This window comes from Pinus tabuliformis, chromosome 2_1, assembly GCF_031772625.1.
Source record: "Pinus tabuliformis cultivar Carrire ecotype Pingquan chromosome 2_1, CPIR1, whole genome shotgun sequence".
Classification (NCBI taxonomy): domain Eukaryota; kingdom Viridiplantae; phylum Streptophyta; class Pinopsida; order Pinales; family Pinaceae; genus Pinus; species Pinus tabuliformis.
Window position 1 is genome coordinate 7,075,255 of NC_142299.1, and position 144,179 is coordinate 7,219,433.

Below are 144,179 nucleotides of genomic sequence, written 5' to 3' on the forward strand. Positions count from 1 at the left end.
TACAAGCACTTCGATTATTCATTATGTTTTCGCTTTTCTCTATTTACGTGGGCAGCCACTCCATTCCATATAACTTCCGCACTGATTCACGCATACAGCCACTCTGTTTTTTGTATACCCTGAATGTACAGCCGCCCATATCCATAGTCATTTTTCCACCCTGTCTCATATGCATAGTTGTTTTACTTCCCATATCCATAGTCATTTTTGTTCCTGTATACCAGTTGTACCACTACCATTTACACAATTTTCTCCATGCAGACAGTGAAGAAATTTTTTGAAAAATAGCAGAGAAGCTCATGAATAATTGGTCCTGTGCACCAACTGCAGTATTGGGCATTCTCCCTGGTACTTGGCTGCATAAAATCTCTTTTCCAATAACTTAAATCAGAAAACTGATGGTTGGTTGTCTCTTAGTTGTGGAATACAGGCCTATTCTGCAACTAATCAGTTTTTCTGCAGCCATCTCCATGCTTTTGTAGGTTATAGATGTTAAGAGAGGACAAGGACCATATGGGTAGCTTGGAAAACATCAAAGCATGGATCGTATCTTATCCATATGGCCTAGATCAATGAGGAGGACTCCGGTCAAAGGGAAGCCAACTATAAAGAACCTATGGTTGTTCTGCAACTACTTTCACACTTTTGCAGGTTCTAAGTATCAAGAGGAAAAAATGACTACATGGGTAGCTTGGAAAATATCAGGGCATGAATTTGGATTTGGTTCATTGTCTCAAAATGAAGAAACCATCACTGTTTTCAAGATGTGTGTTATCACTAAGTCACCGCATGTCAAGGAGCAAAATAAAATAAAAAAAACAAAACAAAACCAAAGATTCACAAGTAAAAAAAAAAATTGAATCAATGAAATAAGTAGATTATTTGCTCATTTTTCTGAAAGGTATTGATTAATTTTGGACTGATGATGAAAAATGAATGGCTAACTTTTTGTTCAAGATTTTTAGCTACAGAAACTGTGCACATTCCGTAGCTAAAGTTGTTCCGCAGCTAAAGCCATTCCACAGCGAAACATCAATTTTGCAACTGAAAAACCTCACTGTTCAAATCAACCTAACTTTCTCATACGAAATCAGATTTCGATGATTCAAGTGTTGTTGGAAAGATATCGACGAGATCTACACAATGAGAAATCCATCATCAGTGTTTGAAATAGTAAATAATGAAATAAATTGCTAAAAAGATACAACAGTTAACTTGAGGCACTAATTCTGAAGCAGGTATAAATTCTTTTGGTTTTCCTTTGTGAACTTATTTCATTAATACGAATTCTTAGTTTTTTGTGTAAATGTCATAACTAGAGAGATTGATCACCTCTCTCCTTTGATAATCTTGCATTCCATTGCAAAATAAATATTAGTTTTTTTGCAGGTTCCAGGAGGAAGGACAAATGACTACAAGTGAATAGTGTCTCTCTTAAGAGACCAATTTGTTTCATAAGAGGATGATCAGCAACAAAGAAGAAACATGCTAATGCAAAATCAGATCCAAACACTTGCAAAACATTCAGATACTATTGTCTCCATTACATCCATACTTCATAATAAACCATTCACTTCATTTCCCTTCATACTTTCCATTTACATTCACATACACTTTCCATTACTTTTTGTCCACTCATAGCCCACAAATAAAAGCAAGAGGCTCAATTACATGCTTATTGCCCATTGCCATTTCTACTTTCCATTGCCATCTTCCATTTTCATTTCCTTTTCCTATCATTTTCATTTCGCAAATAAGCCCTTCTTCAATGAAAATTATTGAGTCCATAGTCCTTTGAGTCTAAATTACTTGCAAAAACACCTTGAGGCTTGCATACCTTAATGGCAAGTCCTCATGCCGACAAACAATGGGAATACATTAATGTCCTTGTTCATCGGATCTTCTAGGTGACTCGACATCGGAAAATTTATTCGTACCTAGCAAGATGTGTTTGGGCATCTTGACTCTCATTGTCATCAATGGTGAGAGTTCTCGTGTTGACTAGTGGCATCCATTAATAGCCACTAAGTCAACAATTTCCTGATATGTTCGACATCAGAACATCTCTTCACATAATAAGAATTGTGCCAATGAGTTTTGAAGACATGAAGACTGTTATTTTCAGCATTTTTGGAGCAGATATAAAACAAATCAGCATTATTCAACAATAGATTCAGCAAGTTCTAGTAAAAGTAATAAAAATTCATCTTGACTTTTTTATCCATGACTCTTTTTGTCCAGCCACTTGAAGAGGATTATGATTAGAATTTTGTAGCCACCACACATACAACTCATCCATTTCAAAGGGTAAATTAAGGTACGTCATTTTCTAACTTTTGACCATAGAATTCCATAAAAAGCTAGAATGATAATTGTTGGAAAAACATTTCTCTTCCTCATTTCATAAAATTGCCAATACCATCAGTTGGGGGGGGAATACATTCATATTCATATCTTGCCATGTTCATATCATATTTTGAAGCCCACATACTTCCAAAATATATTAACTATTACATTATTATTACGAGCATACAATGTCTTTTCAATAGTGCTTAAAGGATAATTGGATACAAACACAATCATGGTTGTCACACAAGAACTAACCATCATGCAATCCAATAAAGATATACCTTGCAACAATAACCAAAATATCATTATGCAAAGTTCAAAGATCAAAATAGAATGCAACAACAAAATATGGTTGTAACACAAGAACCAACCATGTTGCAATTCAAGTAAAACACTTTGTAGAAGTATGAAGTTATCAAATGATATCATCCAAAGTTAAGCCAAAGCTCAAAGATCAAAAAAATTAATGTAATATATATTGCATGAGGACATGCAATAGTTTAAGTTGGGGGGTATGTTGGGTCTTGAAATTGCCATACATTTCCATTACACTTTCACTATTATGTCCATTATATCACCTCCATTTCACCTTTATTTCACTACCATGTCACTACATTCATCTCACTTTCATTGTCATTGGGTCACATTTATGTTTTTCCAACTTTATTAATGCTTAGCCTTTTTAAGTGAATTTGTGGTAAAAAATTAGAAAATAATGTGCATATGCTTATACCTAACAAGTGGGTTGAAATTGTTGACATGTGTAGGTCAAAAGGAGACTTCTAGAAGACCTTTATGTGGCACCCTAAGACCAAATTCGAATTTGAGTAAAGAGGATTATGGGATCATGAGGATATGTGTCACATTTCCTATTTGTGTTGAAACTCTAAGAAGACATGTGTCTTATCATTTCCTATTTTGATTAGGACTCTAGAGGCATAGGGAGAGATTCATGGACTCTCATTAATGAGATGAATTCTCATCTTTTTGTATAAATAGGAGATCTCTCTCCTTCATTTGGTAGTCTTAGAAAGCTTTTTAGTTTTGGAAATTTTTTGGAAAGCCTTGGAGCTTTTGGAAAGCTTTGGAGAGCTTTGTAAACTTTTGTAATTTTGAAGAATTTGAATAAAGCTTTGATGTTCTCAACATGGAAGGAGATGTGAAGTAGATTTCATAGAACATATTAATATGTAAGGTAAAGTAGATTTTGTTTTGTAGTTTTGCTTTGATTTCACTCAAGTATGTAATTTTATTGTTTTCAAGTTTAGATTTTCCGTTCATGCAAGTTTAATTCATGCAAGTGTGTTCAACTGGTTGATTGTAGATTTATCTAACTGTGTAATCTATGCTTAGCAAAATAGTCCAAGAAAGTATTCTCCAATTGGTGATTCGAGCATTAGAGCACACAGTAGATTAGTTTCCATTTACATGTTTTGTATTTGCTTTCCATTTCAACTTCATTAGAATAGTCACTCATTACATAAATGAATGTTTCCAAAGCCTTTCGTTGATGGTTTATCCTCAAACTAAATGGTGAAATGTTGAGTTCATGAATGATATTTCTTGTTGTTCAATGCCTTTTTCTTCTTAGGTTAGTCACTCATAATATAAACAAATATTTCCAGAGCCTTTCGTTGATGATTAATCCTAAAACTAAATGGCGAAATGTTGTGTTTATGAATGATATTTCTTGTTGTTCATTAGTTTAGAGTTAGATAGCTTAATGCCATTTTCTTATCAATTTAGTAACTCATGATTTAAATAGATATTTCCAAAAGTCCTTTGTTGATGGTTGAACCTAAGACTAAGTGGTGAAATGTTTTACTAATGACTGAGTTTTTCCTTGCATTTTCATGTTTACTTCTTTTAGAATGATGAAGATTTTGTTGCAATTTCATTTTCAGTTTTAGAACAATGAAGTATTGAATCCCTCAGAATGCTATCACAAGGAGGTAGTTCTCCCAAAATTGTGTAGAAAAGTGATAAAACACTTCATTTAGCTGTTATCATTTTTGCTTTCATTTCATAGACATTTTGCCGGCTTAGATTAATCTAACTGTTCAAAGTTTTGATTTGTTTTCTTTTCTCCTTTCTTTAGAAATTAGATTTTAACATTGAAAGTCATTAGATTTAGTTGTCCATTAACATTTAGAGATTTTCATCTATAAGCATAACTTTTATCTCTTAGATTAATTTTCTTAAGCATGAGAAACAAAACCCCCAAAAACAACATAAACTATAAAACAATGAAGTAAGAGAAAGGTTAACTAAGCACATATAGTGCACCAAACTTCATCAGTTTACAATACCTGGTTGATAATTTATGTAGAACAATTTAGGATACTAAATTGACTAGACAATCTGCATGAGCTACAAATCCATGCATCACAGACCGACATGGCATCCACCATCCTTGCCATCGGTACTTCAGAAGCCGCCGGGATGCTGCACGCGAAGGACTGCCGAGTGATAGTGCTTTTGAAGGGAGCACTAACCACAGAGATCGAAGCTAACAGGCCCGTTGTCATCATCCTCAAGGGAGTAGGGCTGAACTTAGCAATGCTTCCTGGCGAGGTGCTCCACCTACTGTAGGATGGAATGATCGCGGAGCTGAGGACTCAATAATGTGTAGATGTCCCTTCATTGAGACTCTGTCATCGCCACCATGAATGATGTAACCGACCCAAACAACCGTATAGTTTAGGTTGTAGAGGAAGCATGCCAAATGGTCACGGAGTTGGCCATTCTTGAGGAATAATCGGTAGAGGTACACGTTTGCAAACTTGCTACGGGGGTGTGTGACACTCACCCAGAGTTGACCAAGGTTCAGCAGGAGCTGAACCTCCAGATTGTAGAGTTGCAGTTGAAGGCCCAGTCTTCAACTCTGCCGGAAGTAAAGGAGCAGCATGGAACGACTATCACAGAGGTGATAGCAGCAGTAGATAGTGCAGTAGTAGACTACACAAGATTGTTTGAACAGTCGTTTGAAGTACTAACCAGTCTACGAGAAGATCCTAATGTACAGAGGCTAGAGACAGAGGTGCGAGAACTGCAGCAGTGTTATGACGAGGTCAAAGGAACAATGTGCATTGTCTCCCTCACACAAAGACTTGAGAAGTTGCAGGAGGCCAAAACACTGAAAGAACAGGTAGATGCAGCTCAGCACAGAGAGGCAGTGTTGAAGGCATGCTTGAAGGCTTGGCTGGACGAGGCCTATTTGGTCATGGCCTCCATTGAAGGCAAGCTTGCTAGTCTGCAGGTGACTCAGTAGAAGCTTTAGGTTGACAGTTCAGGACCAGCGACAAAGCAATTGTTCAAAGAAGTGAAGTAGGCAGCCGCGCAGTGCACTGCTGAGGTGACAGTCATACAGGTCGAGTTGGGAGGTCTTCACACTAAGATCTTCATGCTCATAGAGTGACTTGAGGGTGAGTCACCATGTTTGTGTTGGGGGCCTGTTTGGAATGGGTTCCCCCAAGAGCATTTTTGGGGCTAAAAGCCCATGTTTTGGGACAATTTTGTAATAAAGTTGTAAAGTCTCCACATTTTGTGGTCACGGAGAACGAAGGTGTCAAGAGTCATAAAGAGTTTCCTGCCCTTATTTTGTAAAGTGTCAAGTTGGCTACAAAGATCTACCCATGGTTCACAAATCATGGGATTGTATAAAAAGGAGCTAAGTACATTCTAAGAAGTAAGTTAGCGAAGTAGAGTGGGGATGGTTTCTACAGAGTGATCTAGCTTGGAGAAGTCTAAGTGTTTCCAGGTCTTAGTGTAGGTAGAGGCTCTGCAGCTGAGGGCGCAGAGGCCTAGGGTAGAAGTCTGCAGTTGAGTGCGCAGACCCCTGCAGTTGTGTGCAGGGTGGATAGAGTCTGTTGTAGACTGGATATATCAATAAAGAGAAGTATTCTGCAATTACTTTGTATTTAGTCTTTGTTAATGCATATGATTATATTGCATTACGATATGGGTTTATATTACAATGTTCATCTGATGCGCAAATGTATGTGATTATATCTGTTAATTGAACACAAGTAATAATATTCGTTTACATGACGATAATTGTAATTTATTGGTTGAATAAGTAAAACACTTGAGATAACTTAGGAACCTACACAATACGTCATCATAGGAGCGCGACAGTACCTGAACCACTAGTTAGGGTTGTGCGAAGGTCAATCATACACCTTCATGAAGGAACTAAAGGGAGGGATAGAGGGTAGATTGATAAGCCCTAAGGCTTAGCGACCTGCGTGAAGGCAGGAGTAGGGGGTATAAACCGACATCACAACCATCTCAGGGTGTGGAAGCTGGTTCCAGCATCCCCCCATACTGCTTCGGGTGAGACTTCGGTCTGTGCTCCGTGGGCTGATGCCGAAAGGGCCAATAGTGTAAGGATTTGTTTGGCTGACTAACGTTGAACTTGGACTAGGACCCACAAAGCCAACAGAGTCTGTAATATTTTCTTTGAGGAGTAAGTAGTGGCTCCAACGTCCCGCCCATGGGATTAGTGATGTATGGTGTAACGATGTGTCTTGGAACTTTCACTTAATTTGGAAACCTGCTAATAAGCCAACACGTTTTCACACATGTATTGTAACTATTGTAAGACTAATCTTGAACACATGTGATGCATGTTGCATTAACCTGTGTTTCACACTTGAACTAATTCACTTGTTGTAATACATAATCTATTAATGAAAATGTGTTTTATATGTTGTTAACGTTGTCCTGCCCATGGTGGCTATCCCCTCAGACATCAGACAGACCCTTCACATGAAACTTGCTATAACAACCATTGCACTCGTGCAGACTCATACGCTGAGTGTTGTACGTGTTATATTCCCTTGTGTGTTGTGACTAATGCATCCATGTGGACTACTCCTCTGGAGGATGTGCATGTCCCGTTGTGTTATGTGTTCCTAGTAGATTTGGGGCTTCCTCCTAATCGACTTAGGACTTGTTATCTCAAAATCAGACCCTGGAAGGCTGCTGACCAGGAAGACCTTAAGTAACTATTTCAAACCTACTTTAGGTTGAGGCTTAGCCTCCCCAACCTGAGAGGGCTCTCTCAAAGGATTAATGATTTTTTTATTATGATTAATATGGCTAACTCTTGTGAAACAAAGATAAAAAAAATGAGAGTGGTGGAAACACAATTAGAAAGTATCCATTGGGCTTATGGAGTTAGATATGCTTCAGTATTAACAGTGAGGTTAGCTCTGCATAGAAGTCAAGGCATTCAGAATCCAACATATGTAGAATACACCAAACACATAGAAGGCCAGTACAGTTTACGAATATATGAAGGAAATTAGAGCACTGTTAGTGATTTCTAAGTAATCACATATTCATAACACTGTAAATAATAGGAAAAGACAACACAAGACATTCATCACATTGAATTCTTTATGATTCTTGAGAAGCAAAGCCAGTACTATATTACTAAAAACATAGTCTTTTACATAAAGCCAAATATCAGAGCTTTTTTCAATAAATTTCCAACCCTTGGTGCATTGCTCTCTCCCCTATATATAGAATTATTTACATAGTTGAGATTCCTCCTCCAACCTGAGGGGAACTCGAATTCTGCTTGCTATGACACCTATTCAAACTTTAACTACTTATTGAATGCAACAAACTGCTAACTAGACGTTTTAGAAACCTAAGACAATTAGGAGTCTAACTCCATATCATTCTAGTAATAGCATTAATTACAATCAAATCTCGCTCTCTGACAAGTGGTCTTCTTCAATTTAGCTATCGTGGATGTTTGAAGTTCCTTATTGGTCCTTAATGTCTTATCCCTTTACTACTGCTGAGAAGTAGGAAACTACCCCTGTTTTTCTGCTTTTGGTTTCCTCAAAGATATTCGAAACCAATTAATCATGTTGATCTTGCTTAATTACCCAACAATCTATTGGAGTGCCATGTTCTTCATGTGTTGTAAGCCTTTCCCATATACATGTGTGATGACAAAAGCTTTTCAAAGCTGATTGAAAAGTCATTTACAATACTAGCGGTGATCATTTGTATAGCAAAAAGTTTAAAGTTCTTATAACTTCCTTCCACTTGTTTTGCCCTGGCTAGTTTCTTGCACATTGTAAATGGTCTTTTTCTGAGACTTCCTTTCAAAAATTTCCCCTCGGTCCCTCAAAATTGGTCGACTGAGTTTTAATTACGCAACTACAGCGGTTTCGTAGCGCGCTACAAAAATGTTGTGCATTAGGCAGCATCTTCAGTAGTTTCGTAGTGCGCTACGAAAATGATGTGTATTCACCAAAACATAGTTTCAAGCCAAATTTTGACTGTCTTGGGTTTCTTTGAATTGACATGTCCCTTTCAGCTGCCCTGAAGCTATCCAAAATTGAACATGGTAAATCATCAAAATTTGGAACTTAACCTTACCTGTTGTGAGATTTTCCTTAGCTAAGGAAGTCTTTCCTGTTGGCTTAGCTGCATCTTCAAATCTTCAATTTGCTTTTTCATAACTCTGATCCCAGCTCTCAGTTTCGTGTTAACCCTTCTGATGAATATTGCTTCCTTTATTGCAGGGACTGTCCAAGTATAATATTGTGCATTACAGTCGACCACCTTGAGTATTTGAAATGTCTTTTCTTCCCACAGAGCTTGCATTTTGTCAAAATGAGCTTCCCTGATTGCATCCTTCCTGGAGGCTTTCTTCAATCTAGCAATTTCAAGATTTGCTAACCTCAACTTATTTTTCAATTCTTCAACACTATATTCCTCTTGTGGGATGATTGCCTTTCCTCTATCTTCTTTATGCAGCTATGATGATGTTTGTAATGAAGTCACAGTTCTATCATGAGTTTTTACGTTCTCCTCTGTTTCACCTGCTTCTGGCAGCATCTCCTGTATCTGTTTGAAATTCCTCGTCATGGGTCTTCTTGGCTTAAAGACAAATTGAGAAACCTGATCATCAAACTTGAGCTTTTTCGAGGCTTTGGTTCTTTTAGTCTTGTCTTTACCTAATTCTATCAAATCTGCTTGAACCAGGGGAGATTCTTCAATATCAATGGCTTGCAGTAAGTCATTCAAGTTTCCCTTTGAAACAAGGCTCTCCTCAGTAATCACTGTCTTGCCTTTTTCTTTAGCTATCTGGCTCCTAGTCCTTCTTCTCTGAACTACTTCACCTGTGTATGATTCATGTACACCTTCTTTGATCTGAGTCTTCTCTTTCAGGGACTTCTGGGGTGTGTCTTGGATAACCATTGATCTGGCGGGCTCCTTTACTTGTTTCCTTGCCTTTAATTTTGTAAATCTCTTGGATCTTGTTTCTATACGATGACCAGTTTCTGGTGGAGAATTTTTCGCCGCTTGAGGACTGAGGCCAGCTTCATTTTTGAAGCCAGACATAAACATGAAGGTGGACCAGTCTCTACCTACTCTCTGGAGTTCATGCAGAACAATCAACTTAACCAAGCTGTGGTGAAACAATGAGGTCACACAGGCTTCTTTCCTTAGCTACACCTTGTCACACATTTTGCTTAGGCTACGAAATAAGTAGAAGGGTAAATCAAGAGATATCTTTCCTGTGAAATGTAGCAAAAGCTTGAAATGATATGAATACACCTTATGATATCTTCCCTCGCAGGTAAAGTACCTCTGTATGCAGGTAAGTAGATTGGCATATGAGTCCTTGACATAATTTCTGGGCACAGACATGTTTAAATCTGAGTCAATGAACTCTGGCTTCAGAAATTATTTGCAGGGGATCATATCAAATTTGAAATTTTTAAACCATCTTTCTTGTCCCCTTGGAAGCTCAGAGACTGTGGATATTACCTCTGGTGAGACTTGCAATCCAAGCACCCCAACTATTGAATTCAGCCCTGTGAAATTCAAGGCAAATTCCTTGGTAATTTGCGCATGACCTCCCTAGAGTTTCTTGCAAAAATTCCAACATCCAACTTGCTTGAATGCATGCTCAACTTCTTTGTTCTTTGAGATAATGTCTAAACCTTCAGGTTCACTCCTCAAACACCTACCTGACCTATGCTCTTTTTTTTCTGTAGACCCTTCCATGAGACTTCAGCATAATGAAAACTTGATAGACTGGCACTGTCTCAACCTTTGATCTCTGCCTCGCTCTTAAATACTGCCTCGCTTGACATTCAAGGAATTCAAATTTAACATTTGCTGATTTGTTCTTCGTGCAATGAATACAATCATAATTATGACTGTGAATCCCTGGCTCTTCTTGAAACTTGCAAACCGAGTGTACCAAGGTACCTAACGATTCTAATGATGAAGATAAGCGGTTGGACATGATAGGTGAAGTGTATAAGCTGACAGTGGATGATGCAACCATAACGGAATTTGACAGATATGACAACTAAGAAACATTTGCTATGGATCGCACGAATCTCCGATTTCGTAGCGTAGCCAGTGTAAAATCTGGGTTATGCGCTACGAAATCACCTAAACTGCGTTGCTCTACGAAAACACCTAAAGCATTTCATAACACATAAGAACCTTTACAACAAGCTTGATACAAAGAATCTATGTAAGTTATGGAACCAATGGTGAATGAGAACGGACTATTGACCTTTATTTAACCATCCTACCAAGACTCTTAAGACACTAAGACTTAGATACTAAAGTAAACATGGAAAAAAGACCAAACTTGGACTAATACCTAACCTTCACCAACAAACTGATGTGAGCAATTTGGTAATCGCTTCTTAAGTGATAACAGTGGCTCCACTTGGGATAGTGTGCTCCTGTAGTACACTAAGAACTCGCAGGTCCAGTGCTTTATTAACAAACATAGATTTTCTTGACAAGCATCCCTTTAAAGCTTCTTGGGCCTTCACCTCGGGCTTAAGCCTTCTGTTTCATCTTGTCATTATTTACAACAAAAAGAAAAACTGAAAAAAAATGGTTATATACAATGTTGTGGGAAACTGATAGTATTTCAATCAATGATAATGCTTTAGGAACCTGCCATTAACAGGTCCTCCAGCATATGGTTCTCCATCAATTTCTTGCAAAATGTAAGTGTTGTTTCCATGAAAAGCAGCGATTTGATATGGGCCTTTCCACAAATTTTCAAATTTACCGTGCTTACCTTTCTCTTCGATTCTGGCTTCCCATTTCAGCACTCTGTCATGGATCTGAAAAGTAACTTCCTTGATCTTCTTATCAAATGTTCTCTTGATTCTGTTCTGACTTTGTTGATGACTGTCATACACCTCATTTCTTTTCTCCTATAAGGCTATCAGCTGATTGATTCTTCTTTGTACAGTGTTTGGTTCCTCCTCTAATCCTTGAATTAGCTTCATTACAGGTACTCCAAGTGATGTTGGAAATATGGCTTCAGCACCGTATACTAACTCATATGGCGATGTTCCAATGGATCTCTTTGTACAAATCCTATCAGCCCACAAAGCATACTTCAATTTCAAATGCCAAGCTTTCTTGTTTTCCTGTAGCAGCTTCTTAATGATCCTTACAATGCTTTTGTTTGATGATTCAGCAAGGCCATTTCCTTGCGGATAATAAGCAGTAGAATGCCCAAGAGTAATGTGATATTGGTGACAAAAATTGATCATTTTCTTGGACTTAAAAGCTTGAGCATTGTCAGTTATAATCTTCATTGGGCAACCAAATCTAGATAATATATTATTTTCTAGGAAAGAGATAATCACTGAATCATTTGCTTGCCTTGTTGGAACCGCTTCAATCCATTTGGTAAAGTAATCGGTGGCTGTGAGAATCCAGCGATGCTGACCTGATGAAGGAGGATGAATTTCTCCTATAAAATCTAATCCCCATTGCTGGAAGGGCGCTTCAACATATATAGGAACTAGAGGCAAAGGCACAAGCTTCCTCTTTCCTTCAAATATTTGACATTCATGACATGTAGCTACCTTTTTATAGATGTCTCTGAACATAGTTGGCCAAAAATATCCAGCCCTCAGGACCTTATTTGCAGTAGCTTTCCAATAGTGATGTCCCCCACAATCTCCTTTATGAAATTCATCGATTACTTTATCAGCTTCTTCTTCAAGGAGACAATTTAACAATATCCCTCCTGCATCTTTCCAAAACAAATTTTGGTCATACACAAAATATCTTAAGGATTTCAGCTTGACAAACCGAGCTTTGGACTTTGAAAGATTAGCAGGGGCTTTATTATGTTGTAGAACAAATGCTACGTCCTTGTACCATTCTGAAACCAAGAATTTTTCATTTATTTGGACCAACTCCTCTTCATTTTCAGAAATTTCTGAGATCTCTGTACTCAAATTAATGTCAAGACATTCCAAATTTGACTGTGTCAGCAGCTTGGCTAAGCCTTGACCCTTTACCAATTTGGTGGGTTTGATCTCAATGTCATACTCTAACAATTTTGCTATCCACTTGCCCCTTTTTCCATCTGGATCAGCCTGTGTTAGAATATCCTTTATAACAGCATTTGGAACATAAGCAACAATGTGAGAATGCAAAACATAGATTCTGAAATCCTTTATAGCTTTCACCAAGGCATAAGCTTGCTTCTCTAGGATGTTGTACTTCAGTTCAACATTTGCTAATGTCTTACTAAAGAAAGAAATAGGTTGTTTAGTACCATGATTTCCTTTTTGCAACAAAACTCCAGCAATTGTATCCTTAGAAGCAAATGTAAAAATAAGGAATTCCTTGGTAAAATATGGGCTGATAAGTACTGGTGCTTGTGTGAGTGCCTTCTTGATATCCTCAAAAGATTTCTTTGCTTCAGTTGTCCACTTAAATTCAACTCCCTTCTTCAACATCTTTGTTATATTCTTGACAACTTCAGCAAAGTTAGGAATGAAGCGCCCAACAAAGTTAACTTTTCCAAGAAATGATTGAATCTCTTTCCTACTACTTGGTAGATCTAACTTTTGAATTGCAATGACTCTATTAGGATCAATCCTAATTCCTTCTTTAGAGATGACATGACCAAGAAGTTTGCTTGATGTTAGAGAAAAAATACTTTTAGTGGGATTAAGAGAGATACCAAACCTTCTGCATTTCAGCGAAATTCTTTCAAGGTGTTTCAAATGGTCTTCCTCTCTCTTTGAAAAAATTGTGATATCATCAAGATATACCACCACCAATTTATCCTTTTCTTCAGCAAAAGCAACATCCATTTCTCTTTGGAAAGTAGCCCTTGCATTCATGAGACCAAAATGCATCTTAGCGTACATGAACGTTCCCATGGCATTGTGAAGGCTGTCTTTTCTTGATCATCTAGATGAACAAGAATCTGATTGTACCCTGAGAAACCATCAAGCATAGACATCCTTTGTGAACCAACAATGTTTTGTAGAATTAAATCCATCTTGGGAAGAGGATAATTATCTTTCAATGAAGCTTTATTAAAATTTCTAAAGTCTATACAAATCCTGATCTCTCCATTCTTTTTTCTAACTGGGACCAAATTAGCAAGCCAATTTGAGAATCTGATTGGAACAATAATTTTAGCATCAAAACGTTTTTTCACTTCCTTTTCAATCAATGGCATAAGGAGAGGATTAATTCTTCTTAACTTCTGCTTGAAAGGTTTTTCATTCTCCTTAATAGGAATGGTATGCTGGATAATAGAAGAATCATATTGTTTCAAGTTAGCATAGCTCCATGCGAAAACATCAATGAACCTTTTCATCATCTCAACATATTTAGCCTTCATATCAGCTAAAAGAAACTTTGAAATCTTAACCACCTTAGGTACAACTGAATCCCCTAAATTGCAGCTTTCTACTTGTAGAAATTTTGAATAATTTAACACATATTCAATGGAGATTATCCTGATCATGTACTATTGCGGAAACCATACACAATACATAAGCTCCTCTACGTTGGTCAACAATATAGCAGCATCAATAACAATAAAACATCAAGAGCATTCACACATTAACACAGTATGTATCCCGGGGAAAGCATCTTGCTAAAAACCCCACACTATCCGTATATTAATGATTGAGTCATGTAACATTACACAACATAATACTTCTCACAAGTATCTCCACCTCTGTTACACACAATACAGCTCAGATCTGATCTCCAAATCTCTTCCACTGCTTGCCTGCCTCCACTGCTCAATACCTGCTCAAGAACTGATGAGAATGGCTTACCAAACTCATTTTTCACCTGCAAAATAGTCACTCACTCTTTGTTGGACGTGAGCACAAGCTATAATGTGGGAAAATACGTGAGCAAACTCATTGGCATACTCAATCCCTTTATTGTGCAAGATCTGGTGCACAACTATAGTCACAACTGATAGCAATCTGATTCTCTACCACCTGTCCCTGTTGAACTGAACATGCACTGACATGCAACTGAGTTAACTGATGTATTCATTAGTTGTATTATGAGTTAATAACTTGTGAATTAATTAATAACTAATTCACCCAACTCATCTCTAGTCTATTTGCCAGTTAGACTAAATACAACCAGTTTAACAAAGCTAAACTGAACACAACTCCATCAACTCCACAATCAACTCCACCAAACTCAACTGATTTAGTTCTAACTGAAGTCATGCATGCAACAACTCAACTGACTCATAAGAAAAGCATATTTCCTTCTGACAGCTGCATGTGCCACCTCTGTAGCTCAAACTGAAGTGCTCCAAAAGAATAAGATTAAGTTTATAGTCCAAATATTATTGTGAGATAATAATATTTGACTTTTCTATTTTTGACTTTGATCACTCACACTGTGATCACTCACACTTTCATCAAAAATAGAAGTCCATCTATTTTTTCCAAACTTGATCAATCATCCATAAACAGCAACCTGCAATCCATAGACATGATCCATATGTCTAAAAATAGACATAGTCTAAAAATAGACTTGCGCCAAAAATAGCCTGCGGGCCCACTTAGTGAAGGTGACTCTTTTCACTAAGCTCCATCATCTTGTTGCAATCTCAACACTCCCTCTCGACAAGATATGGATTATTAGCAACCCATATCCTGCCTCGGTGGTACTCGAATTTGCTCCTGGTGAGAGCCTTCGTCAGAATATCAGCATCCTTATCCTCCGTTGGAATGTACGAAAGTAACATGATCCTCCGCTGCACACAATCTCTGATATGATGGTACCTGATGTCAATATGTTTAGATCTATCATGAAATACAGGATTAGCCGAGAGTTTAATGCAACTCTGGTTATCACAGTAAATCACAGTAGGATCCAAATGAGAACCGAACAAACCAACCAGGATCTTCCTCATCCATATAGCCTCGCATGCAGCCAAACTTGCTGCCATATACTCGGCCTCCGCTGAACTGAGTACCACGGATCTCTGTTTCCTATTGTACCAAGAAACTGCTATCGATCCAATACTGAAGACCCCTCCTGATGTGCTCTTTCTGTCTGTTGGGCTCCCTGCCCAATCTACATCCGTGAAGCCACATAGCTTCACCTCATCCTCCTGTTTGTACCACAAACCATATCCCGATGTGCCTCTCAAGTAGCGCAATACATGCTTGCCCGCCTTCCAGAAGAGCTTGGTAGGCTTAACCATAGCTTGTGAAAGCTGGTTAACTGCATATCATATATCAGGTCATGTATTGACCAAATACATCAGCGACCCTACCAACTGTCGATAAACAATGGCATCCACTTCTTCTCCCGAAGTGGCATCCCCCTTCCTCCAACCTCCAGGAAGAGGAGTATCAACAGGCTTGCAGCCATGCATGTTGAACTTCTCCAGTATCTCCCGAGCATACTTGCCCTGAGAAGCAAACAGTCCACCACTGCGCTGCCATATTTCCAATCCCAGGAAATAGTGAAGGAGGCCCAAATCCTTCATCTCAAACTCTGTAGCAAGATCCTTCTTGCATGACAGTATCAACAGCTCATCACCCGTTAGAATCAAATCATCAACATATAGTACAATGATAAGCAACTTACCCTCCACCACAATCTGGTATAGGTTCAGATCCGCCTCGCTCTTGGAGAATCCAAGTCCTGTGAAATAGTTGTCTATCCGTGTGTACCAAGAACGTGGTGCTTGCTTCAACCCATACAGTGCTCTCTTGAGCCTGCACACATGTGACTCACTGTTGAAGACTTCAAAGCCTTCGGGTTGCTCAATGTACACCTCCTCCTCAATGACTCCATTGAGGAACACAGTCTTCACATCCATCTGATGAATGTGCCATCCCATCTGCGCTGAGAGAGCAAGAATCGTCCGTATGGAAGAATACCTTGCGACAGGTGCAAAGGTCTCCTCATAATCGATCCCCTCAATCTGTGAAAAGCCTCGGGCAACAAATCTTGCCTTGTACTTCTCCACACTCTCGTCAACTGCCTGCTTAACTTTGTAGATCCATCTCGAACCCACCAATGATTTCCCTTCCGGTCTAGGAACAATCTCCCATGCACTGTTTCTGACAATAGAATCATACTCTTCCACCATGGCGTCTACCCATGCGGGATCCTCCACAGCTTCCTCGAAAGAGGATGGCTCAGTCACAACACACTTGCTCATAAGAGCCATATATCCAGTGTACCGATCAGGTGATTGTCTCTGCCTGCGTTGGGCTGTAGGTGGTCCTACAACTTTCTCTGCATCTTGAGCCAGTCGCTCAGCTTCTGTCAAGCGCTTTCACCCTCTGATGGTTGGCGCTGCATGAGTGGTCTCTTCCACTCCATGAACCTCGTCCTGTGGCTGATCCACGTCTTGAAGCTCATCCTTAGGAACTAATAGCTCCTCATCTGCATGCAAGTGTAGCTCCCTCTCAAGCGAACACTTCATGGCTTTCTCCTCCTGAAATTTTATATCCCGTACCACAACAGTTTTACCACTGTCTGGCAAATACACACGATAGTTGTGGGGCATATCAGTGTACCCCACAAATATCCCAACCTCTGCGATCGGCTCCAAATTCTTTCTGGCATCCTTCGTCACATGCATGTAAACGTTAGCACCAAAAATCCTCAAATGAGAAAGATCAGGCTTCTTACCAGAATAAGCCTCCTCGGGTGTACTCATGCCAAGTATCCTATGAGGACAACGGTTCTGCACATAAACTGCAGTATTGCATGCTTCCGCCCACAAGTGAAGGGGTAGGCTCTGATCATGCAACATTGCCTGTGCAGCACCCACAATCGTTCTGTTCTTCCACTCAGCTACCCCGTTCTACTGTGGGTTATGGGGGGCTATGAGCTCTCTACGAATCCCTTCTGCCTTGCAGAAATCCTTGAACTCGTCCGAGATGTATTCACCACCATTATCGCTCCTAAGAGCCTTCACCTTCTTCCCCGACTCCTTTTCGACCAGTGCTTTGAATTCACAGAACTTTGAATATGTCTCACTCTTCTTCTGCATAAAGAAGATCCAGCACTTACGAGAGAAATCATCAACAAAAATCACATAATACCTGTGTTTTGCTGTCGAAGCAACTGAGAAAGGTCCACACACGTCTGTGTGAATTCTCTCAAGGATCATCGTGGCACGACTATCCTTCTCGTGAAAGGTGGCTTTCACAAACTTCCCCAAAGTACACCCCTTGCACTGATCTGACTGCGCAAGTGTGCCTTTAGGAAGCCCTGTAGTGATCTGCTGCAGTATCTTCAAGGCTCCATGGTGAAGGTGACCCAATCTCCTGTGCCACAACTCGCCATCATCCCGGCTCACCAATCCTTCTACCTTTCCTTCCATTGCTGCGCATCCATCTACATGCAACTGATAAAGGTTCCTCACTCGAACCCCTATCTTCCGGGTCTCACCAGTTGTCTTGCTGCGCAGGAAGGCCTTTCCCTCGCTGAAAACAACATCATACCCCTTGTCTTCTAACATCGCCACTGAGATGAGATTCTTCTTCAATCCTGGAACATGCATGACTTCCTTCAATACAAAGGGTTTACCAGACTCCCTCTCAAAGGAAATGGTACCAATACCGGTCGCACTGTATCTACCATCATCGCCCATCTCGATGTGCACTCCAAGATCCTTGTCCTCCAGATCAGAGAACAAATCTCTATCTCCCGTCATGTGAAAAGACGCACCACTGTCCAAGAACCACACTGATCCCATCACACTTGAAACCAAGCATGCGATCAATGAAAAATCAAGCTCAAACTGAGAAGCTAAGGCCTCTCCCCCTGCAGATCCAGCAGCTTGCTTGTTCTTCTTCTTCTGCGGACAATTTGTGGCATAGTGTCTGTGCTGGTGACAGTGAAAACACTTCACCTTAGACATATCCTGCTTCTTGCCTTTCGCACCAGACTGAGAAGCTTTCTTGCTCTTCCTTTTCTTTGCTTTGGCAGCCAAAGCAAAATTCTCTTCATCAGATACCTTTGATGAAGATCCATTCTCACCTTTATTGTTTCTGAGTTTATCCTTGAGCGCCAGGTCGCTCTTGCTTTGGAATAACATTTGCAATCCGTTGAAAGACATTTCAACAACACTGCTGCAAATTCGATTTTGACCAGCTCAAACTCAACTGCTTTAGATCTAAAATTCGTGAGAACACAATATTTCTCGTACAGAGATTGACTGTATGGGCATTCACCAGATATCTCACCTTCCAAAGGAAGGAAGAATCCAGAGGCTACCTGGCCCGATTACAGACTCTTCCTGAAGAAATAGAATGTAGACACTTCCTGAATAGTAGATCTGATGATCAACTGCTCTGATACCATGTAGAAATTTTGAATAATTTAACACATATTCAATGGAGATTATCCTGATCATGTACTATTGCGGAAACCATACACAATACATAAGCTCCTCTACGTTGATCAACAATATAGCAGCAACAATAACAATAAAACATCAAGAGCATTCACACATTAACACAGTATGTATCCCGAGGAAAGCATCTCGCTAAAAACCACACACTATCTGTATATTAATGATTGATTCATGTAACATTACACAGAATAATACTTCTCACAAGTATCTCCACCTCTGTTACACACAATACAGCTCAGATCTGATCTCCAAATCTCTTCCACTACTTGCCTGCCTCCACTGCTCAATACCTGCTCAAGAACTGATGAGAATGGCTTACCAAACTCATTTTTCACCTGCAAAATAGTCACTCACTCTTTTTTGGACCTGAGCACAAGCTATAATGTGGGAAAATACGTGAGCAAACTCATTGGCATACTCAATCCCTTTATTGTGCAAGATCTGGTGCACAACTATAGTCACAACTGATAGCAATCTGATTCTCTACCACCTATCCCTGTTGAACTGAACATGCACTAACATGCAACTAAGTTAACTGATGTATTCATTAGTTGTATTATGAGTTAATAACTTGTGAATTAATTAATAACTAATTCACCCAACTCATCTCTAGTCTATTTGCCAGTTAGACTAAATACAACCAGTTTAACAAAGCTAAACTGAACACAACTCCATCAACTCCACAATCAACTCCACCAAACTCAACTGATTGAGTTCTAACTGAAGTCATGCATGCAACAACTCAACTGACTCATAAGAAAAGCGTATTTCCTTCTGACAGCTGCATGTGTCACCTCTGTAGCTCAAACTGAAGTGCTCTAAGAGAATAAGATTAAGTTTATAGTCCAAATATTATTGTGAGATAATAATATTTGACTTTTCTATTTTTGACTTTGATCACTCACACTGTGATCACTCACACTTTCATCAAAAATAGAAGTCCATCTATTTTTTCCCAACTTGATCAATCATCCATAAACAGCAACTTTCAATCCATAGACATGATCCATATGTCTAAAAATAGACTTGCGCCAAAAATAGCCTGCGGGCCCACTTAGTGAAGGCGACTCTTTTCACTAAGCTCCATCATCTTGTTGCAATCTCAACACTACTTCCTCTTCATCAGCTTTTAATTTTGGAGCTTTGAACACATCATTTTGATCAAACAATTTCTCAAGGGGAATGAGACCCTTTGGAATTAAGTTGTTTTTTAACTGTAAGACTTCAGACTTTTCCTTTGATTCCACAAACATATTTTGCTGATCCATTTGAGTGCTCTCAAATTCTTCCTTTAACTCAATGAAATTCTTTACCTGCTGATCATCCTCAAAGACCTGCCAATTAGTGATGTTATCTGGTATAACTGGTCGATGACAAACCTCCACCTCATACTTTTCAGAAGAGTGCATAGGAATAATAAAAAGACTGGTAGAAACAGCAAGAGAGTCTGCAATAGAGTTTTGGTCTCTAGTTTTGATAGTAAAAGAATAAGCCTAAAACTTTTCCAACATATCCAACACTAAGTTTCTATATGCCCTCATCCTTACATCCTTGGTTTGATAAGCACCTTCCACTTGTTTAATTACCAATTCAGAATCTCCACAAACAGCAATGTTTCTAGCCTTCAACTTTAACAAAGCTTCTAAGCCCAAAATCAGAGATTCGTACTCGGCCATATTATTAGTGCAATCAAAATTTAGTTTGTAGGAGAGAAACTTACTTTCATTATTAGGACTTGTGATCCAAATCCCAGCTCCTGCCCCTTCTCTTCCTACTGATCCATCAAAGTATAAAGACCACCAGCCTATTTTCTCTTTCTCATCTTCTTGCTGATTTCCTTGGCCCTGATTTTCTGAAAGCATCTTCTCTGATTCATCTTCAACTGATTCATTGAAAAGGATGGCTGATCCAAGCCCAGTATCAAATGAATAAATGGGAAAGTTTTGAGGTTTGTCTTTACTGCTTACCATATAAGCCATTCTGGTCTCTCGATACAACCTTCTTTGCTCACCAAAAACAGGGATAGTAGCATAGGTAAGGTCCATCTGCATTGTGCCTTTAATTTTTGCTACCCACGATCTCGACAACAGCATCCCGAACTTAGGCGGAATATCAGCTACAACAATGTCCATGACAATTGTCTTCGCTGGAATTTGTGTTAGACCCACAACAACATCTTTAATCAAACCAATGCATTGAACTCTTTTTGAATCAAAGGAAAATAAATCCTTATATGGTCTTGTTACCTGTAATCCCAACCTTTCCATGATTACCTTGGGCATAAGATTATGGGAAGCCCCTGAATCCAACATGGCATTGTGTAAAGTCATATCATGAATGCTAATGCTTATGTAGAAAGGAGGAAACTCTTCATTCTGTTCATCTTCAAGTCTTGGACCCAAGTAAATAATAGGATTATCTTCTTGCACATTTAAGATATCAGCTACTCCTGGTTGTGAATTAAGCATTTCAACAATCTTACTTCTGTATTTGTCTACCTTGAGGATTTCACTAAAGGGGACTGATATTTTGATTTTTGCAATTTCATTCTCCAGGTTAAAAACAGAAATAGTTTTCTCAGTTTCTTTAGTAGGGGATGGAGCTTGAATATCCTTTTTGCCAGGTGGAGAATCATTTTTACCTTCAGCAACCTTTGAGTTGTCTTTCTTGTCTTCAACAGCCTTTGAAGCATCCTTCTTGGGCTGTGCTTTGCTTGCTGTAATGGGCACATTTCTATTCCTGAGATTGTACTGCTTTTGCATCTCAAAGATAGCATGCTGATAGCCTTTCAAATAGTCTGAAGGTTCCTCTCCTTGTTTGGTCATACTGGACTCATCATGTTCTTCCTTAGTCAAGAAAATCCCTGGCACTTCTTCATCAAGACAATGGATGGACTCTTCAGGAATTTCAGGTTCATCTTCTTCATCAACCAAGTTTTGCTGGAAAGGAGGTCTTACTGGAGGATCAGGCTGTTGATTCCTATTTTCTCTTGGCCTTTGCTGATTTTGAGGTCTTCTAAACTGAGGATTTCTGAATTGAGGTTCTTGTTGTGTAGGAGGAGCAGAAGTATTTCCGAGAGCCAACCGATCCATCAGCTTCTCCATGGTCTTCATCATTGAGTCAAACTTATCTTCTGGAGCTGAAGTGGAAGGTTTCTCTTCTTCTTTCAGTTTAGCTTTTTCCATCTTTGATTTTTTGGCAGCAATCATGTTTACTTCCACTTTAATTGCATCATTTTTCATGTCAGCAAGAGTAGCAGAATCCCTTTCTCTGAGTAACAGAGAGAAGTCAGAATCAAATGCTTCGGCGTATCTCAGTTGTGCCAAGGCCCCAGGAGGTTTCAAATGGACTGGGATGGAATTGTATATTTTATTAAACCTCTTGGAGAAGTTTTGAACAGTTTCATCAGGTGCTCTTCTAAGATTGTTGTATTCAGTAAGAGCTTGGACAGGATTAGTTCTGTTTCCCCACTTCCTTAGAAAACTATCTTCAAACTCTGTCCAACTGTGAATGCTTCCAGTTGTAAGAGCTTTAAACCATTTTCTAACTTCTCCAATGAAGGTTTGTGCAAACAATCTTAGTTTCACATCCTCATCATCAACTTCCTCTCTGTCAGCAAAATCATTGAATCTGTCTACATGTTCTTCTGCTGTGATTTCTTCATCCCCACCCCATGTTGGAATTCTAGCAGCATATTTGCTAGGAAGGTCATGTAAAACAGCAGGGAGGGCTAGTGGAGCATATCTAGCAGGTACGGCCATAATTAATGGAGGAACAGTGATGACAGGTACTGAAGGGACAGAGGAACCAGAACTGATATGAGGTGGATTTCCTGGTGTCTGAGAACCACTAGGACTAGCAGAGGCAGAGGATAAGGTGCTGATACGGAAAGGACTATTTGGACTTTGCAAGCCACTGAAAAAGGTACTCCAATTTGGAAGGGGTAAACCAGTTTTAGATTTGAGTAAGACTTCAAAAGGATCAAGTTCTTTGAGTTTATTTAAATCTTCCTCTTCTAACAATAATTCAGAAGTAACAACCTCCCAAAATTCCTCCTTATCTTTTTGTGACACTAAAGACGAAGTATCAATTCCTTTTTTTTGTAAATCTAAAATAATTCCAATGAGTTCTTCTTCGTTTTCAGACCTCAACAACACCTCATGAATCTTATCATCAACAATTTTGTCCTTAGGACTTCTTGAAAATTCAGAGAGTGAATATTTTGAAAAAGATGGAGTACCTGGTGTTTCAGTAAAACTTTGTCTACTCCTTGAAATGGTGTTTGGATTGTCCACAAGAGTAGGTGGATTTGGGTCAGGATTGCTCCGTGTATATCTCCCTCTCGAAGCCACCTTTTAAACTTTTGAAAATGTATGGAGTCACCAAGGTAGATTGCAGCCTCGAAAAGTCTTCTGAGCTCCTGCTACCTTTAGAAGTTCAGTCTCTTGTTTTCGGGAAGGAATAATCTTCAAGATCCCGACAAATGCACCAAAATGTTATCTCAAAATTAGACCCTGGAAGGCTGTTGACCAGGAAGAACTTAAGTAACTATTTCAAACCCACTTTAGGCTGAGGCTTAGCCTCCCCAACCTGAGAGGGTTCTCTCAAAGGATTAATGATTTTTGATTATGATTAAGATGGCTAACTCTTGTGAAAAAAATATAGAAAAATGAGAGTGGTGGAAACACAATTAGAAAGTGTCGATTGGGCTTATGGAGTTAGATATGCTTCAGCATTAATAGTGAGGTTAGCTCTGCATAGAAGTCAAGGCATTCAGAATCCAACATATGTAGAATACACCAAACACATAGAAGGCCAGTACAGTTTACGAATATATGAAGGAAATTAGAGCACTGTTAGTAATTTCTAAGTAATCACATATTCCTAACAATGTAAATAATAGGAAAATACAACACAAGACATTCTTCACATTGAATCTTTATTATTCTTGAGAAGTAAAACCAGTACTGTATTACTAAAAACAGAGTCTTTTACATAAAGCCAAATATCAAAGCCTTTTTCAATAAATTTCCAACCCTTGGTGCATTGCTCTCTCCCCTATATATAGAATTCTTTACATAGTTGAGATTCCTCCTCCAACCTGAGGGGAACTCGAATTCTGCTTGCTATGACACCTATTCAAACTTTAACTCCTTATTGAATGCAACAAACTGCTAACTAGACATTTTAGAAACCTAAGACAATTAGGAGTCTAACTCCATATCATTCTGGTAATAGCATTAATTACAATCAAATCTCGTTCTCTGACAAGTGGTCTCCTTCAATTTTAGCTGTGGTGGATGTTTGAAGTTCCTTATTGGTCCTTAATATCTTATCCCTTTACTGCTGCTGAGAAGTAGGAAACTGCCCCTATTTTTCTGCTTTTAGTTTCCTCAAAGATATTCAGAACCAATTAATCATGTTGATCTTGCTTAATTACCCAACAATCTATTGGAGTGCCACGTTCTTCATGTGTTGTAAGCCTTTCCCATATACATGTGTGATGACAAAAACTTTTCAAAGCTGATTGAAAAGTCATTTACAATACTAGCGGTGATCATTTGTATAGCAAAAATTTTAAAGTTCATATAACTTCCTTCCGCTTGTTTTGCCCTGGCTAGTTTCTTGCACATTGTAAATGGTCTTTTTTTGAGACTTCCTTTCAAAAATTTCCCCTCGGTCCCTCAAAAGTGGTCGACTGAGTTTTAATTACGCAGCTACAGTAGTTTCGCAGCGTGCTACGAAACTGTTGTGCATTAGGCATCATCTTCAGCAGTTTCGTAGCGCGCTACGAAACTGCTGTGTAATCACCAAAACACAGTTTCAAGCCAAAATTTGACTGTCTTGGGTTTCTTTGAATTGACATGTCCCTTTCAGCTGCCCTGAAGCTATCCAAAATTGAACATGGTAAATCATCAAAATTTGGAACTTAACCTTACCTACTGTGAGATTTTCCTTAGCTAAGGAAGTCTTTCCTATTGGCTTAGCTGCATCTTCAGATCTTCAATTTGATATTTCATAACTCTGATCCCAGCTCTCAGTTTCGTGTTAACCTTTATGATGAATATTGCTTCCTTTATTGCAAGGACTGTCCAGGTATAATATTGTGCATTACAGTCGACCACCTCGGGTATTTGAAATGTTTTGTCTTCCCACAGAGCTTGCATTTTGTCAAAATGAGCTTCCCTGATTGCATGCTTCCTAGAGGCTTTCTTCAATCTAGAAATTTCAAGATTTGCTAACCTCAACTTATTTTTCAATTCTTCAACACTATATTCCTCTTGCGGGATGATTGCCTTTCCTCTATCTTCTTTATGCAGTTGTGATGATGTTTGTAATGAAGTCACACGTCTGTCATGAGTTTTTACGTTCTCCATTGTTTCACCTGCTTCTGGTAGCATCTCCTGTATCTGTTTGAAATTCCTCGTCATGGGTCTTCTTGGCTTATAGACAAATTGAGAAACCTGATCATCAAACTTGAGCTTTTTCGAGGCTTTGGTTCTTTTATTCTTGTCTTTACCTAATTCTATCAAATCTGCTTGAACTAGGGGAGATTCTTCAATATCAATGGCTTGCGGTAAGTCATTCAAGTTTACCTTTGAAACAGGGCTCTCCTCAGTAATCACTGTCTTGCCTTTTTATTTAGCTATCTGGCTCCTAGTCCTTCTTCTCTGAACTACTTCACCTGTGTATGATTCATGTACACCTTCTTTGATCTAAGTCTTCTCTTTCAGGGACTGCTGGGGTGTGTCTTGGATAACCATTGATCTGGCGGGCTCCTTTACTTGTTTCCTTGCCTTTAATTTTGTAAATCTCCTGGATCTTGTTTCTATACAATGACCAGTTTCTGGTGGAGAATTTTTCGCCACTTGAGGACTGAGGCTAGCTTCATTTTTGAAGCCGGACATAAACATGAAGGTGGACCAGTCTCTACCTACTCTTTGGAGTTCATGCAGAACAATCAACTTAACCAAGCCATGGTGAAACAATGAGGTCTCACAGGCTTCTTTCTTTAGCTGCACCTTGTCACACATTTTGCTTAGGCTACGAAATAAGTAGAAGGGTAAATCAAGAGATATCTTTCCTGTGAAATGCAGCAGAAGCTTGAAATGATATGAATACACCTTATGATATCTTCCCTCACAGGTAAAGTACCTCTGTATGCAGGTAAGTAGATTGGCATATGAGTCCTTGACATAATTTTTGGGCACAGACTTGTTTAAATCTGAGTCAATGAACTCTAGCTTCAGAAATTCTTTGCAGGGGATCATATCAAATTTGAAATTTTTAAACCATCTTTCTTGTCCCCTTGGAATCTCAGAGACTGTGGATATTACCTCTGGTGAGACTTGCAATTTAAGCACCCCAACTTTTGAATTCAGCCCTGTGAAATTCAAGGCAAATTCCTTGGTGATTTGCACATGACCTCCCTGGAGTTTCTCGCAAAAATTCCAACATCCAACTTGCTTGAATCCATGCTCAACTTCTTTGTTCTTCAAGATAATGTCTAAACCTTCAGGTTCGCTCCTCAAACACCTACCTGACCTGTGCTCCTTTTTTTCTGTAGACCCTTCCATGAGACTTCAGCGTAATGGAAACTTGATAGACTGGCACTGTCTCAACCTTTGATCTCTGCCTCGCTTGATAGTTGCCTCACTTGAATACTGCCTCTCTTGACATTCAGGGAATTCAAATTTAACATTTGCTGATTTATTCTTTGTACAATGAATACAATGATAATTATGACTGTGAATACGTGGCTCTTCTTGAAACTTGCAAACCGAGTGTACCAAGGTACCTAACTATTCTAATGATGAAGATAAGCAATTGGACATGATACATGATAGGTGAAGTGTATAAGCTGACAGTGGATGATGCAACCATAATGGAATTTGACAAATATGACAGCTAAGAAATATTTGCTACGGATTGTACGAATCTTCGATTTCGTAGCGCAGCCAGTGTAAAATCTGGGTTATGCGCTACGAAATCACCTAAACTGCGTTGTGCTACGAAAACACCTAAAGCATTTCATAACACATAAGAACCTTTACAACAAGCTTGATACAGAGAATCTATGTAAGTGATGGGACCAATGGTGAATGAGAACGGACTATTGACCTTTATTTAACCATCCTACCAAGACTCTTAAGACACTAAGACTTAGATACTAAAGTAAACATGAAAAAAAAAAACTGAACTTGGACTAATACCCAACCTTCACCAACAAGCTGATGTGAGCAATTTGGTAATCGCTTCTTAAGTGATAACAGGACTCATTCCAACCCTATCCCTTTTTAGTGAAAGAACCATCGGCACAAGTAACACTTCTATTCACTAGGCACGCAAACCTCAATTCTCGAATACAAAGCAGACCACTCTCCTGTGCGGACAAGCAAGAGTTGAGGCAAATATTTAAGATAATGGCAACCATTCCATCATATCATATGGGAATCCCACACCAAACGATGTGAGGTTTAATAGGGACTTCATACAGGCGTGATCCCCTAAATGTTGGCAGGTCCAGTACTGTCAACAGAATTAAAAACAAATTCTTGTCAATTGTTTGATGTGCATAGGTTCCCTTATGGTGTTTTTGAATCAAAACAGGTAAATTTATGTCAAGTTTTATGTTAGAATCATGAGAAAAATAGCATGAAAGACAAGTGCTAAAAAACAACAAGTAAATCAACAGCAAACCATCAAGAAGAAAACTTAACACAATGATTTTATAAACGAGTTCACCCCTCCTAGGCTACCTCTCCTTGGTCCAACTTCCATGGCTTGGGCCTTTGTATCTGCTCAAAATGGAAAAAAATGTTTTTTACAATGCTCTAGTGCTCCTAAAACCCGCTTCAATGGACTCATAGCATCAAAATAGGCTAGGAACACCTTTTCCTGAGCTCAATTTGGTCGAATTTTGCTCCAGTTATGGTCAAAACAGTTTTCCCCTAGTAAACCTCCTTTAAAAATGGAGGAACTCCAGTTAGTCCCGCTATTTTTGGAGTTAGTGCCGAAATTATTGGACAGCCAAAAGTCCACCAACGTTAATTGCTAATAAATTAACAAAAGTGTAGATTAATTAAGCACTAATCATGCTTAGCGTTAATACTGTGCGGTTCCGAAACCGTTGACTTGGAGGTTTGAGTGGAGGCGGTGTTGGAGAGGTAAATCCCCTCTACGGATAGAGGCGATCCCTACTAGCCCAGCATGGGTCTAGCAACAATCAAACACGCTACTACGCAAGTTCCTAGTTGTACATTAAAGGCGAAATGAGAAGACCAACCTGGAATCCCACGCTATAGTTGAAGTAGAGTTGGTATTCCTGCTCCCTCGCTCCGGCAGGTCACAATCCCAGCAATCCTTGCAAACGGACACCTGCACATGCAAAAGAAGAGACAAATACAAGCATAATATTCACCAAAGCACAACTATATTTCAGTCAGAAAGGAAATAAATCACCATTACCATAATGAACAATGAGATTGGAACTATAATAGCAGTCGTTTATTATTAATCAATAATCAGAGGAAAGATACAACCAAGTTCTGACGCTGCATCCTTCTCGAGAGGGTCTAGCCAGCTGATCTCATAAGCATTCACCCAAGAAGTGGATCTCCCAAATCAAGTAACTCTCTTTCACACAAAGATCTAAGACTTCATAACCTTTCTCTAGCTCTCTAGCAATCCACACTCTAGCACACCATACTATCTACTAGCAGCACACAAAACTATGAATTCCTTAATGTCAAAGTCTATTTCCACAAACTGAGAACTAGCTGCTGATAGTAATGGTGGAGGAATATATAGGAGAAGGAGTCTCCATGGAGGGTGGAAGGATAAGCTCATCTCCAAGAAAGGTGGCCCATAAGACGAACAGACTTGCCATAGAAGGGAGGGCGATACCCACAAGGCCAACAACCAGGTCTGGAGGCATCTGGAAGGTTGGCTGTTGGAACAAATTCGCCCAAACAGGATCAGCGCGGATTATAAGACAACTGGCGCGCTGATGTCGCGCCCCAATGACTAGGGAAGTCACGTCAGCGCGACTCAATACTCAGAAGAGGTGCGCTGGCTCATGAATTTCGACCACCGCGGAAAAGTGATGTGCTTCTGCGCTGGCAGCGTACTGCATACACTATGAGCCGCCAGTCAGCGTGGATATTTGAATAACAGACGCGCTGATGCAGTAAACTTTGGCAAAGTGGTTTTTTTTGACCAATTCAGAGAGCATGAATTTGATTTTATGACACAGTAGGGATACTGACTGGATGATAGTGACATTTTGCTGTGTAACAGATGCCCCCTAAAGCATGAAGCCCGAGAGAGTGGGAGGGGTGAAATGCTTTACAAAACTCCCGAACTGGAACACCACCAGGAAGGACCTGCACATATATACAACTGATAGCATGATTACATGTAGTCTAGGCATGGGCGCAGCCATCCAAAAGACATATAAAGAAAGGTCTGTGGAAAATACTCGGCAATCTTTTCATATTTTACGAGTCAGAAAAGAGCTTAAAGGAGACTCGTCCTAGAGGAACGAGTGGTATAAAGGGTAGCAACTGGTTCCGGCAAAGGTGGAACTGCTCAAAACATGTAATGGTCAAGAGGCTGGCTATCAAAACCACTCATAACTGCGGTCCCTCAGGAAAGGTAAAACAACCAAGTGAAAGCATATGATCGGCCAAAGAGATGGTGGCGATGGAATGAAAACAACCAAGGCTCATCTAGCGGAATTCAGCGGATAAACATGGCAATCACGAGATGTAAATCAGGTATGGGTTCATTTTTACACAAGCTTGAACCATGGAGAACTTTGCTTGGATTCGGTTTCATTTTTACACAAGCTTGAAACGAAAAACTATGCTTGTTATGAGTTCGCATGCCCCCAGCATAATAACGCAAATCGAGGTACATGCCCCCCAAGCTTCATTGCATTCAACACAGTGGATGGAATGAAGGTTCACTCTCGAGATCTAGGAAAGACTCGACTTGTATTTTACGAGATCTTAATCAAAAGACTCGATTTGGAAAGGGAGTTGGTTCATTTTTTAATGAGGTTGACACAGTAAAAGAACTATCCTCATAACCCTTGTTTCATTTTTTAACGAGCTTGACACAAGATCAGGAACTATGCTCCGGACTAAGCCTAGTTTCATTTTTTACGGAGCTTGACACCGGAAAGGAACTATGCTCCAACCAGACCCAATTTCATTTTTTAAGGAGCTTGACATAGGAAAGTGAACTATGCTCCGACCAGACCTAATTTCATTTTTTAGGGAGCTTGACATAGGAAAATGAACTATGCTCCGACCAGACCCAATTTCATTTTTTATGGAGCGTGACATAGGAAAGTGAACTATGCTCTGACCGAACTTCATCATAATGAACAGGAAGTCGGGGCTTCCAAGAGTGGCGCTCCCGGTGGGAGGTCAATATCTCGGAAGTCAGGACCCAATGCCCCCAGGACACTATGCACGACGACGGCATTGTTGGATATAGGCACGGGAGAGGTGGCCACGTAGTTGATCTGGGGTGAGGTAAATCCCCTCTACGGATAGAGGCGATCCCTACTAGCCCAGCATGGGTCTAGCAACAATCAAACACGCTACTACGCAAGTTCCTAGTTGTACATTAAAGGCGAAATGAGAAGACCAACCTGGAATCCCACGCTATAGTTGAAGTAGAGTTGGTATTCCCGCTCCCTCGCTCCGGCAAGTCACAATCCCAGCAATCCTTGCAAACAGACACCTGCACATGCAAAAGAAGAGACAAATACAAGCATAATATTCACCAAAGCACAACTATATTTCAGTCAGAAAGGAAATAAATCACCATTACCATAATGAACAATGAGATTGGAACTATAACAGCAGTCGTTTATTATTAATCAATAATCAGAGGAAAGATACAACCAAGTTCTGACGCTGCATCCTTCTCAAGAGGGTCCAGCCAGCTAATCTCATAAGCATTCACCCAAGAAGTGGATCTCCCAAATCAAGTAACTCTCTTTCACACAAAGCTCTAAGACTTCATAACCTTTCTCTAGCTCTCTAGCAATCCACACTCTAGCACACCATACTATCTACTAGCAGCACACAAAACTATGAATTCCTTAATGTCAAAGTCTATTTCCACAAACTGAGAACTAGCTACTGATAGTAATGGTGGAGGAATATATAGGAGAAGGAGTCTCCATGGAGGGTGGAAGGATAAGCTCATCTCCAAGAAAGGTGGCCCATAAGACGAACAAACTTGCCATAGAAGGGAGGGTGATACCCACAAGGCCAACAACCAGGTCTGGAGGCATCTGGAAGGTTGGCTGTTGGAACAAATTCGCCCAAACAGGACCAGCGCGGATTATAAGACAACTGGCGCGCTGATGTCGCGCCCCAATGACTAGGGAAGTCACGTCAGCGCGACTCAATACTCAGAAGAGGTGCGCTGGCTCATGAATTTCGACCAGCGCGGAAAAGTGATGTGCTTCCACGCTGGCAGCGCACTGCATACACTATGATCTGCCAGTCAGCGCGGATATTTGAATAACAGACGCGCTGATGCAGTAAACTTTGGCAAAGTGGTTTTTTTTTACCAATTCAGAGAGCATGAATTTGATTTTATGACACAGTAGGGATACTGACTGGATGATAGTGACATTTTGTTGTGTAACAGATGCCCCCTAAAGCATGAAGCCCGAGAGAGTGGGAGGGGTGAAATGCTTTACAAAACTCCCGAACTGGAACACCACCAGGAAGGACCTGCACGTATATACAACTGATAGCATGATTACATGTAGTCTAGGCATGGGCGCAGCCATCCAAAAGACATATAAAGAAAGGTCTGTGGTATGGACGCAGCCACCCAGCTGAAGAGACCATGATGATAACAAGGTATGGTCGCAGCCATCCTAAAAGACTCAGGTATGGTCGCAGCCATCCATCAACGAGTCATGTAATATCAATCCACAAAAATCGCAGCCTGGCTCACAAGAGACTAGAACCAGGGTCTTGCGCTCCATCCCAATCCGAACAAAGTACAAGTCCAAGCATGTGAATACATGAGCTGAAGTCGAACATGAATGAACATCGTCTGATTACCAGTCAATGATAAAAACTATTAACAGACGCGAGAGGGGCCACCAATAATGACAATGGTCCTCAAGGTACTATAGGTACAAACCACGGCATGCGAATCAATGAGTTGGCATCGAACACGCGCGGAATCATTCGATCGGAGGCCAATGATGAAAACCAGCCATCAAACATGAAGAACCTGCCATTGAGGCATGCAGGCTCTAAGGCACCTGGAAGGGGTCTCTAAGTCACCATCCTGGATAATGAGCTGAGGTCGACAGGAGGTAACCTTGATCGAAGGTGGGCCATAATGTTTCCCACATCATCGACACGAGACAAAGGAAGATTAGTGTGATGAATCAGAAGTATGTGAGGCATCAGGGATAGATTGTAACTCTGCAGAGGTCAACTTCTCTTGAACATATCGGCGGCACGACAGTGGACTTGGCAGTATTTGACATCAAATGAGTAGAGGTCATGGTGACAAGGCAAACGAGCAGATGAGAGGTCAAATAGGATAACCCAAACCCACGGAGGCCAGTGAAAAACAAGATGAGATGGTCCCACCCAGACACGAAGCAGAGGAGTGCCATGTTCAAGAGCGACATACTGCCGACACGACTATGATTACAGTTCCATTTTCCCCACCATTTCTGGCAGGTACCCCGATTATTTTTGGATGACAAGCTTGACGGGGGTAGCATATGCTTGAAAAGCGTCATTTCGACGGTGTCCGATGTCATTAAGTTTTAACGAGTTTGACAAAGGAAGAACTCGGCGTCTTTTCTTGTTTAGAGAGTCTGAAAAGACAGCAGAAAAGAAAACTCCAGGGGGGTCCTTTTTCGTAAAGTTGTGTCTCTCGGGCCCGAAAAAGTATCAAACAATACCCGAAAGAACCGCCCGACCAAAATGATCGAGGAGTACTTTTCGTAAGTAGTGACTTCGACCCGAAAAAGTAAAAAAAGCGGTCAGAAGCACGTCGTTTTGGAGCCAATAACGAGTTCGAAACGACAAAGACCCGGCAATCTTTTTAGTTTAAACGGTCGAAAAAAGAGCTTTAAAGGCGACTGCCTCTCATTCCTTTTAACGAGTCAAGAGGGAACTCGGCAATCTTTTCATCTTTAAACGGTCGAAAAAGAGCTGAAAGCAGACCTCCATTTTTATTCTCTTTAACGAGTCAAAAAAGGGGAAAATACTCGGCAATCTTTTCATATTTTACGAGTCAGAAAAGAGCTTAAAGGAGACTCGTCCTAGAGGAACGAGTGGTATAAAGGGTAGCAACTGGTTCCGGCAAAGGTGGAACTGCTCAAAACATGTAATGGTCAAGAGGCTGGCTATCAAAACTACTCATAACTGCGGTCCCTCAGGAAAGGTAAAACAACCAAGTGAAAGCATATGATCGGCCAAAGAGATGGTGGCGATGGAATGAAAACAACCAAGGCTCATCTAGCGGAATTCAGCGGATAAACATGGCAATCACGAGATGTAAATCAGGTATGGGTTCATTTTTACACAAGCTTGAACCATGGAGAACTTTGCTTGGATTCGGTTTCATTTTTACACAAGCTTGAAACGAAAAACTATGCTTGTTATGAGTTCGCATGCCCCCAGCATAATAATGCAAATCGAGGTACATGCCCCCCAAGCTTCATTGCATTCAACACAGTGGATGGAATGAAGGTTCACTCTCGAGATCTAGGAAAGACTCGACTTGTATTTTACGAGATCTTAATCAAAAGACTCAATTTGGAAAGGGAGTTGGTTCATTTTTTAATGAGGTTGACACAGTAAAAGAACTATCCTCATAACCCTTGTTTCATTTTTTAACGAGCTTGACACAAGATCAGGAACTATGCTCGGGACTAAGCCTAGTTTCATTTTTTACGGAGCTTGACACCGGAAAGGAACTATGCTCCAACCAGACCCAATTTCATTTTTTAAGGAGTTTGACATAGGAAAGTGAACTATGCTCCGACCAGACCTAATTTCATTTTTTAGGGAGCTTGACATAGGAAAATGAACTATGCTCCGACCAGACCCAATTTCATTTTTTAGGGAGTGTGACATAGGAAAGTGAACTATGCTCCGACCGAACTTCATCATAATGAACAGGAAGTCGGGGCTTCCAAGAGTGGCGCTCCCGGTGGGAGGTCAATATCTCGGAAGTCAGGACCCAATGCCCCCAGGACACTATGCACGACAATGGCATTGCTGGATATAGGCACGGGAGAGGTGGCCACGTAGTTGATCTAGGGTGAGACAGATGCAACTGGTGGATGAAAACCAGGAGGGAAGGACAATTGTGCCGGAGGGGCTTGTGGACGAACGAACGATAATTGATCTATCGTCACTATTCTTCCATCGTGTGGAAAGCAAACCACACGGAAAAGTGAAGAAACAAGGGCTCCCATGGCATACACATAGTCACGCCCAAGGAGAAGACTAAAGTCTAAAGAACCTTGGGTAACCGAGACGTCTATATAGACAGTCTTGCCTCCCAAAGTAATAGGAAACTGTGGAAGGATCCCTAATGGTTGACTCGTTCCTCCGTCAAAAGCGGTGAGATTCGGTGCGACGGGTACAAGCGATGGGGAACCCAAAGCCTGCCAAGTAGTAACGGGCATAAGACTAACCGAGGCGCCTTCATCCAACACAGTGCCAGGCAACGCCATATGGGAGGCATAGGCGGTGACCCAAAAAGGCACATGGGATGGAAGGGGAGGGGTAGTCAAACGACTCCAATCGAAGGAAATGACCGAACTACTTGGGAGGGGAACCGTATGGTTGCCCCCCTGCTCGGAAGGAACCGAATCGCAATTCTCCGGAGAGGTTGGGATGGGAAAACCATCACCAAGCTCAGGAGAATTTGACAAGACAAGAAGAACATGGGAATTTTGCTCTTCTGAAACAGAGTGGTCGACAGGAAATGAACTCGAGTCGACACTCTTTCCGACCAATTGTTGGTCTGGAACAGGCTGGACATAGCCGGGTTCGGGAAGAGGGGCCTGGACAAGAGAAGAATGTGAATCAATCTCACTGTCGGGAGGCGGATGATCTGCAGCTGCAGAGAGACGTTGATATCCAACGGGGAATTGGGGTGAGGGAGCTGGGAGACTTTCCAAGACAACGGAGGCTTTATCCATGAGTGGACAAAGGTGAAGGGGATGATTGCCTTCACAAAGTCTACAGGGGATTCGAATCTTCCCTTTTCCCTTACCGTTCTCAATTGGTGAGATAACATCGCCATGAGCTTCAGCGGACGATGAAGGGCGGGCCGGATCACGGGACCATGCTTCTAAGACCCTGGGAATGCCAGGACAATCGCGAAGAAGATGGTCCTCCTTGCATAATCGACAAGGAAACTTAACCTTCCGCGTGGGAGCGGAAGGGGGCCCAACTTCAGGTGTATTCAAGGAGGGAACAAATGTACTTGTCGCCTCTCCCTTAGGGGACTTCTTCTTCTTGGTCTTCTTCTTCTTCTTCTTAGTCACCTGGTTACTCGAACCGAGGTCTTCACCAGGCGAAGTAGAAGATGAGGACGTAGAAGTAGGCGTCGAAGGGGAGAGGTCCACCTTAGGATCAACATGATGTTGTTCAGGTGGAGGGACTGATGGACTAACAGCCGACACGGCAGGGACCAAAGAGGTCGAAAACAACCAAACGGGCAACCCAACAGTTAACCCTGGAAGGGATAATGTTGCCATATAAGGAGCACCAACATTCCCAAGAGGAGGGAAATGACTAGGATTCCCATCAGGAGGGGAACTTGGGTTGGTGAACCCTGGAAAAGTTTCCATTGAGAAAGAAAATGAAACCTACTCAGGCTATCACACACAAAATCTAACCAGGAAGTGTTATCGTGGCCGAATAAATTTTTAAGACACTGGAATTAAACTTGACCTTTTCATGTTTCAAGAGTCGAGAAAAGGACGAAAAGATGACTCCAGTCTCCTTCGAAGTGACAAGACGCTCACAGGCACCTTTTCGTTTAAGGAGTCCGAAAAGGATCAAAAGTGACTGCTCTGGAGACTCTAGGCAAAGGGTTTACCAAGTAATCCGTAAAACTGCTTATACACCTTAGCAATCATATGAGAGCCAAGGACTTTCTGTACTGCAGTCAATCATCCCGAATGCTGTGTTCGGTGTGTTACGACTCACAAGGCGACAGACTCGGCTTCCTATGGATCAAGAATGATAACCTAGTGGAGTCTCCCCTATATACGCGATGGTACGTGGGAGCACAAGTCCGTGCTAGACCACTATCGAGTCACAAAAGGAGGAATCACCCAACCGTAGTGTGAAACAACAGTGACTAGGTTTAACGACGCCGGAACACGTCTCTAGCCTAGACCTCTAGATATTTGCGTTAAGTTCCAATGCGTTTTTAGATTTATTCAGTTTATTTTATGGTTGATCTTGAATTAAGTTTCGATTTCAGGTCCTACCGTGTGTTCTCTCACAATTACTTAGATGCAAACTACATGCCAAAGAATACCATTTCGTTCGATGAATTCTAGCTATGAGAAGGTAAAGAATTTTCAATCAAACAAAACGAACGCAAGCAATCAAGACAAACTAATGCAGCTAAAGAGCAAGGAAACGAAACTTTTCTTTTGAAAATGCAAATCAATGAAATGTTCTTTTCCTTTTCAATTATCGAAAGCAAAGCTACTAGTTTGATTTTCTTTCAATGGCGCAAAGCATCTAAAATGAATTTTGAGGAACTGGAACACCAAGCAATAAGAATAAAATCACTTAATGAAAGCACACAAAGTTCCCAAAACATCCAAAAGAGATTTCCAAATCAAAAGGAAAAACCAAGTTCCGCACGAGCTATGTGATCTAAGCTCGGGAAAACAAACAGGAATTCAAGCAAGGAGGAAGCAAAACCGCTCGGAAACACAACCAAAAGCACTTCAACAATCATTGAACAAGCGTAAAAAACAAATCTGAAGTTGGTTGGTCAAACAAGAAAACAGGATCCCTACGGAGGGCTTGACACACACACGGCCACTAGATGCCCTAGGGCTAGAGTGCGAAATCAATGGAGAAAAGCAAACACCCGGAGGATGAGAGTTACAACCAGTCAATTAGAGATTCAACACAATCCAGCAATTGTAAAAGTCATGGCCAAAATACAAACCAAGTAGCGAAAGCAAAGAGGAAGGTATTTGCAAAACCGAAAAATGAGCAAAAACGAAACCCTGTGGAACAAGACTTCGCAAACAAGTATCTCAGAGTTCAGATAATGAAAAACAAGTCATAGACCAAGTGGAAAGAAGAGGGGAAAGTCAAAGCAACAGGTTCAGGAGGCAAATTTGGACAAAAATGAATTCTACAGGATCAGCGCGGGTGGCCTTCAGCAACTCGGCGCTGACAAGAGAAGGCCTGTAGCAACTTTGCGACGTCAGCGCGGAAGCACACGAGATAAGTGCGCTGTCTCAAAAACGAGGTCAGCGCGACTGTTTGACGTATAGGCGCGACGACAGGGAAGACAAAGAAGCAGGTAAGCGACGTCAGCGCGTCTGTTTTGAATTAAACCGCGCTGAGGGTAAAAAAACGAGTAGAATCAAAGCAAAAGTTCCCAAACCAGAGGTAAAAACTCTTTAGACAATTAAGGCACTCCCCAGATGGGCCCAGGAAGTTTAAAAGCAGAGAAAACAATCCCCTAATCTTGACAAGAGAGTAACAATCAAACTCAAAAACAAGGATGAACAACAAGAGACATAGACAAGACTCCCCAGCGGAGTCGCCAAATTGTTGGAGAGGTAAATCCCCTCTACGGATAGAAGCGATCCCTACTAGCCCAGCATGGGTCTAGCAACAATCAAACACGCTACTACGCAAGTTCCTAGTTGTACATTAAAGGCGAAATGAGAAGACCAACCTGGAATCCCACGCTATAGTTGAAGTAGAGTTGGTATTCCCGCTCCCTCGCTCCGGCAGGTCACAATCCCAGCAATCCTTGCAAACGGACACCTGCACATGCAAAAGAAGAGACAAATACAAGCATAATATTCACCAAAGCACAACTATATTTCAGTCAGAAAGGAAATAAATCACCATTACCATAATGAACAATGAGATTGGAACTATAATAGCAGTCGTTTATTATTAATCAATAATCAGAGGAAAGATACAACCAAGTTTTGACGCTGCATCCTTCTCGAGAGGGTCCAGCCAGCTGATCTCATAAGCATTCACCCAAGAAGTGGATCTCCCAAATCAAGTAACTCTCTTTCACACAAAGCTCTAAGACTTCATAACCTTTCTCTAGCTCTCTAGCAATCCACACTCTAGCACACCATACTATCTACTAGCAACACACAAAACTATGAATTCCTTAATGTCAAAGTCTATTTCCACAAACTGAGAACTAGCTGCTGATAGTAATGGTGGAGGAATATATAGGAGAAGGAGTCTCCATGGAGGGTGGAAGGATAAGCTCATCTCCAAGAAAGGTGGCCCATAAGACGAACAGACTTGCCATAGAAGGGAGGGCGATACCCACAAGGCCAACAACCAGGTCTGGAGGCATCTGGAAGGTTGGCTGTTGGAACAAATTCGCCCAAACAGGATCAGCGCGGATTATAAGACAACTGGCGCGCTGATGTCGCGCCCCAATGACTAGGGAAGTCACGTCAGTGCGACTCAATACTCAGAAGAGGTGCGCTGGCTCATGAATTTCGACCAGCGCGGAAAGGTGATGTGCTTCCGCGCTGGCAGCGCACTGCATACACTATGAGCCGCCAGTCAGCGCGGATATTTGAATAACAGACGCGCTGATGCAGTAAACTTTGGCAAAGTGGTTTTTTTTTACCAATTCAGAGAGCATGAATTTGATTTTATGACACAGTAGGGATACTGACTGGATGACAGTGACATTTTGCTGTGTAACAGGTGGTCACATGGTGGCATTCCCAATGCGGTTAGTTGCAAACAATTATGGTTTATATAACTCGGTAGTTAGTAGAGTGAATACATGCTGAGTAGTAAATGTTACGGTTTGTTGGCCGTCGTTTCTGGTTACTGTATGCACTGACTGCCAGCATTTTTGTTGGTGTGTTCACATGGGAGGCAATAACCGTCGTAGTTATGGTTAACTGTTGTGGTTTTCGAAGCCAGCGGTTATGTGTGGTGTGGTCACATGTTGTGGTTGGATTTTGCAGTAACCGCCAACGGTTTACCTCAACTCCAAATGTATTCAACAACAAATATATGCAGGATACCTTTGTTGGTTAAGATCCAAAGCATGGGTGCAATGGTATGTCATGGAGTTTGTTCGGAGCAAGTCTCGTCTTTGACCCCCCTGTTACACTAAAATTTGTCACCATGACTATTTGCAGTTAGTATGGCCCCATCAACTGTCATACTATCCTCCTTGGCAAGTCTTATACCTCTGCTCCTCATGTCAAACCCAAGAAAGAGAGAAAGTCCTTAAAAAAATCATTTAACTCTGGTTACGCAGTTTCTCTTACCCTTACCTACGTGTACGCACCTCAAGTTCACAATACCTGCGTACTTGTACGCTCTGTCTGTAAAGGGGTGGGTGCGTACTCCTGTAAAGGTCAAAAGGTGCAAGTTTTACTTCAAAAAAGTTACTTGTGGTCGATTCTAGAGCATTCTAGAAGATGGTTTGACGTGTATTGAGCGCCTCCAGATGGTTCATGCATCCCAAAGAAAGAGGAACTTATCCCATCAAGAGGGGAGCTATCCCATTGAAAGAGGGACTTATCCCATTGATGGTGGACATCATTAACTTCCTCCAAAGCATTATAAATATAGGCATTGGGCTAGAGGGAGGGGAGGTTGAAAGCTGAACATTCCTAAGGGTAGATGCTGCTGAAATTAGGACTCCCTTATAGAGCTTGAGAGGATAGATTCTGTTCCTTTCTTAGCTTCATTTGGAAGTGGGTGAGCTGATCAAAGTAAAGGAGAACTCTTGCTGGACCCTGGGAGGGACCTGCACAACACCAAGGCACTGGTTGTAATGGTTTCTTTTGTTTCCAATTAATACAATTAAGTTCATTTTTCTCAACAAGTTGTTATATATAATTTGTTTCATAAAATCCTTGGTCTTTATGATGAATATGTTTTATTATATGAGTTATTCAGGTGCTATGTAATCGTTTGCTTGTTAGTGAATCCAGGCTTCAGGGAGAAGGAGCTCATCTGGATCGAAGAGGCTTGGCTGCTGCAAACAAGCATTCGACTAAAGGTAAGCCTTAAACACCTGGTTGCTTTTATTTTAATGCATTTTTAGGGAAAGATAGTGCTTGATTGTTTTGTTTGTCACTAGTAAAGCCTTGCTTTCTAGGGAGGTCGGTTTTGTCTGCAAAATTGACTCTTTCCGCATGACAAAATGGTGACTCCACTGGGGAATCCATGGATTCGATTGATTTCTCTTTTGATTGATACTTTGATTTCAGAAACGTTGATTTCTTTCTAGTTTTTGACTGATGATTGTGGGATTGGGTGAATTTAGTTAATTTTGAGTTAGTTTTTATTTTTCATAGTTTTGGGAGAGGTACGCACCCTCTGAGTTAAGCACAGTGCGTACCTGTACGCACTTTTGCTTTGTTCACAGAGCGTGACCGCACCTGTGTAAGCAGTCTGCCTGCGTACCCTGTCAAAATTTTGAGAAATTTTAAATTTTCTTATTTTTATCAGTTTAGAATTTGTTTATAGGTTTTTAGCCACTGCCCAGACCTGCATGTGACTTGTCAGAAACTTCCCTTGGTTAATTTCATTGGCATTCCTACTTTAAGCTTTTATCAATTGGGTGTTTTGAGTCTCTTTTTTGAGAAATTCTTAATTTGATTTCCTTTGGTCATTACTTGGAGGTTTGTCTCAGTCTTCTCACAATTTTGCATCTTTTTGCTTTTGTTTTTGCAAAAAAAATTCCCCTTCATTCGCTGGGGGGGGCTAAATTGTGTATGAGTGTTAATCGCATTTGAGTGTTTTTATTTTTGATCTTTGGAACTCTTGCCCAATTTTTTCGACTTGCACTTGATTGGTTCTTAGATCACATTAGAATCATCTTGTGTTTGAGAATTCTCTTGCATAGATCACATTTGCATAATTAGAATTCTCGTTTTCAGAATATGAATGAAAAATGTGCATAGATTACATTTGCATACTTTTCAAGTGAATTGTGCATAGATTACAATTGCATAGTTTACATTCTGAAAAATCAATTGTAGATTTAGATCAGCTTTCTTTGATTTGAATTTACATATTTTTATTCTTGTTTTAAACATACAAAAATAAAAATAAAAACAGTTTTGGAATTGATTTGCATTAGTTTTTCTTGATGAAATTAGTTCATTAGAGAATTTGTTATATTTTCTCTTAGTGATCAATTTTTTGCATTGCTGGAAGTGAATGGAAACTCTCTCCTTACTTTAGTTAGGATTCATCGAATTGAAAGGATTACATTATCATATTCGATTGCATTCAGTTTTGGGTCGGGTCATAACACCATTGGTTTCATATCCATTTACCCTTTTGAGTAATAACAGCCTAAATAACACAGCGCTTAATTAAAATTCATCTAGTAATTTTTACATTTTTAGGGCTCTTTCCACCAATCTAGCTTAGGCTAGTGTCTTGGAATAGGTTTTAGTTAACACTCCAAGACAGTAAAACAAACAAGTAGTCGATATTGCGGTAGGGAAGAAATCCAATTGTTGCATTTATGCTCTGGGAAAGCTCCTCTTAAAGGAGAAGCACAAGATCGTGTCCGAACTAGTGTGGGAATCAATCCTTCCTCATTGGGAACGACGCCAGATATTCACGTATTAAAAATGGTAAACCTCGGATTAACCATTTTCGAGGAGCCTGGGGTCACTTGTTGGTAAACCTTGGATTATGTCAACGAGCCTTCAAGGGGATTGAGCTTGCTACTCTGCCCTTGCGTGCGTATCGGATCGTAGACTGTTCCCCCAGGTATATTTGTTTCAGTTGGTAACCTTAGTGGCCATATTCTTTAGGATTCTTCCTAAGGTGACAGTGGTGGGAAGATCCCACTGTACCTGGAGCAGACGTCAGCTAGACTCACTTGGATTTTCTGGGGGGTTCTCTTCACTCGAGACGGTTAAGTGGAGGAACTTGTGCCAGTCTATTCATTAAGCAAGTTGCCGGGGTAACTGTTCCAACCGCTATTTCTGTATTGAATTCTGCGACGTTGGATTTCATCACCAACTAGTGTTTTCGGTACGGAAAGTTACTGTTTGTGTGTGGTTTGACTCCTAGATTTGATAGTGCGTGTTAAGTTGTTTGTTTTTACTTTTAGAGACCATAGGTGTGAATTGTGAATTTTAATTGTTAGGTTTGAATTGTGAATTGTGAATTGTTAATTTTAGTTTTAAATTTGTTAATAAAATTCACTGAAGTTGAATATAATGGCAAATGTTCCAGAATTTACCAACCAAGGAACTCCTCTTAACGAGAATCCTAGTACTTTTCCTTACATTGGAAATGTTGGTCCTCCTTATATGGCTACTTTGTCATTACCTGGATTTACAATAGGATTACCGATATGGTTATTTTCAACTTCGTTGGCCCAAAATACTCCAATTGTTCCACCTCAACCGAATGCTTCACCTCAACGGAGTTCACCATCTCAACATCACCAACCTTCTGTTGACCCTTTACCTTCTTCGCCTAATTTTTCTTCCTCCATTTCTTCCTCTTCGCTTGGTGAAAGCCTCGATGCTAGTAACCAGGTGGCTATGAAGAAGAAGAAAGGGAAGAAGAAGAAGAAGAAGAAGAAGCAAGATAAGAAAGAAGTCAACCAACCAACTATGGCTGTAAGTGTTAGTTGTGTTGAAGAAACCTCCAACATGCATCGTAAACCCAAATACCCTTGTAGGCTTTGTAAGGGTGACCACTTCCTTATCAATTGTCCTGATATTCCAAAGGTCTTGGAAGTATGGTCAGAAAAATCTCATCAACTTTCCATTGATCCATCAACCAGTGATAGTCAGGTTCCTGGGAAAAAGGGTAAAGTTAGGTTTCCTTGTAAGTTATGCAAAGGGAGTCATCAAACTCACATTTTCCCTCACATGGATGAAGCCTCAACATTGTTGGAAAACCTTACTGTTCCACAGCAAGAATTTCCAATTGGTTACCGTAAACTTTCTCCCAACCTACCGTCAACTGACGGAGTGATTGATCTAATTTCAAGTACAGTCGATCACACTCTTCCATTGGAGAGTGAAACTCATGTCACTCAGGTTGATGATCCATTAGTTGATCAAGTGGTCGATTCAATTTCACATTCGGTCGAACTTCATACTGCTCCAGTTCTTTTTGTTACATCAGATTCCTCTACGTCGGGGGGCATTTCACCTGTTTCTACAGAACCCCCTCCAAGTACTGAGGTCTTTTCCTTTGATTGGAATAGACTGATAGAACCTCGTCTTCCCTCCTCCATCCCTTTCCAAATCATTGTCAAGGCTGATGGTAGGGACATGCACCGCACACAGGTAGATGAAGGTGCTTCTGTTAGTATTTTATCCTCAACTGCTTGGAAAGCTTTGGGTTCCCCTCAGCTTGCACCTATTACACAGAATCTGAAAGCTTTTAACAGAACCATTAGTGAACCTTTAGGGATCCTTCCTAAGTTTTCTATTACCTTGGAAGGTAAAATTGTCTATATTGATCTTATGGTAGTTCGAGGTCCCTTGGATTTCAATTTACTCCTTGGGCGAGACTATGTTTATGCAATGAAAGCTGTCGTATCGACACTCTTTCGCGTGATGTCTTTCCCTCACAATGGAAATATTGTGACTGTAGACCAGCTTTCGTTCCCTAGTCTTGTTTCAACTACCAATAATATGACAGCCCTAAATGTTCCTAATTCTCAAGTGGTATCTACCCCACCACGGGTTAATTATGTGGCAACTGATCCCATGTTTTCAGTTACTGATGAAAGTGAGCCTCTCACTATTTGCTCATCTTCCTTTGATTTAGATCTGGTAATTTACATGGAAAACTCTATGGGATTACTTGAACACGATGTTCTTATCCCTTTTGAGTGCCTTGACATGTGTTCCTTCCAAAGAACTATTCTTCCTTCTGATGAAGACCTCTTGGAAGCCATGATCAAGGTGTGTCAATTGACATGTATTTCTTCCAGTTGGAAGCCATGATCAGTGAGTCGTGAGGATAGTTTTGTTCCTGTGTCAACCTCGTTAAAAAATGAATCAGGTGCGAGGATAGTTTTTTCCTGTATCAACCTCATTAAAAAATGAAACAGCCTGCCATGAGGACAGTTCTTTTCCTGTGTCAACCTCGTTAAAAAATGAATCAAGGATTTTGGAGCATAGTTCCTTGTCTTGTGTCAAGCTCGTTAAAAAATGAAACAAAGAGTCATGAGCATAGTTCCTTATCTTGTGTCAATCTCATTAAAAAATGAAACAAGGAGTCTTGAGCATAGTTCCTTGTCTTGTGTCAAGCTCATTAAAAAATGAAACAAGGGTAGGTTAAGTAGGTAGATTGTAGAGAGTAGTTATGAGCATAGTTCCTTGTCTTGTGTCAAGCTCGTTAAAAAATGAATCAAGGATTTTAGAGCATAGTTCCTTGTCTTGTGTCAAGCTCGTTAAAAAATGAAACAAGGTTTTTTAGAGTAGAGTTTTTTGTTAGGTAGATTGTAGAGAGTAGTTATGAGCATAGTTCCTTATCTTGTGTCAAGCTCGTTTAAAAAATGAAACAAGGGTTTTGAGGATAGTTCTTTTCCTGTGTCAACCTCACTAAAAAATGAAACAACTCCCATAAGTCTTTCCAAGATCTTGAAAGTAAAGCTTCATTCCATCCACCTCATTGAATGCAATGAAGCTTGGGGGGCATGTACCTCGTTTTGCGTCATTATGCTGGGGGCATGTGAACTTATAACAAGCATAGTTTTTCGTTTCAAGCTTGTGTAAACATGAAACCGGATCTGAGCATAGTTCTTTTCCTGTGTCAAGCTCATTAAAAAATGAAACAAATCCTCCTCTAATTGGGCCGAGAGTTTGACTAGACCTCATAAATGTTAAGTTGTATATTTAGGTTAGTTATTTCAGTTTTTTGCATAATTTTCTTACAGTTTTAGGTCGAGTCTTTCAAATGATCTCGTACATGAACCTTCATTCCATCCAGCTTGTACTTAGTTGAATGAAATGAAGCTGGGGGGCATGCGCTCTAGCAGTTACACTTAGGGGGCATCAAGCACAATTTTCTCTCTGTTTCAAGCTTGTGTAAAAATGAAACTACTCTGAAGCATAGTTTTTCTCTGTTTCAAGATTTTGTAAAAATGAAACCTATCTCGAGTCAATTTCAGTTATTTTCAAGACTCATTAAACTCATGAAAATCCCGAGATTATTTTGTTATCTTTCATTCTCGTAAAACAAATGAAAATGCCGAGTTCTTTCCGTCTTCTCCTGCTCGTAAATTAAATTGAAAGTCAGCCATATGAGTACATTTTTATCATTTTTTCGAACTCATTAAAACTTACGAAAAAATGAAAACCATGAGTACATTTTTATCATTTTTTCGAACTCGTTAAAACTTACGAAAAGTGAAACCTTAGAGTCATCTTTAAGCCCTTTTCTGACTCCTAAAACATGAAAATATTGCCGAGCGTTTCTTTTACACTCGTTAAAATGGAATTAAAAGACGGTCCTCTTATAGCCCTTTTCCGACTGTAAAAACATGAAAAGATTGCCAGATTTTTGTCGTTTCAAATTCGATATTGGAAATAAAACGACGTGTCCTTGATCGCTTTTTAATTTTCAGGTCAAAGACACTAATCATGAAAGTACTCCTTGGTCGTAAAAGATCAAGCGGTTCTCTCAAGTATTATTTTATACTTTTTCGGGCTTGGGAGACACAAACTTACGAAAAATTTCAACCTTGGAGTCTTCTTAAGTTTTTCAGACTCTCTAAAATTGAAAAACGCCGAGTTTCTCCTATACTAGACTTGTTAAAATTTCACAGTAAAGGACCTGTTCAATTACAAACAGGAACGGACCACTCCTTCTTAGGGTTCGAATCTAAACTAAGTTGGACTCATCCGAAGGATGAGCTTATAATCAAGCAAATGTTATCCTCCTCAAGCTTGTAAAAAATAAAGAGGTACTTGCCAGAAATGGTGGGGGAAAAGAGAGAAAAGTGAGCCTATTTGTTATCCTTTGTCTCAGAGAAACCTTATCACCGCTCTTGAACACGACACTTTTCATTCACCTAGGTTGGGAAATCCTTTGCCTCACAGTTGATCAAACCACATTGAAAGTCTTCAGCCAGGTATTAACTTTGGGTCAATTGTCGCCGAGCCATCTGTCGTGTCGTTATGTGTTCAAGAGGTCACTGCAAATAAACCATTCATCTGCAAAATACCAGTCATCCATCTTGACCATCCCTGAGTCAGTCCTTACAGCTACATTTCTTCAACTTGAACTATGATTTCATGTTGTGGGCTTGCCTGCAACGGGTCGCTTTCTATCGACATCAATACATTATCTAGAAAGATGACCTAGAAATCGTCAGTACCTTGAAATCTGCATGCATCAATGGCAGGTTTCTCGCCTTTGACGACAGTTTACATCATTGACTTTCGATCGAAGGATTCCGTGACATGTTCGACATCAACACATTCATTCACATCTCATGGATTGTACTGGGTACTTTGAGAACCATTGACATCACTGGTGGTCTCTCTCACACTTGTTAACAGTTTACATCATTGACTAGTAATCAAGTGGTTTCTACCATGTTCGACATCAACTCATTTATTCACATGGATAGGATCGTACTATTTCGGAAGTAGAAATGAAGACCCTGGATCTGGTTTCTGCCATCCAGGCTGCGAGGAGTTTTGTATTCATTATATAGTAGACTAATTATAAACAGATGGTTGCGTCCATACTGTGTCTACATGAGTCTATGATTATGATGTACTGCGAAATCATTCCTGTATCAGAGCAGTAGTCAGTTCGTTAGTTAAAGTTTTTGATCTGAGTATGGGAATGCCTACCTCAGCGATGATATGATCTCATATATGTATTTTGTGTTGAATATTTGCAGGTTCCGACTGGGCTCTCCACAAGATAATCCTTGAAATGATAAAGTACTTCACCCTTCCTAGATGATATGAAACCCTAATCTACTATAGGCTTCGCACTTTAGGGGGCAATCTGTTACACTAAAATTTGTCACCATGACTATTTGCAGTTAGTATGGCTCCATCAACTGTCATACTATCCTCCTTGGCAAGTCTTATACCTCTACTCCTCATGTCAAACCCCAAGAAAGAGAGAAAGTCCTTAAAAAGTCATTTAACTCTGGTTACGCAGTTTCTCTTACCCTTACCTGCGTGTACGCACCTCAAGTTCACAATACCTGCGTACTTGTACGCTCTGTCTGTAAAGGGGTGGGTGCGTACTCCTGTAAAGGTCAAAAGGCGCAAGTTTTACTTCAAAAAAGTTACTTGTGGTCGATCCTAGAGCATTCTAGAAGATGGTTTGACGTGTATTGAGCGCCTCCAGATGGTTCATGTATCCCAAAGAAAGAGGAACTTATCCCATCAAGAGGGGAGCTATCCCATTGAAAGAGGGACTTATCCCATTGATGGTGGACCTGATTAACTTCCTCCAAAGCATTATAAATACAGGAATTGGGCCAGAGGGAGGGGAGGTTGAAAGCTGAACATTCCTAAGGGTAGATGCTGCTGAAATAAGGACTCCCTTATAGAGCTTGAGAGGATAGATTCCATTCCTTTCTTAGCTTCATTTGGAAGTGGGTGAGCTTATCAAAGTAAAGGAGAACTCTTGCTGGACCCTGGGAGGGACCTGCACAACACCAAGGCATTGGTTGTAATGGTTTCTTTTGTTTCCAATTAATACAATTAAGTTCATTTTTCTCAACAAGTTGTTATATATAATTTGTTTCATAAACTCCTTGGTCTTTATGATGAATATGTTTTATTATATGAGTTATTCAGGTGCTATGTAATCGTTTGCTTGTTAGTGAATGCAGGCTTCAAGGAGAAGGAGCTCATCTGGATAGAAGAGGCTTGGCTGCTGCAAACAAGCGTTGGACTAAAGGTAAGCCTTAAACACCTAGTTGCTTTTATTTTAATGCATATTTAGGGAAAGATAGTGCTTGATTGTTTTGTTTGTCACTAGTAAAGCCTTGCTTTCTAGGGAGGTCAGTTTTTTCCGCAAAATTGACTCTTTCCGCATGACACCCCCAGCCTACCATAAAGTTTTATCACTACCCATAACCGGTCCTTTGGGGAGGGACATGTGGTGGCCTCTGGGCTTACCACTTGTCCCCTCCTCATTGGTCCACTTTCAAACCAATCAAAACTTACCATCACACCAAACCTGACAACCAATACATACTTGACAATTGGCAAACTATGATTGAGTTTTTTACCACCGTTGACTGTGCAGTAATTGTGCATTTTTTTTTTTAATTTCTTTTGTTTGGAAAAGTTGTCAACGACCTATATCTTCCTCATACGAACTTCGTTTTGAATGAAACGAGTTGCGTTGGGATTTTTTCCCTGAGACAGACGTGGTCATTCAGGTTTCGAGAGATTCTGAGAACTTTTATTTTTGAGCTAATTTTTGCCCCAAATCCAGATTTCAATCACTCATTCCCACTGACAAGATTTTGGACCCACAAAATATCGTTATTTTATGAGAGTTGAACATTTTTCTCCTTCCCAAATTCTATCAATTGATTCTACTTGGAAAAATCTCCATGACAACCACTTGGGTTCACTGACATGCCCTGCCTTGCAAATGGCTTGGCACTTCAACCATTGTTCTCCTTTTTCTGCTAATCTAATCCAACACTTGTTGGTTTCTTGCTGATTACCCTATTGTACCAAATCAATCTCTTGGTGCTTGGAAAGTTGACTGATGGCCTTCCCACTGAGAATCAAGTTCCTCCTTTGCAAAACATGCATTCAATGCAAGCTTCTCATTGGAAACCACTTTTCCAAGTTAAGCCCATCTTCATGGTTCCAAATTCCACATCTGGAAGAATGCATTTTCCATCTCTTTCTCTTCTTGGCATCAACACATCAAATGAAATTTTAGCCCACTTTTGCTTCTTGATTCCATCATCCTCTAGTATTAACATTCTGCTCATGTCATGACTTCAGAATGAAGCCTAATCATGATCCTCTTGCTCAAGCATGAACCTTCCAAAATCCTACGACATATTATCAGAAGCAACACACTCATCTTTTTTTTTGAAGTTAATGGTATTTGAAAAACACTCATGCAAGAATATAAATTGATGATTTACAACAAAATTCCACAATCTCATGAAACAATTTGTCACATCTCCCTTTTATCTTTCAAGAAAAAATCAACTCTTCCAAGTCGATATAACATACATGTACAATCAATCGACCACACAAGCTGACACTCATGCATGTGCAAACACAATGAAACTATTAAAAATTCCATTTTTCACCCACACAAACTCTCATGAATGTATAACAATTCTCAACTCTCTCACAAGTATAATAATCCCATGGGTATGTATGAGTAATTAAAGAGATGGAATGACCAAATTTGCTGCAACAAAGTGAGTCAAAATACTCCACTTTCGAATACCCTCCTAGCGTAAACATGCAAGTTCAAGAATGCAATCATGCATGCAAATTTGTATTTGCAAATTTCCATCTTTGCAACATCTAAGTGAGTCAACATAACTCTACTTTTACAACATCTTGCTTCATGAAATATGCAACATACTTTAAGGAGAAAAGAAATGCATCCAGATAACAAGGAAATGCATCAATAAGGAAATGAAAATCTTGTCTTATTTGCATCAATTATCAAAAGGAATGCAAGGCCTTATTTGGTTAAGAAATTGAACCATCTCTTTCCAAACCATTTCATTGGCACTTCTTCCAGTTGTACTTAATCATGTGTATCATCCTGGCCCTCATCAATTATGGAATCATCTTTTCCATTCTTGCCAAAATATCTCTCCACCTTCTTCAAATGTTGTGGATGACTTATTGGATGCAAAGTCCAACACTTGTCTACAAGATGACCCTGCTTATGGCAATGAATGCAAAATAATTGCATCTTCTTTTCAACAAGGTCTGCATTATCCAATGGACCTTTCAATTTCTGTCTCTTTTTTTTTTTAAAGTTTCATGTGTATGGCTATCCTCTTCCAACACCTCAAATTAGTATGTTTATTCGAACCACAAAAGGAACATGTAAATTTTCTCCAAATCTTATGTGAAGATTTACCATGTTTATCATTATCAAAAGAAACTTGATTAAAGGCATATTTATATATTGCATATTTGCCTTTTTCGCCTTCTTGAGGAAGTGAATTTGATGAGGTAATGGCTCTCTTCATAATACCAACAATGATTTCAATGAACTTAGAGATTTCAACAATCGTCTTGTTTTCCATTTCCACTAGTTGCATGCTTATGAGCATCTTCTTGCAAAGTGGGTATACAACTTTTGCATTCCTCATGAACACAAACTTCACAAGCTTGAGGTAATGAACATGTAATGTAAGTCCTACTTGGAACACTTTCATGTGCCTCCTTGAATTTGGAGCATTCTCCATCATGTTGTCCATAACCAAGACCCAAATACATAGGCCTTTCCTCAACAACAATTAGTTCAACTACGACTTGTGCATGTTTGCCTAACCCTATTCCTCTAGTGTGTCTTTCAAAAGCACCAAAACATTCATTTTGAGAGGAAACTGAAGATAAAATTGAGTTGCATACCTCATTTTCATGCACATACTTGGCTAGGGTTTCCTTGGCATCATGGAGTTGAATCTCCATCTCATGCATCTTTTCAAGAAGCTCTTGCTTCTCCTCCTTCATGGCCATCAACTACTCTTGAAGTATAATGTTCTCCTTCCTATCTTCATACATCTCTTGCACCATATCTATCATTATGATAAGCTCTTGCAACATCTCTTCATAAAATAATCTTGCTAAGGAAGGGGGATTAGAAACATCACTTGTTGAAGATGCCATTACACTTGTAATGCATCAAAAAGCTTCACAAATCTGCAACCATTAAAACCTTACTTGCACAAAACTCAAGAAATCAAGCAAATAACCTTTTCTCTAATACGAACTTGATTTGTTGTTGAATGTTAGTTTTTTTGTGCTAATTTCAACTTCATAATTAAAAACAAACGCTTGTCAATTGCTTCATGTGCATAGGTTCCCTTATGGTGTTTGTGAATCAAAACAGGTAAATTTATGTTAAGTTTTATGTTGGAATCATGAGAAAAATAGCATGAAAGACAAGTTCTAAACAATAGAAAGTAAATGTACAACAAACCATCCAGAAGAACACTTAACACAATGTTTTGATAAAGGAGTTCACCACTCTTGGGCTACCTCTCGTTGGTCCATCTTCCATGGCTTGAGGCTCTATATTTTCTCAAAATGGAAAAAAATTATGTTTACAATGCTCTACTGCTCCTAAAAAATGCTTCAATGGACTCAGAGCATCAAAATCATCTAGGAACACCTTTTCCTGAGCTCAATTTGGTCGAATTTTACTCGAGTTATGGTCAAAATAATTTTCCCCTAGTAAACCTCCTCTAAGACTGGAGGAACTCTAGTTAGTCCCGCTATTTTTGGAGTTAGTATCAAAATTATTGGACCACCAAAAGTCTGCCAACCTTAATTTCTGATTAATTAATGGTTAAGTGTGGATTAATTAAGAACTAATCGTGCTTAGCGCTAATACTACATGGTTCTGAAACCATTGACTTGGCAGTTTGAGTGGAGGCAGTCACATGGTGGCATTTCCCAGCATAGTTATTTGAAAAAAATTACGGTTTATATAACCCAACGGTTAGTGGAGTGAACACATGCCGAGCAGTAAATGCTACGGTTTTATTGTCGCTATTTTTGGTTACTGTTTGTGCTAACCACCGTTTTTTGTTACCGTTTGCACTAACCGACAGAGTTTTGTTGGTGTGTTCACATGGGAGGCAATAACCATCATGATTATGGTTAACTACTATGGTTTGCGGAAATTCCCACCTGTAGATCACCTATTAATGCAATATACTAAAGCAAAACACTTGATCTACTTCTACAAACAATTTAGCAGAATCTTAATTGAACATGAGCAACATCAATAAGAACACATATAACTGATAAGAAGGAATCAATCACTCATAACACAGAAGATATAACCCGGGGAAAGCCTCAGCCTAAAACCCCAACTCTGTATTATCATACAAGTGGAAATATAGCCAGTATTACAAAAGGAATCAACTCAAAATCTATCCTGCTCTTTCTATAATACCTCTGTTGCTCATAGACAGTCAAAGGCCTTTCTCTAACCTCTGGTCTACCCTCCAACCCTCCTATTTCTTTGCACAATTTTGATTTGGGTCCAGTGTAGCCACTTGTGTGAATTGGACTCTTCACACACTCACTAACCTCTAATCCAACTACGCAGTCCTGAAGGAGATAAATCCTCATCGTGGATGAGCTTCCTTTATAGGGAAAAATATTCATCCAACTGATAGTACATTGTCCCTTCTCTGATCTCAACTGGGTCTCTGTCTGAACTGACATGCATGAGTTATTCATGAGAGAATCTTCAGTTATCTAAAGTGCAACAGTTATATGCAAGCATGCATTAACTAACTGAACTTACCTAATTTAAACAAACTATTTAAATCAATTATAACTGGACTTGACTCAGTTAACTGAGCCAACTAATTACTACTCAAATTAGAACTCATCCTTATCTCTTTAACTGGTAGATAAATTCCTCAAATAATAGATAAATTGTTGCATGTCCTCACATAGACTTCATGTTTGATTTTTCACAACTAATTAACTCATGGAGAATTAATTTATTTATTTTCAAACAACTGTTAAGTTCAAATTCGAATTTTACTTCACTATTTTAGTTTAGGGACTGACTAAAATAGGAATCCATCCTGAACTGCTACAAATAGCAATGCTATTTTTAGCACTTCCATTTTTCATTCCCTATTGCTCAATCCAGCACTAGTACCCAAACCGTTATTTATATCAGTGCTACTTTTAGCACTTCTATTTTTAGCATTTCTTGTTGCTAATTTCAACACTCCCTCTCAACAAGAAAGGCTTCAACTCAAACCCGATCCTATACCTTTGGAATGTTCTGCAACACTTCTACCAAGTGTGGTTGCTCCAACAACTCTAGAAACAAAATAAAAACTCCCAAATGACCTCTATTGGGCTAGAAACATACTCTGATGCTGAAGCTCTACCTGCTACTGTCAAGTGCTCCCTCTCTAACCTTTGAGCTACTGCAACACTCCATGCATCTTGCACTATTGCACACCCCTCTGTGCCATCCTGCACTAGTACAACACTCCTGTGCCTCTCACATCATTGCAACCTCCTAGCTCTACACAGTCCTAGGACTCCTGCACTGTAGCTCTCTCTGCCGCTCCATCTGCATCTGTCTCTACCCAATCAGTTAGTCCTACTACTCCTCATCGGGGCTCCTGTAGCAAAATCGAATCAAAGAGGTTAGGTACCTCAAGGATCCTACCCCTCCTCCTTGGGACGATCACTCCACATCGCCCCACCTCCTACCTAGAGGTATCGCTGCGTGTGATCCCTCTGCCCACCTGGCTTGAATTTTCCCCCTAGTGAAGGTCTCTGCATGAGTAGATGCCCACTATGTCTCCTCTCGGCTTCCCCAGTTGTGGCTGCTCCACAACTTCCTGAAGTTGCTTCACCAATCATGGCTCCTCCACAATCGTTTGAGACTTCTTGAGAGGTAATGTACTCTCCCTCTCAATCACCAAGTCTCCATCAGTTGCCTTGCTCCTCAAGGCTTTGCATGCATCTTGAACCTTAAGAGCATACAGGTTCTTGACCCGTGAACCGATCTGCTTCACTTGTCTAGTGGTGATGTGTCTAAGGAAAACCTTTCCCTTACTGAAGACCACATCATGGCCTCTGTCTTCCAGAATTTCGATCAACACCAAGTTTCTCTTCAATCTTGGTACATACTTGACATCGATCAAGGTAAGGCGATCTCCATGCTCCCTCTAAAAAATAACCGTGCCTACACCTGAGACACTGTACTTTTCATCATTACCCATCACTATTAGTATCTGGAGATCTTTCTCCTCCAAAGTACTGAACAAACTCTTGTCACCGGTCATGTGGAAAGAAGCTCCATTGTCAAGAAACCAACCACTTCCCACCATGGATGAAACCATGCATGCGAACAGTTTGAAATCCAACTCGAACTATGAGGCCAGTGCCTCACCTTCTGATCCTTCCACGAATCCATTCTTGGATTTCCTCAGTGGATAATTTGCAGAAAAATGGCCCACCTCATGACAATGAAAGCATCGCACTTTCGATTTGTCAAACTTCTTCCCACCATGGGAAGAACTAGATTCAGAATGAGAAACCTTCTCCTTCCCCTTCTTCGCCTTACTAGCTAAAGCACAATTTTCTTCATCCTCCATGGATGAAGAACCATATCTGGTGCTTCTTCTTATCTCCTCCTGCATCAAATCCGACCAAAGTCGTTCCCAATCTAGCAGTTTCTCTCTTCCATTAACCAAGTCCTAGTAGCTATGCCAGCTCTTAGGAAGACCGAGGAGTGAAAAACTCACCATGTCATCATCAGTTGTCGCAATCCCTACACTTCCAACCTCATCCCTGCTTGTGGTGAGCTTGTTCAGATATGTAGAGATCGTGTTGCCCTTTTCACACTTGATCTTCCGAAGCTTGTCTTTCAGTGCCAGCTTCCTCTGATCACTGCTATTCTGATATAGATCTTTCAATGTTTTCCACATTGAAAACGGTGTCTCCTTCCCATGGAGGCTCAAGACAATGTGGTCTCGAACTCCCTCCAGGAGGATTCTCCTTGCTCTAGCCACACATTTCTTCCATTCAACCAACTCAGTAGCACCAGTTGGCTTGAGGACTTCTTGATCAATGAAGTCCTTTAGACCATTATCCTCTAGTACTGCTTCCATGCGGTCCTTCCAGGCAATATAATTTGAACTGCCATCAAGGGCATATTCGAGTCTCAAACCATAGAATGCCATAGGTGACATAGAGATGTGATAAGAACTCGATTTCTATATTCAAGAATCACAAACTTCAACTTCTCCCTTCTTGTATACTATTCTTCCTTGATCACCTGTGCTCTGATACCATGTAGAAATTCCCACCTGTAGATCACTTGGTAATGCAATATACTAAAGCAAAACACTTGATCTACTTCTACAAACAATTTAGCGGAAGCTTAATCGAACATTAGCAACATCAATAAGAACACATATAACTGATAAGAAGGAATCAATCACACATAACACAGAAGATATAACCCAGGGAAAGCCTCAGCCTAAAACCCCAACTCTGTATTATCATACAAGTGGAAATATAACCAGTATTACAAAAATAATCAGCTCAAAAGCTATCCTTCTCTCTCTATAATACCTCTGCTGCTCATAAACAGTCAAAGGCCTCTCTCTAACCTCTGTTCTGCCCTCCAAGCCTCCTATTTCTTTGCGCAATTTTGATTGGGGTCTAGTGCAGTCACTTGTGTGAATTGGCCTCTTCACACACTCACTAACCTCTGATCCAACTACACAGTCCTGAAGGAGATAAATCCTCATCATGGATGAGCTTCCTTTATAGGAAAAATATTCATCCAACTAATAGTACACTATCCCTTCTCTGATCTCAATTGGGTCTCTGTTTGAACTGACATGCATGAGTTATTCATGAGAGAATCTTCAGTTATCTGAAGTGCAGCAGTTATATGCAAGCATGCATTAACTAACTAAACTTACTTAATTTAAACAAACTGTTTAAACCAATTATAACTGGACTTGACTCAGTTAACTAAGCCAACTAATTACTACTCAAATTAGGACTCATCCTTTTCTCTTTAACTGATGGATAAATTCCTCAATTAAAAGATAAAATGTTGCATGTCCTCACATAGACTTCATGTTTGATTTTTCACAGCTAATTAACTCATGGAGAATTAATTGATTTATTTTCAAACAGTTGTTAAGTTCAAATTCGATTTTTACTTCACTATTTTAGTTTAGGCACTAACTACAATAGGAATCCATCCTGAACTGCTAAAAATAGAAATGTTATTTTTAGCACTTCCATTTTTCGTTCCCTATTGCTCAATCCAGCACTAGTACCCAAACCACTATTTATAGTAGTGCTATTTTTAGCACTTCTACTTTTAGAATTCCTTGTTGCTATTTTCAACATACGTGTGGTGTGGTCGCATGTTGTGGTTTGGGTTGGTGGTAACCGCCAACATTTTACCTCAACTCGAAACTTATTCAACAACAAATATATGCAGAGACCTTTGTTGGTTAATATCCAAAGCATGGGTGCAATGGTATGTTGCGAAGTTTGTCCAAAGCAAGTCCCGGGTTCAACCCCCAGGCCTGCCATAAAATTTTATCACTACCCATAACCAGTCCTTTGGGGAGGGACACGTGGTGGCCTCTGGGTTTGCCACTTGTCCCCTCCTCATTGGTCCACTTTCAAACCAATCAAAACTTGCCAACGCACCAAACCTGATAACCAATAAAAACTTGACACTTGGAGAACTATGATTAAGTCGTTAACCTTGCATAGTGACGTGCCACGTCAGTAGTACGGATTGCTGACTGTGCATTTTTTTCAAAAATTTCTTCTGTTTGGCAAAGCGGTTAGCGAGCTCTATCTTCTTCATATGAACTCTGTTTTGAACGAAACAAGTTGTGTTGGGATCGTTTTGTCGAGACGGATGCTTCCGTTCTGGTTTAAAGCGATTCTGAGCACTTTGATTTTTGAGCTAATTTTTGCCCCAAATCTAGATTCTCATCAAGGGCATACACCATCACCAAGGTTGTCGGTGACAATGCCTTCGAGGTCAGCATCCCCTCATTCCTTGATCCATACCTAGAGTTTAATGTAGACCGCCTTCGACCATACTTTCCACCGTTGTTGGACACATCTGATATTGCATAACAAATCACACCAACAGAGCTCAACCCGGACTGCATGGAATAAGACACAACTGATCAGCTCATGGACATGCAGGTAAAGAACACTCACCAACAAAGGATCCAGCTATATCGAGTTGTCAAAGTAGTCCAACTCCTTCACCATGGCAATTGGTTCACTAGGGACTAGGTTCAATAGAAACTTCCTCACTTCATGGAGGCTTTGCACCTAATCGGGACCATTGCTTCCTAAGGGGGGAGGAGTGGTCCAGGTGGATATTGGTGGCAACCCACCTATTCCACCTAGACCTCTAGTCAGTTTCATCTGTTTCCTTGTTTATTTCAGCGTTTACTATTTTTAGTAGTTTTTTGAGATTCGAACTTCCGGTGTAGTTTTGACCCCCTAAATGATGTTTTTTTTCTCTGTAGGTCCATTGCCATAGGCAAGGCCTACGGAAAATCTTGTACTACTCAGAAAGGCCTTGCCAACAAAGTATTGTACGTTCCAAATGAAGATAATATGACCAAGTTACGACCTCAGGAAGTTGGCTGCCTATCTAACCCCAATGTGGCCCATAAACTCTTGGCGATACATCTTCTCGGGTTAGGTTTTTGGTTGTTTAGAGTTTTCTCTTATTATTCAATAATAAATAGGCCTTTGAGCCTCATTGTAACACAGTTCAGAGACATGTAGATGTCACATCTCTTCTCAGAGATAAGCTACCATCGCCCGAGCTAGTTTATTCCCATTATGTTTGTAAGCATAGTTCAATATTTTTCTATTAATGAAATGAAGTGCTATTTTTGTTGCATCTCTGTATTTATGTTTATATTTATAATTTGTTGCGTTTTGGTTTAAGCTCGGATCATACAAACCATGAATATTTACCACCATTTTACCATGGATGCCATTGACTTTTAAATAAGTTTTCTAACAATACCATGAGCCAATATCACATACCCAAAGATCAGAACTCTAGAACTTCTGGAATCCCATGTATTATATTTGTAGAGCTCGACGTTTCGGGTAAATACTTCACCCATCTTCAGAGGCTCGCCTAAAAGGATCAAATCCCTTGATATGCAAACCTCTTTTATAGTAAAAAAAGATTTGATCGCTCTAAATACTTGATAAATCTAGAATTAAGATAAATCTAAACTAATATAAAATATATTTAATTTATATATAATTATTATATTAATTTCCATATGATTGAATTTGTATACTTTAATCTGTATATTTTTATATTAATTTCCAAATTCAGACAAGGCCATCCCTCTTTATTTTAACCCGGATTGTTACACCAAAGGGCCCTACCTAATCCACAAGTAACCTTTCGTCACTCTCTTTTGGGCTCCTTCAATGCTCAAATCTGACTACGAAGTGAATGAAAAAATTACGAAGGCCCCTTTTCCATGGCCATGAATTGGAATAGGCACGATGTTAGGTGGAAAAGACCAAATTTTCAAATGAATTATATTCTTCTACTTGTAAATGTGGGTTATTAAAAAATTATTATAAAGTTGGGTTATTAAATAATTGAAAAATGGTTGAATTGTTTTATATATTTAATTTAAATTTAATTATAAAATTATTCCTATTTTTCTTATAAAATTTCAAATATTTTGAAAAGAGAAGAAAATTTTATTCATGGACATGAATTGGTGTCCGCATGACCAAATTTAAAATTGATCATATCCCTATCTTATTTGATTATTTAATAGTAAATTTGGGTTGTTGAAAGATGAAGAAAGTCCATGGTTGATTTTTTTCAATCCATTAGGCTTTGTTTTAATTACACATTTTTTATTTAGACTTCATTTTATTAAAAAAAAATATTTTTATAACGCATTTTAAGCTATTTATTTTGAAAAAAACAAAAAAAAATAAATCAACGATCTAACTTCACTTTCAAATTTGCGAAATATTTAAAACACACAAATCAAGTATACGAGGGTCCAGAAAGTCAACAATTAATCTTTTAGAGCGCTGAATGACTCAAGTGGATGATGTTCTGGAACCTTTGGATGACCCAAATCTCAAATTAAGATCAACTTCAGGCGGAGAGAGCAAGGCAATCCGATAGTCAGCTACACACATATGCCGAAGCTTCGTTCTTAAAAACAACTCAGCTTATTGATATTTTCTACATTATTTTGTTTTTTAATTAATTTTGGTTAAATATTAGTATGAAATTTTTGGAACCATAATTTAGAGTGCCTCCTCTATTTTATTCTTAGATGCTGAATTTATTTATGCTCATTTTAAACCACTTAAATTCATTATTTTGCTAAAAATTGTTGTTAAAAAATGTTTTCATAATAGTTATCTTGTTGGGTAAATGTTTGATCCCATGTTAGCAATTAGATGGCAGGGTAAATGTTTGATCCCATGTTACCAATTAGATGGTCTATAGTTTTATATGGGAGTTTCCAATTTTCTAAATATTATTGTTGTTTTTTTTATTTTAATAAGGAAAAAAAAATTACTTTTGAAATATATATGAGAGAATTTTATATATTAATTTTATTAGTGTATATTTTACTTAATATAATTATGAAACTACGGTAAACAGTGTCAAATAACATATTGTTAAAAAATATTTATATTTATATTAATTTTACAAATTAATAAAATAATACACTAATAAAGAAATCATAATACACTAACAAAATAATCATATATCAAATTGATAATTTTTTACCTAAAAAAGAAAGAGGTGTAATTTAAAAAATAAAAATGTTAACATGTAATATGAAAATTAAATTATAGTACTATTACAAATTCAGAAGGATAATAATCCAATTCTAACATAATGACATAACTAGCATTTGCACCAAATGTTGCAAAGGAAACGCCGTAAGGCATAAATTCTAGAAGAATCGTGACATATAGAAAATCATTGAATATAAAAATTAGTAAACAAAATGCCATTCAAACAAATATTTACACAATTTGGCCATCAATATCAACCTCTGATAGATTTCATGGGCGATGTGCATGGATCTGCCTCCTATTCTTATACTCATACATCCTCGTAAATAAATGACCAACTTATGAGACTGACCAGAAACCAGAGCTGTTGTGGATGGATTCTCAGACAAAACAATCTCATACCCATCTCCATATGAACTCATTCCTTCTGCCATCATCTGCCAAAACATGGCCCCTCCACCTACTCCTCCCCATTTAGAAGATGCATATACATGTTTATAAACCACATCAAGTAAATTGTCTCTCTCACTCATGTGAAATCATGGGTCTTTGTAAGATTTCCCAAACTCTGCAAACAAAACTGGTTTTTTCAATATCCTGCTTCCATCTTCAAGATGGCTCTTTATCCAACTCTGAAAAAATGAAAGTTGGGTCTCCTCATCTACCCCAACAAGCCTTTAAAAGTTCAAATCACAGTTCAATATATTATTTCAAACTCAAACATTATGACCAAGCAATAAATACGTGTTACTGTAATAATGAATTGCACGCCTATAAGATTACATGAATGAATGTAGCAACTATTGTGACTCAATCAATTTCTGTAAAAACCCAACATCTCAAATATAGATAGAAGTCTAGATAATAGATCTAACTTTGTATGAACCTATCAATCTCAAGCTTTTAATCTCTCATTTACAATATAAACACGGGAAGAATGTTAGGGTCCCACCCTAACCCCCTTATTTATGTAATGGGATCACGTCCTAGTCAAGAGTCAATAAAGCCCATATTAATAATTGTAAGTGGTTAATCCGCAATTAATGACGGAACCACAGTTAGTTGCAAATGGGCCGTAGTATTAGATAGATGGTATTAATAAAACCCACGGTATTGGCCCGTGGTATTGCATGTATGAGTCATATATAAAGGATAGAGACTCCCTGCGAGGAACATCGTGTCTTATTTTTTAGTCGAGATCTGCTCTATTGGAGGTTGCCCCCTCGAAGAGGCAAGTGAACATTACTCTCTGAATAATAAAATCATTGCTATTCTGTGTTCTGGGTATCTTTTCTTCACATATTCTCTATTTGGGTATCATTTTGCAGGTTAAGAGCATAACAAAGAAAAGATAGAGACTTACCATATGAGAGGATAGGAATGAACTGTTGCAAAATAAAGTCCTCTAATTTGGTTATTGGTGATGAAATTTGTATTGATCTCTCTTTTTTATTCTCCATAAAAACCTTCCAAACTAGCCTCAAGAAGATGGTTTCCATCATCCATGTTTCTCATGACACCACACATGGAAGAGATCTAACATTTTCTAAAAAAAAGTCTTCCATACACTACTTGAAGAATTCAAGGAAGGAAGGGTCATCCTATTTTCCACCTATTTTCCTATACGAAAATCCTTTTGCACTTGAAAAAGGAAATTCCCTCAATGAATATTTAATACATTCACCACCAACCCTAAACAACATAGGAGACAATAAATTTTCATGTTATTTGTAGCTAACCTATACTATACTATAAAATTTAAGAGACAAAATTAATCTAATAATGTAGAGATAGGTATGGAAACACCATAATCACTATAATTAACACACACATTCATGGTGGACATTAATCATCTTTATCCTAACAATTGAAGAGAATGCAAAGGGGATTAATAATAATCAAAATACCAAAAGTTAATCAAAATACAAGAAAGAAAAAGTTAATCAAAGTAGAAGAAGAGGTGAGCCGAAAAGGTAGAAGCACATATTGTGTTTATCACTGTGATGGGTTTAAATCTCCAAAAGCATGCTCTACTAAATGAAAAGTGTAATCTATATATATATATATATATATAAACAAGTTTTATTAAATAGTCTCATAATCCTTTCGTTGAAAAAAATAAAAATATGAGAGGATGAAAATAAAAAACACTGCCAGCGGTGTAAGCGACTCTACGGTACTATAGGCCTTGATTTCATTGAGTATTGAGTCATGAATCTTTGGGGTTGAATTCTCCATTTGGAAATCATTCACCCGATTTCCTCATTGCTTAAATCTACATCTCCATGCAAGCAATTTTCCTCGCTGCTTCCTCCACTTGTGGCCTTTTCCACCCGGAAATCGTATTGCTAACGTGTCGTTAGTGTAGTCACTAAGTTGGTTGAATCTGGATTGCCTTTCGTCATGCAATTTGCTTTTTTACTTTGCATTTTGTTTCATAGTTGAAATTGGAATTCTTGGTGACAAGAACGACGGCAACAACAAACCATTTTTGGTATTTTTTGGAAAATAAATAAAATAAAAGGGCATTTGTGGTTTCAAATTTATTGTTTTTTTAAATAGGTGTTAGAGGTTGAGCAATATTAAAAGTTGAAAGTTTTAGGAGTATAAATAAAAAAAAAATAGATAACTTTTTTTAAACATGTGATATATGATTAATGGTTTATAACTACTAGCAATTGTAGCAGATGTTGCAAAGGAAAGACCATAAGACATAAATTGGAGAAGAATCGTGACATAAAAATCCATTATGATGCAGGTGCATACTTTGTCACTAATTCGTCCTATTGGATCTGACGACCTAGATCACTGCATATTTTGGGAGCTCGAGAGGTGATATCAACCTCTTTCCCATTTGCAAACTACTAGACCACTAGATCTGCCTCCCCCTCCCTTCATCAAATAGTTGGCTAATTGATAAAACATAACACTCAAATGTTGAAAATGGAGAAAGCAGCGGGGAAAACTACTTGCATGGAGACATAGATTTAAGCAATGAGGAAATCGGGTGAATGATTTCCAAATGGAGAATTCAACCCCAAAGATTCATGACTCAATACTCGATGAAATCAAGGCCTATAGTACTATAGAGTCACTTTACCGTAGAGTCGATTACACTACTAGCAATGTTTTTTATTTTCATCCTCTCATATTTATTTATTTTTATTTTTTTCAACGAAACGATTATGAGACTATTTAATAAAACTCATTTATATGACTTTTTTACACTTTTCATTAAGTAGAGCATGTTTCTAGAATCCATAAACACAATATGTGCATTCTAACTGAGTTTTTGAGATTAATGGTTTAATTATTATTGTATAACAATTTTAATAGTTTTTAAGACTTTTAGTAAATTGATTGTTATTCAACTATGATACTTTCTTAGTAAATTAAAAAAAAAAAAAAATTTGATATTATGTTGTAAAATAATTTACATATGTAAGACTTAAAATTATCAATCTTGTTCATATGTTATGCTATTAATGTTCATCCCAATTGTTGTTGAAAAGGGATTTCCCATATGACTTTAAAAGGTCATTAAATATAGTTGTAAGCAATATCCCATGTAATTGTGCAACTCTAGTCTAAGAAGAGTTTTGCCAATTTGTGTAGAAAATGGTGGTTATATTGGTTTTATTATCTCATGCATAGTGCTCATAAGAAGTATGACACTTAAGGTAGTAAGAAGTATGGCCTTGATCTTATCCACCTGAGGTATGCTATAGTTCCTTGCTCGCATATTAGCAAGTCCAATGATAAGATCCATGTGATAATTTGTATGATCATCTTGCATTGCAATGAAGCAACAACCAAAATTTTAGACTGAGTTTTCTTCCAATGGATAATGTTGAATTGAAATATTTTATTTAAGGGAGGAGAAGCTATGTAATTAGTAGAGGATAATAGGGATCATTAATGAGGAAAGTTAGAGAATACCTTTTCAAACTTAATAGGATTCATGTGAAAGCCTGAAGGTAGATTTTGAACACCATGTTGCAGTGTGGTGATTAATTTGTCAGTTCATCATTATCATCATCATCATCATCATACAAATTTACTAGAAACAAGTAATACACCCTAATCCAATGTGTACTCCACATTACAATGATCTAATACTTTTAACTTCTGTGAGGATGAAACTACAAGAAAAGGTGCACCATTCTAGTCTTCTCTAAAGTGTTTCCCAAAGCCCCTCCACCTTTCTTCTCATGATCCCAATCATATGTCCCTTCTTACAACCTCCATTTTAAAATCTAATACATATGCCATTCCCATTCCCAATTGGATTTCAAATCCAAATTCAAGTAGATTGGCGCATGTGGTTGATAAAGTGCATATTCCAGTTTTCGAGCCAAAAGAAGGGGTGAAGATTGTCACAAATGAGAAAGCTACATATGTGAACCTTTCTTCTACATTGTATGATGATGATGATGATGAACTGATTGACAAATTAATCACCACACTGCAACATGGTGTTCAAAATCTACCTTCAGGCTTTCACATGAATCCTATTAAGTTTGAAAAGGTATTCTCTAACTTTCCTCATTAATGATCCCTATTACCCTCTACTAATTACATCGGATCTCCTCCCTTAAATAAAATATTTCAGTTCAACATTATCCATTGGAAGAAAACTCAGTCTAAAGTTTTTGTTGTTGCTTCATTGCGATGCAAGATGATCATATAAATTATCACATGGATCTTTGTTAAATTGGCAACTAGGGCAAAACTCCATGTGGGTCAGCTTATTTATGGAAGCTGATATTTTTATTGGATCCCTCTCGTCGAGAGGCGTAGGATTGATCCAAAGATCATCCGATTCTGATAAGTATTTATGGATATATGAATTTATTTTGTTTATGTAATTATTATCAAGCCGACCAGCTCTTATGTAGGCTCTAGAAGCCCAATCGACGTGTCTATTCATCATCCTCGTTGTGGTATAAATAGATGAGGATTTGATATCATTCACACACAACTCTTGAGTGATCTCCTCCTCTCCACGTCTTGGGTTTTGGGAGGAGGAGTGAGACATCAAGAGAAACACAACGCAACATCATAGCATTACGCAAGAATACGCTAGCTCAGCATGAAGCCCTAACCACAAAAGATGCCCTAACTGATCCAACGCAGTCAATTACTTACACTGTACCTGGAAGACCTCATACGTTGTATGGAAGATTGGATATGCTATATGTGAAGACATATAAAACGCAGTCATGGAGACATATAAATCGCAGTCTATACATGGATACGCAGCAAATATATGCACAAAATTACACGCAGTCTTCATGGGTTGTCATATCTATATATATATATATATATATATATATATATATATATATATATATATATATATATATATATATATATACACTGGTAATGAGCCGAAGTGATGAAGTGGTAATATCTACACACTGTTCATGATCTGGACGTAGGCAACGATATAATACGCAGTGATAATACTCTCAGCATCTATACACACATCAACGCAGTTATATAAACGTTGCTCGCATATAGACGCATCAACGTAGTCATGATATGCTGGAGGTATTAATACGCTACTCGTGGATATATATACACACAGGTGGAAATATATAAACTATCATACGTAGATTGGAATACGTTGAAATGGAGATAAGAGGCCGCAGTCACAGAAAGGAGTCGCAGTAAGGTTTGATTGCACCTAGGGTTTTGGTGCAGTCACAACCTTGATGCCAGGAGCAATGAATAACGTCATCGCAGTAAAGAAGAGTCACAGCATACCTATGATCTGAAGGAGGTATCTCACATTATTTTGTGTGAGTATTGGAGCAGATCCGCTCTACAGGATTTATCATATTGCTTAACAGAAATAATAAAGGAATGATGAAGTCTCAACAACATAACAGTGACAAGGGTTACATAATAAAGCAGTAATGAGAATCACTCTCAACAAATATATACAATGATGACAAAGGTATGTTGCAACAGTCCACATAATGATGACTTCAATGAAGAGCTCATTGACATAATGTAATGACTGTCTTAGTGCATCCATGAAAGCATAAAGATCACAGTGAGTGGATCACGTTGATATGAAGCAACAATGAGGATCTCTGTAATGATGGCTTCAATGGTGCTGAAATGAGATGTATCTCAACAACGATGGAAAACAGAATTAGAGATCTAGTATATGGATCTCAATGACATGCAGCGGTGACTTGGAGTACATCATGTTAGATGAGATCATGAAGCTTGATATGGTGCATGGGCAGCATGAAGCATGATGATGCATGGGCAGCATGAAGCATGATGATGGATAAGATCATGGACATGGGCCAGATGATGATAATCGTGATTAGTATAGCATGGTGCAGTGTGCAGTGGTGCAACTATAAGATCAAATGCAGCACGACGATAGGTGGAGTCACCTTGAGAATCAGTTGAAGCAGAATGTCTTCAACTAATATCATCGTTATACGAAATGATCTATGCTAGATCTAGATAAGTCAAAGTGTTGACCTCTGTTGTAAATGTACTATCTCTCTCTCTCTCTCTGCTGAACTTTAAAGAACATAAAAGAAGAATTGATCAAGGGTTTCCCCACACATTGTGGGGTTTGTCCCTGGCTTGTGCCACATCCTGTGTCCTCTTGTCTTGGCTTGTCTTATGCGTTTTATATTTATGTTCTATCTGCAGTTTATCGTAATGCTGATGTGATTGCTAACTGTGAAAATTTAAATAAATTGCTCTAGCATAGAACATACCTAAACTTAACATGGTATCAAAGCTAAGGTGAAGACAATGCCCAAGAAAGAGTGATTGAGCAATCACCGAAGACAGTTGGGACAAGACAGAAGGATCAATGGGTTCCTCATAATTCACCTAGGGTGAAGTCAAAGCAGAGAATGTTATCGTAATGGCGCAGCGGAAGATTATGATGGTCCATCTTAAGAGCACTTCATTGGGAAGTTCGGATCTAAGGGTGGAAGGAAAGGCGGATGCCTTGTTGAAATAAGATCGGCCGTTATGCGAAGGAGTGTTCGAATGGCAGAGACACATCTCTTGATGAAGATAATAATCATTCTTGGGACATCTTCAATGATCAAAAGAATGACTAGTAATGCAGGTCATCAAGGAAATGGTCGACTCTTCTAGGAAAGCAAGGAACCCCAAAATCTCTTTTATGTACCTGATCGAACCTGATGTCCATCTTGGAAATGGGAGTCAAAGGTTACAGGGTGGAACGTATCGATGAAAGGTATGTGTTTGAAAATAGATCTTTTAAAGATGTTTTGAGTTCAGGGTTGTATCAAGTTACAGGAAGTCCACTAGGGACCATGTCCATTGACTCAGCACTGGAGGTCTGTGAGTCAGATGGTGACTAGGATGCCTGAATTCAAAAAGAAGCATGAAGGTACATGTCTGAAATGTACCGAAGGAAAATATTATAAGGGGACCTTTCCCCTCATGCAGCAGGTTCACAGGTTTGGAACAACCCGAGGAGTTTGATGGAAGAAAGCCCTCTATGGCTTGAAGAAAAACACCTTGGGCATAGTATGAGACGATTGAAAGCTGTTTAATGCAGCTGAGATTCACTAGGAGTGAAACCGATCCAAACCATTACTCGAAGGTTGTGGATGATAAACCTCTCATACCGGCACCTATGTTTGACAGGTGCAGACCCTCTCATTTATAGGAGACAGAGGGAGTTGGATTTTGAATGTGAGAAGATAAGCTGCAAGCTTGTGACTGCCTCGAGGATCTTAACTTTCAGAAGTTATATGGTAATGATGTCGGACCAGATTTGGGAAATGCCTTTGAGTTTCATAAACTCATTCACATTGATGTACTTGGAGAACCTCCGTCTGGACATATGGGATGCAGTTAGCATGGTGAGCTCATATTTGAGCCTCACTGGATTGGTGCCAAGAATCTTCTAAGATATCTTCAGGGCACAATCTCTCATGGATTGAGATACACTGGCGGAAATATGAAACCACATGATTATTCGAATGATGAGTGGGCAGGCAGTATGGAGGATCACTAGAGCACTTCCCAGTGTTGTTTCTCTTTGGAATCTGCCTCGATATCCTAGATGAGCAGGAAGCAGAAGTCGGTGACTCTAAGTAGAATACATTGTTGATAGTATGGCCTTCTGTGAGGTAGTCTGGTTGTTGAAGCTCTTCAGTGAGCTGTTTGTACACATGATGAATACCACTGTGATTCTCTGTGACAACCAGACATGGGATTCGATTATTGAGGAATCTTGTATTTGACAATGCTCCAGCAGATAGACATCAAATACTGCCTTATCTGGGATATGGTAAGTCGATGATCAAGGAGGCTCCATCGAATTGAGATGATGTGCAGGACAGAGCCCTGAGAAAAGATCAAATTTGTGATTTTCCCGAACGACTTGGAGTCATCAAGAGACCTTTGAAGAAGGGTCCTGCATGTTGCATACATCGAGCTCTGGGAGCTCTGTGGGGCTTACAGAATCTACTGGAGCAACATACGACCACAGGGTGACTCACCCTCCCCTGGTGGTGCGTACTGGAACAAGATGATTCGCTCTCTTGTGGGACAAAATGATTCACTCTCTTGTGTAGCAGAATGATTAGTTCTCCCGTGAGGCCTGGATTGATGTGTTCTCCATGGCGATTGTAGTAGGATTGATGTGTTCTCCGGCGAGGCCTGGATTGATGTGTTCTCCATGGCGATTGTAGCAGGATTGATGTGTTCTCCTGTGAGGACAGGATTGATTAAGTTCTCCTGTCGAGGCATCCTACCCATGCAGTCTGGGACTCATGGGAAGTACCTCTCATCTGATCAATGAGTAGGGAAATGAAGTTAGGGACCATAGTAGTACCGATGGACGCATTGTTGTATCTACCGTACTCCCTACGCTAGGATGTCCTCCATTGATCTGGGATCAATAATACTGGTCTGGGACCAGTGGTAGGAGTTGTACATACTATGACGCTGACTTCGGGTCGGTTGAGACTGGTCTGGGACCAGTGGTACATACTCCGAGATTGACTTCATGTCAGTGCAGGACTGGTCTGGAACCAGTGAGAGTGGTACATACTATGACGCTGACTTTGGGTCAGTTGAGACTGGTCTGGGACTAGTGGTATGCACTCTGAGTCTGACTTCGGGTCAGTGGAGAATGGTATGAGACATTCTCGATCAATTCTTCTTCTTCATAGTTCAGCAGAGCCAGCAGAGTAGAGCTAGCAGAACCAGCAGCGCTGAGTAGAGCTGAGAAGAGAAGAGCTAGCAGAGCAGAGCTAGAAGAGCCAGCAAAGCTGAGCATAGCAGAGCTGAGCAAAGCAGAGCAGAGCTAGCAGAGCCAACAGAGCAGAGCTAGCAGAGCCAGCAGAGCTGAGCAGAGCTAAGCAAAGCCAGCAGAGCTGAGTAGAGTAGAGCAGAGCCAACAGAGCTGAGCAAAGATGGGCAGAGTAGTGCAGGGCACTGATGGCAGAGATAGTATAGTCGGACATATGGATCAGCAGATGGAGTTCCCCCTAGTTGAGAGGGAGTGTTAAATTGGCAACTAGGGCAAAGCTCCATGTGGGTCGGCTTATTTATGGCAGCTGATATTTTTATTGGATCCCTCTCGTCGAGAGGTGTAGGATTGATCCAAAGATCATCCGATTCTGATAAGTATTTATGGAGGTATGAATTTATTTTGTTTATGTAATTATTATCAAGCTGACCAGCTCTTATGTAGGCTCTAGAAGCCCAACCAACGTGTCTATTCATCATCCTCATTGTGGTCTAAATAGATGAGGATTTGATATCATTCACACACAACTCTTGAGTGATCTCCTCCTCTCCACGTCTTGGGTTTTGGGAGGAGGAATGGGACATCAAGAGAAACACAAGGCAACATCATGGCATTACGCAAGAATACGCTAGCTCAGCATGAAGCCCTAACGCAAAAGATGCCCTAACTGATCCAACGTAGTCAATTACTTACACTGTACCTAGAAGACCTCATACGCTGTATGGAAGATCGGATATGCTATATGTGAAGACATATAAAACGCAGTCATGGAGACATGTCTAACGTTGTACATGGAAACATATAAATCGCAGTCTATACATGGATACGCAGCAAATATATGCACAGAATTACACGCAGTCTTCATGGGTTGTCATAGTTATATATATATATATATATATATATATATATATACGCTGGTAGTGAGCCGAAGTGATGAAGTGGTAATATCTACACATTGTTCATGATCCGGACGCAGGCAATGATATAATACGCAGTGATAATACTCTCAGCATCTATACACACATCAACGTAGTTATATAAACGCTGCCCATATATAGACGCATCAACGTAGTCATGATATGCTGGAGGTATTAATACGCTACTCGTGGATATATATACACACAGGTGGAAATATATAAACTATCATACGCAGATTGGAATATGTTGAAATGGAGATAAGAGGCCGCAGTCACAGAAAGGAGTCGCAGTAAGGTTTGACTGCACCTAGGGTTTCGGTGCAGTCACAACCTCGATGCCAGGAGCAATGAATAACGTCATCGCAGTAAAGAAGAGTCACAACATACCTATGATCTGAAGGAGGTATCTCACATTCTTTCATGTGAGTATTGGAGCAGATCTGCTCTACAGGATTTATCATATTGCTTGACAGAAATAATAAAGGAATGATGAAGTCTCAACAACATAACAGTGACAAGGGTTACATAATAAAGCAGTAATGAGAATCACTCTCAACAAATATATACAGTGATGACAAAGGTATGTTGCAACAGTCCACATCATGATGACTTCAATGAAGAGCTCATTCACATAATGTAATGGCTGTCTTAGTGCATCCATGAAAGCATAAATATCACAGTGAGTGGATCACGTTGATATGAAGCAACAATGAGGATCTCTGCAATGATGGCTTCAATGGTGCTGAAATGAGAAGTATCTCAACAGCGATGGAAAAGAGAATTAGAGATCTGGTATATGGATCTCAGTGACATGCAGCGGTGACTTGGAGTACATCATGTTAGATGAGATCATGAAGCTTGATATGGTGCATGGGCAGCATGAAGCATGACGATGCATGGGCAGCATGAAGCATGATGATGCATGGGCAGCATGAAGCATGATGATGGATAAGATCATGGACATGGGCAGCATGATGATAATCGTGATTAGTATAGCATGGTGCAGTGTGCAGTGGTGCAACTATAAGATCAAATGCAGCTCGACGATAGGTGAAGGAGTCACCTTGAGAATCAGTTGAAGCAGAATGTCTTCAACTGATCTCATCGTTATACGAAATGATCTATGCTAGATCTAGATAAGTCAAAGTGTTGACTTCTGTTGTAAATGTACTATCTCTCTCTCTCTCTCTGCTGAACTTTGAAGAACATAAAAGAAGAATTGATCAAGGGTTTCCCCACACATTGTGGGGTTTTTCCCTGGCTTGTGCCACATCCTGTGTCCTCTTGTCTTGGCTTGTCTTCTGCGTTTTATATTTATGTTCTATCTGCAGTTTATCGTAATGCTGATGTGATTGCTAACTGTGAAAATTTAAATAAATTGCTCTAGCATAGAACATACCTAAACTTAACAATCTTATCATTGGACTTGCTAATATGCGAGTAAGGAACTATATCATACCTCAGGTGGATAAGATCAAGGCCATACTTCTTACTACCTTAAGTGTCATACTTCTTATGAAAATCAATCCTCAAACCTAAATCCTCAAATGAGTTAGTGATTTGAAATTTGATCTTTTTGTAAATAGTAAATTCTGCTAAGATTGTTGCAATGAATGATGGAAATGAAAATTATATAATCATGGAAAGGGAAGGGAAGGGGAAAAGGAAGGGGGTTTAATTACTTACTTTATTATAGCCCAAGAAATCTTTAAATGTTAGACTTTTGTGTGAAACCAAACAATCGACATTAGACTCTAGAAGTTCAATGACTCTATATGGGCCAAGTACTCCCAACTCTAGCATGATTTGTGATGAGCATATTAGTTATTGACTCATGTTTTAAAAATTTACTAAATTAAATGACTCTATATGGGCCAAGTACTCCCAACTCTAGCATGATTTGTGATGAGCATATTAGTTGTTGACTCATGTTTTTGGAGTTAAATAATTTTATAACCTGCCTTTGTTAGTAATAAGTACATGATTTTATAAATATAAACTTCATTAGTGGTGTACACCACACTCAATAGAAATGAGGTCACATTAATGACAAGGGAAATTTTAAGTTAGTGAGAGATTTTTCGGCGAGAATCACATGGAATATCATTTGTCGATGTGTTTCGAACCAACTAGTGTGGTTCATCATCAGGAAATTTTCTTTTTAGTTTTGATCATTAAAGTTGACAGTTTTTTGGATAAATTTTTCTCCAAATAATACAATCTAAAAATATCATTGTAATGTGGAGTACACATTGGATTAGGGTGTATTACTTGTTTCTAGTAAATTCATTACTATAAAATTGATCCAAAACTCAATGAAAAAGATTAATAATGTAGTTTAAAATGTTTAGACTTTCCTTTTTTAGTAAACATATTTTTGGATAAATTTTACCCCAAATAATACAATCTAAAAATATTGGAACGAAAGATTTGAGTTGTTGAATCTCTAAAATGAAGTGTCTAACGAGTTTTTCAAAACTTCCCATTAATTTATGAAATTAAAAATATATTTTAAGTACTAACAAAAATTACTAAAACATAATGATCTCACTAAATTTCAATGAAAAAACTAAAACCTTTAAACACTTTGACTTCTTCAAAATTAAAAGAGAAAAAATTAAAATCATAAAATTATTAATTATATAAATCTCAAAAAATTAAAAACAGTAAAAATAGTAATATAAAACACCATTTAAACTTTTCTTAATTATTATAATGATATTTAATAAATTATTAATTAATATGAAAAGAATTTAAATAAAAACAATTATTAAAATATTTAAAAAATAATTATTATTTTTAAACAATAAATACAAGTGTTGAAGAAATTATTAAAATAATAACATGAATTTATTAAAATTGTAAGGAAAACATTTTTAATTTGTTTTGAAAAATACTATATATTTAATATAAAATATTATATTTAAAATTTCTAATTATTTTCTTTCTAAATTTAACTTAATAACTTATTTTACTTATTTTTTAAACTAATTTATAATCTATTAAAAAAAACTAAATTAACATATTCTAAAACTCCAACCAATTCTAAAACACATAAGCCTTCCAAAATAAATAAACAACTACATTCAATGATATTAACAAAAGCAATTTAATTATAAAAAATGTTCTTAAATAATATAATCAAATCATTGTAATGTAAAGTACACATTGGATTAGGGTGTATTATTTGTTTCTAATAAATTCATTATTATAAAATTCATCCAAAACTCCAAAAATAATAATGAAAAAAATTAATAATATAATTTAAAAGGTTTAAAACAAATTCATAAGGATAATAATCCAATTCTAACATAATTACTTAAAATTGCAATAACATTCGTAATAACGATAAACATAACCATGAGGCTTACCGAACTGCAATTAATTTTTCTTGAAAGGACTGATATTCGGTCAATTCTGAATTCAAATCTAAATTTAAGCCGAAAAATGTGCCAAAAGCCATTATTGAGTTCAAGTTTGCATTATTGTGAAATTTAGAATTCCGCTATTAACGCAGATTTAAGTGTTCTAAGAGTAAACTAATTAATATCATTACACATTATGCACTATCAGCGCACTTAATGTCACAACATTGAAATATGTAAACTATCAGCGCACTTGATGTCACAACATTGAAATATGTAAACTAATTAATGTCACAACATTGAAATATGTATTATCATATTTAAACCCAAGAGAGTGCAAAACACGCGTTACCTGGGTACCAAATCTGTAATGGAAGCATCGGCGTTAGACAAAGGAGCGTGAAATGAAGCAGATGACGCAGAAGAAATGCTGGCAGATTGTGAAACCCCAGAGCCACAACCGGTGGCCTTGCTGTTTTCGGAAACACACGAACTCACAAAAGCAGGGTGGGTGGGATCCGGCAATGTCACAGAATGAGATGAAAGCATCAAAGTGATTAGATACATTGATGGACGAAGTGATGAGTCAGCTTGTGTACATAAGCCAACATGAATGCATCTCAATGCTTCCTCCACGTTGCACGTTACAATTATAGTTGGATCAATCATCTCCACAATATTTCCCCGTTTGTATAATCTCCACGCCTGCAGCAGCAGCATCAAAATGGATAGTCATTATCATATTAATGTAATTTCTCCTTCTAATTAATGTAGAAAGTCTGAAATATTCTCCCAATGCTATAGCATTCATAATAAATTTAACTCATACATAGTGTAGCTTTGTTCATGTGTAAATAAAGTGAGAATAGTATTAGAGTGTCTCACCCATGCTAGAAGCAACTGCATTTCAAGTGACAGATTAAAATTGGTGTTCTTTCTTCCTGTAATAAGTTCCAGGAGAAGAACGCCAAAGCTATAGACATCAGCTTTTACAGATAATTGCCCATGCATAGCATACTCTGGTGCCATATACCCACTGCATATCCAAATTACAATGTCAAAGATTATATGGAAAGCGAAATTTTAGGAATTGGGTGACGATCAAATGCAAGCTATTTGCAAAGAAAACTGTATTCCTGGAAACTGGAAAATTAAAACATAACCAAGAAGGTATTCCCGGATCCTGGAAAATTAAGGCATAACCAAGGTAAATCTGCAAAAGTAAATTTTCACAATGTAAAATTTACAATACTTTCAATCCTCTCTAAGTCGACATCACAGAATTGAAACATATAGTACATCTCCAAATGTGAATAGCTTTTGCCAGTGTAAGGATGATAATTGTTTTGAAATCTTACTAAGTTCCAGCAACTCTTGTGCTGACATGACTCTGATCTTCAGGAAAGAGTCTTGCCAAGCCGAAATCTGCTATCTTAGCATTCAGATTTTCGTCCAACAAAATATTGCTTGCTTTAATATCCCGATGAATAATCCGCAGTTGAGAATCCTCGTGCAAATAGAGAAGCCCACGAGCTACTCCCACTATTATGTTGTAGCGCTTCTGCCAATCAAGCTGGTTGCGTTTGTTTGGATCTGTGTCCGTGGATACAGTACACTGATCAGTTATCATGACAGAATTATATATATCAAAATAAAATGCGAATAACTTATCGAATAGGATTTTATCGAGACTCTTATTTGATAAGTACTCATAAACAAGCAACCGTTCCGACCCTTCTGCGCAACAGCCTAGTAGGTTCACAAGATTCCTATGTTGAATTTTGGCCACAAGTTTAACTTCATTTAGAAATTCTTTCTTTCCTTGCAGAGATTGTAAGGACAGCTTCTTCACAGCTATTTCTTTTCCATTTTCAGTAGTTCCCTAAAAAGATTCAGACAAAAATATATGCATGAAGATATTGTCCGCCGATAATTTAGGATTTTATAAACCAGTAGAATATTTCTTCGTCACTATTACCTTGTATACAGCACCAAATCCACCTTCTCCAAGCTTATTATTCTCATGAAAATTTTCCGTAGCAGCTATCAATGTATCCATGGTAAACACAATTTGCCGATCCTGATCGATTAATGTGTCCTCCTCGACTTGTCCATGACCTAGACAACCAAAATAAACAGCTACATGAGAAAAAAAAAAAAGGGCAAAAATTGAATGCGTCTAACTTGCTCTTGCAATCATTTGGCAGTTTTCCTGAAGAAGATTTTTATGAAAAACCTTGTTCAAAAACTAAACTTTAACAATAGTCTAGCAGAGCAAATAAATTGTAACTGTGATGATCCATCATATCATATTTTGATAGCGATATAAGAGGACGCATTCTATGTTATGCGCATAAGGACTTAGGGGATCCGTCAACTCTCTTAGTGTGCCTCTATATGTAGTAAATCTAAAATACATAAAATCAAAACCCAACCAAATAATTTATACGATACCTTTAGATCTACTTCCAACTGGAGAATTCAATCTACTCCAAGTTGCAAATACGCATACCAATAATAACAGTAGAACCAAGCCGCCAGCAACACCTAAAATTATGGGTAATTTGTTTGAAGACCTGTTGTTATGCGTACTATCACTCGATCGATGGTGTGATCTGATTCGATCCTGTAGCAGGCACCGGATTATTAGCTGGCGCTTCTGCAGGAGGTAGAGACGAAATCGAATTAAAGAATGGATACATTTCATAGCGAACTATGCAGTTTGCCATCAGACCCTGAGCTCCTTGACTTCCAGCGTAATGTTGAAAAATATATCTGATTGTTTGTGACAGACATGTTGTGCAGTTGTCAATAGATATATCTCGGGTGCACTGGACCAAAGCGTAAATCGTTCGAACCAAGGAATCATTAGTCATTCCAGAAGCATATAATTTAGATCCAGATGCTGCTTCAACTGACAACTTATTGAATAGGTTACTAAGAGCCTGATCAAAGGCATCTGGGCTAGGTGACACATTCCCTGGATTCCCAAGATACCATCCATCAGTGGTATCCAATTGTCCCATGAAATTATAGTTCTCATAACGTAAAAAGCAGTAATCAAACCAAATTAAACCTTCCGCTGCATTACCACAACTTTGTCGAAGAGTAGTGTTTGCTTGTTGTGAACAACTGTAGCACTGATCGAGTGTTGTATCTCCCCGACATTGTAGGAGGCCATATATTTGGTTAGGACTTCGGCCATACTCAGAAGTGTTAAACCTTTTCTGGGCCGTGTCTTTAATAAGCGTATGTTGAAAATATAATTTCAACTGTTGAATGGTGCGAGCCGCAGCGAAACCATAAACCACTTTATGAATTTCGGACAGCTGTTGCGGTGAAAGCAGTTTCCGTATAATCGAGCCCAATCCAATTATCCTCAGCCAGGTGGTTCTCTGCAAACGGTTCTTTGTACGTCTGGAGAATCTGACATTTCGGAGCCTAAAGTTCAGCATAAAAATGCCTCCCGAAATCCTCCACCGCCGTTCGATCCGCTTCATCATTCTCCGCCGTTGATTGTTTCAAACCTGCATACGAGCCAACGTTAAATACATTGAGTGGCGTAAAAATTTGTTTGACCACCGTAATAGTATTTATTTCATAGTTATTGTGATAGGTAAATGCCTCCCGAAATCCTCCACCACCGTCTGATCCGCTTCATCGTTCTCCGCCGTTGATTGTTTCAAACCTGCATACGAGCCAACGTTAAATACATTGAGTGGCGTAAAAATTTGTTTGACCGTCGTAATAGTATTTATTTCATAGTTATTGTGATAGGTAATAGGTTGGTGAAAATTTAAATTTTAATGTTTTTTTTTATATCGGAGGTATGGGCGCATATGCATGTTACGTATTTTTTGTATGGCATATGTATACTATGTAAGTTATGTTTTTGAGCGTGCGTTGACCATTGTAATGGAAACATAACAAGTGAAAATGTGCTCTGTGAAACATAGTTTTTTCACTTTGCACATGCGATGAACCGGAAGCTTGTGGCAGCGAAAGAACAAGGAAGCAACAGATAAATTTTTATGTGTTGATTTCCTGTGGTAAGAAAAGATATGAATGCACATCAGTGCCAATAGAGAACACGAAGAGGAAGCATGAAAAATTGTATGGTGTGAGTAAAATTTTTTTGTGAATGTAATTTAAGATTTATTGCACATGTAAAAATTTATTTTACAGTAGTAAATGTAAAAGGGTTTTACAGAAGTAAAAGAAAATGAAAATTTTTCCCAGCAGTGGTAAATATTTTGTTGGATGAATGTTGTTTTTGGTGAATCCCTCTCAATAAAAGAGGATGAATATGTATCAGGCATTATATTTTAATGAATAGAAATCATTTTATGGTGGTGTAATACTCTGTTCTCAAGAATTTTTTTTAAAGCTTCCCTGTGCAAAGGATCCTGTGGAGAGAAGGAAACAGAGCATTGCCTCTGTGTGTTCAGTTTTTATTTGTTTTTGGGACTTTGCTAGAAAAATCCCCAACAGTGGTATCAGAGCAGGCTTAGGCTCTTTGAAGGTGTTTAAGAAGCTGAAGAAATGAGCTCTTTTGTTGCAACAGCTTCTCCAGTAGAATGAAGACTCAGTCAACAAAGGATTCAGGTATTTCACAAATTTTTTTTTGAGTTATTGCTGAAGAAACAGTCAGTTGTTTTAAAATACACAGTCAAGAAATTGAAACATAGTTGAGGATGCAAGGAATGGCTAGCACCAGCACTAGCATGGGTATGTTTAACACCCAGTTCCCACAATTTAATGGGAAGAACTATGACCACTGGTCAATAACCATGAGAGCTTTATTTATCTCTCAAGATTTATGGGAATTAGTTGAATATGGGTTTGAAGAACCAGCAGATGAAGAAGAGTTTAACAACTTAACTCAGGTAGAGAGAGATCTGCTGAAGAGCAATAGGAAGAAGGATGCAAAAGCCATTGTATTGTTGTATCAAGCAGTGGACCAGAGTGTGTTTCCAAGGATAGCAGCAGCTAAGACATCCAACGAAGCATGGCAAACCCTCAAAACAACCTATCAAGGCATGGAGAAAGTGAAGACAGCAAAACTACAGTTGCTGAGGAGAGATTTTGAGAATCTGCGCATGAAGGAGTCGGACAATATTGACTCATTCTTCACACATGTGATTGGTTTGGTCACACAGATGAGGACTTATGGAGAAACCCTTGAAGAAAGGAGGATTGTGGAGAAACTATTGAGGGTCCTACCCTCAAAGTTTGATGTGATTGTCACCACCATAGAAGAGACAAAGGATCTCTCAAACTTTTCAGTTGATGAGCTTCATGCATCACTGATAACACATGAGCAAAGGTTGAGTAGAAATGAAAACTCATCTCTAGAGCAAGCCTTTAAGACCTAGATGTCTTTTGGAAGAGGAAGAGGTCAAGGCAGAGGAAACAAGAGAGGAAGAGGCAGAAGTCAAAACAGAGGTGGAAGGAACAGCCCAGCAAATGCTCAAGGAAGACGCAGCAATCCAAATCAGAACCAAGGCCAAGGCAATAGCCAACAAAGAGGACAACATCATGCTCAAGGACAAAGGTATGAAAAATCCAATGTCCAATGCTATTATTGTAAAAAATATGGGCATTATGCCAGTGAATGTAGGAAGAAGCAACATGATATGAGTAATAGACAAAATGCAAATGTCACTAGAGAAAACATCAGCCAAGACAATGTGTTGTTAGCTTGTAAAATGGCTGAAACAAACAGTGAGGACATATGGTTTTTAGACTCAGGTTGCAGCAACCATATGATAGGAAACATAGCCCTATTTTCTGCCCTAGATAAAAATGCGAAATCAGAAGTCACACTAGGAACTGATAGCAAAATTTCTGTTATGGGAAAAGGAGAGGTAAAAATATTTACAAAGAAAGGTGAGAAGAAAACCATAGCAGATGTCTACTATGTCCCTGGAATGAGATGTAACCTCTTGAGTATTGGACAGCTTGCTCAAAAGGGTTACAATGTTTTCTTTAAAAATGATGTATGCACCATCATGGATATAGCACCCAGCAAACGATACATTGCTGAAGTGAAGATGACAAGGAACAGGATGTTCCCTCTTAGAATAAGGGCAGATTTGAAAAACAAAAGCGAAATTGCAGCAGTCACCCAAGAGATTTTCCAAAGCGTGCCAAAGGATGAAAATTGGTTGTGGCACTTGAGATTTGGACATCTCAATTTTGGAGGTCTAAACTTGTTAAGCAGAAAAGGGATGGTAAGAGGATTACCACTGATAGAGAAACCGGACAGCCTTTGTGAAGGTTGCATATTGGGTAAACAACACAGAGAAAGTTTTCCATCAGGGAAAAGCATAAGGGCAAAGGCACCCTTAGAGATTATCCACTCAGATTTATGTGGACCGATGCAAACTCCATCACTAGCAGGCAGCCAATATTTCCTAACATTCATTGATGACTTCACAAGAAAGACTTGAGCTTATTTCCTTAAAAAAAAAAGTGAAGTGTTTGAAAAATTTAGAAACTTCAAGGCACTTGTGGAAAACCAAAGCGGGCTGCATATAAAAGTTCTGAGAACTAATAGAAGAGGTGAGTATATCTCCAAGGAGTTTCTACGGTTTTGTAGAGAAAATGGAATTCATAAACAGTTTACAACTTGGTACACCCCACAACAAAATGGAGTTGCTGAAAGGAAGAACAAGACCATCATGGATATGGCGAGGAGCATGTTGAAGGCAAAGCATTTGCCAAATGATTATTGTGCTGAAGCTGTAAATTGTGCAGTTTACATTTTGAACAGGTGTCCTACAAAAGCAGTCATGAACAAAGTGCCCGAAGAAGCATGGAGTGGGAGAAAGCAAGGAGTCACCCACATGAGAGTTTTTGGATGTGTGGCTTATGCACACATTCCAGATCAGCTAAGGAAGAAGTTGGACAACAAAGGGGAGAAATGTATCTTCATTGGATACAGTGAGGAATCCAAAGCTTACAGGTTGTATATCCCATCTACCAAGAAGTTTTTTGTCAGTAGAGATGTTCAATTCATTGAGGAGGAAGCTTGGGATGGAAGCATAGAGAAAACAGTGAATGTTAAAAACTATTTGTCTCATGATGAAGATGATGAGGAGGTGGCTGAAATGCATCCCCAAACAGCAACGCCAACACAAGGACAGCAAGGGACACCATTGAGGATAAATGAAAGTGCTTCTCCAAGCACATCACAAGGAGGAAATTCAAGTGCATTTTCAAGCACTTGCACACCAAATGAAAGAGGTAAGAAGTTTAGAAATCTAAGTGACATTTATGATGAAGGAATGAATTCCTTATTTGCCTTGTATTGTCATGTTGATGATCCTATTCATTTCAAAGATGCAATTAAAGATAAGAAATGGATAGAAGCTATGGATGAGGAGATGAATGCCATAGAGAGAAACAAAACATGGGATTTGGTTGAGCTACCAAAAGGTAAAGAGGTCATTGGAGTTAAATGGGTTTACAAGACCAAAAGCAATGCTGAAGGTAAGATAGAAAGGCACAAGGCAAGGCTGGTTGTCAAAGGGTACAAGCAGCAATATGGGAGAGATTATGAGGAGACTTTCGCACCGGTTGCAAGAATGGAAACCGTGAGAGCAGTGTTGTCCATAGCAGCTCAAAACAAGTGGAAAGTTTACCAAATGGACGTGAAGTCAGCATTCCTAAATGGAGTGTTAATGGAAGAGGTTTACATTGAACAACCTCTAGGCTATGAGAAGAAAGGTGAAGAGCACAAAGTGTGCAAATTGAAGAAATCTCTTTATGGGCTGAAGCAAGCACCAAGAGCATGGTACAGCAGGATAGATTCTTATCTATTGGATAATGAATTCGACGAGTGTGAAGGAGAACCCGTCGTCTACATCAAAGAAGAGGATGGTAAAATTTTAATTGTTGCCTTATATGTTGATGATGTTATTTTCACAGGTAATGATGATCAGCTCATTGAGAATTTTAAATCAGTCATGAAAGAGGAATTTGAAATCACTGACATGGGTTTCTTGAGATACTTCTTAGGCACAGAAGTAGATCAAAATGAAAAAGGAATTTTTATCTCACAAGCTAGATATGTAAATCAAGTGTTGGGCAGATTTAACATGCAAGAATGCAAGGCAGCGATCACTCCCACAGTAATGGGATTAAAACTTAGCAGAGAGGAAAACAACAAGGATTTTGATCCTAGTTTGTACAAGAGTATTGTTGGCAGCCTTATGTATTTAACAGCTACTAGGCCTGACATTATGTTTGTTGTTAGTTTAATTTCCAGATTCATGGAGAGGCCAAAGGAAGCACATTGACAGGCAGCAAAAAGAATTCTGAGGTATGTCAAAGGTACCAAAATGTTTAGAATTTTATATACTACTTCAGAATGTTCAAATTTAGTTGGATACACTGATAGTGATTGGGCTGGAAGTGTAGATGATCGGAAAAGCACTTCCGGTTATGTTTTTCATATGGGTTCAGGAGCCATTTCATGGGCTTCCAAGAAGCAGTCCATTGTAGCATTGTCTACAGCAGAGGCTGAATATGTGGCAGCTACAACAGCAACATGTCAAGCAGTTTGGATGAGAAGAATGTTGAGGAGCTTAGGCCAAGAGCAGGCAAAAGCGACAGTGATTTTTTGTGACAATAGCTCAGATATTGCATTGTCAAAGAATTCAGTGTTTCATAAGAGAACGAAACACATTGATACAAGGTTTCACTACATTAGAGAATTGGTGAACAATGGAGAAATTGTCTTAGAACATTGCAGGACTCAAGAACAGGTAGCAGACATTTTGACAAAGCCATTGGATCAGAAAAGCTTTGAATTTTTGAGGAAGTGTCTGGGTATGACTGAATGCCCAGCAGTTGAAATTAAAGGGGAGTGTTGAAAATATAATTTCAACTGTTGAACCGTGGGAGTTAATTCACCAAAACCGCCGCAGCGAAACCATAAACCACTTTATGAATTTCGGACCGCTTTTGCAGTGAAAGCAGTTTCCGTATAATCGAGCCCGATCCAATTATCCTCAGCCACGTGGTCCTCTGTACGTCTGCAGAATCTGACATTTCGGAGCCTAAAGTTCAGCATCAAAATGCCTCCCGAAATCCTCCACCGCCGTCCGATCCGCTTCATTGTTCTCCGCCGTTGATTGTTTTAAACCTGCATACGAACCAATGTTAAATACATTGCGTGGCGTAAAAATTTGTTTGACCGCCGTAATAGTATTTATTTCATAGTTATTGTGATAGGTAATAGGTTGGTGAAAATTTAAATTTTAATGTTTTTTTATATCGGAGGTATGGGTGCACATGCATGTTACGTATTTTTTGTATGGCATATGTATACTATGTAAGTTATGTTTTTGAGCGTGCGTTGACCATTGTAATGGAAATATAACAAGTGAAAACGTGCTCTGTGAAACATAGTTTTTTTACTTTGCACATGTGATGAACCGAAAGCTCGCGGCAGCGAAAGAACAAGGGAGCAGCAGATAAATTTTTATGTGTTGATTTCCTGTGGTAAGAAAAGATATGAATGCACAGCAGTGCCAATAGAGAAAACAAGGAGGAAGCATGAAAAATTGTATGGTGTGAGTAAACTTTTTTTGTGAATGTAATGTAAGATTTACTGCACATGTAAAAATTTATTTTACAGTAGTAAATGTAAAAGGGTTTTACAGCAGTAAAATAAAATGAGAATTTTTCCCAGCAGTGTAAATTCTCAGGAGGAGACAGAGTAAATATTTTGTTGGCTTAATGTTTTTTTTGGTGAATCCCTCTCAGTAAAAGAGGATGAATACGTATCAGGCATTATATTTTAATGAATAGAAATCATTTTATGGTGGTGTAATACTTTGTTCTTAAGAAAAAAAAATTAAAGCTTCCCTGTGCAAAGGATCCTGTGGAGAGAAGGAAACAGAGCATTGCCTCTGTGTGTTCAGCTTTTATTTGTTTTTGGGATTTTACCAGAAAAATCCCCAACAACGTATTCATCACTGTATTCAAATTTTCCTCAAACTTACTGGCTTTTGTATAGTTGACACTGTGGTGGCATGTAGAATAATTTTGTGCCTTGCAAATCTGCGACTGAAGAGTAATGATCATCAAGAGAAATGCCATTCCATAGCATAGCTTAATAGTTTCTCTCACGAGAAGAGTCGACCATGAGACTTTCACATGGAGGATTGTCATGGCCGATGGAGAATGGAAAACCTACAGTGCAAGGATTTTCCAATATCAGTGCCTCTCAAAATTCTAATTTACTCTGCACTGATATCGTACGCTTAATCAGCAGATGCATAGACCATCTTTATAAGTTTCCAATGGATTTAATGTGCTCAGTATGGATACATAGCCTACAGGGACTACCCAGAATCAATGAAATGTCCATGTTAAAAGTAGAATATGAAAATAAATAAATTGACGGAAACTATAACTGTGATGCATCGGCAAATGTTAGAGATTCTACAGTTTCAACAACGATTCTTCATGCGGAATAAACTCAAAGAATCATTGAAACTTAATGCCCAGGGATACGAATTACCTCCAGCCATTGGTGATGTTCTGATGGAGGCCACAGTCCACAAGCTTCTTCTTCAGCACTCCAGCTTCAATCCAAGCAAAAGGAAAAGAACACAAAAATTCTGAAGGCACTTCCAAGCTCTGCTATCTCAGCTAGATGGTGTAAAACTGAAGGGGATTGAGATGCAAGCTTGGGGACCAAACAGATGAATTTATAGCTAAGCTTCCATCAAGCTTCTGATAGCTATGTGTCAGATGTCCCACAGATCAAGGCAGAGAACTCCAGATGGGAGTAATGGACCACTTCAGTAGCTCCTAACAATAAATTTATTAGCTGTAGTTGATTTCCTTAACTTAAGGAAACTACTGCAGTTGGTTTCCATAAGTTAAGGAAAGACTGCAGTTTAAATTCCATAATTTTAGGCAGCAATTTTGCATAAACTAATGGAGCTTAACATTCTCCCACTTGGTCCATACTTCCAAACTTAATGTCTCAACTTAAAAACCATTGATAATCTGTATTAAGTAATAGATACATGAATCATGGCGATAAGTCCTCTAATGACGAGTATTATCTTCCATGTATTACTATGTATTTATTCTTATTATAATTTATGTGGCAACAATTTCTTAATGAATAAACCCTATGTTTATTCTTGGTCCTTCTTAAATGAATTTTCTCAAATCAACTTAAGGTGCACATAAATATGAGAAAAAACATCACAATAATTAAGAATTTCATTAACATTGTCCATACAATGAAAAACTGCATAATGGAACCAAGTCCCATATTCAATACATGATCCTTGAATTTAAACGGTGGCATGCCCTTAGTCAAAGGATCAGTGATCATCAACTCAGTGCTGACGTGCTCAATGACCACTTTCTTTTCTTTAACACGTTCCCTTATAGCTAAATACTTAATGTCGATGTGTTTATTTCGACTCCCACTTTTTTAGCCATAAAACCAGCAGCTGAATTATCACAATATATTCTCAATGGCTTAGAGATAGAATCCATAATTCTAAGCCCAGAAATGAAATTCTTAAGCCATACACCATGTAAAGCAGCCTCAAACAGGATATACATAAGCATGTAGTCTTTGGTCCCTTGAAGGTACCTCATTACTTTCTTTGCAGCTCTCCAGTGGTCTAAACCTGGATCACTCTGACATCGTCCCAACATTCCCAATGGGAGCTACACTTGGTGAACAATCCTTCATCCGAAATCTCTCTAAAATTTTATTGATATAGGTTTCCTGTGACAGACCCAAGATGCCTCGAAATCTGTCTCTATGGATCTTAATGTCAATGACATAAGATGCCTCACCTATATCCTTCATATCAAAACTTTTAGAGAGGAATTGTCTCACCTCATGTAGCAAACCCTTATCATTGGTTGCTAGCAAAAAGGTCATCCACATATAAAACAAGAAAACAAATTTTACTCCCACTAACCTTCAGGTATATACATTGATCCATAATGTTTTCTACAAAACCAAAAGAAGAAATTACATTATGGAATTTCAAATACCATTGGCAGGATGCTTGTTTTAAACCATATAATGACTTCTTGAGCTTGCAAACCAATTGCTCACCATGACTAGAGGGGAATCAATGAAGATGTGTTATTAATGAAGAAGTGTTGTCAATCATTAATGACGAAGTGTTATTAATGAAGAAGTGTTAATAACCATCGTCTTTTAGTGCCAGTGTGAACATGCATTGAATCATATGTGACATTGTTTTGTAAATTAATGCAGTAAAGACCATTAGACAAAATACCATTCCCAACATAATCAGATTTATAGAATAGACTGAAAGATTCTTTTCTGAAAAGTTTTAAGGAATATCCAAAAGGTACAAGCCTTGAAACTGAGATCAAGTTTCTAGAAAAACTTGGAACGTAAAAGGTCTTTTCTAACTCCAAAACAAAGCCACTACTTAAAGTTAAATAACATGTTCTTATAGCTTCCACATGCGAGCCCATCTTGTTTCCTGATAAGATGCTTTGCTCACTTCCTACTGGCTTCCTTAGGTTTTGCAAACCTTTGCAAGGAATTCGAAATGTGAATTGTTGATCCAGAATCAATCCACCATGTGTTAATATTAACATTAACCATATCAGATTCATAACAAACAAACGAGATTACTTCCTCAAGTTCAGGAATGTCAGAACGAATTTCAGAGAAATTTGTAGGTTGTACTACTGCATCAAAATAAAGAATCACATGCTTATGTTAAGGCTTAATAAACTTTCATGTTCTACCAATGTAAAACATGGTAAAAAGAATTGAATCAAATGACATGAAAATTGCCTATGGGCTAAATTTTCAATTCAAACAGATTCAATAAAACTTTATGAACTTTCATGTTTTACCAATGTAAAACATGCTTAAAAGAATTGAATCAAATGACATGAAAATTGCCTGTGGGCTAAATTTTCAATTCAAGCAGATTCAATAAAACTTTATGAACTTTCACGTTTTACCAATGTAAAACATGCTAAAAAGAATTGAATCAAATGACATGAAAATTGCCTGTGGGCTAAATTTTCAATTCAAGCAGATTCAATAAAACTTTATGAACTTTCACGTTTTACCAATGTAAAACATGCTAAAAAGAATTGAATCAAATGACATGAAAATTGCCTGTGGGCTAAATTTTCAATTCAAGCAGATTCAATAAAACTTTATGAACTTTCATGTTTTATCAATGTAAAACATGCTAAAAAGAATTGAATCAAATGACATGAAAATTGCCTGTGGGCTAAATTTTCAATTCAAGCAGATTCAATAAAACTTTATGAACTTTCACGTTTTACCAATGTAAAACATGCTAAAAAGAATTGAATCAAATGACATGAAAATTGCCTGTGGGCTAAATTTTCAATTCAAGCAGATTCAATAAAACTTTATGAACTTTCACGTTTTACCAATGTAAAACATGCTAAAAAGAATTGAATCAAATGACATGAAAATTGCCTGTGGGTTAAATTTTCAATTCAAAAAGATTCAATAAAACTTTATGATAAAACTTATTAATTCATAACTCCTGTGGGTAGGTTATGAAATTTTATCCTAATTAATCACATAAATATAATAAAAATTCCTGTGGGATAAAATTTATTATATTCAGTGTAATTAATTACAATTTAATGTCTAAATAATCTTTATGTGATCTTGCCAATCAATATATAATTTTATTTAATTAAAGATGTTGTGGCTATTCTCTAATTAATTAAAATCATATGGATCACTAGACATTATTTTGTTGCATAAACAAAACTTAACCAGAGAGAAAAATAATGTTTACTGAAAGGAGTAAGTCAAAATGACATTTTAATAAACTCCATAAAACTGTAATAATTCTCCAGCAAAATCAAAAGCAGTCAGCATTACCGAAAATGACTACAAATTGATTGTTCAATTTATAAACTAAACCCGGAGATTGACTGAAGCAGCGTTGATCTACTTTGCACTTGCATAGCAAATGCAGTTCGAAGGCTAGCTGGCTTGACTTCAGGCTCCGTCCTTAAGTTTATAAAACAACAAAAATTGACCAGCAAACAGGCCATTTTGCTCACAAGATAATAAAAATCAAATTTACATTCCTTAGTCTAACTGTCCCATAATTTATTTAAGACTAATTCTGAAATTAATTACAAAAATGGGTTCTAAACAATTTGTAAACAAAACTGCAAATTTGAAATATTCAAAACAAAAGAATAAACCATTTCAGATATTGAAATATTGAAATATTTAAGAATGCATAAACTATTTCCTTTAACATGACTCATATCAAAAGAAATAGACTTCACAAACATTTCATGTTCATACCTGAGACTTTGTGGAGAGCCTTTATGTCATGAATGTTCTTGAATGAATCAGGTCATATATTGACCTTTCCATTTACTTTAAATATACATTTATAAAATCATCTAAAGTTATATAACCAAAATATATATAACCAAAGTTATAACCAAAATATATATAACCAAAGTTATAACCGAAATATATCTAAGTTTATAAAGTTATATAAATAAAAAATATATATAACCAAAATTATAACCAAAATACCGTGTAACGAGCATTTTGCCCGTTAAATCAAATTCTAATCCTCATAGGCATAACATAATTACGGGTCGAATCTCATTCTTCCCTTAACAATATTATCGGTGATGGCAACTGTAAGTTTGAAGCTCTCATGATATCTCCTATAAAAATTCTATATTTATTAGATGCCATATTTATTAGTTTGCAACAATGATTCTGCACATTACAAGCTTCATTGTTCCTGGTTTCCTTCAATTTAAATATTATCAATGAGATAGCCGTGTTATGTGCTCATGCTTTTCAAAGCAAAAGGCAAATTTATTACATAAATGCAGCACATATTCATATGTTTATATTTAGACATGTTCCCATAACTTAAATATGCAGGCTGTGTAGAAATTGCTTAGAGGAGTATTTCCATTTAATATTATTTAAAATGAATTTCACGTTTTTATTTAAAACAAACCAAACAATATGGTATATCATCAAAAGTAAAAAGAGTTTATACAAACCTAACTCTTATAATCACTCAACGTAGTTATATAATTATGAATTTAATAATTATATTATTTTATGGAGCCCACCTTGGGATCCTTGAGTTAGTTGCGTGAATCATTACTCAAAAGAAAACGTGTGTTTCAGTGGGGAACGGTTTGTCCGAACTTGAGTTTCGATTCTTTTATTCCCACACGAAACCCTTTCTCTGTATTCTCTTACCCACCGCGAACCTGTAGTTCTACTAGTTTTCATTTTTAATGAGTTGAAACCGTTGATAAATTAATGAGTTTTCAAATACCATGCATGTCGTCAGAGCCAATCACCGTGAAACTTATATACTCTATCTCTAGCAATTTTAACTAGTGTTGGATTCACAGGTTCCAAGAATTCATGATACAATAAAAGTACGGTTTGCAATTTCGAGATATATCTAACATATATACACTACATCCAGATCACAGATCCACACTTTAGAAAGAATAAAACCTCTGAGGAAGATAAATCTAAAGTTGGATGATTAGTTCCGACAAATCACAAGTAAACTTATCAATTTTTTTTTTTTAAATAAAGCTATGGCCACGGCATTAATCATAGAAAACAGAAGATAGAGGTTCAAAATTAATGCTCCATAATGAAACCACTGTCTTGCAGCAGGATCGGAAGGTAAATCCGAGACCAACTTGACAACTGTTAGCCATATGTTGCATAGGAACGGATTCATTGAAATATTAACCAGGCTCAAGTGAAGACAAGATAGAGATGTTTATGTATAGGCTATAGCCTAGCATTACTTGTCACCAATGGTTGGTCAAGTCACCGTTAAAACAGAAGATGGGATTCCTAGTGCTTTTGGCTCTGCTGTGCCTAATGTCACCGTTAAATGCCCTCGTTTCCGCTTCTGAATCGACCTTTTATGAATCTTTTGACGAGTCGTTCGAAGGGAGATGGATCGTATCCCAAAAGGAAGATTATAAAGGTGAATGAAGAGAACTTAAAGCAAGGGAGGAAATAAGTTCACTTCTAAATCGGGAAAAAGGGCAGTAAAGATTATCAGAACCAAAACGCAAGCAGGTAAGCCATATAATCATTAACGCGCACAAAAATTACGAATACAAAGCACTTCAAAGTATTCGAATCACACACCAAGGCAGAGGTAAAAGAGGCTCTGATACCAAATGTTAGAGATTCTACAGTTTCAACAACGATTCTTCATGCGGAATAAACTCAAAGAATCATTGAAACTTAATACCGAGGGATACGAGTTACCTCCAGCCATTGGTGATGTTTTGATGAAGGCCACAGTCCACAAGCTTCTTCCTCAGCACTCCAGCTTCAATCCAAGCAAAAGGAAAAGAACACAAAAATTCTGAAGGCACTTCCAAGCTCTGCTATTTCAGCTAGATGGTGTAAAACTGAAGGGGATTGAGAGGCAAGCTTGGGGACCAAACAGATGAATTTATAGCTAAGCTTTCATCAAGCTTCTGATAGCTATGTGTCAGATGTCCCACAGATCAAGGCAGAGAACTCCAGATGGGAGTAATGGACCACTTCAGTAGCTCCTAACAATAAATTTATTAGCTGTAGTTGATTTCCTTAACTTAAGGAAACTACTGCAGTTGGTTTCCATAAGTTAAGGAAAGACTGCAGTTTAAATTCCATAATTTTAGGCAGCAATTTTGCATAAACTAATAGAGCTTAACAGCAAATTCATGAAAACTAATGGAAACCATACATGTGTTGCTTCGCCGGATTCAGGAATGGCTAACCCAAAATGACTGGACTTCCTCGACGACTCGGAATAATCCGTAAATAATCAGTAAAGTCCAAGTCCAAGTCTCTGCAGTGATAAAAGATAAATATTGAAGGAAGGTCCGTACAATGTAGCTTTCAGTCCACCGAAGAGAATCTTGTACATATCTTCTATTTTTAATTTAATGTGAACCTGTAAGATTTATTATAAAAATATAATTTAATATTAAGGACAATTATCATGCGTTGTTTTTGTTATCGTGGTCAGCTTATTATCATTAATTAAAGATAACTATATTATTATACTGGGTAGGTATATATAATGCATTCAATTTTGTCTTTTGTTTTTGACTATTTATTTATTTATATTCTGTTCTTTATCTATGTTTTAATATTAAGATTTATTATTATTATTTAAATTTATTTATTTGTAAATTGATTGATTTTTTTATTTATTTGTAAATTGATTAGTTGAAGTGTTTTTTAGTAACTTTTTAATTTAATAGTTTTTTTTTTTAGTTTTATTTCCTTTTTATTTAATTTTATTATTTAAAAAAAAATTGAAAAAACCTAGAAGAAAAATCATAAAGTCTATGAATTTTTTAAAAGCTTCTTTGAAAAAAACTTATAAAAAATCAATATTAATCTTGATTTATAAATGATTTGAGATCTAATAAATTTTATTAAAAAATTGTTAATTGTTAAGTTTCTATTAAAACATAATATATAAAATCCATATCAATATAAAAAAATAATCCATTCAAAGGTGGATGTGAAATTTTAATATTACTCTCATATAAATGAGATTAAATATATATTTTTTTCTAATTATCATTGTTTCTTTTCTTTTTGGGCTACTGTTTCTTTCTTTTTTTGGTTTTATAATCAAAATATTAGGCTAAGTGGAAGTGGAAGTGGAAGAGAATTCCAATTAGTCTAAAGATTATGGATCTAGCTACCATGGATAAGATTATCTCCAACATTTGTATACTTTATACCATATTTTTAGTGAATTACCTAAAAACATATGTAACCTCCAAATCACCATTCTTATTCACGCTCTAGTATTTTATCTGTAAATCCAATATAAATTGCCCAAGGTGTTAAGAGATTGGGATTTGTGGTTGTATCAAATTTGAATTTGGGATTCACTCATATTTTATGAATGATATCGGGCGCCAGGTGTCCAAAAAAACTGGCTTCAAATTCTCAATTGGGCTCTCATCCATTAGTCTGCGGAGTCAAGTATTACAACATTTGTTATTCTTAGAATTTAATTATTTTTAATTGGTATCTATATGCTATACTTTTACTTAATTTAAGAAGTGCAAAAATAAATTTGAGATATATAAAATGTGCAATTATTCTTATACTAATGGATGGATATAACAGTTTCACTTTTCAACGATCTAAATTTCAATTTCCCTATATTTAAAAGAAGGTACAAGTAACACTTGTTATTATTGTTTTGATAACTAGTTTTGAGTGTGACTCAAAAACATCCACGATCAAATTATTGATTTTGAATCAATTTTCAAAACAACCATTTGAAAGATTATATCATTAATAATAATGCACAAGAATTTTCATTCTTACAATATATTCGAAATGAAATTTTCCAAAATTAAAATTGGTTAAAAACAAAAATTAATCTTTCACTTTTTAAAATTGTATAAAAGGTTATTGTCCATTTGATTATCACTAGGACTACCTCTTATCATATCATCTACGACATAGGAACATCACACTTTAACTTTATATATAAAAATAAAATTTAAATTTTAAGTTTTCTATATTTTTATTATTTTTTACTAAGTTTTATAAATATTATTAGAAGTGTAAAATTTAATAATTTAAATGTTTCAAAAATGTTTAATTTTAAATTTATTTATATATTTTAAAATATTATTTAAATAATAAATATATAAGTTATAGAAAAATATTATTACATAAAAATATTTATTATTATTATTTAATGAAAATTTTAATTTTTTTTGTTAAAATAATAAAATTGAGTGTTATATATGTTTTTTATATTTTAAATTTTTTTATTATATTTGATGAAAGGGCTTAAACTATTTCTATTATGGAGAGTTCACTACTCAAACTTATAATTTCAAAAACTCTCTACCAAATTTAAAAAGAAAAAATCTGACCAAAATATAGAATTTTAATATTGGCTTTCAGATTTATGTGGTTAATTTCTGTGGAGTTAAATTTCGGAATATCCACGGTAGTAACCATACTTTTTCGATGTTTCAAATCCCAAAGGGGATCCATCATCAAATGAATGATATAAGAGCTAGAGCAGAAGATGAAATAGTTACAGTTTTAAAAAAATTCAAGACCTAATGAATGATATAAGAGCTAGAGCAGAAGATGAAATAGTTACAGTTTTAAAAAAATTCAAGATCTATTGTTGTTCCTGAAATTTTAATCCTAAATTTTTCGAGTAAACTGATATCATTCCATGTATTCCCTCTCTTTCATATTTCTATGGTTAATTACTGTTGAGTTAAATTTCGGAATATCCATTGTAGTAATCATATTTTGTCAATCTCAAAGGGGATCCATAGTGAATGATAGAAGAGCTAGAGTGGAAGATAAATAAATAATTAAGAAATTCAAGTTCCGCTTTCTTCGTGCAATTTTAATCCTAAATTTTTCCAGTAAAGTGATGACATTCCATGTATCCCCTCCGTAAGAAATTCAAGGAAAGATAGATAAATAGTTAGGAAATTCAAGATTGGTTGTTCTTGAAATTCAAGGTTGGTTGTTCTTCTTCTTTTAAGTAAAGTGATCACATTCCATGTATCCCCTCCATAAGACATTGATATTCAAGGGAAGATAAATAAATAGTTCATGTATTCCCTCTCTTTCATATTTCTGTGGTTAATTACTGTTGAGTTAAATTTCGGAATATCCATTGTAGTAATCATATTTTTTCAATCCCAAAGGGGATCCATAGTGAATGATAGAAGAGCTAGAGTGGAAGATAAATAAATAATTAAGAAATTCAAGTTCGCAATTTTAATCCTAAATTTTTCCAGTAAAGTGATCACATTCCATGTATCCCCTCCGTAAGAAATTCAAGGAAAGATAGATAAATAGTTAGGAAATTCAAGATCGGTTGTTCTTGAAATTCAAGGTTGGTTGTTCTTCGTGCAATTTTAATTCTAAGTTTTTTTGAGTAAAGTGATCACATTCCATGTATCCCCTCATAAAAAATTCAAGGGAAGATAAATAAATAGTTAAGAAATTCAAGGTCCCTTGTTCTTCCTGCAACTTTAATCCTAATTTGTTTGAGTAAAGTGATCTCATTCCATGTATCCCTTCAGTGTCAGACCTCTAACTCTTCTATAAATCATTCAAAAATCTTCATGATAAATCCCCTTTAAAATTTAAAACATTAACAAAATATGATTATTATTGTAATATTCCAAAATTTAACTCAACACAATTTTAATAATTTTGTACTTTCATTTATTACCTTACACAAACAAATGCACATCATATTCCAAAATTTAACTCTAAAAATTTTAACATTCTTATTATTCTTATTTATTACCTTACACAAACATTCTTATTACTCTTATTTATTACCTTACACAAATCAATGCAACTCATACACTCTCCGTAAAATTGAAAATACCTAAATATTGACCAGAGTACTACTAGCCAATTAGATTTTCCCCCTTATTATCTGGATTAAGGAAAAAAATATTGCCAAATGAGACAAAAAAAAATAGCACATTCATTATTGGTCTGATTCCAACGAAGGCGGTGCAATTAAGTCAACGCTTAGCTGGTGGACAGCTCATTTAGATAAATTAGTTTTTTTAGGGAGTCATAGTGCGCCTCGCGTGGTTACCAAACTACCGTTTAGTATTTTGTGAACATTCTTTTATTTCATCACAACTAAAAAATGATTATATCAAAATTATAGAAATCCGTATCCGCCGACCCACGGTTCAAGATATTTTGAAGAGTTGGCTGAGTCTTTCACGTGTTGACCTTGTGACAACCAACCCCACAACTTTTATTATGTTCATTCAATTTTTATTTTTTATTTATAAATCCCAATTTTATATTATTATTGGTAAATAAGTCAACAATCAGTTCGACTCGAGATATGTATGTGTTGGGCATTGGATAATCCAACACTCCCCGTGTGTTTGTGACATGGACTAACCATCTCTCAAGGATCCGTTAATTTTGGCGATGCGTCTGTTTACTAACACCTGCGGGTTTTGGTGTAACGGCAATCGTGATCCCAACAAGTGGTTTCAGAGCCAAAGGTCTCGAGTTCAAATCACACCCAGCTCGCGCTGGGGGGGAGATTGTTGGGCATTGGATAATCCAACACTCTCCGTGTGTTTCGTGACATGGACTAACCGCCTCTCAAGGATCCGTTAACTCTGGCGATGCGTCCGTTTACTAACACCTGCGGGTTTTGGTGTAACGGCAATCGTGATTCCAACAGTATGGAAAATTAATTAACTTAATTTATATATATTCGTTATTTAATAACATATAGTTATATGATTATAGAAAGGTTTATAAACTCGATTCTAACTTCATCGCGAAGACAACGATAGAGCTTGGATGAGTTATTTGCACGGGGTCAACTACATAGTTATTGGAAAGGAAGACAACTTAGTCAGATTCTTAGTTGAAGGTACAGTTAAAGCAAAAGTAATGGGTGCTCAAAATTTTGTTGGATTTTTTGGACCGAGCTAAAAAAACTAGGTATGGAAAATGTTTTTTTTTTTTTTTCATTTTCATTTTCATTGTTTTCATTTTTGTTGGTGGGTTCTCTTAGTTTTGGGAGGTTGGGGAGGATCGAAATAGGTGTCTAGTAGTAGAGGCTCTACTAAGGGCCATTGGGAACAAGGCTCTACTAAGGGCCATTGGGAACAAGAGGGTTTGAGGTGGGGGTGGACACCCTTTCTTAATTAGACATTGGAACTAAGGATGTGTTAGGGGTTTTTTCATTTATTTTGACTCACGCTTTTTATAATTTTTGAGGAGGTGATTTCATGGTCGATTTCATAGTTTCTTTTGGGAGAGTTTATATAAACATGGTGTTGGGAGAAGTTCCATTAGTCTCAATGAAGAACTGTCTTCAACGCAGCATTTTGTTTCATTGCTTTGTAGTGGGGACATGAGGTTGGTGCACATAGGGCCACTAGCCTAACTTTATAATCGAAGACGGAAGTGGTTGAGTATTTTAAGAAAACAGGGTATCTTAATGCTTGGAATGTTGGAGGGTTGAGTAGCATAGGAGATGGTGGGGACTCAACTGCTTTGCATGGTACTTTGGAAGAAGTAGCACAATTTAAGGAACCAAAGGCCAAGTACCAAAATCATTTTCTTATAATTTCGATTGTTCAAGGCTCCTTCTCACTGATCCTAGATTCAATTATGGGGCCTCTCAAGACTAAGGAGTTTAGGACAACTCACAGTTGAGATTTTGAAGTTGCTTCAATTGGGTCTCATGGTGTGGATGTTGGTATTCAACGGGTTTCCCATCTCACTTATTCTCATGAAGGAGGGGTGTAGGGAATACAAGGATTTTTAATTCTAGTAGACAAAAATTAAAACTGATCAAGGGTCATGTTATGGAGGATCATGGAGTGTTGGGGAGTTTGGGAGCACCTTTTAGGAGGCACAAATGAGGCACATGCAATCTAAAAAAGTTCTACTACTTTATTTCAAGTGCTCAGAGAGACCAAGCTCGGGATGGAAGTGGTCTAATGTTACCTCTCATTTGGAATGTTAGGGGAGTGCGAGGGGTTCCCAAAAAGAGCACCCTTGAAAAGCTAATATACGAAATTAGGTCGAATATAGTTCTTTTACAAGAAACAATATTTGAAGGTTCAAAGGTTATCAATTTTCTCAAGGTTTTTGTCAAAGTGATAATTTAGCTCGATTGATGTAGCAGGTCTTCTTAGAGGTCTTGTTACAACTTTGAATGAAGGCATAAGGAATGTGATCACCTTTACTTCTTTGGAAGGGATACACTTAGAAGGCTACTCTATTTGTGATCAACTGAATTTCAAACTCATTAATTGGTATGGACCATATAATAATTGAGAGACCTTTTGGTTTTTAGTGAAGGATTCATGCCATTTGAATGATTCCTACTATATCCTAAGGGAGATCTAAATCTAATTTTGTAAGATATAGAAAACTGGGTCATGCATAAATCCCCTTTCTCCATTCTTTGGTGAGTTATTTGAATATTATAACGTAGTTGATTTGGAACCTAGAGCAATTGGACCAACCTGGATAAACAAATGGGATATGGAAGCTAGTCCTCTAAGCGTCTTGATAGATTTTTCGTGGCATAGAACATATTTCCACTAGTTGGGTCACAAAAAAGCTAGAGAGTGAAGGAAGGTCATTCTATGAGGGTGTTTGATTATTCTATGATGGTTCTAAAACTTGGTAAACTTAGGGGGAAGAAAGAACCCTATAAATTTAACCCTATCTGGATCAAGGACACATCTTTGGGGAACTAGTAAAATCTATGTGGAATAAATTTGATCCATGTTTTCCACTTAAAACAACAGAATAGATGGTGGAGGCTCTTAAACTAGTCAAACAACAAAATAATGAATGGGACACAAGGAAGAGATTTGAAGAAGAAAGGGAATTGCAGTCTCTAAATGATTAAATGTTAGTTTTATTAAAAAAATGCCCTATTAGTTGATTAGAGGAACAAGAGTTGTTAGGGCTACAACATTGGGAGGAAAAAGGAGAGACTCTCCTCGTGAAGGAAGAAGGAAATTGGAGGATAAGGAGTTCCGCTATTTGGCTAACTAAAGGGGATAAAAACAAAAATAAAAATCATAGATTCACTGAGCATACATATGGAGTTAATACTATTTGGGTATTAAAATCAAAGGATGGAAACCTGATATATACACAATGGGACCTATGAAAGGAGGGGGTCAAACATTTTCAACATATCTTCCAAGAGCATGTAATAAATTGTATCGTGGAATAGATGAACGTTGTTAGTGCATACCCTATACTTTTAGAGCTTGAGGTTAATCATTTTCTTGTCATGCCAATAACACAAGCAAAGATTCTAGGAGTGCTAGGGAAGGCTAAGAAATCCACGAGTCATGACCTGGATGCATGGAAATGCTTCTAGGGGAATACCTGGTTAGAGTAATGGAGGAATTAAGACCATGAGGGAGAATTATAGGGGCATTGAATGCTACATTTTTTTCACTCATACCCAATATTTCAAATCCCGATACTTTTGATGAATTTCATCCTACTTCATTGTGAATTTTTCTTTATAAAAGTAACTTGAAAATTTTATCTGACAAATTAAAGGACCATCTCTTAGAAGGGTTGTCCCCAAAATAGTTTGGTTTTCTAAGAAATATGAAAAATTATATATGTGGTAGGTGCAACATAGGGAGGACTCCATACTCTCCAGAAAAATAAGCTACCTGGACTTATACTAAAATTGGATCTAGTCAAAGCCTATGATAGAGTTAACGTGGTATTTCTCAAACTCATTCTTCTTCAGACTGGACTCTTGTTGGAAGTGCTAGATTGGATAATGGCATGTGTCTCATCATCAAAATTTGTAGTATTAGTCAATGGATTTCCAACAAATTTCTTCAAATCCTCGAGGGTCATTAGGCAAGGATGTCTAATGTTTCCAATTTTGTTCATGTTGGTTGTGGAAAGCTTGAGCTACTTACTAAAACAAATGGTTAGGATGGACTCATCAAAGGAAAAAAAGTTTTAACTATGATACATCTTCTCTTTGTTGATGATGTTTTTGTTTTTGAATATGGGACAATGGAGGTTTGGATACATCTCCAGAGTATCCTAAATATTTTTTAGAAGATCAGGGATGAATGCTAGTTTAACGAATTCCTTTGTATTGTATAGTGGAGTTTTGGACCAATGCCTCAATATCGTAAAATATTTCTTCCATTTCAATTTCGTCCAATTGAGTAAGTTTAAAGCATATAGGATTTCATCTCAAGGCTAACAAATACAACACAATAGGATGAAATTGGATGGTGGGGCAAGTGGAAGCTCGTCCCATGAACAGACAAGGTATTTTAACAACTCCATTTGTTGCCTCATACTAGGAAGCCAGAATAATTTCAATAACCCACAATTTTTGAGCGTGTAGATGGTAGCAGGGTCATTTTCTACATTCAAATATTGTTCCTCATGTCTCTTTCTAACCAGATGAATCCAATTTTTTGCTAATGGGTACCTGAAACATCAACAAGGGATACATTAAGCTCTTTCCCATGCAAAAAACTTGACAAAATTTGAGGCAAAATTAATAAAAAATTTAGGAAAATGCACCCAACACACCCCAGTAGTGTCTACCAGAGCATTGCACCTCTGCCTACAGTGCTTCCCTACCTAGGTGCAATGCAGTTTTCGACACGGAGGGTACGTTGATCCCAGGGAATTTTTTATGAACCCCTTTGGCCTAAAAACCTTAAATTTTTTGCATGAAATCAAAAAAATGGACCTCTCAGTTCCTACTTGGAAGCAACGACACTTGAAATGGTTTCCTCTATTGGCCGCAATTAGCTACAAAAGATCGAGGTAAAAAGGGCTCCAAAGACTCACTATTGAAGGTAAAACGTGAAATGGAAAAAATGACAAGTCATTTTGAATATTTATGGTCATTTTTCTCATTATTTTATTCATTTTTAGTGTTTTGACCTAGATATACTTCATTTTTACTATGAAACAGGTACATTTAATCCTTCTTGTGGTGTTATGAGTAGGTCAAAAACTATTAGCATGTTAGGGTCCAGCCCTAACCCCCTTATTTATGTAATAGGGTTGAGTCATAGTTATAGTTCGTTAAAGAGTCAATAAAGCCCATATTAATAATTGCAAGTGGTTGACCCGCATTTAAAGAAGGGACCACAGTTAGTTTCAAATGGGCCATGGTATTAGATAGATGGTATTAATAAGAACCATGGTACTAACCCATGGTATTGCATGTATGAATCCTATATGAAGGATAGAGACTCCCCTTGAGGAGCGTCGTGTCTTATTTTGTAATTGAGCCCAGCTCTATTGGAGGTTGACCCCTCGAAGAGGCAAGTGAACATTGCTTTCCTTTCTGAATAATAAAATACATACTGTTATTTCTTATTGTTCTGTGTTCTGGGTATATTTATTCGCATATTTCGTACTCTGGTATCTTCTCGCGGGTCAAGAGCATAACAAGTGGTATCAGAACACTTTCAAGGACCGGTGGGATCTCCATTTTTATCATATTTTTTTTTTTTGGCTTGAGACATGTTCTGGCGTCTTTAAACCACGGGATCTATCATTGAGCGCATAAACTTGCGGATTTGGGGAGGCATGCATGTAGGAAATACAAGAGGTGGTCACGCTTGTTGGACTCCCTTGTAACCCCTGTGCGCACCCCTTCGAGTAGTAGCGCATTAGACAGAACCACGCACGAACTATCTTAAAAGTACCCTCTGGGTATATCGGAAGCCCCCTAGGATCCCTTGAAACCTCACCATACATAAACCGTCGACCGTCTTGCTGCTACAGTACACCGAGAACAACACTCGAGGAGATTACATGCGCATATGATATGGTAGTCGGGTTTTACGGCTAAGGGTATGGTTGATCCTCCTTGGTTAGTGCCTTGAAAGATTGGGTAGAGTACTATTGTCGGACCCTTATGTATATTGCGAACTGTAGCACCTAACACTCCTTGAGACCATAGTTCCCTTGTCTCTCTCTCGATCACGCATCATCTTTGTTAGATTAGATCTATCAGGTTGGGTTCAGTCGCAGCCGCAACAATCAGTTCCACCATTCAGATCTATCAGATCCACTAATAAGATCTATCAGATCCGCCATTTAGATCCAACAGTTTGGGTTCTGTAGCAATCACAACAATCAGATCCGCCATTCAGATCTAGCAGCAGGGGTTCGATCACTGCTACATTTCTACTCATACTCTGTGGTTGAGGGTTTCGCCGACAGATCTGACTATTTGTGTGGCTCCTATACCTGGGCATGATTCTCACAAGACATTGGGTAGAATTAACTTTTCTGGGAATCGGCTACTGCAGTATTCCTAAGTGAGGATTAAAACTCTTTTCGGAGTAAAAAATAAAAAATAAAAAAATCTGGTTGATGCTTATAGGAGACTTAGCCCATAAGAATCAGGTCCACGGGCTGAGCAAGGTGGTACCATTCACTTGTCAGTGTCAAAATTTTGGGTGGTCCCAAATTATTTTTTTTCACGACAAGAGCACCGGATCTATGCATGGTACAAACTAGAGCTCAAGCTATGGCCAATGATAAGATAGACACCCTTGAACAAAATTTGGAGGCATTAATGAAGCAGATCCAGACCTTACATGACACAATCACAAAGGGCAAGTCGGGGGAACAATCGGAGGCATGTGATTTTAATGAAAACCTTGAGGGCGAGAATAGCCATTCTCTTCACTTCTATGGAAACCACCAATAGTCCCAGCCTTGACCACCCAAGCTGGACATGTATAAATTTGATGGCTCTCATCCAGCCACATGGCTAGCACAATTGGAGCAATATTTCAAATTGAATCACATCAGAGATGATGCGACTAAGCTAAGTGTGGGAAGCCTGTACTTGGACCAAGAAATATGGCAATGGTGGTAGTGGCATCAACGCTGCTATGCAAGGCCAGTGACTTGGCAAATATTCTCAAAAGCCCTTTCTGATCACTTTGACCATGAATCTAACTTTTTGGGTCGTCTTACTAAACTCTAACAGACAGGCACAGTGCAAGAATATATTAAAGCCTTTGAAGCATTAGCTTTCCGCACAAGAGGTCTAGCAGATGAATTCTACTTGGAATGTTTTGTCAGTGGTCTCAAAGACACCATACAAGCCCACATCTGACTGAAACACCTAGTCTCATGGCTAGCAGCTTGCAAGATAGCTCGTGAAGTAGAACGCACATTAGCGGCCCAGTCGACGCGTCCAAATTTCATAGCCAAGGGACGCCCCACCTAAGCTCCAAGAACTACCCAAACACTTAAGGTTCAAAATGTTTCACCAGCGGAAATGGTGGAAAGAAGAAATCAAGGATTGTGTTACTACTGTGATGAGAAATACTCCCCGAGGCATAAATGCAAGGAACCAAAATTCTTTCAAATTGATGCTACTGATCACAGTTCATCTGAGGAAGCCACACCGTTTGAGGGACCAGAGGAGGAAGATGAGGACAACCAGCCGAATAATGAGCTCCCAACTACATCTGAAGAACCAGTTCTCTCACTTCATGCTTTGGCAGGAATATTTTCTCCCCAAACTCTAAAAATCAGAGGTTTTATTAAGCATCACCCTGTAGTAGTCTTGATTGATAGTGGTAGTACGCATAACTTTATCCATCAAAGAGTTGCTGAAGCATTGCATTGTTTTGTTAGAGTAGTCTCTAATTTCCAGGTCCAGATTTCTAATGGGGGAACAATGAAATGTGAAGGCCAATGTGAAAATGTCCAACTTCAAATTGGGGATTATCACCTAAAGACCCACATGTTTGCCATCAACATGGGTGGATGTGACATTGTCTTGGGTGCTGAATGGCTCTGCACACTCGGCCCAATCACAATGGATTTCTAGGAGTTATATATGAGCTTTAAGAAGAACAACCACACACATACCCTCCAAGGACTCCAGGCAGGTGCTCCTTCTATCATTAGCTCGCATAGGATGGAAAAATTGTTAAAAAAGGGCCACCATGGAGTTATAGCCCAACTTAATGCCATCTAGGCCTTCGAACCCACTTCTCTTCATATTCATCTTGAGATGCAATAGGTCTTAAACAACCATCTGCCGGTCTTTGATAAGCCTCATGAGCTTCCACCCTTGAGAGGGGAACATGATCATAGCATTACTTTGGTCCCAGAGGCACAACCACCAAATGTGCGTCCATATAGATATCCTTTCACCCAAAAGAATGAAATTGAAAAAATCATCAAGGAACTCCTGGAAGTAGGTGTCATTCATCCTAGCATTAGTCCTTATTCATCGCTTGTGGTCATGGTGCTCAAGAAAGATGGGGAATGACGTATGTGTCCAGACTTCAGGGGCCTCAACAAGTTGACGATGAAAGCTAAATTTCCCATCCCGATTGTTGATGATTTGCTGGATGAACTAAATGGGGCTCAATTCTTTACTAAGATCGACCTTTGCTCGGGCTATCACCAAATTCGCATGAAAGAAGTAGACATTCCAAAGACTGCTTTCCGAACTCATGAAGGCCATTATGAATTCCTGGTCATGCCATTTGGTCTCTGTAATGCCCCATCCACTTTTCAGAGCCTCATGAATCACCTGCTCAAACCATATCTCAGAAAATTTTTCCTTGTTTTCTTTGATGACATCCTCATCTACAGCCTCACCTAGGAAAAACATCTTCAGCATGTAGATCTGCTCTTGCAACTGCTCCGGAAGCATAAATTATTTATCAAATTGTCCAAGTGCTCTTTTGGCATGGAAGAAGTTGAGTATTTGGGCCACATTTTGGGGCATGAAGGTGTTAGTGTGGACCCCAAAAAGATCCAAGAAATGCAGGATTGGCCTCAACCAAAGACTTTGAAGAGCTTGAGAGGATGTTTGGGTCTCACCGGCTACTATCGCAAATTTGTCAGCAATTATGGTCACATTGCTAGACCCCTCACTCACCTTCTCAAGAAAAATTCATTCCTCTGGAATGATGAAGTGCAACATGCATTTATAGCTCTCAAACATGCCATGTGTTCCACTCCCATATTGGCACTACCTAACTTCACCAAATCTTTTGTGATTGAATGTGATGCTTCAAGTACGGGTATTGGGGTTGTCTTAATGCAGGAAGGTCAACTCTTGGTCTTCACTAGCCAACAACTAAGTGGGAAAAATCTGGGACAATCTACCTATGAGAAGGAGATGATGGCCATATTACATGCAGTGGATACATGGTGACCATACTTATTGGGGTGGCATTTCCAAATCCGCACAGATGATCAAAGCCTTAAATATTTTTTGGAGCAACGCCCATCCTCGCCACAACAAAATAAATGTCTATCCAAAATGTTGGGATATGATTATGAGATAATTTACAAGAAAGGGCGTGAAAATGTCATAGTGGATGCTTTATCACGCCAATTTGAGGAGGAAAGCACCCTGCTAGCAATCTCTCTTCCCATTTCAGAGTGGATTGAAGAGGCTCGCAAGGAATGGTTTTCACATCCTTTGCTCTCCCAACTCATTAATAAATTGCAGGTGGATCCAAATTCCACAGCGGGCTACTCTTTGCAGGATGAGATTCTTTGCTACAAGGTCAAAGTCGTGATATCACCAACATCCACCCTCAAAAGTCGCATTTTGGCAGAGTTGCACTCATCTCCCACTGCAGGCCATTCAGGCTTTCAGAAGACTTATGCTCGCACTCGATGTTCATTCTTTTGGATAGGCATGAAAAAGGACATTCTTACTTTTGTAGCTGAGTGTGATGTGTGTCAGCGCCACAAAGGAGAAACAGTCAAATCCCCAGGCACATTACAACCATTGCCCATCCCTACCTCAATTTGGATGGAGGTTTCTATGGATTTCATTACGGGTCTTTCGAAGTCAGGCAACAAGTCAGTCATCATGGTGGTTGTGGACAGACTTTCTAAGTATGCTCATTTTTGCACCCTACCCCACCCTTTTACACCAGCTTTGGTGGCTCAATCTTTCATGGACCAGATCTTCAAATTGCATGGCATGCCCACTTCCATTGTGTCTGATCGTGACCCAATCTTCACCAGTAACTTTTGGCAGGAACTCTTCAGGCTACAAGGTACCCAACTACAACTTAGAACTTCCTATCATCCCTAAATTGATGGTCAAGCTGAAGCAGTCAACAAATGTCTGGAGACCTACCTCAGGTGTTTTACTTCAGAAAAACAACATCTATAGGTACAATGGTTACCTCTAGCCGAATGGTGGTATAATACTAACTATCATGCCACCACCAAAAGACTCCATATGAAGCAGTTTATGGTCAACTCCCTCCTTCACCTACTTCTTATATCTAGGGATGTTCGAAGGTACAAGTAGTGGATCAACTCCTACAAAACCGTGCAACCATGTTGGCCCACCTCAAAGAGAATCTCCATCAAGCTCAAAATCGCATGAAGCAATAGGCAGACCAACATCATTTAGAGTGCAAATTTCAAGAAGGGGATCAAGTATTCTTGAGGCTGCAACCATATAAGCAAATATCACTCAAAGACAAGGGTTTTCAGAAATTATCTCAAAAATTCTACAGACCATATCAAATACTTCAACACATCAGAGAGGTAGCCTACAAGCTAGCCTTTCCACCCACTGCAAAAATCCATCCCATTTTCCATGTCTCATGCCTCAAGAAAGTGGTTGGGAACCATTGCAGAATTCAAACCAGTCTATCGAATTGGATGAAGAAGGTTCAATCTAGCTCCAACCTGAATAGGTTCTTGACACGGAAGAAAGGCACCTACGCAGTCGCATGATCAAGGAAGTCCTCGTCAAGTGGAAAGACACCTCTCCAGAAGATGCGACCTGGGAACTAGCCATTGTTCTTCAGCAGTTTCCGCAGCTTCAGCCTTGAGGACAAGGCTATTTTTATGGGGAAGGGCATTTTAGGGTCCAAACCTAACCCCCTTATTTATGTAATAGGGTCGAGTCATAGTTATAGTTTGTTAAAAATTCAATAAAGCCCATATTAATAATTGCAAGTGGTTGACCCGCATTTAAAGAAGGGACCACAGTTAGTTGCAAATGGGCCATGGTATTAGATAGATGGTATTAATAAGAACCATGGTACTGACCCATGGTATTGCATGTATGAATCCTATATAAAGGATAGAGACTCCCCTTAAGGAGCGTTGTGTCTTATTTTGTAATTGATCCCAGCTATATTGGAGGTTGCCCCCTCGAAGAGGCAAGTGAACATTGCTTTCCTTTCTAAATAATAAAATACATGCTGTTATTTCTTATTTTTCTTTGTTCTGGGTATATTTCTTCGCATATTTGGTACTTTGGTATCTTCTCATAGGTCAAGAGCATAACATAGCAGGTTTTCATCAATGTTTTGAACAAGTTACTTTGACCATAGAGTATACTTTTATCTCTTTTTCAAGATTTCTAAGCCTACGAAAAAGGAACCCCCCCGTAGTCCTCTTTCAACACTTTTTCAAACTCCCAAAATATGAAAAGATTGTCGAAAACTTGTCTTTTCAAACTTGTAAAAGTAAATGAAAACACGTCTACTCAGTTTAAGTTTAACCCTTTTCCAGACTGAGATAGACTAACTACAAAAAAGGAATACCTTAGTCGAACATGGCTAAGGGGTTCTATTGGGTATTGTTTTCTACCTTTTCATACCTCAGGGACTACCTACGAAAGGGGACATCTAGAGTTTTCTTTTTTGTCTCTTTTTGAAACTCTCTAAACATGAAAATTATGTTGAATTTTACCTTTGTGGACTAGTTAAAACATCAAATAGTAGTGGACTCATCGATCATGATAGGGCTAAGCCAATCCTTCTTAAGGTTAATTCAATATACTCAGAGGGATTCATTTGAAGGATGAACTTACAGATAAAGCATATGTTTTCATCCTTAATATTGTTAAAAAGTAATGAGGCACTGACCAATATGGTTGGGGAAATTGGGAAAATAAGGGATTCCATTTTTCTAATGGCAGCGAGTTGCTCTTGAACACGATACTCTTCCCCTTCATCTCCATGGATGTTGGGTTGGGTAAACTTCTTGTCTTTTAGTTATCATACCATTTTCAGAGCCTTCATTTCAGTTTTGGGTCAATGATTTCAAATCCATTTAGTGTAGCCGTTGTGTTCAAGAGAATTCATCCAGTTGATCTTCGCTAAAATAATCTTACGCCTTCATTTCATGTCTACATTTCCTGATCCAGTTCCATATCAGCATCATTATGATCATTTTGTCTCAATCGTCATATTTTTTTCGTGTCGTTGATGGGGAATACATCAAGGCCCTCCCGCGACGAGTCGCTTCCTCTTGACATCAGCACACCATCTAGGAAGTTGACTTAGAAAAACCCCTTGATACCTTGGTGCTTGCATAGATAAATGGAAATTTTCCTTGCTCTCAGCGAAAGTTTTACATCAATGGCCTTGGACTGAAATATTCGGTGTGGTGTTAGAAATCAGCTCATTTATTCACACCATACGGATTGTACTATAGTACCTTGAGAGTCATTAACATCATCGGTTGTTTCTTTCGCACCTGTGAACAACTTACATCATTTACGAGTGATCAGATGATGTCTACCATGTTCAAGTCTAGCTCATTCATTCGCATGGTTAGACTCGTACATTGGTTGGTCGTGTGAACGAGATAGAAGACCCCATATTTAGTTTCATCCATCCGGGTTGCGGTTTAAGGATTACGCAAGGATGACAATGTATGATGTTCATGATCATATTTACAGTCATCTAGTCATGGGTCCACCAGTTGCATCTATGGATGCGTCATTTGATCATTATATATGTTATGTTAGCTTATGAGCTGAGTATGGGTATGCCTCCATCAAAAAACAAAGATGTCATGTTATAAATGTATTGTAACAGATGAAGCTTACTGTTTGTCCTTGATCCTTACTTGTCACAAGGTAAAGCACTTAAGTCATCAGTCATGATGTCTAACTTTGCGTTTTAGGGGGAATTCTATTATAGGCCATTTTGTCACATCCGATTAGTGAGCCTCCTAATTGGATCAATAAACATCATATTCCCCCCTTGTCACCATCTTGCACAAAGCTATAAGAATGTACCTTCCATTTCCCATAGTTTCAGCCCTAAACTTCTTCTTTTGTGCCATTTTAAGGACCAATGCTCCCTGTAAGCCTGCTAGGGTTGTTGGGCATGGAACCCCCCCAAGGCATGTTTTGGGGCTCAAAGCCCAAGTTTTGATCTAATCTTGTTTTAAAGTCTCCACGAATTGTGGGCGCGGAGCACAAAATGTATGATAGAGTCACAAGGTTGTTCGCCCTAGTCTTGTAATGTAATGTCAGCCTACCCATGGTCCATGAACCATGGGATTGTATAAATAGAGTGAGGCTCTAAGTGTAAAATATAGCGAAGTAATAGATAGTGAAGTAGAAGTGAAGAGCAATAATCTAAGTGTCTTGGGTCGTAGAGTAGGAAGGAGGCTCTGCAACTGAGTGTGCAGAGACCTAGTTGTCCGCAGTTGAGTGCATAGACCCCTGTAGCTGAGTGCATAGGGTGGAGTCGAGTCTGTAACCAAAGAAGAGAATAGTAAAGAGAAGTTTTATCCAAATTCTGTGTATCCATCCTTGAGTTATTACATGTTTGATATCAATTGCAAATATACTGTTTATTTACTGCACACACTTGTATGAATGATTTATATTTCTAAGTATAACTTAATGCATATCAGTAGGCTAAGTTAATCAACTAACCATGGAACACTAGTAAGAACTTGGGTAATAATAGCATTCGGCCCCCGAGTAGGGCTGTGTTGGCTTACTGGGGCCTAACCCAGGTTCAGAAGTGATTTAGCGAAGCAAATCCTAGTACTACTGGCCCTTTTGGCAACAGTCTGTGGAGTGCGAATTGAGGTCTCACCCGAAGTAGTATGGGAGGGTGCTATAATCAAGTTTTTGCACCCCGGGCATGTCTGATTTGATGGACTTGGTACGCGGTCCAACCTTCGCACTTACTATGCTACGCGTACCAGCAGGCACCTCGCACCTTGAGATACTGTCTTCGCGCAGTTCTAGCCACAGTGTGACCCGTGTTATTTACCCAAGTCGTTCTTAATTATGCACTATTAGCTGATTACTTAGATTATTTTCATATATAAGCATTCTGAACCATACAAGTATTTATCCAATTACGCAAAGTAAATAAACAGAGTAAAAGAATGCATAACAAAAAAATAGGGATTCAAGAATAGATGCACACAGTAAACTTCTCTTTATTAGCTTTCAATCCCAATTACAGACCTGACTCCGCCTTGCGCACTCAGCTGCGGACTCTTCTATGCATCTGCGCTGATGGTTTCATTTAGGAAGTGTGTTCTGTGGTCACTCATTAAGATTCTCGGGCAACCAAATTGTGTCAACACATTGTCGAAAAAAAACTTCGCAACCATAGCGGTCGTGCAGTCCTTAACTGGTTGTGCTTCCGCCCATCATGTCAAGCACTCCATCATGGTGATGATGTAGCGCGCACCCGTCTTTATCGGAGGTTTGATTGGTCCCATGAAGTCGATTTCCCATTTTTCAAACAGTTGCAATGTCATTTGTGGATTTAGTGGCAACTCATCCCTTCGTGATGGTTTTCCAATTCTTTGACATATGTCGCAAGCCCGACAGTGTGCTTTTGAATCTTAGTGCAGGGTTGGCCACCATAACCCAGCGCAAAGAATATTTTGTGCAGTCGTGTGTCCTGCATAGTGTCCTCCTGCAGCACCCCTATGTGCTTCCACGAGGATTTGACCTCGTTCAAATTCAGGTACATATCTTCGTAATATCTCATCATTTCCCATTTTGTAGAGGTGGCCCGTGATGACAGAAAAGTCTGCCGTGCGCACCACCAATTCCTTCTTCTATTGGATTGAGTATTCCTTCGGTGTAGTTCCTGTGGCTAAAAGATGGATTTTATCTTCGAAATGGCTGTCCGTGATGCGCAATGCGAAGAGCTGTGCATCAGGTAGTCCCTCCTCCAAGTTTCTTCGCTTCTCGCCTATCTCAATTCATGACAAGTGATCTGGTCCTGCATTTGGGTGTCTCGGCTTGATGATGGCCTCAAAGTCATATTCTTGAAACAGTAAAATCCATCTACATATGCACCCCCCCAACATAGGCGTGTTCACCAGGTATTTCAACGCAGAATGATTGGTATACATCTTGAAATGCCCGCCAAGTAAATAGTGTCAGTATTTTTGGAGCGCGTACACCATTGCCAGCCCTTCGCGCTCAGTAGTAGAGTAGTTCTTTTCGGCTTTGGACAATCTCCAACTCACAAATGCGAATGGGTGATCCACACATTTCGCACCTTCCTACGTGAGTAAGGCTCCCAATGCAATACACGACACATCAACATGTACATGAAATTCCACGTCCCATTTTGGGAAGACAAGGATGGGAGCGGATGCCAGTTTCTCCTTGAGGAAATCCAAAATTTTCATGCAATCATCATTCCAACAATATGTAGCATCCTTCTTCAATAGTTTTTCCATTGGCACTGTTATTTGGGCATAGCTCTTGATAAACTTCCTATAGTAACCAGTGTGCCCCAAAGTAGCATGTAATTGTTTGACACTTCACGGTGCTTTTAGATTTAGAATAACAATAGTCTTCATAGGGTCCACCATCAAGTCTTTTGTGTAGACCACATGGCCTAGCAGGTTTCCAAAGGGAACGGGGAAGGTGCACTTTTTGAGGTTCAGCACAATCTGGTGTTGGCGGCAAGTATCCAGCATCAAAAGTAAGCTTGCAACATGGTGTTGAACTAATCCAAAGACAGTCCAATCATCCAGATAGAATTCCAAGAACTTATGGATGTATTTTTTGAATGTGGCCACCACTATGCACGAAAATATCACTGGCGCATTCTTCAGTCCAAAGGGAATAACGGTGTATTGAAAGCAGCCCCATTCTGTTGCGAAGGTTGTTTTTCTCCTATCTTCCGACACGATCTTGATCTGATGGTACCTTGAGAAGCCATCCATGAATGAATAAGCTTCCTGCCGCCAACATTCTCCAATACTTCATCTATGAATGGTGTCGGGAATGGATCGTGAACACAGGTGTCGTTAAGCTTCCTGAGGTCCATGCATATTCTTATTTTTCCTTTCTATTTTTTTTCTCTTGCACTACCATAGGACTCACCTAGTTGGATTCTTCTACTGGTTCAATAATTCTAGCTGCGAGCATTTGTCTAATTCGTTGCGGACCTTTTCTTTATATTTTGGATTCAAGCGGTAAGGCCAATGCTTCACTGGCTTCACGTCCGGTTTCAGAGTGATCTTCATCATCCCTAAGTTGCCAATGATCCCTCTTAAGTCCATGATTTTGGTCGGGAACAAGTCTTGGTATTCACGGAGTAACTCAGTGACCTTATCTACTGTAGCATTATTCCAATAGTCTCCAAGCGTTGCGTACTTTGGCTCCACTTCTGTGCCAATGTTTACATGCTTTGCTTTTAGCGGCACGGTGATGTCGGGATCCTCAATTGATGGTCCTCGAACCTCGAGACAGCCTTCAGTTTCTGGAATATTAATATTTCGGGGGTCTTCATCATCCTCCTCCACTTGCACATTATAACATTTTAGGGCACTACTTAACTGGGTTGCCCATACTAGTTGAAGTATTTCCAGTGGCTCCTATGGTATTTTGAAGATGGTTGCTTTTACTTCTTGCAGCACATCGTCAACAGTATCTGACCACCGGTCTTCAAATGTGAATGTTAACAAAAATCCCTTGCGCAAGACATCCCATTCACCCGTATCATGTTGGAGTTCAGTCTCAGTATACCAGTTCATGGGTATGACGTCCAGGGTAAGGTAGAATAAGTGTACCCATTCAGGCTATGGTTCTTTCCCGTAGACCTTGGTCCATTTCGCGAGGTGCATGCATGGGTCATCTTGTCCATCATATTTGTCTTATAAATGTAGTTGCGGTTTCCCAAATCATAGGCACATCATTCTTCTACATCTGCGCCAGCCCTCAAAATTTCCTTGATGCGTACCCCACCATCATGCGAGTGTTGCGCGCAGTGCCCACTTCAACGCACCAAGCTGCTGCTGCTCTGGTACTGCACTTTCTAATTTTCTCAGGAATTCATCCACTGCTATCAATCCATCATATGTCGGTAGCTCTTTTGCCTCTATTGTCATGCAACGCAGTGATCTAACCATCATGTTGCAATTTAGCGTTGTCACTTCATGCAACCGATTCTGCCATCGCTCTACTTCTTCGTCTGAATCCAAAGTGTAGGAGCTTTCGCGCTCCCACGAGATTCTCCCATCTGTACTTGGATTCACCCAATCTTGGTCTTGCGCAGTTATCTTGTAAATACAATCAAGCTCATTTTCGCTATCGTCGTCGTGCACTGGTTCAGTGTAGTGCGCTCCTTCGGCTGGGTCCAGCGGGACTACTACACGTAGTGACTTTTTCTCGAAGATCATTTTGCGCTTCTTCAGATTGATGAGTCCGTCCATATTGGTGGCCCAGTCTATTCCTAGTATCACGGGATAGGGATTTCTTTCATCGACAATCTCTATTACTTCAAAATCTTCCTGTGCGCTCGCACCTTCAATATCAACTGTCACCCCTTGCAACCTCCCCATGGGAAAAATCTTTTGTTGGTTCGCAATTTGTAACTGAATAGGGGACCATTGTAATGCGGGCCTGCCCATCCATTCCCATGTTTTCTTCGGTAATACATTCACATTTGAACCCAGATCTAGGATTACTTGATCCATTTCATACTCACCAATCTGCGTAGTCAACCTCATTTCCCTTCCAGTGCGCAATGCATGCTTCCCCAGTTTCCAGACTACATGTGGTTCTCCTGACCCAACACACCTGGTGAACATTTCTTGTAGTACTCTAATTGCCTTCCTATCGCGCAGCAGTTTCATGCATGTCTCCAGAGAGGTAGTGAGCATTGAAGGATCAATTCCTGGTTCTGGTTGATCCTTACTCCCTAAAGTGGAGGCCTCCATGAAGCTCTTCTTAGCTTCCATGAATGTCTCCTTTGTGTGTTCTAAGTCAAACTCAGGTTCCTTTGTAGGAGCCTTGCAGATCCACGTATTTTCCTCTAGATACTTCCCCTTATCCTCTCTCGTGGTCGTACCGCTTATGAGCATCATGTTTACATTCAGGTTTTCTTCGTGTAGCTCAGATCTCATCATTTGGATATTCTGAGTCGGAGGAGGTTGGAATACCCCTTTCTCACGCATCCTTGTGATCAACGTAGGACCGTTTATTTTTTCATGATCAAACTGAGCACGATACGAACAGGATATCCTCATCAGGTTGGTACAATCACGGGCATAGTGCCTTGGCCCTCCGCAATTGTAACAAATTAATTGTCTGCGGCCCCTTCCTAGTCCCATGCCACTTCGTCCTCGACTGTGCCTCGAAAGTCCAGCACGTTCCATCCTCGCATCTGGGTCGAGGGCTCGTTCTTTGGTCTGCATCCTATAGGCAGGGGTTCGATCCATCATTAACTTAACTATGAAAAATGCGCTCATTGTGGCCTACTGACCTGCAGAAATTACAAAACAATTGCTGGGGTGTCTGTGTATACTTCTACAACAAATGACAATTATCTGTCGTGTGTTTCCCTCCTATCTGACGGATCATGCACCATAAAGCAGGTGTCGTGTTCGGCCCTGCCTGTGCCTTTGATTTCAATGGCATTGACCCTCCTCCTGCGAAGTAGTTCGCGAATACTAGACAATGATCTTTGTCATGGCCTTGGCCTTTTCATTTTATGCACCATACTTCCGCATGTGCCATTGGCTGTGGTGCCCTATCATGCTTCAAAATTTGCATTTCCAAACACAGATTCTGGAGTTGCTCGTGGATTTTTTGAACTCCCAACCTAGGGTCTTGTATCGGGGTCTCATGTAATCTCATTGCCATTTCCAACACTTCGGCCTCGGTGGAAAGTTTCTGTTGCGATAGCACCATCCTCAAGTGCGATGTTAGAGATGCTACAAACCATGCACGATGCTATCCATTCTCAACATCATATTGGCTTCGTGGATCGTACTCTTCAGTTGTTGATCCAGATCCCAGGGAGTCTCGCCCGCGAGCATCGTGATTTCTTTAAACCCGATGATTGATTGTGTTTCTGACTTTGGCCTGCTAAATTCTTTGTTCAGCGAGGCCTGGATCTTTGCTATCCCTGTGTTTGGGTGGTCGTTAGAGTGCTTGATATACCACATTAATTCGTGATCCTGCAGCGTGCTCACCAATGTATCCTTCTTAATGTTGTCATCCGTGACACCTTGTGCTTCCCATACTACTCTTACCACGAACTAGAATTGGTCTGGATCTTCATTCCCTACCCCTCCGAATACTGGTATTTTGATCATGCTCACCATACTGAACTGTGGAGGTGGTGGAGGTGGAGTGGGTGGAGATGGAGGTGAGGGAGGTGAAGCAGGTGGCGGTGTGGGTGGAGGTGGTAACTGCAGAATTCTCTATCTTATCAAACTAACAATGCTTCTCAGAGAAACCTTCATGAACTCATCCTCGCTTTCCCGTGACGGTGAAATCAGGGGACTATTCTCCAATTCTACACTGCTTTTGTAGATCTTTCTGCTCCGCGTAGTCCCAAACATTAATTTATTCACATAACCCTTTTTTCACACAATAGCATCTTAATCCAACTATTCAAAGATTTAATATACTTACCTCGTGGTCCTTTGAGAAAATGTCATTTTGACTCATTGTAGCTCACAACCGTGTCTACCGCAAACTTAGTGATAAATCCTCCTATTATCCAGTTGAGCCAATGGTCCACAGCTCACGCAATATTATCTTCTGATGCTTCTAGTCTGTGCACTCATTCCGGAGTCCACACTATTGGTTTGTCGAGCCTACACCTTCCTTGTCTCTCGGCTAACTTCATGATCCACTCATATAGCTTAGAAGGAAAGGATGCAAAGAAAATTTCGTGGATTTCCGTATACACATAGCGCTCCAACCAATGTTCCTTAGATACTTGTGGAGTTCTGTTTTCCTGCGTCGTGAAATCGTGAATCTTCTTGTCCAACCACTCTTCAATTTCCTTCTTTGTTGGGTTCCAGTGGCATGACATCAGACATCCCTTATGCAGATCCCGATCGCAGCAATGGAAACATTTGTTGGCTTAGTGGGGCCTGACCCAGGTTCAGAAGTGATTTAGCCAAGAAAATCCTGGTACTACTGGCCCTTTCTGCAACAGTTCACAGAGTGCGGACTGAGATCTCACTCGAAGTAGTATGGGAGGGTGCTAGAACTAGGTTTCCGCACCCTCGGGATGTCTGATTTGATGGACTTGGTACAAGGTCCAACCTTCGCACTTACTACGCTATGCGCACCAGTGGGCACCCCGTGCCCTGAGACATTGTCTTCACGCAGTTCTAGCCGCAATGCGACCTGTGTTATTTACCCAAGTCGTTCTTAATTATGCATTGTTAGTTGATTACTTAGATTATTTTCATATATAAGCATTCTGAACCATACAAGTATTTATCCAATTGCGCGCAGTAAATAAACAGAGTAAAAGTAATGCATAACAACAAAATATGGATTCAAGAATAGATGCACAGAGTAAACTTCTCTTTATTAGCTTTCAATCCCAATTACAGACCTGACTCTGCCCTGCGCACTCAGCTGCAGACTCTTCTAGGCATTTGCGTACTCAGCTACAGAGCCTCTTACTACTACTACGACCCAGTACGCTTTAGATCCAACTCTAAGCTCGAACCATGCCTTCACTATTCTATCTTTAATTACCTATCTTTACACTTAGAGTCTTGCTCTATTTATACCATTGCATAGTCTGCGGACCATGGGTAGGCTGACACAACTTTATATTAAATTACAATATTTTAGGGTGGACAGCCCTATGACTCATTCTAGACTTTGCAGTCCACGCCCGTAATTCGCGGAGTCTTACAATATAATTGACCAAAACTTGGGATTTGAGCCCCAAAAACATGTTGTGGGGGTTCCCATGCCCAATAGGCTATGAGGTACGGGTAAGTGCGCTTAGCGATGTGCGTGCATGATTGAACCACAGACCACTTGAACTCATCAGACATCTCCAGGGTGCGGAAACCTGGTTCTAGCACCCTCCCATACTACTTTGGGTGAGACCTTGGTCCACGCTCCGCAGACTGTTGTTGAAAGGGCCAGTAGTACTGGGATTTGTTTGGCTAAATCACCTTTAAGCCTAGGCAGGCCCCAACAAGCCAACAAATGGTTCTGTTGTTGGGACTGGGATCTACATAAGATATGTCTGATGTCATGTCACTAGAATCTGACAAAGAAAGAAATTGAAGAGTGGCAGGACAGAAAGTTTCATGAGTTCGCGACATAGGAAAATAGGAATCCACGAGTATTCAAGGAACAATGGTTAGAGCACTACTTATGTATGGAAATCCATGAAATTTTTTTCGTATCCTTCTCCTCTGAGTTGTACGAGTGGATCACGAAGCTAGTAGACAACCAAGGAAGGTGTAGGCTCGACAAACCGATTGTGTGGACTCCAAAGTTGGTGCGCAGACTAGAAGCATCGGAAGATAAGATCGCGCGTGCTATGGATCATTGGCTTGATCGAATTATAGGAGGGTTTATCACTGAGTTTGTGGTAGATACTTCAATGAGCTATAGCAAGGCGGAATGACACTTCCCCAAAGGACCGCGAGGTAAGTACATTAAATCTTTGAACACTTGGATTAAAATAGATGAAAAGCGGGTTATGTGAATAAATTGATGTTTGGGGCTACGCAAAGTGGGAGGATCTATAGAAACAAAGGTAGCGCAGAGATAGAAAATAGCCCCTTGATTTCACCTCGATGAGAAAGCGAGGAAGAGCTCGTGAAAGTTTCACCAAGAAGTGCGATCAGTCTGATAAGGCAGCGAATTCCGTGCATACAACCCCCACCTACACCACCACCAGTTTCACCCTCTTCACCCCCATCTCCACCCATAGCACCTCTGCCATCACCACAGTTCAATATGGCAAGCGCAATAAAGTTGCGAGTGTTCAAAGGAGTAGGGAACGAAGATCCAGACCAATTTTGGCTCATGGTAAAGGCTCTATGGGAAGCGCAAGGAGTCACGGATGACAAGATAAAGAAGGCAATGCTTGTAAGCATGTTGTAGGATTATGGATTGACATGGTACATCAAGCATTCCAATGAAAATCCAAATGTAGGGATCGCGGATATCTAAGCTGCGCTAAATAGGGAATTTAGCAGATCAAAATAAGAGACACAATTGATTATTAGATTTAAGGAAATCACGATGCTTCCAGGTGAGACCCCCTGGGAGCTAGATCAGAGACTGAAGGGTATGGTTTGCGAAGCCAACATGACCTTGATGGATGGGCAGCACCGCGCATGGTTTTTAGCGTCGCTAACGCCACATATAAGGGCCACGTTGTCACAGTAGAAGCTATCTACTCAGGCCGAAGCTTTGGAGATTGCAACGAGACTGCACAAGACCCCAATACAAGATCCTAGCCTGGGAGTGCAACAGATCCATGCATAGTTGAAAAATTTGTGGCCTGAGATGTAGAGTTTGAAACAAGATAGGACAACTTGGTCAGAGGCACACGAGGAGGTATGGTGCATAAAATGCAAGAGCCAGGGGCATGACAAGGACCATTGTCTAATCTTCGCGAACTACCTAGCGGGAGGAGGGCCAATGGCATTAAGACCAAAGGCACAAGCCAAGCCAAGCACGGTGCCTGAATTATGGTGCACGATTTGTCAGATAGGAGGGAAGCATGCTATATATAGCTGTCATCTATTACAAAAGTATACGCAGGCATCCCAATAGTTATTATGTAATTTTTGTAGGTTAGTAAGCCATGATGAGCACACCTATAGAAGTTATGAACTGATGATGGATTAGACCCCTACATAGAGAGTTCAGACCGAAGCGTGAGCCCTCGATCAAAAAGCAGGGATGGCATGGACTGGGATTCAAGGGTGCAAACGAGGACGAGGTGGAATGGGACCAGGAAGGGGTCATGAACAACTGATTTGTTACAATTACTGAGGGCCAGGGAATTATGCCCGCAATTGTACAAATTTGACGAGAGCATCATGTTTATATTGTACCTAGTTTGATCATGAGATAGAGGATTGCCCCACACTCATAGCGAGGTTGCATGATAAAGGAATACTCCAGCCTCCCCCGACTCAGAACTTGCAAATGATGAGGTCTGAGCCGCGCGAGGAGGACCCAAATGCAAACATCGTGCTCTGAAGTGGTATCACAATAGGAGATGACAAGGGCAAGCAACTCGAAGAGAGTACTTGGGTTCGTAAGGCTCCTACAAAGGAACCAAAGTTCTATTTGGAGCGTGCGAAGGAGAAATTCATGGAAGCTAATAAGAGCTTCACATAGGCCTCCACTTCAGGTAGTAAAGACAAACTAGAACCGGAGATGGACCCATCAATGCTTACTACCTTTCTAGAGACATGCATGAAGCTATTATGTGACAACAAGGCAGTAAAGGGACTACAAGAACTCATCACAAGGTGCGTTTGGTCAGGAGAACCGCGCATAGTCCAGAAGCTCGAGAAGCACACAACGCGAACAGGAAGTGAGATGAGATTGATTGTGCAAATTAGGGAATATGAAATGGATTAAGTGATTCTAGATCTAGGATCGGACGCAAACATCCTGCCGAAGCAAAGATGGGAGTGCATGGGCAGGCCCACATTGTAAGGGTCTCCTATTCAATTGTGAATGGTGAACCAACAAAAGATCCTACCAATGGGAAGATTGCAGGGAATAACAGTAGATATCAAAGGCGTGAGTGCGCTTGTAGATTTCAAAGTGATAGAGATTTTCGATGACAACAATACCTATCCGGCACTACTGGGGATAGATTGGGCCACTGACATGAATGGAGTAATAAATCTAAAGAAGCGCAAGATGATTTTTGAGAAAAATTCACTACGCGTAGTGGTACCTTTAGACCCTGTAGAAGGATCGTGCTACATAGATCCAGTGTGCGAGGACAAGAGCGACGACGACCTAGATTGTATCTACAAAATCACCACACGAGAGTAGGATTGGGTGAATCCAATAATGGATGGCAGGATTTCGTGGGAGCGCGAAAGCTCTTGCACCTCAAATTCGGATGAGGAAATAGAATGATGGCAGAACCAGTTACATGAGGTAACCACGATCAGTTGCAACATGATGGTAAGATCACTACGCTGCGTGAAAACAAAGGTAAGGGATCTGCCTATGTATGACGGGTTGAGCGAGGTGGATGATTTCCTGAAAAAATTTGAAAGCGAGGTGCTAGAACAACAAAGATTTGATGCTCTGAAATGGGCACTGCGTGCTATGCCCCCAAGGTGGTGTGGTACGCACCAGCAGCGTTTTGAGGACTGACATGAATGCAGAAGGGTGATGCTTATACGGTTTGGAAAGCCTTAGCTGTGGATGGAAGCCAGGTATGATGGACGAAATAGGCTGCGTGCCCACCTCTCCAAATGGGTATAGGTGCATGGTACACAACCTGCACGAACACACATCATCCTCACGATACTAAACATGAACAACAAGCAGGAGCGGGCAAGACGAGGGCACGAACGGCGAAGTATGATAAGACCAAGTGCACCAAAGATTATCTGTGGGGAAGCATGTGACAAGGTGTGCGAAGTGCTAAACATGGTCCACCATGTGAGACACACTGATTGGGACCTGTGTGTACCAGTGGTTTTATGGGCTTATAGGACCATGTGCAAAACCCTGACCGTGCAAGCACTTCCGAAGCTGAATTATGAAGCAGGGGCTATAATCCCTATGGAGCATGCAAAGCCTAGTCTGCGCATAGTAGCACGTGTAGATACGATGATACATGAAGCCCAGAACGAAGGAATCACACAGTTGCGAGAAACTGAACACATAGGATTTGAGGAAGAAATCCGATAGGGAAACTTTAGACTTCATGAACTTGAAAGAGAAATGGTACGATTAAGGAAAAAAAGTGCTATGATGGACGTGGAGGTCAAGAAGCTAGAGGACGAGATAAAGGAAGCATCTTTCGTCAAAGAATCTAGCATCGTAAGGCAAGGTGCATACGATCATACTGACAAGTTTGAGCACTATTGCTGTGAATTGGTTAGTCTGCTGCCTTGGCTTGGACTGCATATCATCAAACGTAGTGACCAGGGTAGTGTGTTGCAAGTAGTAAAGTGCACGATGCTGACCATAATGATGGAAGGTGGGGATTCTCCACGAGCCATGGTGGAGGATGGGATGGAGTCCCACACGGGTGGTGCGACCACTTGACTAACCGTGGGAAAGACAGTCCTAGTGCTCCAGGAAGTTGAAAGGAAGCACGGGACTATAAACTATTCTGCCTGGGAGTTGCACGATATTGGGGATGCATGCAGAAGTAGAGCATCATAGGGTCCACATCCATGCATGGAGGGCTACGTTGCCGCACGGATTGGCCAGAAAGTGACCATTGAGGTCACTATTCACGATGGGATGTGCGACTTGAGGCCAAATGGAGCGGGCAGCAGGCATTTAAGACATTATTTATGGGCAAGATTTAGAAAAATCTACCGCCAAGAAAGTATTAATGGACCGGAATTGGGGGGAACACTCAAATTCAAATTCAAGAGGCACTATAAAACACAAAGGGCTGCCCAACAAACAACACTTTGTCATTTGAGAATTGAGTGATTGAGCAGAGCACTAAGCATTGAGAGCTAAGTGATAATTGAGCCCCTAAGTTCGCGAGTGACAGAATACAACCTAGATATGATGACCACAACTAAGGATGGTTTGGGAATTGAAGAGGTAACTACCGGCGAGGCCGTGCAGACCCCAATGGTGGAGGATGTTCCAGAAGGTGCCGGGGTTGTGGTAGAGATCCCCAAATCACCGCGTACGCCAAGACCCAAGAAGGATAAACAGGAAATGGCTCCAGTACGTGTCCCCGAGGAACCCGCTGTGCAGCAAACTATTGATGGAAAAAAAGGGGAAAGCTATCATGATAGAAACAGATGAGGAAGAAGAAGATTTGTAGGCCCTGATCATCACAGAGGAAGAAGATGAAGGCATGGAGGAGGATATTCAACCTACACACTCTGCAACAAAACTGCCCACATATGTCCCTCCATGGAAAGGGAAGACCAAAGTGTCAAAGGACCTGGACGAAACCAAGAGTTCACTCCAGACCCCGCTCCTCCCAGACGGCATTGTGTTTGAAGGCACACATTTGGGCCACATGCCAACCATAAAGTTTGAAGATTGGGACCTCGCTAACTGCAAGATGTTCCCCCACATGGAGACTGGGAACCTCATGAAACAAAACTCTACGGGAGTGGTGACAATGTTAGAACCGCGGAAGTGGCTGCGTGGTGTGGAAAAGGTCGGGTTGCTAAACTTATTATGGGTGCCACATTTCCACTACATACCCATAACCATTTTCATCGTTAGGCAGCTACTTTGCCTCGTGGATGATGGGTATTTATGGCTGGAGGAGCCTATCCCCATCACAGCAGACCTCATTCACCACATTTCTCAGCTCCCCTACAAAGGAAAGGACCTCGCGGCCATAGCCAAAGGAAAGGACAGTGATTTGGCCCTTGCAGAAGCCATGAAGAAAAAATACAAGCTGGAGAAGAAGAAGAGGGGCTACGCCATCTCCAACATCAAGGACAGAGGGGTACACATAACAACCCAAATCCTGGACTGAAAAGTTATGAGGAAGTTCCGCGCCAATGAGGTACCGGCACCGGTGGTCACACTAGCCAAGCAGTGCGTGGAGGGGGTCCAGTTCAACTAGTCCGAATTCCTTTGCGAGGAATTTTTGAAAAATTTTCGTGAAGCCCAGGAATAGGGTAAAACTTTCCACTATGCGTGGTTGTTGTTATCCATATTGCTCATAGCGGGGGAGTTGCCGGAGGATAGTCAATTCCCCAGCATTGACAGAGAATTACCGAAGGCTGCGAAGTACGCTTCACTCTGGGCCACAAAGGACGTGAAATGGATACACGACACCAAAATATTCTGGGTGCTCATGGAGATGAACATCCAGATGTGGATCAACTGGAAGCTGCACCTATCACCCATGGTGTATAACAATCTGCAGAGTTTTGCAGAATTTAAAGTTGATATGCACAACATTTTTATCAGGGCGCATAAGGATCTAGCAAAGCAGTGGATGAATCTACCTTTTGCATCCACTAACGATGCCATTTTTACTGCCTTGAATACATGGCCTCTAGAATGGCGCACCCCAGATCTTGCAGAATTTGAGAAGGCGACAACGCAGAAGAAGAAGGATGATGCCAAGCTGTGCGTCACACAATTGGTCGAGAAAAGGCGGAAGGAAACAGTAGTAGCTGAGGTAAGGGAAGCACACAAAGCAGCATAGAAAGTCATCGAGTAGAAGAAGGCCACAGAAGCAACAACAACAGAATAGGCGACAGAGGCAATAACCGCAAATGCGGACAAGCGCCAAGCAATGTCCTCGTAGGGGCGGGAGGCAGAGGAAGTAGAAACAACAAAAGGGAGCGTGGACCTAGGAACCGCATCCACACAGCTGAAGCGCCCACACACGGCAGAGAGAGAAGTACTGAGGAAGAATTTCAAGGCCTCGAAGTTGGCCATTGACCCGATCACCTTAACTGAAGGTGATCTCCATGACATCAGCGAGACGGTTCGCGATGTCACAAATGAGGGTCTTCAGGATTTCATGCAAGAGCACTAGACTATGTTGGGGGACCTCAGGGTGCAGCTACAGGAGTTACAAGTGCGCCCCCCTCAAGTGGGTACCCCTTCCACCCACCTCGCAGTAGGATCCCTGGCAACAGAATAGATGCTGCATGCATGAATGGGAAATAAAATAATGTTTCCGGAAGGGGCCCTAGTAGTGGTGAATGAGGTCGAAGATTTTTGGTTAACATGATGAAAGGCCTTGGCTTTAATTTGGCTGCCCTCCCACATGAGACACTATATCTGCTACAAGATGGGAAAATGAGAGAGCTGCGTGCTAGGGAAAGCTGCGTGATCTAAGTTCTCAGCGAGCAGAAAATAAACATGTAACAACTCAGCATGCAGCGTGACGAATTGGTGTCGTAGAATCAACAGTTGGTGCAGGTGGTAGATGACACTTGCTGATGTGTCCCAGAGCTAGCGATCCCAGCAGATCTACTAGTAGAGGTGTGGATCCACAGGTTGGGAACCGGAGTTCGCAAAGCTAGAGAAGAAATGACCAAGGTTCAGTTGGAGCTGAATCTTTAGATCGCTGAGCTGCGGTTAAAGGAACAACCTTCCACTCCCCCGAAGGTCTGAGAATAACACACTAGTGCTATCGTAGCGGGATTGGAAGAAATTGGAGGTGTAGTGTAAGACTGTACCACTTTGTTGGAGCAAGCACTTGAGGTCCTCACAACTCTGAAGGAGGACCCCAACATCTAGTGCTTGGAGAGAGAGGCGTGAGAACTCTAGCAGCAATACGACAATGTCCAAGGAACTGCGCAGACATTAGTCCTCACTCAGCGGCTTGCAAGGATGCAGCAAGCTAACATATTGAAGGAGCAGGTGGATGTGGCATGACATAAGGAGGCAGTTCTCAAAGCGCGCATCCAACCGTGGATCGACGAGGCTTTCACTATCACGAAAAACATCAAAGGAAAGCTTGCACACATATAGGGGATGCACACATTAATGCAGAGAGGCACCCCAAAAACGTAGGTCTCAGAACAGAGGATGTAACAGATTTAGCAAGCAGTGGCTCAGTGCACTGCCAACGTCAACACAGTTCGAGGATAGTTGGAGGAACTTCGTGCCAAGATTGCCACACCAACAAAGTGACTCGAGGGTGAGTCATGATGTTTGTGTTGGAGTCTGTTGGGCATGGAATCCCCCCAAGGCATGTCTTAGGGCTCAAAGCCCATGTTTTGATCTAATCTTGTTGTAAAGTCTTTGCGAATTACGGGTGCGGAGCGCGAAATGTATGATAGAGTCACACGGTTGCCCGCCCTAGTCTTGTAATGTAATGTCAGCCTACCCATGGTCTGCAGATCATGGGATTGTATAAATGGAGTGAGGTTCTAAGTGTAAAAGATAGCGAAGTAATAGATAGTGAAGTAGAAGTGAAGAGTAAGAATCTAAGTGTGTCTTGGGTCGTAGAGTAGGAGAAGCCTTTGCAGCCGAGTGTGTAGAGGCCTAGTTGTCCGCAACTGAGTACACGAACCCCTGCAGCTGAGTGCGCAATGTGGGGTTGAGTCTATAATCAAAGAAGAGAATAATAAAGAGAAGTTTTATCCAAATTCTGTGTATCTGTCCTTGAGTTATTACATGTTTGATATCAATTGCAAATATACTATCTATTTACTGTGCACACTTGTATGAATGATCTATATTGGTAAGTATAACTTAACACATACTAGTAGGCTAAGTTAATCAACTAGTCATGGAACACTAGTAAGAACTTTGGTAATAACAGCGTTTGACCCCCGAGTAGGGCTGCGTGAAGGCAACATCTCAGGCTGCGAGGTACAGGTAAGTGCGCATAGCGACGTGTGCACAAGGTCGAACCGCAGACCACTTGAACTCATCAGACATCTCCAGTGTGTGGAAACTTGGTTCTAGCACCCTCCCATACTACTTCGGGTGAGACCTCGGTCCATGCTCCGCAGACTATTACTGAAAGGGCCAGTAGTACCGGGATTTGTTTGGCTAAATCACCTCTAAACCTAGGTCAAGTCCCAACAAGCCAACACAGGTGCATTCATTAGTAGGTTGCTCCACTATGGCCTGCGTTGGTCACCAATAGGTTTCTCCCCTTTGCACCTTCGTTGGTTCTAGAAATCTGGGAGAATGATCAAGATTCCAGAAGCTTACTCTTCTAGTAGTTTCTAGAATTTGTTACAACTACTTACCTTGGATAAAAGATTCAGATCATATCCATCCCTACATTAGAGTTTTCACCACTTATCCTTTGATCCTATCCCTTCCCCAAAGGTAGATCTCTTACCCTAGATTCGTAATTGGATAAGAACTCCCAAATTACCATATATCTCTATATATTTTTGACCTTCTATGTGGTTGGGGGTTGGCTTTTGGAGAATGATTCTGCCCTTATGCCGCTGTAGTGAGTGGTCATCATTCCATGCATTTAGGGTGTTGGAGTTGCATATTGTGACAAGGAAAGGACAAGTCAACAACTTGGGGGAGCTCTTTTACAAGATAAATGGCTCCTTATGGTTGTAATCTCCTTCCATTTATAGTAATGAAAAAAAAACATTGTTTTCATATATGTGATGTTGTAATTTCACTTATTTCAATACCATGTCGATCTATTGAATGAAGTAACTAAATGATACTGCATAGCTCTCGTAGTTTCTTGGTTCGTGATATCTGACTGTGCAAGTTCTAATTTTTGCAATCAGATCTTGGATTGGAACTTCCAAGATAAAGGAGTGAAGTGTGCAAAGGATTTTGGGTAGGCCTCACTCCATCATCTATTTACTTTAAGGAAAAAAACATGTTCCTTGTCTCTATATTTTTCTTGTGTAGCCACTGACCTAGGGGAGATACTTTTGTCTGCAATTGTAAATCCCATATAACAGAGAGGGTTTTCTCTATGATTGGGTGTGTGTTGGGTTGATGGGGCCTGACCCAGGTTCAATGTTATCTACGCAAAACAACAAAACCCTAACTGCGGGCCCTTTCGGAAACAACCTGTGTAGCACAGGTTGCAGTCTCACCCGAAGCAATATTGGGGGATGACAAAACCAGGTTTATGCATCCAGAGGCCTATGTGATAGGTTCCTGTAGTTCCTAGGGCTTAGATCTATCTTCGCGAACCCTAATCCTTCTGAAACAGATGATTACAGTAAATTCACTTAAACAATATCTAGATCTCCGCGAAGGGTTTTAATCATTCAGAACATACATAAATAATACTAATCTACTACTTTTGCACACCAAATAAGAATTAATTCATATAAATTGCAACATAGAGTGAAAATATAGGAACTTGCAGAAATAATAAATAAGACACAGATGCATAGAATTGGCTCAAAATTGTCCTTATTAAGTATAATATTTCAAGTGCAGAATTCTTTTCTCTGCGCACTCAGCCACATGGGTCCACACACTCAGCGTGTGGACTTACCAAGGTCTCCACACACTCAGTTGCAGGAGCCTTCCCCTTCTCCTAAGTATAAGAAATAGACCTTTCCTGCCTTAGCTTACTTTCCCTTACAAATATTATTATCAATTCAATATGCCTTAGACTTGCTATGACTCTTCTATTTATATCTTTTATTTTACAATACCATGGTCCGTGGACCATGGACAGGTCTTAAAGCCTTCTTATCACTTACCCACCTAAGGAACTAAATTCCCTTTCACTTTGACTATCTTCGTGCTCTGCTTCCACATTTTGCGGAATATTTACATGTTTACAATACGATATTACAAAATTTACCCCAGGGAGCACATCCCAACAAGCCCCCAATGCAATCTGGGGTGACTTGTCCTCGAGTCACTTGTCTGGTGCTGCAATCTTGTCCTAGAGTTCATGGAACTCCATCTTCAAAACTTGTAAATCAGTTGTACCCTGCATCACAGCCTGCTGTACTTCTTTGACAAGATTGTCTCTAGTAGGGCCTTCCACCACAACGCCTATTGTTCTATGTGTCTGCTGGATGGTATTTAACTTGTCTTGAACTGATAGAGTGAGTTGGCTTACTTCCTCCATCCATGATTGTGTTTTGGCCCTCAAGATGGCCTCTTTACGACACAACTCTTCAATTTATGTTTGCAGCTGCTTTCCTTCCTATAAGTGTGTGAAGCGATGGACTGGTGCCAAAGTGTGCGTAGTCGACCTGATTTCATAAAACTGCTACTGCTTCTCCCTAATGTCAGTGCTGATATTATATAGAGTGGGGTCCTACTGTAGATATGTCCAGAGTTCCATGGTTTGCTCGAATAAGTATGTGCAATCCTTAACTGCTGCATCTAATGTGGCCACCCCTTCCTTGATCACTGCTCCACCTTGCTCCTAGACTTCTGGCGGAATGGTTGGCTGCAACTTCAACTGCAGTTCTGAAATCTACAGCTGTAGTTCAAATCAGACTCGGTCGATTTCATCCTTTGATTCCTTGACCATTGCAACCAACTTCTGAATCTTTTCTGTTGACTCTTCCCCTACAGGAATGTACAGTCTGATCTGAATCTAGCATGGTCGCGCTCGCTTGCTGTAGGCTCGCCTAAATCCCTCTCGCCTAGCCAACGGTCACTTGAAGTCACCTCATTTGAATTTGTAGGTCACGTAGATCCTTCTACATGTTTCATAGCATTGTTGGTACTTCTACTTGAACTGTGTCCACAGTTCTGTTATTGTGTCACAGACCTTATTTCTAATCTCATCTAAGTCTCCCTTTGTGATGACTAGCAGATCCACCTGGGATAATCTAGTGGACTTCTACTTCTTGCTTGGTCCTAAAGTTTTCTTCTTTGAGTGCTTCTTTACTTTAAAGGGAGTGCCCTGTGTTATCACTCAGGTTGTCCCTTGGCTCCTTAAGGGATACAGCTGAGGTAACCACAAACCAATCTTTGGGCTGCAGGTCCTAGCCTACCTGCAGTCAGAGAGGGCTCTCTCTTTATGATTTAACTTTGTTTTGGGTTGATTTTGGGCTAGTTATGGTGTACATGGGTTTTGTTTTGATTTTGGTGGGAAGGATGATGTTTTCAAGTAGAGTTGGGATGCATAGTGTGAGAAGTTCAAACCATTGGGCATGGAGTCATGGATTAGGGCTTGCTGTTGCATTTTCTTGGTCACAAGAGGAATACGGAGTAGGATAGCTACACATAGAACAATATCAGGCTGGAATAGAGATGGAATGAAGGTCAGAGATGAAAGGAAACTAAGAATCTTTCATTAGCTAACAGAGAGGGAAGGTGAATGAAAGTTTGTCTAGGAGCAGTGAAGAATTCCTGAATAACAGTCATATGTGAAAGAAACAGGGTAAACATGATCATTTAAGTATGCATATTCATAACTGTAGAGCTATAAAAAGGGTCTCTTTCACCTCTAATTACCTCACATTAATATGTCAATTCGGGAGCATTTGGTTATTTCAAAGAGTGACTCAATCTGAGGCTATTTGTCAGAGTAATGCTAGTAGTACAACGTTCTATGAAAATACAAGAGTAAATTGGTGCTTGTTTATGACTAAGTTACTTCAAATGACTAAAGCACACACTCTTAAAGCTAGGCAACTTTATTAGTCAAGGGTTCAACAGCAATAGCCCATCCCTTTAGAAACTGATGGAAAGGAAATTAGAGCATGGACCACGGGTCTGGGAGTGAGGCAGTAAATGCCGAGGCTCACTACAGCCACAGATCGTCTCTCACACCAAATGCGAGTAAATGAAACAACAGATAAAAATGGAATGGCAAATAGGAAATTGAACAGCAAATCTAGAATGGAACAACAATGCTTAAAATGGAACAACAATTCTGAAATGGAACAGCAATCGAATAACTAAACCTCGCGAGCAGTAATCAATCTTTATCCTATCAACTCAAATGCACTCATTGTAATCAAAACTCCAATCTTTCATTCTCCAAGAAAATCACGCAACACGCACTAATGGAACAACACTAACTACTAATTATGGAACAACATGTGGAAATCATACACACACACAACACTCTGGAAAAGTAATCTGATTTAACACCAATCATCAACAAGAATTACAAATCTGTTTCAAAATGGAACAACATTCACCCTGAATCATAAAGAACACATCTTTCAGATAATTTCCTTAACACAAATACATAGCATAAAAGCTCCGTAACAAAATGATAACAATGTTCAATTAAGTCTAGTAATATTCAATCAACTCTGAAAGTATTGGTGATATAATGCAGAGCCAATATAAAGAACCTTAATGAATGAATCTTAACAGAGCATATGATGTAACTTATAAAGCATATCAGATTACCAACTAATGACGATAAGAAAACCACACAGAAATCAAATCGTAGTGATACAGAAGCAAGTGTCCTCCGGGGATGGGCCCTTAGCCTCAAGGGTACACCGCTTTAAGTTAATCTAGACGCAGAGATAATATAATCACCAAGTTTATATTAATGCATGAAACAGAAAGTACAATGAGCCAAGGTTCAATGAGACTCGATGATTAAAGTTCAATCTTTAACAAAAAGTTACATAAAAGCATCGTCCCCAAAGCTAACAGTGTCGTTCCTTTATATAAGGGTAACGACGGAGATGTCTACGCAATAAGATAAATAAAGCAGCGATCCCTCAGGATCGAAGATCCTGAGGGATTTTCCAAATAGTTAATCCTTAATCACTTCTTTTCTCCTCTGCCAAGCTGGTGCCTTCTCCTCCTTTTCCGGACCGGTTTGCTTCAACCTCCTTAGCCTTGTTTGCTTTCGGTCCTTCGTCAAAGGGACAACAGTTACCCTATTTTTGTCATTTTCTTTGGAACAACAGTTCCTCGTTCTTACCCTTTCCTGCACAGGAGAATGAAAACTATCAGCGGTTAAGTCTTCATACTAATTCCACATATTTTATCATAATTCTCTATTGTTTTCCATATTCATGATGTAAAAGATTCACAAGTCCCACTGAAAAGCCATTGAAATGATCGTTAAAAAATACCTTTTTAGTACTCCACACACCCCCCTGCTTACCCTGTTTCATGCCCTCATGAAAACGTTGTAGTTGACATGAAAAGCAGTGAGAGAATAGGCTGGAGAAGGAATCTCATGCGGAGGCCTACAACCATGGTGAGTGACTAGGTTGTCAAAGAACTGGCCTGTTTGACCCTCAGGCATCTCATATAGGGCTTGATATCCGGGTGCAGGGTGCCAGATAATTGGACTGCAGAATCTATATTCTAACCAGGATGGCCTTGCCCTCAAAATGCTTTCACCATAGAGGTTCAAACGGTTGGCAGCTAATTGAAAATTCTCATACTTAAATGGCTCCCTGAGCTGGATGTTTGGATTAGAGATTCGGTACCGGAATTTGGCTGCATCATTAGCGAGGTCTTTGATAGAAGGAAAATATTCTAAACTTTGTCGAATGAGTGCCTCGTGCATGGGTCCTAACGTTCCGATAACACCTGGAGTTCTCATAAGGTTTCTATGTGCTTTTCATAACCGTACTGGGTCCCTAGGCTCAGCCCTTACCCACAAGTCTAGGCCATTTTCCTGCCTCTGGAAAATGTTATAGGCTTTGAGCCATTTGATCTGATTAACCCCGAATGAGATGAATGCTTGCAATTGAATATCCCCAACAAAAGGTCCAGGGTTCAACTCAGTATCCTGATCTAGCACAAGGTTATGCAAATAAAATTCACATAGCAATCTCTGGACCTTCACCCCATAATGTTTACAACAATCTATAAAGTCATTGACAGTGTTAATTTGTATCGGGGCGCCTGCTTTAACAGCTTTTATTTTTAATTGTAAGTACCGTTCCAATAAAAACAGAGCATAGTTTTTGGCAGGGGCCCTACATGCTAAAACGTCATTGTATAAAGAACACAAGGTATCCATCTCTTTGATAACAATATCTAGCCTACGGGTTACCTTTGCAATTTTCTCTTGTTCCTTTCTCCACCCTTCAAAGGCCTGGCTTTCGGATTGGTTGACGTTCCTTAGTTGCTGTTGGAGTTCTTCATACTTATCACGAAGAATTGTTTGCTCTCTAAACCTCTCCATTTCTTGCTGAGCCTGTTTCAATCCCTTGTGCAAGGTCCTCGTCTTTGAATCTCTTTTCCATGCATCAGCGGAGGCCGGGAGTTTTACCTAAACTTTCTTATTGCGTTGTTTCGAGTTCAGAATCCTTATCACCCCTGAGGGTGGTGCCTTTGTTTGAATTTCCTGGTTGTCCCTTTCTTTTTTAACACGAATACCAGTTTGCAGCTGTTCCTTTTCAAATGGAACAACAGTCTGTCCCTCAACGTCATTTGGAACAGTAGCTGGACCTTCAGCCTCATTTGGAACAACAGTTGGATCTTCAGCATGGTTTTTATCAGCAGGGCGATTTTTGGTCCTCCGCCTTTTTATCCTGCGGATTCTTACTGCAGTGGTCATCTTTTTCTTCCCGGCGGTCTTCCTTATCCTCTGCCTCGTTTTCAGGATCCTGATCTTCTGGTGGAGCTGGGCTATTATGCTCAATAACCTCCGCTATTCCTTTTGTAATTCTCTAATTTCCAATGTTTTATTAGAAGGAACAACAGGCTTTTTGTTGTGTTCTGGGTCGTGACTAGCCCCTCGATCTTTCTCCTGGGGTGCTTCTTCACTGTTTTGTGCTGGCTGTTCTGGGGTAGGAACCCTAACTGGTTTTGTGGCTTCGTTTTCTATCCCTAATTCCTCTGGAATTTCCTCTGGTTCCGTGGGAACATATTGTTCTCGTTCAGTGTCTACTATCTCATTTTCATCATGAACAGGCAGATTTCCTTCTTCTGCCTCTTCTGCATGTGGTTTTTCGGGTGTATCTTCTTCCTGGGGTTTGTTGCAGAGGTATGATGGAGTGGAAGGTTGGCCATACTCACCCATATTGGCCAAGATTGTGGCCAATTCCTCTTCTCCCACTGGGTCATGTGGTGGGCTACCTACCTACTGTCCCATTTCCTCCTCCTACCTAGATTGTCCAGCTTCTGCCTCAGGATGATCAGCTTCCATTTCAGGAGGCTCAGCTTCTGTCTCAGGAGGCTCAGCTTCTGTCTCAGGAGGGTAAGCTTCTGTTTCCGAATGCTTAGCTGCTTCATCATTTTCTTCTTTGGATTGCTCAGCCTCCTCGGCCTCTCCTTCCCTTTCTCCTTCGACTTGTCCTTCTTCTACTTCTGGCCGTGAGGGTTGCTCGTCCTCAATTACCACTAGCTGGCTAGTGCTTTCCTCTTATCCGGGCTAACCAGACTGATTTTCTGCGTTTCTCTGGCTGTTCCGGTGTATCAGTGTCGTGCTTACGCTTTGCTGATTCCTGGCGTGTTTCTGGTCCTTCGGACGTGCTCGCAGTATGTTTTTGTTTTCCTAATTCTCTGCTTTTTTTTGGACGTTCTGGTGTGCTTGTAGTATGTTTTCGTTTTGGGGAAGGTGCTGTTGCTCTCCCCTCAATTATTGCAATTAATTCTTCCCAGCTTCTTTGCTGCTGGGTGAGGCTATGACTAACTATTAGTCGGATTAATCCATGGTGGCTGACAACTGACTCTACATGCTGTGCCTTTTTTAGGCTTCGTGCGACGTCATGAAGTAAAGAATTCAAAAGTGCAGGAAGATTTACAGAGAATTTCTGCTTTAGAACAGCTAAGAGTTTAAGATGTCGTGGCCTTACCACGTCTTTTCTCCCCTCGCAGGTGATATAGCTTTGTACTGTTCTTGCTAATTCTACCCAGGGTTCTCCTAGCGTTGCCAGCGAAACTCCCTTCCCTTTAATAATTAAGCTCTGGCCTTCGTCCTGGAAAATTTCCATGATCTTCTAGAGTCTTTCCTTCTTTAATGTCCATACAGGTCCGGTGGCTGGTAGTCCCGAGACTTCTATGACTATATCGTCAGTGACCACTATCCGCTTCCCCCTCACTGTGGAGTGATCCTCCTGTAGGTTCTCCAGAAATTCCATTACCACTGTTTCATTGGACTCCTGTAGGCGACTGAGATAAGTCAGCCATCCTACTCTTTCCAGGATCACCCGAGTAGCAACGGAGACTGTCAACTCCTGTGGTTCGCTTCAAATTGCCCTGCCTTCCATGATTTCACTGTGGATTCTCAATGGAACAACAAATGCTTATGCTGTTTGAAACATAGAGAGGGTAGTAATCGTTGGATTTAGAAAAAACACAGAGTATGCAGCAAAAATGACTTATGAACAGCAACTTGTGTAGAAAAAATAGAAATATCATGCCATTAAATCGTGCCATTTCCTAGTATACTATCTTTCCCGAATAGTGAGCTAACACATAACCCAGGGAATAATGAGGTTAACCTCCCCCCCCACAATGCGATAGGATGCCCCAGCCGTCAAAGAAACGAGCGACACCCGATCTGTAACCAAGTCATAAAGGAAAAACGTATGAAAATATGCCATGTTTAGAAAAACAACGGATTTCCGAAATCGAGGCGTAAAGTTGGGTCGCATATTATGTAAGAGGCTGCTGTGATATGATGCGAGGTCGGGGGATAGGACGTTTGTCATACTTGCCAAATCTCAAGTGGTCATTTTCGCCTTCTTTGCCATGATTGGTGTAATAAATGTTCATGCAATATATAAGTCAGGAAATAATGTATGATTAGTGCCTAGGATATAAGAAACAAAAGAGTATTAGTATCCTACCTATTGGTGTAATTAATGTGACTTCGATACCATTAACAGTGCTCTGCTGCCGACAGGTGTCCATAACCTTGGCAGAGTTATTTATTTCACCCCTGGAACCATGATCCTTTATGTGCATATTAAGGAATGTAATGTCAAAGTGTAGGCCATTATGCTGGCTTGGTAACGAGTTAGCCATAATGCCATTCACGAGGAGGGGGCGAAGAGTGGGCAGGCCGGCTCGTGATGAGACCTCCTGTTCCAAGGTTTGTTTATTTGATATACCTTTTGGACCATATCCCTGGTGTGGTGGCCATAGTGGGAATGCCACTTCACTTCCATCCTCATGATCATGGTAGGCTGGCTCTTGATGAGACCCCCTATCCTGCATTTGACAATTTATAATTCATTTAGTTTTTTACTTTCCTTTTTCATAAAGCACTTTTCCTTATATATACACAAATGGTGGTTCAACACTCCTTAAGAGTAGGAATGGTGGAAGAAGTCTTATCATCTCAATAGGAGGATATAAACCCTTTGCTCTTATTCCTAAACAAAAATCAAAGGGAATTAAAAAGAATGGCATGATAAAGATAACCAATCAGGGCAAAATTAGTACGACAATGACAACAAAAGATAAGTATGTCCTTCCTTCTGTCCTCTTACCAATACATAGCCTTATAAAGATAGCGATTTATAATTTCCTGAATTCAGTATGTTGTGATCTTATATTCATTGCATAAGTGCATAGCTGTCTCTAAAGAATTTGAAAGAATAGGGGCAAGAAGCATCCTCAAACTTGGATCAGCAAAAGGGATAAGCTGTTTCACAAAGAGAGAAAAAGTATGCTAGAAGTGTTCCTTTTTGAGAGAAGAACAATAAAGGAGCATAGGTTTCAAAAGTGCAAATGCCATTCCTTTTGAAAAAGGAACAACAGAACACAGCAATGCCGTTCCTTTTGAAAAAGGAACAACAGAACACACTAATGCCGTTCCTTTTGAAAAAGGAACAACAGAAAATAAAAAAATGCTATCTCTTGAAAAACAGTACAGCAACACACTCAAAATGACGTTCCTTTTAAGAAAGGAACAACAAAAATCAAAATGCGGTTCCTTTTAGAAAAGGAACAACAGAAAAATCAAAAGTGTTGTTCCTTGTGAAAAGGAACAGCAGAAAAATCGAAAGTGTTGTTCCTTTTGAAAAGGAACAACAGAAAAATCGAAAGTGTTGTTCCTTTTGAAAAGGAATAGCAAAAAAATCGAGAAATCAAAAATGTTGTTCCTTTTGAAAAGGAACAACAGAAACACACAAATGCCATTCGTTTCAGGAACGGCAAAAATTGAAATCTTTGAGCAAAAGAACACATTTAGTTCAAACATATGTACACAAACGAGTTTGAAGAAAAGAAATTATGTACAAATTGTGAAAAGAAATGAATTCCTTAATGAATTACAGGTGAGGAAGACTTCTCTTCCTCTCCTAAAATCTCCATATCAGTGTCTCTGCGTAGCTGTTGGCAGAAGGATTCCCGAGTGAGTGGTTTACGATAGAGACGAACTCGGTGGCCATTCACTTTGAAGGTATATCCAGAACCGTCAATGGTGATTAAAGTGATGGTCCCATTGTCATGTATCTTCTGGATTTCGTATGGTCCCAACCAACGAGTCTGGAGTTTCCTAGGGAAGTCCTGAAACCGGGAGTCATATACCAGAGCCCAGTCTCCCTCATGGAAGACTTTGTTTTTTATGAGAGCATCATGCCATTTAGCTCACTGATGTTGAATCAATGATGTATTTTGTAGTGCAGAGTGCCTAATTTCGTCCAATTCATTGATCTGCTGTAGTCGATTAATCTGTGCCTCGGTTAGATCTAAGCCAACTTCCTGTGTTGTTCGTAATGTTTGGATTTCAAATTCTATAGGAAAAATGGGTTGTTTTCCAAACACTAATTGATAAGGTGAGTAACCAGTGGTGCTTCTCCATGTTGTTCTATAGGCCCAGAGTGCTTCAGGTAGTCGGGCAGCCCAATCATGCCTATGTGACGCAATGGTTTTTGTTAGGATTGATTCTATTACCTTATTGCTGCTTTCTACTTGTCCATTCGCCTGTGGGTGATATGGAGTAGTGATTTTATGCTGGACATGATAATTATTAAGTGTTGCAGCTAATCTATTGCCAGCAAATTGTGGTCCTCCGTCTGTAATTATTTCCCTTGGAAGGCCATAACGTACAAATAGATGGAACAGAAACTGTATGACAGAGTCCTCTATGGCTCTTGGAAATGCTTTTGCTTCAACCCACTTGGTGACATATTTTGTTGCTACCAAGATATATGTTCTCTGATTTGATGAGGGGTTGATGGGTCCAACGAAATCAAGAGCCCATCGCTCGAATGGTTCGATGACTAACTGTGGTTTGAGAGGCATCTCGTCAGCTTGACCAGGACGTCCTGCTCACTGGCAGCTGTCACAGGCTTGGAAAAATTTCTTTGCATCACTGAAAATCGTGGGCCAATAATATCCTGTCTGTAGTACTTTGTGTCCAGTTCTACGCTCAGTGAAGTGTCCCCCACATGGTCCATCGTGATAGGATTTTAGGATGTCAAAGATTTCATCTTCTCGAACACATCTCCTTATATGCATGTCTGCCCCTGTGTGAAACAAATAGCCCCCAATCCAGGAGAATCGAGTACTCTTCTGAACAATCTGTTTTCGCTCATTAAGGGTTAAGTGTTTTGGTATTTTACCTACTACAAGGTAATTGGCAACATCAGCATACCAGGGTGTTCGAATGGCAACAGCAAACAGATGTTTGTCCGGAAATTGATCTTCAACTGCTGCTGCATCAATTGGCTTTGGCATTCTCGAGAGAAAATTGGCTACAGGATTCTCTTTGCCAAGCCAGTCCTTGATTGTGATATCGAATTCCTGCAATAAGATCAACCATCTAGTTATTTTTGCATTTGTGATAGGCTTATTTGCTAAATATTTTATGGCAGAATGATCCGTATACAAAATAACAGGATAGCCTGTAATATAATGTCTAAATTTATTGACAGCATGTATTACAGCTAGGAATTCCTTTTCAGTAACAATGTAATTTAATTCAGCAGGGGATAAATTTTTGCTGATGCAATAGATAGCGTATGGTTTTCTATCCTCTTCTTGCCCAAGGACTGTGCCAATGGCTGTATCTGAGGCATCAGCTGATATCTGAAATGGTAGATCCCAGTTTGGTCCTCGAAGGACTGGGGCTGTGGATACAAGCTTCTTTAAATCCTTGAAAGCACGTTCATATTTTTCTGTCCAAAGAAAATCAACGTTACCAGTTAGTGCATATAAAGGTGTAGCAATGTGTGAATAATGTTCTATAAATCGTCTATAATATCTAGAAAATCCAAGAAAGCTGTGTACCTCTGTTTGAGTAGTAGGAGTGGGAATAAGAAAAAGTATTTGGATTTTGGCCGGGACTACCTGAATGCCGGCTGCTGAAACATAGTGTCCTATAATAAGTCCTTCAGTCATCATCATATAACATTTTTCGTGGCTTAAGGAAAGCCTGGTAGCTATGCAACGCTGTAGGACTTTTTCTAGGGTATTTAGTGCTAGATCAAAATCATCTCCATAGGGTGTAAAGTCATCCATATATACTTCAAGTCCATCATTTATTAAATCTGCAAAAATTCTTAGGATAGCCCTTTGGAATGTGGCGGGAGCATTACATAGGCCAAAAGGTAGAACTCGGTAGGCAAATGTTCCCCAAGGACAAGTGAAAGTTGTTTTATCCTGGTCTTCAGGGGCAATCTGAATCTGATTGTATCCACTGAAGCCATCCAGGAAGGAAAAGAATTTTTTTCCTGCCAAAGTATCTAGCACTTGGTCTATGAATGGGAGAGGAAAGTGGTCTTTTTGTGTCGCTTTATTGAGTTCCCTGTAATCCACACAAATTATCCATTTCCCATTCTTTTTTGGTACCACCACAAGCAGAGAGACCCATTTACTGTCAGAAATAGGATAAATAAAATTGACATCTAAAAGTTTTTGAAGTTCCGCTTTTACCACATCCTTTAGATCAGGATTAAGTCTTCTTTGCGGTTGACGGACAGGTCTAGCATCTTTTTCTATATAAATGTGGTGTGTACACAACTGTGGGTCGATTCCTTTCATATCAGGGTAATCCCATGCAAATGCCTGTTGATATTTTCTTAATAGATGGATGAGCTTAGTTTCTTGTTTAGATGTGAGGTTGGCATTGATATTTAAAGTTTTTCCTGGTTCAATTTCCACAATTTTACTATTTGCGATAGAAGTAACAGGTATTGTTTGATCATGTGTGTCTTTCAGAGGATCTTCTTCTAATTCATTATCAAATGCTGCTTCTATCATGTGACATTGTGTGCAGGATCCGGCTTCAGTTTGACTAATGAAATTGTTAATGGCATCATCTTCTGTTTGATCTTTAAAATCAAGTGCCTCTTGTATAGTCAATGGAGATCTAATGTTATCAGTAAGGTATGATACAGGATACTTGTTAGTTTTAATTATTATGAGACTTGGCTGCGCTGGAGGGTATAGAACCAAATTCTTGATATCAGGTCCTTTGGTTATGGTCATATTTCCTTGCCGACAACCAATGTAAGCATCAGCGGTGGCAAGCCAAGGCCTACCTAGGATTAGCGGGTGTCCATCAAGTCGGGTTTTTGGATTAATTATCAGAAAATTGGTCGGATATTCCCAGGAATCTACAGAGACCATGACATCGTGTAGAGTACCTTCTCATCTAACCACAGATCGGTCGGCCAATTCTAACAAAGTAGAGGTAGGTTCTACAGATGTAATGCCGAGCTTTTGACAGGTAGTGGTTGTTAAAATATTGATTGCAGCTCCTAGATCAACTAAGGCATTAGACAGGGTTTGACCGTAGATTTGAACAGTTACAATTGGATTTCCTGGGTCTTCATATTTAATGGGTGTTTCTTTCTCAGATAATAGATCAGATAAAGTACCGACTACTTGGACTCTTGGTTTAGTTGTTATATTCCTCCTTGGTTTCTTTATGCACAATTCTTTAATAGTTTTTGCATATATAGGAATATCTTGAATGGCTTGGAGGAACGGGATTTTTATATACAAATTTTGTAATTCTCCCAGAATGTCAAAGTCAGGATACTGTAAAGGTTGAGGTATGACTAATCGTTCTGGGAACGGAGGAGAGGATGTGGTTGCTTGATTATGAGTCTGCTGCTTATTTACATCCTCTTGTTGCAACTGATGTTCTCTTACTAACTGATCTTCAATATGAACTGTTTTATCTCCCTCATTTCCAATGATACGTCCAGATCGTAATTGAAGATCGTTACACTCTCGTAGGTCTGGTCCTATTTCTGGTGATTCTATGATTTGAAGAGATTGGACCGGTCTGTTATTTGGATTGGCGTTGGGTTGGGCTGGGAGTTGCGGTCTCAGATTAGACTGGGGATTTTGTTGTAGAGCTGGCAGAGTAGGTTGAGGGAGCGGAATAGTTCCTACTGGCTGTTGCATCGGTCTTTTCCAGTTTGTCTGCCAGGGTGAACTTTGTGAAGTAGGGGGAGTCCATTGCGGAGGATATGGGCTATTTTTCCAATATGGTGGGGTATAAGGGAAATTCGGCCAACCAGATTGGTTTGGCTGATTCAGCCATGGGTTTGAAGAAGGAAACGATGGCGGTGACCAGTTCGAAAATGGGGGTGGGGGCTGATTTTGCCACATATTATATTGTTGAGCATTATATTGTGGAGGCTGAAAAGAAGAGGTTGGGTCTGAAAACATACCAGATTGTCTTGGCTGCCACTGGCGGCACTGGTTGATCAAGTACACTGATTCTGATTCTTCCTCTGCTTCCTTGTATACTGCTTTTAATCCAGGAAGTGAGGGGCAACTTTCTGTAAGATGATCGTTTGTACAGATAGCACATGTTTGGACTGTATCCAGTGGACACTCCTTGTGACTATGTTTTTTTCTGCATCGAGGAAAGAAGATTGCCAAATTCTGTTCTACCTCCATCTTCTTTTGCTTGGCCTGCATAATATCAAGTTGTGTAGTTAGTGTCCCTAGAATATGAGTTTTAAAATTTTCTAATAAATTTCCAATCTCCACACGCGTTACTCCTTCTGTTGATATTTTATTGTCTCTTGCAAATCGATCGTATTCTGCCGGTTTTATTCTTGTGCTGCCTCTTGAACTCCTGATGCATAAATCAATAATGTCAGAAAAATTCTCTTGATAAATATCCCCTTTTCCCATGATGTTTAATGTTTCAATCCATTGTTCCTTCATGCCCCTTATCAATGTAGTTTTTAACACATTATCAAGTAAAGGTAGTGATGCATAAGGCGATATTTGTAAATTGTATTGAAAACGTTCCACATATTCTTCTAATGTTTCGTTTGGTTTGGCTGTCATTTGGAATATTTCGCCTTTCAATTCTCTAGACCTACAATAATCCTGATATTTTTTTAAGAAGGATTCTTTCATTTGATCCCAATTGTTGATGACCCCACCACCTAGTCCCATAAACCATCTTAAAGCTTCCCCCTTTAATGTAGAGGGGAATAATTTCAATTTCTAGGGATCGGTGGTGTAATCGTATCCATTGCACAACACATCAAATTCGAATAAAAATGCATCTGGGTCTTCTGATGTGAGACCATGAAATGTAGGGATATGTTGAAGAGGGATAACTTTCATGGGCGCATTTGCTACAGAATCCACTATAGGATATTGTAATGTAGAGGTTTGAGTATTTGGCTGGTTCTGAGCCATAGGGTCGAATATATGCCAATAACCTTCTGGGATATCTAGGAGGGTATTCCTAGGTTGAGAGGGAACGATTTTAACAGGGATAGTTTTTATGGCACTTCCTTTATCTGAGATAAGAGGAATACCTGATGTCTGAGGAGATTGGATTCCTTCAACAATGATTTTAGCAGCACTCTACTTATCTGGCTATTTAATAGCTGATCTGTTCCAATGGGAAATTTTGGTTCCTCGGTTTCCCCTGTTTCTCCTTCTCCTTCACAAAAGTTGCTGAAATTCCCTTCCTGCAATAGTTCTGGAGTAAAATTTTCAATTTCCTGAAAGTCCTACTCTTCAGTTTGACTATGCACCTCAACAAAGGCTACAGATGGTGATCCTGTGGCCTGAAGGGAACTAGTAGGTTGTTTAAAAATGATTTTCCTGGGACCTACTGATGGTTGAGATTCTGTTTTCTTATAGATTTCGTCTATGAAAGTTGTTCGGTCAAGGGTCACTGGCCCCTTAGCTTTTTCGGGCTTGGATGGAAGCTTAATATTCTTTTCTGGTTTTTTCCTGCTTAGTCATGCACTCAAATGAACTACTAAATTCTATTCAAACAAAGCAAGAGCAAATCTGTTAGGAAAGTGGACAGTGGAGCAGGGATTTTACATGCTCCGCACGTAGGTTCTTACCTTCCGTTTTTAAGATCCAACTCTTCCCTAGCAGGTTCGTACACCACTCTGAAAAAAAGACAAATGGCTACACTCTTTCCCCGACAACGGCGCCAAAATGTAGAGCTATAAAAAGGGTCTCTTTCACCTCTAATTACCTCACATTAATATGTCAATCCTGGAGCATTTGGTTATTTCAAAGAGTGACTCAATCTGAGGCTATTTGTTAGAGTAATGCTAGTAGTACAGCGTTCTACGAAAATACAAGAGTAAACTGATGCTTGTCTATGAATAAGTTACTTCAAATGACTAAAGCACACACTGTTAAAGCTAGGAAACTTTACCAGTCAAGGGTTTGACAGCAATAGCCCATCCCTTTAGAAACTGATGGAAAGGAAATTAGAGCATGGACCACGGGTCTGGGAGCGAGGCAGTAAATGTCAAGGCTCACTACAGCCACAGATCGTCTCTCACACCAAATGCAAGTAAATGAAACAACAGATAAAAATGGAATGGCAAATAGGAAATTGAACAACAAATCTAGAATGGAACAGCAATGCTTAAAATGGAACAACAATTCTGAAATGGAACAGCAATCGAATAACTAAACCTCGCGAGCAGTAATCAATCTTTATCCTATCAACTCAAATGCACTCATTGTAATCAAAACTCCAATCTTTCATTCTCCAAGAAAATCACGCAACACGCACTAATGGAATAGTACTAGCTACATATTATGGAACAGCATGTGGAAATCATACACACACACAACACTCTGGAAAAGTAATCTGATTTAACACCAATCATCAACAGGAATTACAACTGTGTTTCAAAATGGAACAACATTCACCTTGAATCATAAAGAACACATCTTTTAGATAATTTCCTTAACACAAATACACAACATAAAAGCTCCGTAACAAAATGATAACAATGTTCAATTAAGTCCGGTAATATTCAATCAACTCTGAAAGTATTGGTGATATGATGCAGAGCCAATATAAAGAACCTTAATGAACGAATTTTAACAGAGCATATGATGTAACTTATAAAGCATATCAGATTACCAACTAATGATGATAAGCAAACCACACAGAAATCAAATCGTAGTGATACAGAAGCAAGTGTCCTCCGGGGCCGGGCCCTTAGCCTCAAGGGTACACCGCTTTAAGTTAATCCAGATGCAGAGATAAGATAATCACCAAGTTTATATTAATGCATGAAACAGAAAGTACAATGAGCCAAGTTCAACGAGACTCGATGATCAAAGTTCAATCTTTAACAAAAAGTTACATAAAAGCATCGTCCCCAAAGCTAACAGTGTCGTTCCTTTATATAAGGGTAACGGCAGAGATGTCTAAGAAATAAGATAAATAAAGCAACGATCCCTCAGGGTCGAAGATCCTGAGGTATTCGCCAAACTGTTCACTTCTTTTCTCCTCCGCCGAGCTGGTGCCTTCTCCTCCTTTTCCGGACCGGTTTGCTTCAAGCTGCTTAGCCTCGTTTGCACTCGGTCCTTCGTCAAAGGGATAGTAGTCACCCTGTTTTTGTCTTTTTCTTTGGAACAACAACTCCTCATTTTTACCCTTTTCTGCACAGGAGAATGACAACTATCAGCGGTTAAGTCTTGCATACTAATTCCACATATTTTATCATAATTCTCTATTGTTTTCCATATTCATGATGTAAAAGATTCACAAGTCCCACTGAAAATCCATTGAAATGATCGTTAAAAACATACCTTTTTAGTACTCCACAATAACCATTTCTAAAGAAAACATATAGAAATAACAAGAACTAAGCATAGAGTGCAGTCAAGCAAAGCCTAAGCTATTCTTCTTTCTTGCTATTTAGATGGTAACTCAGGTGAAGTAAACATATATAAACTGTAAACAGAGGTAAGAAAACACTTATTGAGCCATGTAGTAGTACAAGAATTCCACAGTAATTCTTTGGCCATTAAATAACACAACAGTCAGTTCTTCATCCAAAGCATTCCAGCAGTCTTTGATTACAGAGATTCTCAAAAAATACAGCGCAAGTCCAGAATGAGGATTATCAACCAACCAACCCTTTAAACAATGAATTAAGGTGGTTTATATAGAGAAAATATCTAAAAATATCTATTACAGCAGACCTTAAACAGGTATGAGGGAAATGAGTTCTTTAACCTAATCTTGTCCTAAAATTAATGCAAGAAGATATTTATTTGAGCTGCGCTGGAGGCAACTGCATCAAAATGAGTTAATATCTGTCCTTATGGCTCTGTGCTATTCATTTAGCCATAATTTTTCTTTGGTCTTTGATCCCCTGCTCTTGAGTGGTTTTGATGTTCATTAACTGTGATCTGAGAGCCTTAAATGGCTTCATCACTTTCTTTGACTTTTGCTTGGGGGCTTTTAATGTTCACCTGCTTTGATATTGCTGATCTAATACTCTTTTCCGCTTCACTGATACTCTTTAATTTAATCTGGGCTTTATTTTTCCTCTGATACTCTTTTACAGTTGAATAGGGCCACTTTCTTTCCCTTTGATGTGCTTGAAACTGTCAAATTGCCCCTCTCCTACACTTTCAAGGCAAAAATACCTGCTGCAAATGCTTTTCGTGGCCTCTAGAATGTTGTCGGCGCTGGCCGATTGAATACGAACATACATGAAGAAATCCTGTTGCCTTCCGCGAATTTTTGGGTTTGCAGGCAGCTGAGCCATGAGAAGCCCTCCTTTTTGATCAATTTTTCTTAGCGATGCGCGACTAGCGCTAAGCACTACTCGTGCATCAAAAACCGCCTTAGTTTTTCATTCCAGGCATCCTTTGCTGTGATTTTCGCCCTTCGCGCCTTTTTTGGTGATGATGTGAGCATGACGTCAGTAGTGGGTCCCAGTATGGCAGGGTGACGTGGAAGTATGACAGGGTGACGTGGTACATGACACAGTGGCAGGGTAGGGACGGAGGCAGATGCGGTGGAAGTGACACGTAGCAGCGGGGGTTGACGCAGAGGTGACGTGAGCGGCAACGTAGCGCTGACGTCAGGGGGCGGAGAGACAGAAGGCAGTTTGTTGTTTTATCGGACTGCCTTCTATATGAGGGTGGTAAATGTCAGAGGGGCTTCGATGCAATCAAAGGTGGACACACGTCCTTCTGTAAGACAGCAAAACCGCCGTGCTATCGGACGCTAACTGTCGAGTGACGGGGCGGCTCTGAAATCGCCGAGGGCCGTTGGATCTGGGAGGGCGGATCGGAGGGCTGACAGGGTGTGGAGCTGATGGCAGGTTTGTGCGCGGGGCCCGTTGTATATTTTATCATTTATTTATGTGCAGGGGGGGTCAAAAATTTGGGTAATATGGGCTTTTGAGGCCTCGGAAGGGGTCTGATAACCTAAAAAAGGAATTTCACTCTGTTATCACAAAATCATGTACTGATGGCTGCTAATCAGTTAGACTTTATGTAACTATTTCAGACCAGACTCTTGGCTAAGGATTAGCCTCCCTAACCTGAGAGGGCTCTCTCAAAACAAACTACTGATTGTGATTAACACTAAGAGGGCTAACTCTTGAAATGAAAACTTAATAACATGCTGGTTGGACAGGCAACATAAGATTTCTTCCATTGGGCTCATGGAGTCAAACACCATTTCAGTAAACCATTCAACTACTCATTCATGGAAGTCAAGGCATGTAATGTTTAAACACCCAAAACATTTTGCAAATGAACCTCAACTCATAAATATACACAGGAAGTCTGAGCAACTAGGTGAATTCAGAGTGATTGTATATCTATAGAGCTGTAAAACACAAAGGATAAGACAAAGCCAGATACATCTTGAGCATTTGAACAAAGTATGAATCTTGAGAAGAAAAAGTAGTCTATTATATTACTGCAACAAGTCTTTTACATAAGCCAATATAAAACTCTGTTTTTTTCAATAACATCCAACCCCTATTACATCAGAGTTTTCTCTATATATAGAAAAACAATCTTAACTACTTTGAGTCTCCTCCTCCAGCATGAGGGGAGCTCGATGATTGCCTATGATGACACCTACTAACTTTTAACTAACTATTAATTACAGCTGACTATTAATTGACAGCGCTGGACTCCTAAAACAATTAAAACTCTACTTCTAGATCATGCTGGAAATAGCATTTATTACAATCAAACTGGTGCTCTTACGAGAAAAATGAGAGAACAGGTTCATTCTCTGACAAATGGCTTCTTTTAGTTTGGCTGTGATGAACCTTTAATGCTCCATGTTTGTCTTTAATGACATTTCTGTTACCCTGAAACATAGGCCCCTGTTTGTCGGTCTTTGATGCGCTTTACCATATTCGAATCCAAAGAAGCGTGCCTTTTATCTTTGATTACTCAAAATAGCACAGGCTGCCACGTCTTCGATGTGCTGGCCATTTTTCCATGTGTGA

The 144,179-nt window shown here is 39.5% G+C and overlaps 1 protein-coding gene across 1 annotated transcript; it reads right to left on the reverse strand.

Annotated features, from left to right (window-relative positions):
* Positions 1 to 30,717: 30,717 nt before the first annotated feature.
* Positions 30,718 to 76,896, reverse strand: LOC149198423 (cysteine-rich receptor-like protein kinase 44). The gene is made up of 7 exons (XM_089403698.1): positions 76,188 to 76,896; positions 75,372 to 75,511; positions 75,062 to 75,275; positions 74,752 to 74,983; positions 74,279 to 74,429; positions 73,746 to 74,098; positions 30,718 to 30,796 (listed from the first exon to the last, which is right to left on the reverse strand). The coding sequence occupies exons 1-7, from the start codon at positions 76,894 to 76,896 to the stop codon at positions 30,718 to 30,720; spliced, it is 1,878 nt and encodes a 625-aa protein (XP_089259824.1).
* Positions 76,897 to 144,179: the final 67,283 nt, after the last annotated feature.

Excerpts from the sequence above, each read along its gene's own strand:
- LOC149198423 (XM_089403698.1), bottom strand. The coding sequence starts at position 76,896 with ATGATGAAGCGGATCGAACGGCGGTGGAGGATTTCGGGAGGCATTTTT. Across the intron at positions 74,984-75,061 it reads CGATAAAATCCTATTCGATA|CAAACAAACGCAACCAGCTT; the intron begins AGTTATTCGCAT and ends CGGACACAGATC. Across the intron at positions 74,430-74,751 it reads ACAAGAGTTGCTGGAACTTA|TGGGTATATGGCACCAGAGT; the intron begins GTAAGATTTCAA and ends TTGGATATGCAG.